Source organism: Ipomoea nil, unplaced genomic scaffold (genome assembly GCF_001879475.1).
Source record: "Ipomoea nil cultivar Tokyo-kokei standard unplaced genomic scaffold, Asagao_1.1 scaffold2662, whole genome shotgun sequence".
Taxonomy (NCBI): Eukaryota; Viridiplantae; Streptophyta; class Magnoliopsida; order Solanales; family Convolvulaceae; genus Ipomoea; species Ipomoea nil.
In genome coordinates, this window is record NW_017619090.1 from 916716 (window position 1) to 1060894 (window position 144179).

The 144179-nt window shown below is 37.6% G+C and overlaps 10 protein-coding genes across 12 annotated transcripts; 7 read left to right on the top strand and 3 right to left on the bottom strand.

Annotated features, from left to right (window-relative positions):
• Window positions 1-11481: 11481 nt before the first annotated feature.
• LOC109155000 (probable apyrase 7) lies at window positions 11482-15709 on the top strand. 3 transcript variants are annotated; one of them, XM_019302741.1, is made up of 4 exons: window positions 11482-11660; window positions 12353-13913; window positions 13959-14528; window positions 14874-15709. In XM_019302741.1, exons 2-4 carry the CDS (start codon window positions 12533-12535, stop codon window positions 15176-15178), a joined length of 2256 nt encoding a protein of 751 aa, XP_019158286.1. In that variant the 5' UTR covers window positions 11482-11660; window positions 12353-12532; the 3' UTR covers window positions 15179-15709. The 3 variants fall into 3 exon arrangements, with proteins under 3 accessions (XP_019158286.1, XP_019158287.1, XP_019158285.1); XM_019302742.1 differs by lacking the exon at window positions 14874-15709 and adding an exon at window positions 14613-14845; XM_019302740.1 differs by having other exon boundaries at window positions 12353-14528.
• A 197-nt stretch (window positions 15710-15906) lies between these two features.
• Window positions 15907-21326, bottom strand: LOC109154998 (multiple inositol polyphosphate phosphatase 1). The gene is made up of 12 exons (XM_019302738.1): window positions 21128-21326; window positions 20788-20878; window positions 19735-20028; window positions 19247-19405; window positions 18785-18925; window positions 18626-18682; window positions 18017-18155; window positions 17154-17258; window positions 16878-17068; window positions 16459-16500; window positions 16235-16372; window positions 15907-16162 (listed from the first exon to the last, which is right to left on the bottom strand). The coding sequence occupies exons 1-12, from the start codon at window positions 21241-21243 to the stop codon at window positions 16145-16147; spliced, it is 1491 nt and encodes a 496-aa protein (XP_019158283.1). The 5' UTR covers window positions 21244-21326; the 3' UTR covers window positions 15907-16144.
• Window positions 21327-22708: 1382 nt separating this feature from the next.
• Window positions 22709-28237, bottom strand: LOC109154864 (DEAD-box ATP-dependent RNA helicase 18-like). Its single transcript, XM_019302600.1, has 11 exons — window positions 27924-28237; window positions 27316-27552; window positions 26187-26447; window positions 25984-26063; window positions 25778-25883; window positions 25570-25683; window positions 24569-24667; window positions 24255-24344; window positions 23727-23833; window positions 23510-23653; window positions 22709-23189 (listed from the first exon to the last, which is right to left on the bottom strand). Exons 1-11 carry the CDS (start codon window positions 28176-28178, stop codon window positions 22925-22927), a joined length of 1758 nt encoding a protein of 585 aa, XP_019158145.1. The 5' UTR covers window positions 28179-28237; the 3' UTR covers window positions 22709-22924.
• A 9605-nt stretch (window positions 28238-37842) lies between these two features.
• LOC109154868 (protein trichome birefringence-like 33) lies at window positions 37843-44949 on the top strand. The gene is made up of 6 exons (XM_019302607.1): window positions 37843-38197; window positions 40152-40368; window positions 42235-42406; window positions 43300-43499; window positions 44068-44229; window positions 44401-44949. Exons 1-6 carry the CDS (start codon window positions 37999-38001, stop codon window positions 44738-44740), a joined length of 1290 nt encoding a protein of 429 aa, XP_019158152.1. The 5' UTR covers window positions 37843-37998; the 3' UTR covers window positions 44741-44949.
• Window positions 44950-46783: 1834 nt separating this feature from the next.
• Window positions 46784-50050, top strand: LOC109154892 (protein trichome birefringence-like 33). The gene is made up of 6 exons (XM_019302630.1): window positions 46784-46793; window positions 47139-47355; window positions 47846-48017; window positions 48974-49173; window positions 49372-49533; window positions 49697-50050. Exons 1-6 carry the CDS (start codon window positions 46784-46786, stop codon window positions 50034-50036), a joined length of 1101 nt encoding a protein of 366 aa, XP_019158175.1. The 3' UTR covers window positions 50037-50050.
• An 874-nt stretch (window positions 50051-50924) lies between these two features.
• LOC109154893 (uncharacterized mitochondrial protein AtMg00810-like) lies at window positions 50925-51446 on the bottom strand. The gene has a single exon (XM_019302631.1). It carries the CDS (start codon window positions 51444-51446, stop codon window positions 50925-50927), a length of 522 nt encoding a protein of 173 aa, XP_019158176.1.
• Window positions 51447-58526: 7080 nt separating this feature from the next.
• Window positions 58527-62632, top strand: LOC109154894 (protein trichome birefringence-like 33). Its single transcript, XM_019302633.1, has 6 exons — window positions 58527-58616; window positions 59095-59309; window positions 60189-60360; window positions 61195-61394; window positions 61614-61772; window positions 62293-62632. Exons 1-6 carry the CDS (start codon window positions 58527-58529, stop codon window positions 62630-62632), a joined length of 1176 nt encoding a protein of 391 aa, XP_019158178.1.
• Window positions 62633-81679: 19047 nt separating this feature from the next.
• LOC109154930 (protein trichome birefringence-like 33) lies at window positions 81680-84330 on the top strand. Its single transcript, XM_019302667.1, has 4 exons — window positions 81680-81879; window positions 82075-82176; window positions 82636-82794; window positions 83939-84330. The coding sequence occupies exons 1-4, from the start codon at window positions 81827-81829 to the stop codon at window positions 84255-84257; spliced, it is 633 nt and encodes a 210-aa protein (XP_019158212.1). The 5' UTR covers window positions 81680-81826; the 3' UTR covers window positions 84258-84330.
• A 5888-nt stretch (window positions 84331-90218) lies between these two features.
• On the top strand, window positions 90219-101033 carry LOC109154895 (protein trichome birefringence-like 33). The gene is made up of 6 exons (XM_019302634.1): window positions 90219-90258; window positions 91659-91878; window positions 92143-92314; window positions 99263-99462; window positions 99552-99710; window positions 100694-101033. Exons 1-6 carry the CDS (start codon window positions 90219-90221, stop codon window positions 101031-101033), a joined length of 1131 nt encoding a protein of 376 aa, XP_019158179.1.
• Window positions 101034-130992: 29959 nt separating this feature from the next.
• Window positions 130993-135305, top strand: LOC109154896 (protein trichome birefringence-like 33). The gene is made up of 6 exons (XM_019302635.1): window positions 130993-131160; window positions 131310-131524; window positions 132817-132988; window positions 133338-133537; window positions 134053-134211; window positions 134962-135305. The coding sequence occupies exons 1-6, from the start codon at window positions 130993-130995 to the stop codon at window positions 135299-135301; spliced, it is 1254 nt and encodes a 417-aa protein (XP_019158180.1). The 3' UTR covers window positions 135302-135305.
• Window positions 135306-144179: the final 8874 nt, after the last annotated feature.

Sequence of the window (144179 nt, forward strand, 5' to 3'; positions counted from 1 at the left end):
TCTATTAGCATCATTAATTATTTCATAGTTTTCCATAATTAAATAATTTGACCAATACAATTAGTTTAAGCGGAAAGTTAAAATTTCAGGATTTTGTTTTTATATATAGTATAGATTACAATAGTAATTGTATTACACTATTTTATAATACTAGTATTTTACCCGTGCGATGCACGGTATATAAAATATAAACATATATATTATAGTTAATTATAATAGATATTTTGAGTTGAAGAAGTTTAATTATAAAGATGTTAAATACGTAGTTTAACAATTGAATAATTATTATATAAGTTATATATATGTTTAACAATTGAATAATTAGAGTATATATAAGGAAATTAATTAAAATGTTTTATTGTAAAACATTACTTAACTAAAAACAGTTTGTAAAGTCTGGGTAATATAACAAAGGAATAAGGGTCAAATAGGTCATCCAACTGCACACAATAATTCAATTAGGCCACTGAACCTAAAAAAGCAACAATTAGATCCCTAAACTAATCATTTTTTTTTTGCAATTAGTCTAATTTGTAAGTTTTTTAGGTTGTTAGCAGGTCACCTTAGATTTAAAATATTTTTTTTAAATTTAAAATATTTTTTAAAATATTTATTATTTAAAATAATTATTTAAAACTAAAAAAAAAAAAAAAAAAAAAAAAAAGGAAACAGATCGTCTCCGGCCATGGATTCGTCTCCATGGCCGGAGACATCTTCGTCTCTGGCCGGTCGGAGACGAAGAGACTCTTCGTCTCCATGGCCGGAGACGAAGAGTCTCTTCGTCTCCGGCCATGGAGACAAAGATAACTTCTTCGTCTCCGGCCGGTCAGAGACAAAGAGGTCTCCGGCCATGGAGACGAATCCATGGCCAGAGACGAAGAGGTCTCCGGCCATGGAGACGAATCCATGGCCGGAGACGGTCTTTTTTTTTTTTTTTTTTTTAAATTTTAAATAATTATTTTGAATAATAAAATTTTAAAAAATACTTTAAATTTAAAAAAAAAATATTTTAAATTAAAAGGTGATCTGCTAGCAACCTAGAAAACTCATAAATTAGACTAATTGTAAGAAAATTGTTAGTTTAGGGATCTAATTGTTGCTTTTTTAGGTTCAGTGGCCTAATTGCATTATTGTGTGCAGTTGGATGGCCTATTTGACCCTTATTCCTATAACAAAATAATAATAATAAATTAGATCTTATTAAAAAAATAAACAAACGTTACAAATTATTGAAAAAATTATATATATATATTTCCATAATTAATAATGATTTAATTTTCTATTTGATGTTCATAAAAAAAAATAATAAGATTTTTTAAAAAAAAATCTTCTAACGTCTTGTTCTTTAAAGCATTAACATATGTATATTAATGCATTTTCTTTCCAGTCCGAGATTCATCTTCCACATTCGTCCGATCTAAAAGTCGCGCAACTTTTCTATGGTCTCATCTCCCTTCTGAACACAAATAAAATCTTTCACACTCGTTCGATCTAAAAGTCGCGCAACTTCTTCCATAGTTTCATCTCCCTTCTAAACACAAACAGAATCTACTCATATTCCACCGCCTCTTCAAAAACATCTAGATCCACTACGGGGACAATGTGTTTCCCACGTCTATTTAATTCAGTGACTAAAAAATCCTTATCGACCCTGAATAATCGGGAAAAATAGATTTCTACCACAAGATTTTCTGCAAAATTAAGATGTTACATAAGATAAGTTGCTTTACTTTGAATTTGTTAACATCTTCCTTGTACTCTATATTACTTCAATTTGGATTTTATTTACACATTTTATTTATATTGTTTAAATTGTCCTTGTAATAGATCCGCAAATTTGATATGCAATTTAATAATATGAAATGTTTTTTACTGCGAATTAGCTTTAGAAATCCGCACAAGTGGTACGTCTGGAATACTCCACCTCCACATACATTTCCTATAGTTGTAGTCAGATTATAAAAGGCAAGTTCATTTAGAAATTTAAACATCTCTTTCTGAAGTATAAATTAAAAACATATACATAAACTCTAATTTAGACGGAAAAATATAAATCAATAGTAAATATAATTGAAATCATTCCAGTGCTGTTATATTTCATTAACTCTGGCCTGAAATTGACAGCAAAAAGATTTACAACTCCGACTAAAAGCTAAAAGGAATGTTTACGAAAAATGAGCTGAAAGGAAATAGTAAAATTGACTAAACAATTACATATTTAAACTAAATTAAAATTAAAAACATATATAAAGAGTTAATACCTAAAATGGTCCCTCGACTATGCCATAATTATCAATTTGGTCATCAACTATCATTCTTACCCAATTAAGCCCTCAACTATGTAACTTTTACTCAATTAAGTCCTCAACTATACAATTTTTACCCAATTTAGTCCTCAACTATACAATTCTTACCCAAATTAGTCATCTGTATTAATTTGACTGTTTGTTGACTGTGAAAAGTCGGGATAAAATTATAATTTTACAAGATTTCTCCTTCCTCTCCATTTAGCAGCGCCAAACCATGCAGCAATACACTCCGATCAGATTTCGATCGTCAAAAAATCGTTGAAAATCAAATTCATGGGCTATCCGATGCACAACCACTACTTCGATACTGACAGGTTTAGAACCCAACCGGAGCTTATTGCTACATGGTTTAGCGCTGCTAAATGCGGAGGAAAGAGAAAACATGTAAAATTATAACTTTATTTCCACTTTTGACAGTTAACAAACAGTCAAATTGACAAAGGACTAAATTAGGTAAAAATTGTATAGTTGAGGACTTAATTGGGTAAGAATGATAGTCGAGGACCAAATTGGTAATTACGACATAGTCGATGGACTATTTTGGGTATTAACTCATATATAAATTAAGAACATAACTTTCACCATGTCAGTTTCCATCCCTCTTCGTGCACATTCCAATTTGAATCTTTAACTTTGCTATTTCTTCTTCATGATTGTTAATCCTCCGCAATAGTCCAAGTATAATCTTGCTTGACATACAACACATAGGAGGATCATACCACTTCATAAACCCATAGGATGATTCACCCTGCAAAAAGTAGAGAAATATCATTTCAAAATTAAGGTGAGAAATATCATTTCAAAATTAAGGTAATCCATTAACCATTATCTACATCACAATTTAATAGGACTGGAAACAAATTAAATTACTAACCTTACACATTGAACATTCCTAATACCGTATACCTGCATTTTAGTTATTCCATATATTGTACAACGAAGTTCATATGCTTCGCTAGAAAATCCTCAAAGGAAAATTCATGTTTGTCAACACACAAGAGAGGATAGCATCACAAAGACCGTACATGCACATGCACAAAGAATGGACATTCTAAAAAGTCACAGCAGTGTAAAAAAGTCAATACTACTTTGAAGATAAGTTGATTTTTTTTACTTAACCTGACAGTATAAATTCAAACTTTCTTGTTGAAAAATATTTGCAAGTCAGGTAGTACTCCAGAAAAGGCATAGATGAGGCTATGAATTTCTGCAGGAATGGAGCTAAAATTTAAGAATAGCTACTTGAAAAATAAATAAATACACAGAAACTACTCCTGGGCTATTAATGTGCAAAATTTTCAACCATTTTGGTGTTGTCAATATCATGTTGTTTGATGCACTAACAGTCAGCTACAGCAACTTTAAGATGAAAGCAAACCACCATTGTACTTGAAAACTACTCAACCACCTCAACATACCTCTGTAAATTGTATAGCGAACTATTAGCAATAGGAACGCTTGCAGTCTATAGCAGTCCACTTCTTTTTTTTAAATATTATGGATTCTTTTCATCTTAAGAATATTGACTACAACCAGAATGAAAATTTAACAGAATATGGACGGAAAAAATCAAAGATAGGATATCCTTTAATGAAATATAATGTCATAAACAGAATATCAAAAACAGGATATCGCAAAAACCAAAAATATTATACAACAAACATAAAGAATGGATACCTCTTCATCGTGAAACAGACACTCTTTACCTTCGATAGATTCACTGTCCTTCTTTCTGCAACTTCATGTAAAGTACGCACCAAGCGAAGTTCAATAGCACAGGAATTTTCAATGGCAAAAATCGCAAGCAAGAATATACATTGTACCCATTCTGATTCGTATTTGTGTTCTAATAAAATTTTTATTTCCAGTACTTGTGTTTGATATGAACTCAAACGGATGAACTAAGATGTATTTATATAGGTACATGGACGACTATCATTATAAGATATTAATGCTAAACCAACGATTGAATTTCCAAGGCATCTCGGAAATAATACATGCATTAATACAAAGCAGCCTGCAAATATACATATCAACAGTCGTATGCAGCCAATGTTGGATAACGAAAAGTTCAAAAAGCATTTAATTAAGCCAAAAATGTTGACGTTGTATATAGGCAGGAAATTTAGCCAAAATTTTGTAGGCCAAAACATCTATACGTCGCCATTTTATTGTGGGCGGGAATTTTGGCCAAAAAATGCATTTACTACATTTTATTGCTATTTTATAATAGAGATTAGAATAGAATTTTAACCCAGAATTATTGTACAAATGGGAAAGTAAAATCAATATATTTTATTGGGAAGAGAGAGTTTTTAGGAATTGGGCGGGAGGAGTTAAAATTTCAGGATTACTTTTTTCCAGAATTATTGTACAAATGGGAAAGTAGAAATTAATATATTTTATTGGGAAGAGATATTTTTTAGGAATTGGGCGAGAGGAGTTAAAATTTCAGGATTTTGTTTTTATATGTAGTATAGATGTGAAAAGTGAATTGTATTACACTATTTTATAATTTTAGAATAGAATTTTTATCCAGAATTATTGTACGAATGGGAAAGTAGAAATCAATATATTTGATTGGGAAGAGAGATTTTTTAGGAATTGGGCGGTAAGTTAAAATTTCAGGATTTTGTTTTTATATGTAGTATAGATGTGCAAAGTGAATTGTATTACACTATTTTATAATTTTAGAATAGAATTTTTACCCAGAATTATTGTACGAATGGGAAAGTAGAAATCAATATATTTTATTGGGAAGAGAGATTTTTTAGGAATTGGGCGGTAAGTTAAAATTTCTGGATTTTGTTTTTATATATAGTATAGATATATAGTATAGATAGATGTGCAAAGGGAATTGTATTACACTATTTTATAATTTTAGAATAAAATTTTTACCCAAAATTATAGTACGAATGAGAAAGTAGAAATCAATATATTTTATTGGGAAGAGGGATTTTTTAGGAATTGGGCGGGAGGAGTTAAAATTTCAGGATTTTGTTTTTATATATAGTATAGATGTGTAAAGGGAATTGTATTACATTATTTTATAATTTTAGAATAGAATTTTTACCCAGAATTATTGTACGAATGAGAAAGTAGAAATCAATATATTATATTGGGAAGAGAGATTTTTTAGGAATTGGGCGGTAAGTTAAAATTTCAGGATTTTGTGTTTATATATACTATAGATTACAATAGGAATTGTATTACACTATTTTATAATATTAGAATAGTATTTTAACCCAGAATTAGTTGAAATCAATATATTTTATTAGGAAGAGAGATTTTTTAGAAATTGGGCGGAAAGTTAAAATTTCAGGATTTTGTTTTTATATATAGTATAGATTACAAAACGAATTGTATTACACTATTTAATAATTAATAATATTATAATATAATTTTAACCCAGAATTATTGTACGAATGGGAAAGTAGAAATCAATATATTTTTTTAGGAATAGAGATTTTTTAGGAATTGGGCGGGAAGTTAAAATTTTAGGATTTTGTTTTTATATATAGTATAGATTATGTGTCTACAATGCCTTTATTTATATATATATAAAAAATTCATTATCAATAAATTAAATAAGTGAAATAATTTCATTAGTTATATTATCTTTTATTTTCTCCAATGCAAAGATTCTTACATTCAAATTCATCCATTGATATTCATTACATTGTCCATTATATTCTTTTTACATTATCTTGTAATTAAAGATCAAAGTTATAATACAAAATAATGTTATATATTTATTTACCAAGTATTTTATTAAGGTTCAAATTGGCCACTGAACGTAACCTAAAAATGCAATTAGGCCATTGAACGAAAAAAGTGCAATTAGGCCCCTGAACACTCACCCAGGATTTTGTGGTCCAATGGTACCAAATTGAATTCCCACATGGGAGGTTGTGGGTTCAAGTCTTAGCGGGGGCGGTATTGACTCTCTGTGTTGCCACGTAAGCATGTAACCTACTGAAATGGATAGTAACTTGCTATCAGGTAAAATTGCATACATTTGGAGTGTTATTAAAAATGTCAACTCAGCTGCCACGTAAGCATGTAACCTGCTGAAATGGATGGTAACTTGCTATCAGGTAAAATTGCATACATTTGGAGTGTTCAGTAGCCTAATTGCATTTCACGTTACGTTCAGTGGCCAATTTGTACTTGCTATCAGGTAAAATTGCATACATTTGGAGTGTTCAGTAGCCTAATTGCATTTTCACGTTACGTTCAGTGGCCAATTTGAACCTTATTCCTTATATTAATACCATTAAAAAATATTTAAAAAAAATAGTTTGAAGCCAATCATATTAACTACCTGGGGAATTTGTTGACAAAGAGAGTATTCAAATAACCCAACAAATTGAAGTGGGAAACTATCTCGTAATATCTTTTGGACTACATATTTAAAATGTTCAAATTTTTACTACTTTATCTAATCTTATTCCTTAAACTAGGGATTTCTTTATCTACAATAACTCATTTACACAATAATGATTGAACCAAATGAACCTCAAGCAGAACACCTAAAGGATTGGTACGCTTTTATGTTGATAATAATATGTAAATGTTAATTACATCATTATCTTACGTAACTACATTTAAAAGTCATTATTAAAACTGTCAATGTAGGGCAATAGAACATTGTAACACACTTGATGCATTGAAAATATGCCGAGACTGCAACAATGCTGCAATCAATTTAGCAAACCTATAAAATGAAGAAATTTCAAAATAGCTATCATTGATTCATTCATTTATCCTGTATGTAAAATACTTATTGTCCATTCATAAATTAAATATATTATAACTAATATAAATTTACAATTCATTTCATCTTCTAGACTCAACCTGCTTAGATTACAGACAAAATCAACATCAACCTTGACAACAAAAATACTTGGTATATAGGATGTAGTCACTATTTAAAAAAAAAAAAAAAAAAAAAAAAAAAAAAAAAAAAAAAACTTATGCACAAAGTGGAAAACAATTTAACTCGAAGGTTAATATCAATTCAATAAAAAAAATTAAAAAACAAAAACAAACAAACACACACACACGCACAAAATCAAGTATTACACTCATTCCTACTAATTCTAAAAAATGAACTTGAAAATGAACATGTGCAAAATGGATATGAATTTTTTTTATGAAACTGGACACGTTGCAGCATCAATATTCGAACTACCTGCAGAGTTATTGATGTTACTATCAAGTAAACAAGTTAAGAAAATAGAACAAGATGTATTACTCATGAACCTTATACAAATATAATAAATATTAATATTTTATTCAACATTTTCACATGAAACATGTAGGGGAACAAACTATCACCGCAAAATATCAATAGACACTTGCAAGATCAAGAGTTTGTAGTACAACTAAGATCCCAGTCATATATACAACAAGGAAAATCCACAGCTTCCTACACTATAATCTCATTGCATGACGTTGTCATCTATGCTACCAACAATAACTCAATTGCAAATAACGCACTACCAACAAAAAGGAAGAGGACAAATAGTGAAGAAGTAGACAATGCCAATGTTACTCAAAAGGGAATTAAGAATACCTAGAAAATTCAAACCAAAAAGTAGTATTTATTTAGACTATCGTTTTTAGACTAAGTATTTAGACTATCAATTTTACAAAGTTTCAAGCATTTATTTTAGTAATAATTATAATGAATTTCGTATATTATCTTGCATTTATATACTTTGAGTTACATATTTAAAAAGTAAATTTCAATTTTGGTCCACTGACTATTGAACTTGTGTTAGTTGTAACACTTGACTTTCAAAAATGTTAATTTAGTACATTGATTATGTAATTCTTATCAATTTTGGTCACGCCGGCCAAATGTGACCGAAAAATATTAAGTCAACAATTAAACTTAAATGGAATGGGCAAAGTTGTCATTTCATATTTAATTTGGTCAAGGATCGCTTTCCAAGCTCGTGGACTCGTTCTGCCGATACAGCCACGACTCGGTCGGACACCCATTGACTCGAGCTTAACACCTACGGCACGAGCTCCACCGGCGGCGAAGGCAAGTTCTCTAACTACGACCCTGATGTCAATGTACCAAATATACAATTTACCTCCTACTCCGACGCCGCCAACGGCCGGGAGCAAGGATTTGCGTCCTATTCCGATCATGCCAACGCCGGCGACCAAGGGTTCACGAGCTACGGCAATGGAGCTGCTAATGGGTTCATCAGCTATGGAAGCAACTCAAATGTGATAGGCTCAACATTCTCCAACTACGGCCAGATGGCTAACGGAGCCAATGACACCTTCGCCTCCTACGGCATCAACGGCAATGTCCCGGAGAACAACTTCAAAACTTACGGCACCGGCGACAACGCCACCGTCGAGACGTTCAAGGGTTACAGGGAACAATCCAATGTGGGAGACGATTCTTTCCAGTCTTACGGCAAGAGTTCCAGCGCCGCCGTCGCTAATTTCCAAAATTATGGCAAATCTTTCATGGGTACAGTGGGAACCAGGAAACCACCTTCACCGATCTCTTGTTCATGTAGCTGGAGAAGGAGATCGGAGTTAACATGAAATGACAACTTTGCCCCTTCCATTTAAGTTTAATTGTTGATTTAATATTTTTCGGTCACATTTGGCCAGTAATTTGACCGACGTGACAAAAATTGATAAGAATTGCATAGTCAAGGTACTAAATTAACATTTTTGAAAGTCAAGTGTTACAATTAACACATGTTTAATAGTTAGTGGATCAAAATTGAAATTTACTCCATATTTAAATAAACAAATTCGACATTCAATTACCTGTGTATGAACTTATCCTATATAATATTGCATTAATATACTCTCAAAGATTTAATTAAATATAAACATTGGGCATTAACCCATTCGCACAACGCATGTACAACTAGTATATATATTAATATAAAACTTAAAAAATTAGAGGGAAAAGTATCAAATTGGCTCCCTAAGTCAAGTGGATAGTGCAATTGGGTCTCCTAAGTGAAAAAAGCTTCATTCAAACTGGTAAAATTGTTCAATTAAATCCAATTTGACTTGTTTATCAAGTTAAATCGATACGGTGTTGACACGTGTCATTCTTATTTTATTTTTTAAAACAAATGTTTTTTTATTTATTAAAAATTAAAAATATTATTTATTATAAATAATTTTAAATAAAATAATTAAATTAAAATTATTTAAATTAAAAAAAAAAAAAAAAAAAAAAAAAAAAAAACTAGATTTGCCGGTGATGAATCGTCTCCGGCAGGATGTCTCCTGGCCATGGAGACGAAGGCTACCGGAGACAAATGATTTAATTTTTTTTTAATTAATTATTTTATATAAAATTATTTATAATAAATAATATTTTTAATTTTTAATAAATAAAAAAACATTTTTTTAAAAAATAAAATAAGAAGGACACATGTCAACACCGTATCAATTTAACTTGATAAACAAATTAAATTAGATTTAATTGAAGAATTTTATCGATTTAAGGAACTTAAATGAATTTTTTTCATTTAAGGAACTCAATTGTACTATTCACTTGATTTAGGGGGTCAATTTGACACTTTTTAAAAAATGAGAAGACAATCAAGGGTAGGCTGTCGACGGTTGTCTTCCATGTTGGACATTTGTGGGCGCCCAGTTAGCCATGGTTGCCAATTTTATTTTTCCAAATAATAATAATTAATTGTATTGTAGGTTTAAGTGGCTTAGCTCGGTTTTTTTTTTTTTTCCAAATAATAATAATTAATGTATTGTAGGTTTAAGGGGCTTAACTTGATTTTTTTTTTTCAGTTAAGTTTTTTTTTTTCTTTAATTGCTATTTACTCTATTAGATTGTAGTATCTATTCAAACATGTTTTCTCAACCTAATGAAGCACAAAAAGTCAAATGTTCGATCTCATAACCTCTCGCACAATGTGCTTGGCCAACCTCTTGCAGTATTTACTTTACTTAACGTACTTATTTGATGTTCAAGGTGAGGTTTGAACCTCTAATTATGAAGTTAGAAAACTAAGGGGCCGTTTACTAACAGGAAATTTCTTGGAATTTCCGGAAACTATAAAATAGAAAACAGAAAACATGTTTACTAACACAGTTTCCATTTTGAAAACTGAAAATAATTTCTGGAAATTCCTGGAAAACTGAAACACATTTAAAAACTGTTTTCGAAATGGAAAACAGAATCATCTATCATCTATTTAGTTATATGTCACTATAATCACATTACTATAATTACATTCATTATCATCTTATTTTACTTATCACTATCTTCTATATTTTCTACTTACTTTACTTATTTAAACATAATGTATTTGCTTACACTTTAAAGTTAGACATTATTTACATTATCAAAATTAAGAATTAAACTCTATATAATGTTTTAGATTTTGATTGAACTCAATAGATTATTAGTTCGAATATTTTTAATTATGTTACATCATAATACAAGTTCGGTCCAGATTTCAAAGTAAAAGTTATATATTCATATACATGTCATTCAAATGAATATATCCAAACAAATATTTTAAATATTAGCTCATAAATTATTAATATTATCTAAACTAAATTTTATGTGAAAACTAAAAAATTAGAAAATAGGAAACAGAGAACAGTTTTTAGTTAGTAAACAAGTTTTCTAAACAGAAAACAGAGAACGAAAAATTGAGAATGAAAACTGAAAATTAGAAAACAGAAAACAGAGAATAGTTTTCTGTTGGTAAACGGACCCTAAGAGTTTTACCCATTAAGTTATAAATACATTTAGTTGCTCCCTTTTGTGGGAGGTGATGTGTTCGAGGCGATTGTGGTGTCATCTGATGTAATAACTTGTATATATGGGTATCTCCTTCCCTTATAAAAGAAATGTACTTATTTGATTATTTTTGGAAAAAAAATTAAAAATCGATCTAAAAAATAATACAGTAATTAAAAGTGACAAATTCAAAATATTCAAATGATAAAAATAGTATTAAATCTATTATTATAAATATACAATACAATGTCAATTGTAATAATTGCCATATTAAGAAATTAGAAATGAATATTACTCCGTAGATTGTAACTATGTAAGTTTACGATAAAATAACTTTTTCCCTAATTTTATTTGTTAATCAAATTATGCCAAATTAAATTATTAATTAGTTTTTACTCCGAGAGAGAGAGAGAGAGGGTGGAAGTCTTCCAACACGGAAAACCAGTTGTGCGCTGTTGGTGGTAAGAGTTCAAAATTCTTCTTTGGATCTTCGCCATTTCGGAATTCTTCACGACGATCGTCTGATATTTTCCGTCGCCAAACACGACACCTCTTCCGCCGGCGAAGATTTCTACGATCTGCAAGTATTTTCCTGATCAGTGTACTATTTGATTAATTTTGAATTTTCATTAAGTGCCGATTAATCTATACTTTCTAAATTTTCCGTCGGTAACTTGTTAAATTATTAGGTAATGTAACTGAGTAATGATTCCGATTGAAACTATTTTCTGTTGAAGATCTGATAGATATGGTGCTAAATTCGGATCTAAGGTCTAGTCCTCTGTGTTCTGATGAAAGCAGTTAATGCAATGATGAATATTCTTCATTTCCATCATTTTTAGAAGCTATTCAGTATGTTGGATAATGTCGTTCCAAAATTGCATTACCAATTTACCCTCCTTAATATGTGCTTGGAAATGCTTATAACTAATCTGTGCCTTTGGCATTTTTTTTGGGAATACGTTTAATGTGCAGTGTAGATATACACATACTCACATACACTACAAGTTCCTGCTGTCTGGTTTCTTTTGAGTTCTGGGATTAACATGATTGTTTGTCATGTTTGAAACCAAAATTATTCAAGCCAAAAAGCATGGTCATATTTGCAGCTTTAGCATCTATTAAGAGTAAAACTGTTAATAGGAACACCTATAAGGAATTAGGGCTTATTATTTCCTATCTGTTGAGTTTTGACTTTGATAGTCCATTTAGTTGGTATGACTTGTGTTCTTCCTCTTTTTCTGTCTTTTAATAGCCATTCTGATGATTTTTGCAGGAGCCTTTCATCATTGCAAATTGATTTGGTGATTGAAGTAATTAAAGGAATCAAGCCTGTTTGATAAGCCTTTTTCAAGCTTCTAATATACTTGTTTCAATGAGCTTTGCACATATATGTGAAACATAGGGAGGAAACCTCTTACAAAGCATCAATTTGCATATTTTTAATTCTGCAAATATGGTGCTCAACAAAATTGCAGGATCTGTTTCTGCTTTTGTGGCTCGTTTCTCAACCCCAAAGACCACAACCACTCCTTATGTATCATCAGGTTTGCCACCATTGCCAGGTTCAATTCATGGTTATAACATTCCCAGTGTAGGACAGAAGAGTAAGTTGCGACTCTCCACATCCCTTCAAGATTTTTCTGTATATCGCCAGCATGATGTAGAATATGGTGATCTCAATCCTGAAATGGAGAGAATTTTGGCTAAGTCACATCAGGATACCTTTTTCCTTAGAGAGAATGATGGATCAAGTTTTTCCAAGGAGAGGGGATCTCCAAAACAGCCTTCTGGATGGAAGAAATGGTTGATAGTTCTTCTGATTCTCTTTTTGCTGCTGATTGCTTCTGTTTTGTGTATTTCATTGTCTTATTACTTTAAGTTATCTGAAGGTGCAACCAGGTTCTATGTTGTGCTTGATTGTGGTAGCACTGGGACTCGTGTTTATGTATATCAATCGTCCATTAACCACAATACAGATAGCAGTCTACCGGTTTTATTGAGATCAATGCCAGAAGGTTTTCAGAGAAAATCAAAATCTCAAAGTGGAAGGGCTTATAACCGAATGGAAACAGAACCTGGTCTTGACAAGTTGGTGCACAACGTGTCTGGCTTGAGAGGGGCAATCGGGCCGCTAATTCAATGGGCAGAGAACCAAATCCCAAGGCATGCCCATAAGACTACCTCCCTTTTTCTTTATGCTACAGCTGGGGTTCGCAGGCTACCAAGTTCGGACTCCAAATGGCTGCTTGACAATGCTTGGTCTCTTTTAAGAGGATCACCTTTCTTGTGCAAGAGAGAGTGGGTGAAAATCATTAGCGGAGAAGATGAAGCTTATTTTGGATGGATAGCTTTAAATTATGACGCTGGTGTATTGGGGACTAGACCTAAAAAGGAAACATTTGGTGCACTTGACTTGGGTGGCTCATCACTGCAAGTTACTTTTGAGAGTAAAGAAAGTTTCAAGGATGCAACTGGGTTAAAGCTGAGCATTGGCCCTGTCAACCATCAGCTCACTGGCTATTCCTTGCCAGGATATGGCCTAAATGATGCCTTTGACAAGTCTGTAGCTTACCTTTTCAAAAAGCTTTCTAAGATTAATGATGCTGATTTGGCTAGTGGAAATGTTGAGATCAAGCATCCCTGTTTGCAGTTTGGTTACAAGGAGCAATATGTATGTTTTAATTGTGTTCCACAGTCTCCAATAAGTGAGCATCCTCCCAGTGTAAGAGGAGAATTTAGTAAAGGAGGAAAGCACGGCATTCCCATTCAGCTCGTTGGAACTCCAGAATGGAATGAATGCAGTTCACTTGCAAAAATTGTTGTCAATTCATCTGGATGGTTGAACCAAAAACCAAGAGTTGATTGTGAAGTGCAGCCATGTAGTCTTGAAGGGAGTCATCCCCATCCTACTGGACAATTCTATGCTATGTCTGGTTTCTATGTGGTGTATCGATTTTTCAACTTGGCTTCTGATGCCAACCTAGATGTTGTGTTACAGAAGGGTCAAGAATTTTGCAAGAAGGCTTGGGATGTTGCAAAGAAAAGTGTTGCGCCCCAACCTTTTATAGAACAATACTGCTTCAGGGCACCATATATTGCATATCTATTGAGAGAAGGGTTGCATATTAGTGATAGTAATGTAATTATTGATTCTGGAAGAACCACTTGGACACTTGGAGTTGCTCTCTTGGAAGCTGGAAAGGCAGTTTCAACTAAGTTTGAATTTCAGAATTACCAGATATTCCAGATGAAGATTAAAGCTGTTCTTCCATGGATTGCTTTACTTGCTTCTTTGGTTGTTCTTCTTTGTGCATTATTATGCATTGGTAACTGGATCCCTAAGTTCTTCCGGAAGACATATCTTCCTGTTTTCAGGCATAATAATGCCTCAACCACCTATATTATGCAAAATCCTTTCAAGTTCCAGCGTTGGAGTCCAATCAGTACAGGTAATTTCTTCTAAATGACCTTTGATTGCGCTTCTTTTCTTGAAAATTATGAAAGTGTTATGCTTTCCTTTCTACCATTCAAAGCAATGTTAGGGGAAAACACCGTGCAATGCACATTTTGATACTTGAATGCTTGGTGGGTTTCGCAAAAGAGCCAGTTTTGCAAATTTCCTTAGTGTGGCATCAAATTGTCAATTCAGCTGGATATGCTAGTTCTTGACCAAGAATCTGTAGTATCTAATATTTCAATCTTGTGATTCTTTTCATTAAGGGCCTCGATGCTAATGCATATTTCTAAGCATCCATCCTCATTTCACTTTTCAAATGTACTCATTTTGTGTCCAGGGGATGGAAGAGAGAAAGTGCCACTCAGTCCAACAATCGCAGCTACCCAACGAAGAGCATTTGACACTGGATATGGTTTTGGGGGCCATGATGTGCAGCTCAGCGAATCTTCCCCGTACCCGTCATCTAGCGGTGTAACACATAGTTATTCATCTGGAAGTTTGGGGCAAATGCAATTCGATAATAATACAATGGGGTCCTTCCGACCCCCACATAGAAGCCAACAACGACTTCAAAGCAGGAGATCACAATCTCGGGAGGACCTTCACAGCTCATTGGCCGAGGCAAATGGGGTAAAGGTCTAACACCCATGACTATCTCTCTTTTTGGCTTAAAACAAAATGCAGTTGAAAATTTTGGTTAACCATTGCCCCGAAGATATATTTGCGCTCCATGTTGCACATTCTCTAATCCCATACGTATCGAGAAATGAAGACTTCCCTACTTTGCTCTATAGAGTCCGCTCTCCACAAGGAGGGAGATAGCCAGCTGACTTAGTAAGCATAGAATACTCAATTGTTTTGGTGGCTCTGCCAAATAGTGGGAACGGGAAAAGGATTTGAACTATGTGAATAGTTTGTATACCAGATGTTACTGTGAGTCTCTGACTTATTACTTGAGGTTAGTCCTATTCCTATCACAGAAGTAGATGGAAGACACTTGGGGTCCCATGGGCGGTTCCCAAAGGGACTAATATTACTTAATGTGGGGGTAGCTTTGTAGATGTTGTTTCATCAATCAATATAGATCAAAATTTTTGGCTACTCACTGCATTCTTATTGCCCGTTAAATTGTTATAGATGATCCTCCTCAGCTGACGATAATTCCTTGATACATTATTAAGCTTATTTTTGTTTTAACCAATGCATATCTGTTTGGTCTATTTGCTGAAACTGCTTACATTAAATTGTCGTGCATTTTGTACAAATTGAGTGGAGCATAAGTTGCAAGAATTGCGGATGAAAATACAAAAAAAAAAATTAATAATAATAATAAAAATAAAATAAATAAATAAAATCATGTAACTAAAAGGTTGAGCTAAAAATCAATGTTGAAACTAAAATTGCTTTGAGATAAATTATCAAAATGACAGGTCCCAACTACGACTATAAAGCTTTCAAAAATCAAGGCATCATGATTTCATTACTCTTCAATACAAAATTTAGACCTATAACAACCGTGTTATCATTCATTTTAAAATTACAATTTACCGGTCAAAAAAAGACTTCCTCGATTATTAGGCCACAGCTGGATCAGCTACTGCCTAGTGCCTACTGGTCAGTGACAAACTGAGATAGAAATCAACAGAGATTATAAGGTACCAAACAACTACCTCATTTCAAAAAGAATTATAGCTCAACCTTTGAGGATGGTTCGGCAGTGTTCCTTAGTGAGAAAAGCCATCCAAACGCTCTTGACCAAACACTTGTTGAAGCACTCGGGTTTACATTGCAAAGGGTGTTGTAGTCATGTTTCAAGTGAGGAGCAGCTATTCGGTTCTGGATGAAAACAGGAATGACTATTTGTGAGACAGTGTATCCAGCAGCCTAAACTAAATTCCATATACAAACTCACAATGTTCTACCTTAAATATTTCAAATGGGCAAAATGCTGATCCATTGCAACCCTGTGCATACAAAAACACAAAAATGTTAAACCCTAAAATAGAAACATAAAATGAATAATAAAGGAACAGGCCAAGTTATGTAAAAACAAATCAATTGGGATTACTATTCAAAAGTTCGAACCCCAAAGTTGGTTGGGCAACACTATGACCACTTTGAACACCTTTTAGAAATTTTCCACATCTATGAACATTCACAAACTAGTTGTCCCCACGCAAAATAGATCAAGATTGAGATGGGCACTATAGTAGAGCGGAAAATCAAGGCTAGAGGATATACATATTAAGGAAGAGCATAGAAAAACCTATTACTATGTATAGCTATAGTTGTAAGATGTATCAATTTAATAAATCCAAAGCCAAGATCTTAAAAAGCATACCGCCATTGGAATTGGATGTTCATTGTGCAGCACATGCACATAATACTTGCTTGACTCCTTTGTGGGGCAGCTATAGAGTACTAGCATGTTATTTCCACCAAAAGGTGTCACTACACTGCCTCGCCAGTTTCTCTTTTGAGGAGGCTTAGGAGGGAGTGGCAATGCTTCTTCTCTTTGAATTCGTTCAAATTCTGAAACATTTGACAAATGAAACCGACTCAGAAAAGCAAAGTGAGCAAAAGTCAGGATGCATATTATTACAGTAAAATCACTCACCAGATTCTTCAAGAAATAGCCCAATCAAACATGAAAAGGGAAGCAGGGTTTCTGCATGAGCAAAACGTAGTCTTGCCTTTTCGTAACTTCCAGGAGCATATCCCTCTAGAGGAAAAATCATGCACGTAAAATATTTGAAATAAATGAGTACAAGAAAAAAAACTGAAAAGGTAAGGCTCAAAAGCATCTTTGCAAATCAACTAAACCTTAACACAACCCTAAGCTGGCACATAGCATCTTTCCATTGAATAAAAGTTTCATTTGAGGACTCACTTAGAGAAACACCATAATTAAGTAGGAGATGATGGAAAGTCATATTTACTGGAAACATAGTCTAGATAGCAAAATTTCTCATGGTTTAGCTTCCTATTAAAATATCCTAGTAAATAGTAAGTTAGTTACTTGATTTTCTTATGCATTTCAATTTTTCATTTTTATTATTATTCCTATTATATATTTTGTGGTTCCATTTCACCTTTTTATTTCCTGTCTTGAGATTCATTAGCTTTCCATTTCTAATATTTTCTGTACCTTATTTTATTTTATTGCAATGGACACTAAATTGTTGGCAAAATTTATTCTTAGTGATGCACCATGTTCACTAGTCTGCTGGACACAGCTTCCATTGTTGACACTTGACTCCTAGACATATGCAACTAAAAAATAAAAAAAATAAAAAATAAAAAATAAAAAAAATAAAAAATAAAAAATAAAAAACTCAACAAATCAACATTAGCACCTCTTCAGCTCACAAATATCAGTTTCATGTTTCAAAAGTCCTTGCCACTAGGGGAAAATGCAACACCTTTCATATGTTTCCAAAATAAATGGACATGAAATCAGCTTTTCATAGAAAATGTTACCTTCTTTAGCCTTGATTGCCTGCTCCATAGATTGAAGCACATCTTCAAGCAATGGCACTCCCATTCTGTAGTTCAATGAATTACCATAGCCTTTTACTATGAACAACTCCAAGTCATCAGTCCACTCCAACAAAGAAACCTAAGAAATGAGAAATCAGTTACTGAATAAAGCATATATGGTACATGATTCAAACAGAGAAATATAGCCGCATATGAATGTTTACCAGAAGCAGAACTAATTCACATTAAGTCATTACCCACTGACTATATAAAACAGCATTGATGAACTTAACATATTTAGTAATCTTATTCTCAAAGGGTTGAGTGGTAAAGAAAAATGAGGGAAATAGTGCCACAAGGAATCGTACAGTTGAAGATACAAAAATGGTTTACAGCATTCCTAGGGACTTTAAGAAAACTCATGTTATTTGGGGCTTACAAAAGATGCTCATAATTTTCTGATTTGAAAACTTGGGGGTGGAGGGGAGGGGAGCATATTCTCCCCTCATTGGCTCATTCCCTAATCTAAAAAGAAAAGAATCCCTTAGGTACAAAATGACCAGCATTGAAGATAAAAAGTACATCACCAAAGAACTAAATATGAAGTACCTCTGACGGACTGAATAGACTGCAAGCTTGATCAGTTATGTTAAGTAAGGATGCTTCCTGCAAAAAATGTTGACCAAGGAATATTCATGATCAGGAGAAAATACTATTCTGAATTATTCATTTTAGCACTCATAAAAACACTATTGATACATTACTGACCTGTTTACAGAGAAACCATAAAGAAGATATATCTTGCCTAGTAAAATTAAGCCCATATTTCTTCATTAAGCGCTGAGTGATCTCATTCAAGACAGGCTCCTTAAGCTTGTCAACAGTAGGGTGTTGACTCTTTCTGAATCCCTGTATAAAAAGAACATGGAGATTTTATCAGGCATAAGTAGCAAACCAGAAGCTAATGAACAAAATCCAACTTATATGAAGGCAATTCTGAAGGGGAGACAAATGAATAGGATTTTTCTATTTATCAACATCTAGTTGAGCTTTTGCATCATGCAGACAGAACCACTCAGCTCACTAGGTATCAACTATGTCTTTATGTTACATCTTTATCACCATCTGAACATTAAATCTAATTTGAGAAGAAAGACCTCCACATAGAAATTATAGTCAGTATATCATGCTAATCTGCATAAAAATCTCAAGAAATAGTTTACAATTTACCTTGTAGCTTCGACAACAATCATGAAATCTCAGAATTCTATCACTTGCACGGCTTTCACTAATAACTGCAAAGGCTTGATTCCTGCCTGGCCCAAGCTTCCCTCTTCCACTAAACAGGCCCATGCCAAATGCCACAGCACTAGCTGATGCCCGAGGAATCTAAAAAACTCACTTCTATTAATAAATGGATAAGATTATTTAAGGCAAAAGATTTCATTAGAAAGAATATAGGCTGTCAACTTCAAAACACAGTTCAAAATGCAAGAGTGTTGTAAGGAAACACCCTCTATATGTGTCTCACAAACAGTGATACAGTTATATAGCAGTGAATCAGTAAGCAGATAAGCAGATTGCTACTTGCTAGCCTTTTCTGCTCTGGTCAGCAGCAGCATTGAATGGTCTTGGCAGGGAAACCAGAATTCAAATTAAACAAATAGTGAAGCACTAATGCACGAATACTCAAAAAACTGAGTGATAATAAAACCAACCTGAGAAGCTTTGATTGTATAAACATCCGGATGGTATTCCTCATTAAAGAGGTCTGGAAAAAGTTGTCTGATTCTTATCCCAAGATTATATAGTTCATCTTCTCCTTCAGCAATCAGCTGCCCACCTGTGCGCTTTCCCTTCCATGGAGACTTCCACCCATGCAGCCAAGCAGGAACTTTCTCCAATGATTTCATTTCTTCTTTTCCATCTTCCAGAAGGACTTCTAAGCGGTTGGCTAAGGCATCTAACTCCATTATCTTTTTCTTTGTTGGAGCACGAGTGCCATGCCTTGCCTTCCAAACCATATATATAATATATTGCTTATAACTAAATAAAAGTATCACTGTACCTCAAACCATAATGTAGCAAAATATCTTGAACAATTAATTCTTAGCCAAGATATCTTTTCACTCAAAAACACAAGCAAGAGACACCTCTGTTCTTATAAATGACATTGTATTAGCAGCATGCTTACTAAGTACATTGAAACTGTATATGTATAGTATGCCCATACTCTAGCATAATTTCATTAATCTTTATCTCAAGCATTAACTCCATTAGAAAGTTTTCCCCTTGAATTCAGTCAGTACACTGACTACGGTTTTCATACAAGTTAAAAAACAAAAAAAAAAAAAAAAAACGTGGCACATTCATAACAAAATTAGCCAATCATATTGAACTGTTGTCCAGTCAGCACTGCCAACTCATCTGAGGCTTACCTTCCTAGGCAAGTCAGGACTTATGATACTAATTGCCACTTGAGTTCATGTAGGCGAATCAGTGCGTGCAATAAATATGTACCATGAATTGCTGCACTATAAGCAGAATAACAACTATTGTATCAACTTACTGCAATATATGGTCACCAATGAAATTATTTATCCTAGACATCAGCACAATCTGAACAACTGAACAAGGATCATATGAACTTAGAAATTAAATTCTATAGTCACAGACTCACAGAAAGTAGTTATCATTTTAACACAAGCATGACCTTAAGATATATTACTCCGTACATCTATGCATAAAATAAGAATGCATTTCAAAATTACCAATAGGTTTATGTGTATTGGGGTACATTGATCGGGAATCTCCGGAGCTATAATCGATTCTTCTGATAGTATATCTTTCACAATACCATACCTGTGACAAATGAAAACATATATTACAAAATAAAACTTAAAATTCATGAACGATCAAACATGCATGATGCATTCAACCGGAAATCTGCATCTATAGACTATACGCAGTCCGAAGAAAGCAAAATTCAAAGATAAACAAAGCTTAGAATTGCTAATGGAGCAGCAAACATGAAGAAAGAGCATACGAAATGCATCAAATTAGTCCGAAATCACACATATTAAAAGCATAAAAAGTATAGGAGAAACATGCCTAGATACAGTACAGAGATGTTTCCGAACATCGAAAACTCCTTCAGCGCTTGAATATAGGGTAAATTCACTGAGAAAAATTACAAATAAAACTGCGACTTCCACGGCCTTCTTCATCTCTCCTCTCTAATTCTGGAATTACCGAATCTACGGCAACTTTACATTGAGAGAGTACGGTCTCTGACTTTCTGAACAAGGTAACGTGGGCTCAGCATATTGTAAGGCCCAAATTACAAATCTACTTTTAGGCTTCTACCGGATAAAAGGCCCAAATTACCTCCCAGGAAAATCAGTATATTATACTGAAAAAGAATTAATATATCCACATTTATACCGCAACTCTCAAAACTAGATTAATCTCATTTCGCATAATACAGATACTAAGATAATATTGCAGGCGCCAATGACCTTGTGGTCTAGTGGTACGAAGTGACTATCCCAAATGAGAGAACATGAATTCGAGTTCTAGTGGAGGCGGTAACTTGTTAATTACAAGATTCCTAGTTCGATTCTACGTGAAAATTTTAAAGTGTGTTTGGTTCGCATATGAGAATCGAAATCGAAATGGGTATCAAATATTTAGTAATGGTAATGGTGTGTTTGGTTCGCATATGAGAATCGAAATCGAAATGGGTATCAAATACTTAGTAATGATAATGGATTTTGGTGAAAGTATTTTGCATGTTTGGTAGTAGGGTGGAATGTGGAATGAGAATAATTAGGCTAAGGATGAATAATGGGATGAAACCCTTATAAAATAAGGGAATGTGTTTTTCCATTAATGGGGTATTCCACACCCTAATAGTATTTTAAAAACCAGTCAACCAAACAATAACAATCACTTTCATACACATACCTGAGTGCTAAACCTGCCAACCAAACACACCCCTTTCCCATAAATCAAAGATACTAGTGTAATATTAAAAAAAAAAAAAAAAAAAAAAAAAAAAAAAAAAAAAAAAACCTCCCTCTACCCCATTTTACTCCCACTATTTCTTATTCGTTTATTCACTTTAATGTTTTATTGCAATTTTTAAATTCAATTTCTTGTGCTTACTTTTAATATAATTTTTAAATATATAATTTTACATTGCAAAATCAAATATTATCAAATATAAAATTATAAATAACTCAAATATGTTTCATTTTTGAGGAAAAGCATAGTAATAATAATATTAAATCAAATCCAAAATATAATCGGGCGAGGGGGGAGGTGAATCCCACACTCCAAGGACAGAAGAAAAATTAGTAATCCGAGCGACGTGATTCGTTGACCTCTTGACATAGTGAACCAAGACGTACCCAATGCCATTAGCAATCAAACAACATTGCTTGTAACTAAACCAATATGCGATAAGTCCTGACTAACAGAATTAAAACTAATGCAAAAATTTAAACAATCAAACTCCACAATAAAAACATTCTCAGGCCAATTCTTGATCCAAGCAAACTAGACACGTAAAATGATACGGAGGGAATAACATTCCTTAAATACTATGCCAAATTAGTCACTAGTCTGAAATATAGTCATGGTTGATTTTAGATGCTTCAATCTTGAGGAGAAATCTGTAAAATAAGACAACAAAAGTTTGTGCTAATCTTACATTTCTCAGACCAAAATTTTGTTACAGAGGTTAATTTAGTTATCAGAAGAGGAAGAGACCTACAAGGATGCTATCTATGACTACAGCTACAAAAGCTAAAGCTCTCAGTAGAACACTTTGAAACTATTTAAAAGTAAACAATGGTCTTAACAGAGGAACACTGAATGTATTTCAACAGGATTGGGCGATGTGTCTCAAAGCAAGTCTTCAGTTCCAGTCAACTTTGCGAATTCAGTTTCATCAATAGCTCCTTTCTTCAGCTTTTTCAGTAGGCGGTATTCTTTAGCCATCTCATCATCATCTTCTACTGTCTGAGTAGCACGCCTCTTCTTAGCTGTTTGCTTCTTCATCTCAGCTTTTGACAAACTTGAGTCTCTCTTTGGCTTCTTCACTTCTTGCTGCTTTACGGCTTTTTTTGCCTCCAAGTTCTTTTTTCTTTGTTTCTCACGAGATTTGTCCCTATAAAGTGGTGTAACGGTTATGCAAACCCGCCTAGCTCCAATTGTACAAAAACCTTCCCAGTCTGAACTTCTATAACTAGCATAATCTTTCACAGTTGATAGAATTTTTACTTTCCAACATTTGCCATAAAAAAAAGTACAAATTTAAAAAATTTGGGAAAAAGGTCAAATAGGTCCCTAAACTTTATCCGAAAATCCAATTAGGTTTTAAAAGTTGTTATTTTGGTACATCGAAGCCCAAAAACCAGTGGAAACGCTAATCATATTAGACTTATAGGCGCTACTCAAAAAGGCAAGAATAAAAACGCTATGCCTTACTTGTACTTTATCTCCTCCAGGTTTATATCTTTTACGGGAATAAAACTCTCAGTGGAAAGAGAGTGATGCTTCACCTCCGGCACAGAAGGAAGCTGCAATAAGCCATATCCCATGCCCAATTTTCCAATCTCAAGCTCTTTCCACCTGCAAGTAGCGGAGTATTAAATCAAGGGGCATTTTATGAAACCTTTCAAGGAAAATCAAAAACTTATATTACCTGAAAATATATGAGCAATGATGCTCTTTATAAGCACGTATATAAGACACAAACGCTCTGATTCCCTTTTCCATAACATCACGGTCTTTTTTTGTTGCTAGCCGAATCTGGACAGAAACACTTTTGATAAAAATCACTTGCTTCAATAAGTTCACTTAACACAAACTACCAATAATAATAAACTGTTTATTTCCTTGACTCAATTTATATAATAATTTAATTTATCACAGGGGCTATTATCCAACTAGACTAAACGATATGCAGAACTTGTTGCTTTACAAGATAAATAAGAAAGCACTAATTAGTAATCTCCACTACAAACTTCCAAAGAGCTCCCTTTCTCTTCAGTACAAATGTAAAATAACCCAGGCAAACTAAAAAAAGCTGATTTCTCTTTTCCTAATTCTTTTTCTTGTTCCTCTTTAATTTTTTCTAGTGCAAAGAATTTTAAAAATAAAAAATAAAATGAAGAGAAAAGCTATAGTCGACAAGAAGGGAATGGTCTAATTGTAAAAGATTAATTCTGACCTCAGGAACAATATCAGGAGCCTCATTGAAGCACTCTCTTGCCTCAAGCGGAATCCTTCTTATCCGCAAGAAGTCTACATATGCTTCCTCCTACAAGAAACACAGACTGTCTTTGATAAGCCAATAGTTAAAGGTATGAATGTAAAATGAGAGAAGAAAAAATAAAAGCACAAGTTATGATGGTTCAAACATGATCAATAAACATGAAGCTATGGCCCCAATTAAGAAATGGAGTAAAACCTTACTAATCTTTTTGACAGATGATAGATAAGGCAGAGTTAAACTGGTTGTGCACAAAAACAACAAAAAAGTACCTTTGGTGACAGAAATATGATGGCATGCCCTTGCCTTCCCAGCCTAGCTGTTCGGCCTACTCTGTGAACAAATACATCTGGATCCTGAGGGGGGTCATACTGTGTATGGAAAACGAAAAGTTTTTAAATCCAAATTCACCAGGTCTAGCTTTCTAATCAATACCCCTGATAACATTGAGAGACAATCTGGCAAAAAAAAAAAACTGATAGGCAAGATCAAGGTTGCAAAAAACGGTAGACGACCCCTAGGCGCCGATTTTTTATTTTTTTAAAAATAAAAAAAATTAAAATTAAAAATTATGAAATTCACTAATAAAACATAAGGTTCCTTTAGTTTTTTCTTACAATTATTTACATAAGTGGTTGTAAAATCGTTTTGAATATTGTTGAAACCATCTAAATACATAAAAAAGAAAATTAAAATTAAGAGCAAAAGAAGCATTTTTTGGAGAAATTAGAGGGTCGAACCGCCTTCGGCGATTTGCGGTGTATAGATCTCGAAAAAATACGCAATTTGAAAAAAAAAATTGTCCAAAACGGACAACCGAGTCAAAAGTTATGCCTTCCCGAACTTTTAACACTTTAAAACAAAAAAATAATAATAATAATAAAATAAAAAATAAAAAATAAACGGCAGGTTCAGCCGGCTAGGCGGTCTAGGCGGCCGCTAGACCGCCTAGCCGGCCGGCCGCAGAGGAGGCCGATTCCGGCCTTCCTCGCGGCAGCCGCCTAGCGCCTAGGCGCGATTTTTGCAACCATGGGCAAGATAAAGGTTCAGGATTTATCCGATTTAAGATTTTCTGATATTTTCTAGAACCATTCTTTATCAGAAGGAATGCTTTGAGGAACAACATTTATCATTTTAGGAAAAATTGTAGAGTTACTTGCAGTGGGACATCAAACACAGTGACAATAAAAAAAACTTAACGGCGACAAGGAGTTCCTAGCTACTATCATGCCTCCTGCAAAACAATGCTTTACATAGAAGAAATAAAAGTCACCTGTATTATACAATCAACACCCGGTATATCAAGTCCACGTGCCGCGACATCAGTGCATAAGAGAATGCCACTGGAAAGAGATGTAAATGTTGATAACGCTTTCTCCCTAGCAGCCTATTGTCAAACGGGAAATGTGAATCAATTGCAAAATGACAAAAAATAACTATTTCTATGTGGCATTATTTAAATATGGCTCCCTTAAAAGTACCTGCTTCATCTTTCCATGAAGAGGTATTAAAGATAGCTTTTTCAGAGAAGAAATACGTGGAAGAACAACTCCCCAGTAATCAACACATGCACAAGTCATAAAGTAACTGCAAGAATAACGAGATGATAAATCATGTTAAGCTCTACCCTTGTAAGTGGACATACAGATGCAAACGAAACCAAACACCATACAGGAAAAATGCATACATTATAACTTTATTAGATTTGTTCCTAATTAGGAGATCAGCAAGCTGTGATGATTTCTTGTCTGCTTCACATACAAGATACTGCAAAATTAAACAGGCATCAAGAATGGTGTTAATGAATGCATGAAGAAAATATAGCTGTCAGTCATTTTATGGACACTTGATAAAAGGGATATTGTTAAATATAAAATGAAGTATAGATACCTCATCCTGAAGGCCTGCGGGTATTCTTGAAGAGGCAAGTTGGCCAGTGGATGTGGAATCATTTAGTGATTTTGCTTCTGCTCTAACTTCAACCCTCACCGGGTTCCTTAATCCGGCTTTTGATAACTCTTCAACTGCCTCAGTTTGAGTTGCTGAAAATAAACCTGTCCGGCGAAGTTTTGGCAACCGAGATATAATGGAGTTTATTTGCCTCTGGAATCCCATATCTAATAGTCTATCTGCTTCATCTAAAATTAAAACCTGTAAAGGAAAATATCATTGCTAGTTAACAAAGATCTCTGAGAAGGCAGGATGTCAACCTGAAGCACATCTGAGCCTACCCTTCTTGCTGTCATTAGAAAACAAGGTAACTACACCCTGCAGACAGTTGCCTACACTGCTCCCTAAGAATAGTGACTAATGTGGAAGTGCCCTAATTGAGTGATGGGAGGAGAATAGAGGGGTATTAGATTTTTCTATCATTGGAAAGGTGAGTGTTAGATTCCAACTTTTCACATAAACTGGGGAATTTGAATGGAAAATTTAGAGATTTCTCCAATTAAGGATGTTGTTTATGTGAACAAGAAAACATAATAATATTGGCTTCCTACCAAATTTTCAGTGTCACCAGCTAAGACAAAGTGTACTGAAAAGTGTGGGAACAACAACATATGTTTGCTGCACGATACAAGGGCGAAAAGATATAGTGTTACTGTTGATTCACTTTGCCCTTGCCCAATAAAAGAATTAAAGCTTGCCACTTATTGAAAAAGGAGGAGAAATAAGAAAATAGCCTGGCTAGCTCTTTCTATCATCTCCTAACTCAATCTATTTGATTGAGTGCTAAGAGCCAAAAATACTAATCATGTGTGAGCTACTGTACTTCATATTCACATTAATGATATTAAAAGAAGATTTCATAGGCATTCACAAAAAAACGGTTATCAGTGAAAGATATAAATGACAACTGCAATTGACAAGGTACAAGAGTCTTTAGTGTCTTAGAGTTGAAATTGGGGTGAATCTATGAATATAACATAATATCCTTAGTACTACCCATACTTTGTAAATCACAAATTTACTAAAACCCAAATTTACTAGAATTTAAGTACCTATATTTAGACCATACCTCGAAGTTCCGAAAATCTAGCATGTCCATGCGTTCCATTATGTCGAAAAGCCTGCCAGGTGTGCCAATCAACAAATTTGCCCCTTCCTCCTCCATTTTCTTCATGTCCGTTTTTACTTCAGCTCCCCCAAGAAGAAGCACTGGCTTAATATTAGGCAGTGTTGAAATAAAAGGTTGGGCGACATGAAATATTTGTGATGACAACTCCCTGGTTGGTGATATAACTACGCCCATTACCTGATATAAACCCAACAAGTGAGATAAAGAATACCTTAGCACAGACATTTTAGGCAATGACCACTTTGCAATTATCCTCATTTTAGCTGACATGCATTTTGCAGTCATTTTCAGATACAATTTACTTGGTAATAATTTTACAGATCGTCTAGGACTGAGTATACAATTGTTGAGTTAATCAATTCCGCGGGATTTAACTTTCTCATAAACTTCGATCAGCAAATAAGTGAAGAACTTTCCAATTCACGAAATTATTACAAAAAATTCTAATCATTTTAAAGTCGCAAACAGTTCTGTATTCAAAAACCAGAGGAGCAAAGCTTCCGTAGCTTCCAAAATAATTTAAAAATTCTCGAAAATCGGAACTGAACCTGGTGAGGTTTAGGAGGAGAAGAGCGGCGGATAATCTCGACGAGAGGGACGACAAAAGCTAAGGTTTTCCCGGAGCCGGTGGCGGCGTCGACGGCGACATCCTTGTGGCTGCAAAGCAATGGAATGGTGGCTGCTTGAACTGGCGTGCAGAAATCGAAGCCTCCATTAGTCAAAGCTTCGAGAACTGGCTGAGAGAGCGGTGGTTTGAGGTCGGAGAACCGAGTGGCCGTTAAGGCTTTGTTCGTCGCCGCCATAATCGTGGCAGCGCGCCTGCTTTTAGGAACCAAATAGAAAGGGGTTTTAGGGCTATTTTGCTGATTTTATGTTAAGGGTAATTAAACTTTAAATTTTTTCTAATTAATAAATTTAAAAGATAATTACACTTTAATCTCTAACAGCATTATGGACTAGGGTCCAAAAACACATAAAATACATTATTCTATCTCATAAAATACATTATTTTAATAACTCATAAAATATAATATCTTATCCTCAAAATTTCATCATTCTAACATATAAAATACATTATACATTATTTTAACTCATAAAATACATTATTCTAACACATAAGGTACATTATTCTAACTCATAAAATACATTGTCTTACCTAAAAAATTTCATTATTCAAACAAAAGTACATTATTCTAACACATAAAATACATTATCTTATTCTAGAATGTTCATTATTCTAAGACGCGCGCAGAGCAATGAATTTTTTACATATCAAAACGATATTCTTTTAGACCGTGATCGACACATCAAAACGACAATCGTTATGCTATGGAACCGAGTCCACCTTCAGGAGGGAGCCAAGATTTTCTTTGGGTGAGGGCGAAGAATCAAAGGTAAAATGAATTCAAAAATGTTCAAATACAAAATATCAAATACGAATAAGATTGTTAAAATATAAAATACATTATAAATTACACTACAAGATTTATGATAAACTACGGGATAATACTTTTCCTTTTAATATTTCTATGTTAACTTCAATACTAAAGATTAAAGACAAAAAGATATCAGTTCTTTGCCTAACTCAATTGTAGCCTCTTGGTAGCTAGTTTTCTTCCCAGAACTGCTCCTACAGAAGACACAAATTCTTATGAACCTTCTGGATGATCTTTCCGGCTATCAATTCTAAATTTGAGTGTAAAATAGAATACTCCTTCCATTCTTTATTATCTTGCGAAGCACATACATGATACATTAAAAACAATATTACAAATTACAATTTAGACATACACATACTAATCACAGACTCACAGTGAGTTATCACAGATTCACAGTGAGTAACTGATTGCTCACATTCATTCATATTATCAACTTATCATATAAAAGCTCTAAATCCTGTAATTTAGACATTTAGTAAAACAAATTGAGATTCATTGCACGGCAACACAGTACAATATTTAGGAAAATTAAGGCAAAAACAAAATTAGGGAAATTAGGGCAAAAAATAATTAACCATTAACCTGAGATTGTGAGAACTGAGAATGAGATTAGGAAGTACGAACCAAAGAACACTCCAGCTGACCAGTGAGGCGGCGACTGGTCACCGGTGTTCCGGCGGCTGGCGGCTGGCGACTTGGCGATGCAGTATCGAGAAGGGTAGTAGAGGAGAGAGCCGAGGGGAAGGCAGAGAGGCGAAGAGCGAGTGAGCGACGGCTACGACGTAGAGAGGCAGAGAGCGACAGAGGCGGGGAGCGATGCAGAGCGGCAAAAACAATGGAAAAAAAAATTATATATATAATACAGTCCCAAAACGACGACGTTTTGATGCTGTATAGTTTTTGGGTTGGGGGCAGCCCTGTCCACCTTGCAAGGTGGACACGGTTTTATGTTCATAATTATAAAGTTATATATTCATATTTTTTAAACTTCATATTCGTAATTATTGAACTCTATATTCACAATTACAAAACTCTATGTTCATAATTACTGAACTATATGTTCATAATTATAAAGCTATATATTCATAATTTTTTAACTTCATATTCACAATTATTGAATCTCAATATTCATAATTACAGAACTATATGTTCATAATTATGTTCACAACTCTATGTTCATAATTATAGAACTATATGTTCATAATTTTTGAACTATATATTCATAATTATGAAAAGTTTTAGAACCGTGTCCACAGCATAATTTGCCTCAAAACGATCGCAAATATGTTGTGGACACCAATTCAAAACGACGTCGTTTTCAGGAAAACGTGACATTTCAGTTAAAAAAAAATATTTGATTTTGTCTCGCCGTTAACAGCGTTATTCGTTTGTGGCATTATGAATGTACAGTTATGGAATTATGAATGTACATTTATAGAATTATGAATGTAAGTTATGAAATTTTGAACACAGAGCTCTGACATTATGAACTTACAATTATAAACATATAGTGATAAAATTATGAACATATACTCCTATAGCGAAGTGGTCTGAAATTTTAAAAAAAAAAAATGAAAGATAACGATGCCACTAACGACACTGTTACCATGTCCACAATGCATGCTGGACACGGATCCATAGCATAACGATTGCAAAACGATAGTGTGGATCACATTTGACACAATAATTTGGCAGTGCTGAAAGGTATTGGGCTAGTTTGGCAATTGGCACAATGGCACCTTAATGATCATACAAGCCTTGTTAGCTTGTATAGTTGTATGCATGTTTCCCAGCCCCCATATACTCAAATAACATTTAACTACTGGAAGGTGTTGGGCTTTTATAGGCGTTACTTTGTCTAAATTTTCAATTTTTTTTTTTTCCTCAACCACCAATCCACCAAGTCTAAGTAAAGCATGCTGATGAGTGATGAAGATATTGAAAATGTCCCAAGAATAAAGACATAGGGTCCAGAAGCCCATAACTAGGGGATCGGGGCGTAGCACTATAAATTCATCCAAGCAAAGAGTTTCGAGAGGCTTCGATACTCTCTATCTCTCTCTCGTCGTTAACTCTGTGCAACTCAGAGAGTGGGGTTGATGATGGAAATATTAAAAATGATCCAAGAATGGGACTTCAGATCTGGGAGGCCAAGAAGATAACCCGGATAGTTCAAGAAGAGTCTACGACCCGAAGTTCGAGAAGAGTCCACAACCCGAATAGAGAGTGAGAGGCCAGCCTTGGGCTGTTAACGAACCCTACCCCAGAGCCCTCTCTAGGCTCGAGATGATTGGCTGCAACCTAGTCACATAGCCCATCACGTGTGCCTTTTCTTGGTCTCGTGGCTCACCGCTAGTATAGAGAGTTTGTTGGACTTTTCCTTATATATATGGTCATTGTCTTGGCCTAGACAATTCATACCCAATTCTATTTCAAAACACTACTTGTAATACTCTAGCATTAATCTATGAAATATTATTTCCCTTTACTATTTTATGAGGACTTAAATGATTTGTAAATACTTTTAAGTCAATTAGTTTCATCACATGTTTTGTGATCATAGTCTACAAAAGATCGCAATAAAATAAATAAACATAAATTATTAATAGCTAATCAACTCAAACCAAGAAAATTACTAAAATAACTTTTATCACCTTACGAGTAACGTTTATCGTCGGTGGCGCAAATGTCATGTTGTAGACGGTTACGTGTTGGCAACCTCGGATGGAGAGAGATGAACTTCGAGGGAAGGAACGATGTTTTAAATAAATGTTTTGGTTGAGGATTCATTCTACATATTTAGTTGGTAGATACCTAGATTACTAGATATATTCCACATTTAACTTTGCTAATCAATTAAATACCATTATTTTCTTGTTACAATTATATAGTAAATTTCAATACAGGCTCACATGTCATGATTCAACACGTTCAACAATAATTTTGTATAAAAATAATCAACTAACTTAATTTTGAAATAATCAATTCAACCAACAACTGCACTTTGAAGAAAAACAAATCATGTAATCAATAATACGTACACAATTCAACAAACTTACCCTTTTGTTAGGTGAGAAACAAACTCAGAATCACTATTTAAGGGGTATAATTATATAAATCTTGTATTGTGACCATAACCAAAAAATGATAATAAGAAAATAATCTAATTTAGGTTACTCATAACTGATTAGATCAAACAAACAAAAAAAGCTAATAATAGACCGCTCCAAATAGAAAGATGGGTGTTGACGAATTATGTCATCTCCCATCCGTTACGTTGTTGGCAACGAGTGGAGTGGGGTGAAGTTGTCAAAATCTCTACCTATGCACCTATAGGTGGAACTTGAGAGGGTATTCGATGACCAAAAACAATGTATAGCCTTTTGCTCTTCAACTCATTTTTTATATAAATTTTGTTATACGAAACAAAAGGTTATTTAGCTACAAAGCAATGTCGTTTTTATTTGAACTGTTTAAAAGAAAATAGTATATATCTAATTGCAAAAAAAAAAAAAAAAGTTAATGAGATGGTATATGCAAAAACCTCACCGTGACCAACATGGCTCTACACTAGACTAGATACACCCAATGACACGTATTATACTTAAAAGTATAAGAAGGCGTTGTTTGGTAACATAGTTAGCTTATCAACGAATTTTAACTTTTTGATCACTATTAGTTGTTTGACTTGGTTAAACAGTCAATATGAGTATTTGATTAATTAGATTTTTGTAACAGCTTATTGTTCCAAAACGTTAAAATTCAAAAAACTGTTTAAAGTAGTTTTTTCGATCAGTTTTTTGAGGGAGTCATTTTGCTTGTAATCAGCTAGCAGCTAATTTACCATCAACTAGTCAAACTCACTAACCCAATCACCCAATGACAAGTGTTAAATGTAAATTGCCTGGCTTAGCTCAAGTAGGTAGTATTTGGGAGAAGGTTCAAACCTCGACGGCGGCAGTGTGGGGATTGTGCCCAAGTGGGTAGATCCCTTGTGCGCACCAACATTTGACATTATCTGCTGAACTATTGAGTCACCGTAATTTACATATATCCTCCCAAATGCTATGTTGGGACGGGGTTGAGGATTCAACCTTATAGGGGAAGAAATGTTAAAATGTAAATTACAACAATACATCACAACAGTCTTAAAAACAGCGAAATCAAATACCTTAAATACTACTTAATATAAAGTCATTATTTATATAGGCAAAACTCAAGCACATACTAAAATTGTTCTAATTAAAAAGTCAATATAATCCATTGATCTCGATTTGGGTTTGATATAATTTATTTACTCCACAACCTCAGCATTCAAATCCTAGCTAGAACCACAACAAGGATTAAGGAGTGTCAACGGTAGATACATGTTCATCACCTGCTCCATGTGAGGATTATGAGTATAGAAATGAGGCATAAGTGCCAACTAGAATGAGGTTGATCTCTTACCAAAAACCTCAATCAATCCTCACCTAAAACTTCTCTAAATAATTCCCTAACCAATACCCACCTCTCTTCTACTTACTTTACAAAAACCCAAACAAATGGAATATAAAATAAAACATATATAACTAAATAATATATATGTACATACACCAACATCATTGCTAGAAAGTGAAGAAAATGATTGTCAATCTTTCACAACCACTCTTATCTTACACGCCAAGTGAAATGATTTGATTTCCATTCACACACCACATATATACATCATCAAATTCTCAATGCACGTTACTTGATAACCTAATAAAACGTTGCCAAGAGGGAAATCAATGAAGTTGGCTAGGCAACATACACGATTTCATGATATCCTTCGACCGGATTTAATATATTTTTGATCACTCACAATAGTGACTTCATCGAGTTTGATTGGTTATGTTTTTAGCCCGCAATTTAAAAGAATTGTTCAACTTGGCTGCATTTAAGGGCATTTTGGTCCTTTTGAACTAAAAGTAAAATATTTTTTTAAGCGTGGGATAATAATTTCAATCAAGTTAGGCAGGTTGTTGATGGACTTGGTAATCGCAAGGTTCTAAGTTTGACTTTCAACGAGAGGGGCTTATAGGCCTGCTTAATTAGTTTGAGCCAGTCAGCTATGGACAACCTAGATTGATTTATCTCTTTGTGGTCTTTTGTCTGCTAGAGTTACAAGGTGAGGTTTACTCAATGTACACCTTTGGGTACTGACTGCAGATTTCCTTGAGTACTAAGAAAAACTAAAGTGAAATGAACAAATACAAGTCAAGGATTAAAAGTAAAAAAGCGACTATAGTCGAGTGACCAAAAGCAAAATAAAATCTTCTATGGTGATTTATTGTTGTGTTACATTTATTTGACTTTGAGGTGTTTGGTAAATGGTTGTTAGCTTATTGAGTTAGTATGTTTGACTAGTTGATAGCATTAGCTGATTGTAGAAAAGTATTTGGTAAATTAGCTGTTAGTTGTTAGCTGATTACATATAAAATGACTTTCTCAAAAAGCTGATTGAAAAAGCTATTTTGAGCAACTTTTTAAATTTTAGCATTTTGTAGCGATAAATTGTTACAAAAAACTAATTAATCAAACACTCGTATTGATTGTTTAACCAAGTCAAACAGCTAATAGTGATCAAATAAGTCAAAATTGACTAATAGACTAATTATTTTACCAAACATGCCTTAGTATTATTGGCACGGTAAAAATAAAAAAAAAAAAATTAAAAATTAAAAAAATAATAAAATAAAAACTCTAATTTTATATATTATGCTTAACAAATAATTGCTCGATATAGTGATGAACATGCGTTAAAAAAGTCAACATCTTTAACTTTTCATGGGTTGGGTAAGCAATAAGACTTTCTAAGTTTTTCTAAGTGAGATTGAGTTTGTGTAGTAAGGCTAACATGTAATGTACTCCTTTCAAAAAAAAAAAAAAAAAACATGTAATGTACTAAAATTTATATCCAAACATACATGCATGAAGGAATGTATAATGTCACACTGAAGGGTTTGATTTAGTATTATGTTTGGAATTTATATCTAAGGATGCTCATACGGTGATGAAAATGTTCGATTTTCCGATCATTTCAAAAATTGTCATTTTCACTAGTAACGCTTGTTTCGATCATTTGAGATATTCAGAAAATCTTTTATCGGTATTTCGACAACCGCATTAAGTGGTCAGAAATAGTGTCCACTCTTGTAAAGTGGTTGGAAAATTTGGTCGGGATAAAAAAGTGAGAGTTGCGTATTTTCCAACCACTGGGGTGTATATTTGATTGATTTGGTTATGATAAATAAAATTGTAACTGATTCATCTAGTAACTTATGGCAATTTGTAAGCGGACTGCTAATATAATTGTAAGCTCGAAGTTAAATCTAAGAATACGGTCCGTATCGAATAAAAATTAATCTGACAGTGATTAAGTAGCGCGCGATAAGGACAAGTGCCGGTACCTGTTAAACATTTCCTTAATCCATACCCAATTAGTTCTTAAACTACTAGAATTCGTCCCAAACCCGATAGAATGATTCGCATTCCTATCGCATACTCGTTTAATCTAACATTATTAACAGGTACCTCAAACAGTTCTGAAACTCGTTTAATATATTTTAACAAGATAAATTTAAATATTTGTGTCTAATACATAAGTTAATGTAATACATAATCGGTTCTACAAATTTGTTCAATAAAACATAAAATTTTCATAATAAATTTATAAAAGTAATACAACAACATTGCTATCCTAACCCCGACCCGAACCCGTTCTATTAGAGTGCGGATATATGAAAATACCCAAATACCCAATTTGTTGCCTTCCCTAGTGATGATTGGTGAAGATGCCATATGCAATTTTTTTTTTTTCAAAAAAAAAAAAAAATACTAACTTGACCAGTAATTAAGGTCATACTCTAAGGACCTAAAAGTTGAATCCCCAACCCTAAGGACCTCATACTCAGACCGACAGAATATTTGGGAGGATGTAAATCACGGTGACTCAATGACTCAACAGATAGGATCAAATGCTAGTGTGCCCAAGGGATCTGTCCATTTTGAACATGATCCCCATACTACCACCATCGAAGTTCGGACCTTAGTCTCTTCTCTTAAATACTGCCTACTGAACCATTGAGCTAAGCACGCGCTGACAAAATCTGATTAGTGCTGTCATTAGTTGGAAGATCAATCATTTGATTAATTTCAAAGAAACCAAATGCCAATTGACCGTTATATCAAGAGTTTTGCGTTCATTTGTTCATTCCGAGGAGTTGAGTACTATATATGCCAAAACACAAACGTCTCACCTAAAAAATTACAATATTGCAAAACATGAATATTAGTAATTAATAATTAGTTTAGCACGTTAATCATATAGGAAGCAATTCATCATTAATCTCCCCAACTAATTGTATTATAATTTTTTTTTTGAAAACAAATAATTATAATTATAATTTATTGTCAACTGTTGATGTGTATAGCATATCATCAAGGAAAATGCTTCTCCACCTCGACATTATTTGACTTGCGTAGGTAGTTAGTTACCTTGGTTTTGAAAACAATACTTCCAATCATCCTCTATATATTAGATTCCTTCATGTTGAAAAGAGTTAATTTGAAGAGTGATACATTGATTATTTATATTTATCATGCAATTTTTATCCTTGACTTTTAACTGTATTATAAATTATAAATGATTTATTGACTATTAATATTTATTAATTTTTATCATCGATTTTCAATTTTTTTTTTGTATGCATCGATTTTCAATTTGATTATAAATAGTTTCTTAATTATTGATTTTGCTCCAAATTTAATCATCTAGTTAAATATCCATTTAACAAACATTAAATTTAAGTACAATAATGTAAAAATTGGTTCTTCATATTTCCACTAATATTTATAAACCCAATTCGCCCATATTAATAACAAGCCAAATTTTTCCCTTACATTTAATGTTTACTAAATGAATATGTAACTAGATAATCAAATTTAGAACAAAATCAATAATCAATAGATCATTTATGGTCAAATTAAAAGTTGAAAATTAGTAAATGTTAATAGTCAAGGGATCATTTTTGGAATTAACTCATGTTGAAAATAAATTGAAGGATCCAACCCCAACCAATTTAGTAAGTTGTTAACTTAGTAATTATAATGTTACAAGTTTAACCCCGTGAGAGCAGTATGTTTATTATGTTGGAAGAATGTTTATTATTATTATTATTATTATTATTATTATTATTATTTTGTAAAATGATATTTATGTCTTTAAAACCTCTTTAATTTCTATTCCTTTAACCAACCAAACCGAATATAATTTCTAAAATCTATTTCTTCCGCGAACCAAACAATAGAATACAATTCATGTTATATTCCTTAGTTATTACATGTCCTATGGAATATCATTATTATTCCCTCCAAATTCATTCTGTGAACCAAACGTGATGTAATGAAAAATGCTTCTTACCCATACTGAATTTCCCCTCTTATTTTTCCTTTTGTGAAATTAAAAAGAGAATTTACTAATAACCAATTAACTAATGCCACATTATAAGGAATGTATTAGATCGAAAAAATATGAAAGGTATCTAGTATTGGCAAAGTATTGGTCCACACAATGTTACGTGGACCATAACAAAATGTACATTTTTAATATACTAAATGTACATTATTTTTGTATTGAATGTACATTATACAATATAATATACAATCAGTACAAAAATAATGTACATCCCCTAAATACAATGTACATTATTTTTGTACTGAATGTACATTATTTTTGTATTAAATGTACAATATTCTCTTTCAATTCATATATACAAAATATTATAATTGAAATTTCAGTAATTTTATTTATACATACCAAACAATCAATTTTAAATATTTATTTTTCTAATTTTATTTATTTCCCACAAAATTACAATTTCTTTTCCCTTCTAATTCTAACCTTGCAACCAAAACCTTTTAATTGTTTAATTTTCTCAACATTTAATAATAGAAAAAGTGAATAAGAAGCTATATAAACCATTTGCCGACTCTCCATCTCCAACCTAATAATGGTTTCCTCCTTCATTATATTTATTTAACCTCATTATATTCCAAACAACACCAACAAAAACACACGACCTCAACAACTCGAAAACTAATACCAGGTCGTCGAAAAAAAACATTATCATATCCCCGGCCGGCGGCCAGATCGACGGCGGCGATGAAGCCTCCTCTGTCTTCTTCTCCTTCATCGTCTTCTCTTCTAAAGAAGGCTCGATTCTCTCCTTTTCTCTTCACTCTTCTCGCCTTCATCGTCTTCGTCACCATCCTTTACAGCGAAGACTTCACCTGCATTTTCACCCAGCTCGACCTCTACTCCTCCCAGTCCACCCATCTTCACAGATCAATCTCCAATTTCAGTGAGTATTATAATTATATATATTTTTATTTATATTTATTCATGCATGTATATCTATATCTATATCTATTGAATTATGCGTTCGGTGGCTTTTAGTATTCTCTGTATATGACTCTTCATTACAAGTAAGCTGATTTCTTGGGTGCTTTATGAAGTTGTACTTTGTGCTTTGTAAGAGGTACATAAAAAGAGTACAATTTGTAAAGAATTAATAGTATTTTCACGGTGTCAACTATGATAAATTAATTATTCTTTGGACTCGAGTTAAAAAATACACAATTTACATACTGAATAATGTCTACAATTTACGTACTAAATGTTCACAATTCAAATTGTGAATATTCAGTATATAAATTGTGAACCTTCAGTATGTATTATATATTTTGGACCTGGGTACACTTTGCAAGTAGACTCGAGTCCATGGTATAACTGCTGGTCAATTATTATTTAGTGCGATGACACATCTGTTATCGTTTTGAATTGAATGAGATTAAGAAAGTATAGAACATATATTACCTCGTAAAGAATCAAGAATGTTTGTGATTTGTCAATTTTTTTCCACATAGAAGGGAGAGGATAAGGAAATAGGAGAGAGAAAAAAAAAAAGAGAAAATCCAAAAAGAAAAGAAAAAAAACAAACAATTTGTCCCTTAACACGCCCAACACGCACCAAAGAGATCAATTCTTCTTTTCTTCCTTGTGAATCCCACAAAAAACTTACTTTTTACACATTTATTTTTCTTTTCTTTCTTTTATTTTCTCCCCTCCATTTTTTAAGTATTTTATAAAGTTGTATTTTGTGTTTTCTAAGAGGTACATAGAAAAAGTATAACTTTGCGGAGTACAATGTGTCCTTCATCATTTTACATAAGCGTTAAGAATTGGCCGGTTTGATTGCTTTTTCTTTAATTTCTCATGTTTGTTGAGAAACCGAGATGGGGGAGTCTTGTATTCATCAATGTTGTTCGAAGGGGTTAAAAAAGTAATTTCAACGAGTTAAGTGGTAGGCCCACATTCTACCAAGACATCATTTTTGCTTAAAGCTGGAGTAATGAGTAATGATATAATTAGGTGGTGATCGTAATATAATTATTTCATTCGGGTAATTAAAATAAATAAATAAATAAATAAATAGTTTCTATTGTCCAAGGAATAATAGTGTGTACGCTGTACTTTTTTTCTTATACATCTATACATTCTTTTTGATTTTACCTTTTTCTCACCAAGTTATTAACGACATTAAATAATATTGTAAATTGTAATAACTTGTACACTATATTTACTTGCTTGTATACTTAAGGTATGTTTAGAAATCTGGAAAATATTTTTAAAAAGTGAGTAATTTTTTAAAAAATATTTTTCTTTTCCGTGTTTAGTTGCATTTCAAAAAACTATCTTAGTGTGTTTGGATCATTTTCTAGAAAATGAGTAGAATTGTATTTTAAAAAATCAACATTATTTATAAAATTTTTATAAAAAAAAGAGCAATGATTTCATAAAAAAAATACTGGATTCCGAAGTCGGAAACTAGAAAAACTTATGGTTTCCAACGGGAACTAGTAAATGGTTTTCAATGGAAACCTGCAGTTAATTTGGTTTCCGACTTTCCGTCGAGAACCATATTTTTGGTTGCTGACGGAAAACAAAGAAGAAGATGGAGAACATGGAAAAAGTTGTTTTGAGTTTTTCAGAAAATGACTTACCCAAAAAAGGAAGTCATTTTTCGAAAAAATAAGTATGTTTTTCCTTTGAACGAAAATTAATTTCGGTTGACCATCATTTTCCCCCTGTCAAATATATTAGAAATCTGGAAAATGAGTTATCTCTTTTTATTACTATCAAAATATATATGCGATATAATTTAATCAACCTTACAACACCGTATTATAGTATAGAAATTTACTTAAATAATATATAGAGTTATTGAGCTAACTAATTAAGTTTTTTGTGGTTAGAGAAGAACAAACACAAATTGGCATTTGCCATCGGAGAAACAGAGGAAAGTTGCGACGTTTTCAGCGGGAGGTGGGTCCGAGACGAGGAGAACAGGCCGTTGTACGAGGAACAAGAGTGTCCGTACATACAACCGCAATTAACCTGCCAAGAACACGGCCGCCCCGACAAGGATTACCAGTACTGGAGATGGCAGCCCCATGGTTGTTCTCTTCCTAGGTAAGCACCATTGTTTTTTACTTTTAATTTCTCAATCATTACGTCATTTTTACCTTTACATTTTAAATAGGAGTGCAAATTTCGGATAATTTTTGGTTAATCGATATGGAGTATTCTTTTTGTCTCATTCATTGCACGGTTTTCATCTTTTGATTGCATTTGGTCATTAAATTAAATTTTTTAATAGAAAACAACAAAAATGGAACAGATAGGAAAAATATAGAATCGAGACTATCTTTAATGGAGTTAATATTACCAAAAAAAAAAAAAAAACACACACACACACAAACAAACAAAAATGCATTAAACTTTTAATTTAGAATTTTATATATATATTTTTTATCACTTAAGGGTCAAGCTAAGGTGTTTAAGCTGGTATAATTTTGAAAAGAAAATGCAATGTATTCTAATTGTTTTCTATGAAAAATTTGGTTAAAAAGCATTTTATGTGGCAAAAAATAAGTTCATGCACCAAAGAGTTAAAAATAATACTTAGAGGCACCAAAAGTCGGCCAAGTAAGTAAAAAATAATTCTCGTACCTAAAATGTTACGAGTTTTATTGTTAACAATACCATATGGTTGGGCTCGTTGCACATGCAGTAGTTAAGTTTACCTTAGCGCATTCTCAAATAGTGACTATAGTGGTTGTCTCATCACCAAAATAATAATAATAATACTAATAATAATAATAATAATAATAATTATTAGAGAACAAATGAGGAAATAATGTTTATTTATTCTATACTTGTTTTTTGAAAAACGTTTATTCTATACTTTTATATTCAATTTAATTAAAATATTATTTGCAAACGTTTGAACATTACATTCGTAAAAAAATATATAATAAAACATTAAAACGTAAAGTTATTGAGTTTAGTTGACCTTCAAATGCAAGAATTTATAAATTATCGTATTGTATAAGTCTGATACAACTAACGTGCATGCACATTAGGTGATGAGTAGACGGCGGAGCAGGTTACATGCAATCATGCATAACGAATATATCAATATCAATATAAAATAACCTTCACATTATCGTGGTTAATTATATTTATTAATTTTATACTCATCATAACTTATTATTAATTTTTATTTTCCTGATGACGGACATGATTATAATAACCCATCAAAATGACCTTACAAAAACAATATTTTACTCTAACAAATTACGTATAGCATCAACCACTTATAAGCTAGTTTAACCTGGCATTTGTCATCATGGGTGGTTAAGTTAGTTCAACTACTATTTCATATATATGAAGTATATCCCTCTCTATATATTTATAAATTTGAAAAATATTAATTCTATCCCTAAGAATATGGCAAATTATACTCTGGACCATGAGCCATATTGTAAATGTGGACCAATGACAAAGGTTCATTTTTAGTATATTAAATGTCCATTTTTAGCCAATTATCATGTAGTGTGATGACATTTCGGTTATTCATTTAAGTGGATGGTTAAAGGTTCAAACCCTAGTGGTGGGAGTGGGCTTAGACTCTTTGAGAAAGTATAAAACATATACTACTTATAAGTATTTCAAAAAAAAAAAAAAAACATGTCCATTTTTAATTATAATTTTTTTAAAAAAATAAAATACACTGAAAATGAACATTTAGTATACTAAAAATAAATTTGTATATCAGCGGTCTACATTACACCTTGCAATGTGGACCATGAACTATGGTATAATGGTTTTAAGAATATATACTCTCAATACATGACCTACATTGATTGAATGCAATAATAATAATAATAAATATAGAAAAATTTTCAAGCTTTTCCATGTAGAATTCATATGTTAAAAGATAATTTAAGTATGAATATATAATATATAATGGGATGTGAAATTGTATTTTTGCAGATTCAATGCGACATTGATGCTGGAAAGCCTTCGAGGAAAGAGGATGATGTTTGTGGGAGATTCCTTGAATAGGGGACAGTTTGTTTCCATGGTTTGTCTTCTCCATAGAATCATCCCTGAGAGTGCTAAATCTATCAAGGAGAATGGTTCCCTCACTGTTTTCACAGCCAAGGTGAGAGCCAAACAATATAAAAATCTATTACTCCGTAATATATATGCTCGAATTCTTGACATCATACTTAAATTACTTAAACTCTTTTCGAGTGTGTATTTATTTTTTCATTTTAAAGATACAATGACACTTTTTACCCATAAGTTATAGTGATAATTTTGTTTTTCGTCTCAGTTATAAGTATATCAACTTTTTTCCCCTGAATTTTATCAAAATATGCTAACTATTTATGGTTAACTTTCAAACTTCTAAAAATTGAGAGACTTTTAGGAATATATTAGCTATATATTCCAATATCATCATTCGTTTAATCCAAACACACAAAATAAATAAGATGATTTAATTTCTCTGAATTCTAGTTTCGAATACTAATTACATGTCTAGAAACGAGAATTGAGAGAAATTATCTTGTCTATTTTGTATGCTTGAATTAAAGTAACGATGACATTATGATATTTAGCTGCTAATTTAAAAAGAAAACCCTCATTTTTCGAGTTCTGAATGACAATCATAAATAATTGACTGATTTGAGTAAAAATAGTCACCTAGCTAGAGAATAATTGAGAGAAAAACAAGAATGTACTTATAGTTGAGGGAGGAAATAAGCTACACATCACTATAATTCATAGGAGAAAAAGTGTCACCCACCCTCCCCTCCCCCGCCCTTTTATTGAAAAATAATAAAACTATCCCTGATAATAAAACACATTATAATCAGTTAATTGTCAAACTATAGACCTCTAATTAAACAATCAATTAACTACAATGCGCTATGTGAAAGAAATTTTAACTATCGAACTATGTATAACATTATTCTAGTTAATTTGATAAGGTCATCAGTAGGGTTACTCCCCAATATAAAACTATAAAAGTAGCCGTTGTATTAAATGCAGGATTATAATGCCACAATCGAGTTCTACTGGGCACCATTCCTTCTCGAATCAAATTCCGATGATGCTGTTGTACATAGGATACAAGACAGACTTGTCCGCAAAGGTTCCATAAATAAGCATGGCAAACATTGGAAAGGTGTTGATATAATGGTGTTCAACACTTACCTCTGGTGGATGACTGGTCAAGAATTCAAAATATTGTAAGTAATTATATGCAAAGCTTTAATTTAGCAAAATATATTTTTTTTTTATAATTTTTTTTTTAAATAACTACAATATTATCTATTTACCTATTCTTCTATATAATATATGCAAAATATAATTAGTTCTGTTGTTGATAGTAAAACTTTAAATGCTACTCTGAACACTTATCAAAATTGGGGGGATTAGGCTGGGAGAACGGAGAGGGCAGGGTATTTTCGTTAATTCATACATTTTTTATTCTATTTTTAACCGAGTCACTAGTACTAAAAAAAAGTTTAAATATCTCCACTTATTTTATTTCAGTAAAGAGATGCAACCCAACAAAGCATAAAGTATAACGTATTAGCATGCTAAAATGACAATTTTTTTGGGGTACATACGACGCTAAAATGCCAATGATAATGACATGTTAGTTGCACTTTATTCTTTGTTGGGTTGTACCTTATGTTTAAAGTAGAACTCCCCCAATACAATGTACAATATGCTAATACACATTAAAATGCATTGTTAAATTTTCCTATTACTCATTATTATTATTATTATTATTATTATTATTATTTGCAGGCAATCTGGGGCAATTGAAGATAAGGAGAAAGATATAGCGATGGTATCAACGGAGGATGCTTACCGTATGGCAATGAAAAGCATGTTGAGATGGGTGAAAAAAAATATGGATCTAAAGCGAACAAGGGTCTTTTTCACTAGCATGTCACCATCTCATCAAAAGTGAGTACATAAACACACACACACACACACACACATTGCAATGGTATCCATATCCTGTGGGACGAGACAAATCTTGGTGGACCCCATCTAGAACAGCTATCCTTAAGATATTGTTGCATACACATCGTTCTCAACTTCTAACCTCATAATTTTATTGTTTTCATTTTCTAGGGGAATAGACTGGGGAGGAAATCCGAAAGAGAACTGTTACAACCAAACGACATTAATAGAAGATTCAAACTACTGGGGATCGGATAGTCGAAAAAGCATAATGCAGGTGATCGGAGAAGTGTTTCAAAAATCGAAGGTCCCGATTACATTTCTAAACATCACACAACTATCAAGTTATAGGAGAGATGCCCACACATCAATATACAAGAAGCAATGGAATCCTTTGACCCCAGAGCAAATAGCGAACCCAACCAGCTATGCTGATTGTGTCCATTGGTGCATGCCTGGCCTTCAAGATACTTGGAATGAGCTTTTATTTACCAAGCTTTTCTACCCTTGATTTTTTGCTTTTCATTTTGTCACTTTTTAATTGCATTTGGATGAGATTTTTGGGGTGGCAAGTTGAAAGAGAAGATCTGTGTATAGTGTAATGATTCTTGCAAAGGAAAACAAAAAAAGAAGGAAATTATTGCTGATTTGTTTCTCTATGTGATTTGATTCATTTATGATGATATTTATTCTCTACATACAACTAATTTAGACCAATTGTAATCTATCCGTTGTTTGTTTGGAAGGATTGGCTGTGGAATATTATTTGTATATTTCAGGGTTCAATACATTATTATAATAGTAATAGTAATTTTGTATCAAGACTCTATTATATTCTTTCCTACATTTTGGATGTTGACAAAGCTAAGGCTCCTCCAAAATCATTCTTTTAACATTCTTTTATAACTTTATAGATATATATACTTTGAGAAACAATTTCTTATTTACTCAACATTTGTTTTGAGTGTATAAATATAAAAAAAATTATCTCAATCCACTTTCACTCAAAATAATGCATGCCACTTACATTATGTCAAATTTCTAACAAATTTTACCTTAATCTTTTGGGTGAAGAGGGAAACCCGTAATCACTATTTGATGGTGTGCACTAGATAAATCTTACATTGTGATACCAGCTGATAAAGGACTACCATGAAGTAAATCAACCTAAATTGTTCATAGTTGACTTCTTCAAACTTAGAGGGTCAATAGGGCGCTCCTAACCCCCAAGTCAAACTTGTAATTAACTTACTTGATAGGAGCTCCCCAATATTTACCCTATTTATTTGTTACAAATTTTACCAATCTTCTATTTATATACAAAGTGACAGTCTGGAGGAATCAAAAAACATATAGTTTTTTTTTTTTTTTTTTTTTTTTTTTTGCTAGTGACGAGGGAAACGTGTAATCGTTACTTGAGGGTGTATGAACTAGGTAAATCCTGCATTGTGACCCTGATTGGCAAAGGACGGCAAGAAGTAATTGATCGGCTCAAATCAAGAAGGACAATAGACTACTGCTCTCACTGAGTATGAATCAGTCTTAAATCTCCAGGCCAATTGTCCCACCCAATAGAGGTGTCTACGATCCAGCGAAAAAATTAGTCATTTTGTCCGACGATGAAAACCCTGAGTCAAAAAAAAAAAAAAAAAAACTGTTCCTACTAAGAATCAAACTTGGAATCTTGTGGTTATCAAGTCAACTTGATTGGGATTGCTGCTGGTATTGGTATCCTCTGTTCACCTCACATTGTGCCAACAAAATGTTCCCTTACAATAATGTACAAATACACCATATTTAATTCATGCATGTGCATTCGCTCATTCAGTGCATCATATTATTTCCATATTTTCGATAGTACATAGAATCATGAAATCCTAGTATAAAACATTGAAAAAAAAAAACATAACAAAAGCAAAAGGTTGAACTATGACGACGATGCAATTGGAGTCATCTTCTCCCTTCTTTCTTAGAAAAGCTTTCTTTCTCTCTTACTTCTCCATACTTCTAGTCATGGTTATGTTCATTTATTTTTATGTCCTTGTGTTTTCACCTTTAGTATTCCCATCTTTTGCCTACTCCTGGCTACCAGCTCCACAATCAGTGAGTTTTTTAGAACATCACCGGCAGTAGACTTTTCTTGATTTTTAGAACAGTGAAAAATTGAGTAATTAATTTTTGTCTAATGTGGAACATGAATTTTTGTAAGATTTTTTTTTCCTGCAAAAAATATAATTTTTGCAGGAGAGAATAAAAAAAAGGTGAAATTGCACGTGTGGAGTGCACTGCGCGCTCCAACAGGCGGGCCCGTGTGGCACCAGTTGGAGGCAACTCTGACTTCAACCCTTTTTTTTTTCTTCTATTTTCTCTCTTTCTTACATGGCCTCGTAAAATATTGTGCAGAAACCTAACAGATGCAGATGCTCTTATAATACCCTACCCACAAATTCATGTTTTTTTTGGAGGGGAGGGTGGGGTGGGGTGGGGTGAGGGGGGGGGGGTTTAAACCAGATTAGTACGAGTGATTAATCATTTGACTTTAAGGCATGACTAGATGCGGCAGGGTGGGAGTTCTAACCCACCTCAAACATCATTAGAATTGGTCGGGCTCCCCGGATTAGAATAGGGTGTAAGTTTGGCTCATTGTGTGCTGTTCATGCGATTCGTGATTTACCTCCTCCCTTGACTAGTCTTATTTATGGATGCATGACTCTAAAAATTTTTACGGTGCAGTAGATAAAAATATATTATTCTCTTTGTATATTACTAATAAAACATATACGCAATACAATTTAACCAATCAAACAACACCATCACATATTATAGTATAGAAATTTACTTAATAATATATTGAGTTATTAAGCTATTTACTAATTACGTTTTTCTTTTCTTGGTTCTTTTATGGTTAGAGAAGAACAAACACAAATTGGCATTTGCCATCGGAGAAATAGAAGAAAGTTGCGACGTTTTCAGCGGGAGGTGGGTCCGAGACGAGGAGAACAGGCCGTTGTACGAGGAACAAGAGTGTCCGTACATACCGCCGCAATTAACTTGCCAAGAACACGGTCGCCCCGACAGGGATTACCAGTACTGGAGATGGCAGCCCCATGGTTGCTCTCTTCCTAGGTAACTACCAATTTGTTTTTGGCCCTGTTTGGTAAAAAATTGGCCTATAGGTTAGGTCAATTTTGGTTTTTTTCATCACTATTAATTGTTTGATTTAGTTAAAATATCAATATAAGTGTTCGGTTAATTAGCTTTTTGCAACTCTAAAATGCTAAAATTCAAAAAGCTACTTCAAACAACTTTTTCAATTAGGTTTTTTTTTTAGAAAAGAAATTATACCAAACAGCTATCAGCTAATAGCTAATTTACCAAACACTCTTCTACAACAATTAATGTTATCAACTAGTTATACCCTCTAATTAACACAATCAGCTAACAGCTATCAACTAACATGGCCTTTTATTTTTAATTTCTCAATTATTATAGTTGTTTTTACATTTACAGACGATTTGGTTGGATGTAGTTGTAATTCCGATCCTTTACAATATATAATTTCTTGGTATATAACATTACTCTAAATCTAATGGGGTGTGAATTTGTATTGTTGCAGATTCAATGCGACATTGATGCTGGAAAGCCTTCGAGGAAAGAGGATGATGTTTGTGGGAGATTCCTTGAACAGGGGACAGTTTGTTTCCATGGTTTGTCTTCTCCATAGAATCATTACTGAGACTGCAAAATCCATCAAGGAGAATGGTTCACTCACTGTTTTCACAGCCAAGGTGAGAGCCTAACAATATCACAATCTATAAATATATATGCTCGAATTCTTGACCTCATACTTAATTAAACTACTCAAACTCTTCTTGAGCGTACATTCTTTTTTCGTTTCAAAGGAAAATGACATATTTTATGCTGGAAAAATAGCTTGAAAATGACATAATAAGTAGCTATTTTGTGGTACAAATATTAGTGAGGTTCACTTTCGATTTGGGTCGGGTAAATGGCTATGGGTTTTCGTAGTGAGACGAAAAGAATGATATATTGTTCGCTCAAAACGGATAATGGGTGAATGAGAAATTTATTCTCAAAGAAGACTCATTTGAGTTGAAAAAATGAAGGGGAAAGACTTTAACGTAACGTTTTTCCCACATTTGTTTGGAAAGTGAGTTTATACCACTATTTATACAAGAGCCTTTTTAAAATTTATTAAATTGTATAGTATATACAAATTAAAATTATTAAATCCCATTGTAACGTATATTGTAAAATTCATTCGTCCTTGTGTTTGCTAATCTCAATAAAATAATAATTCTTTGAGAAAATTGTAAAAAATGCCCCTCTATAATATGCGAGGGACATTGATAATTGACATATTATAGTGGGATTTTTTTACAATTTTTCCTATTGTGTTTTTCCGTGTATATCTACCTACATTTTACACGAGTTATAGTGATATAACATATTTTCTGCTTCATTACAAATGTATCCACTTTTTTTCTTTAATTTTTTTTTTTTTTTTTTTTTTTTCCTTCTAGTCTAGAGTTATAAGTGGTTATTTTTACCTTAACCCGCTAACTTAGATTTAGCTAACATTCTTTAAAAAAATCCCCTACTCCATTTTAAGAGTTTTGGATGTAAACCATAAAGAGTTAGCTATATCGCTATAACTCGAAAAAAATTTGGTTATCAAGGTTGTTCTCGAATAATATAAAAGTAACAATCGTATTAAATACAGAATTATAATGCAACAATTGAGTTCTACTGGGCACCATTCCTCCTGGAATCGAATTCGGATGATGCTGTCATACATAGGATAGAAGACAGAGTTGTCCGCAAAGGTTCCATAAATAAGCATGGCAAACATTGGAAAGATGTTGATATAATGGTGTTCAACACTTACCTCTGGTGGATTACTGGTCTAGAATTCAAAATCTTGTAAGTAATTATACGCCACGCTTTAATATTGCAAAATATTTCAATATTTTTTTTTAAAAAGTTATTGTAATATTAATCTATTTACTTATTCTTCTATGAAAAATATAAGTAATTCCGTTGTTGTTAGTAAAAATTTTAACAACACGTTTGATTCACGGAATTCCGTTGTTATTATTATTATTTTTTTATTATTTGCAGGCAATCAGGGACAATTGAAGATAAGGAGAAAGATATAGCAATGGTATCAACGGAGGATGCTTACCGTATGGCAATGAAAAGCATGCTGAGATGGGTGAAGAAAAATATGGATCCAAAGCGAACAAGAGTCTTTTTCACTAGCATGTCCCCTTCTCATGAAAAGTGAGTATGTAAACACTCACACAATCATTGCAATGATATCCGTCCTAGACTAAGCTAATCGAATTTTGGTGGGCCTCATCTAGAACAGCTCTCCTAAAGATATTGTTGCATGCACATGAATTTGAACTTTTAACCTCATAATTTTATTGTTTTCATTTTCTAGGGGAATAGATTGGGGAGGAGATCTGGATGAGAATTGTTACAACCAGACGACGTTAATAGAAGATTCTAACTACTGGGGATCGGATAACCAAAAAAGCATAATGCAAGTGATCGAAGATGTGTTTCGAAAATTGAAAGTTCCGATCACACTTCTAAACATCACACAACTATCAAGTTATAGGAGAGATGCACACACATCAATATACAAGAAGCAATGGGTCCCTTTAACCCCAGAGCAAATAGCGAATCGAACCAGCTATGCCGATTGTGTCCATTGGTGCATGCCTGGCCTTCAAGATACTTGGAATGAACTTTTATTTACCAAGCTTTTCTACCCTTAATTTTTTGCTTTTTTTTTTTTCCTCGCATTTTAATTGCATTTTGTTAGATATGTTAAAATATAATATATCTATAGATAATTTGAGAGAAGAAAAGAGACCAGAAGACTTGAAAATGTTTATTATTTCTCATGATATTGAAATGCTTTGTAATACATTCTATTTATAGCAGGAAAAAAAATTGCAAACAATAATGCTAAAATTGAGGCCTACATAATGCTACCCTTCACATTCCCCACCCGTGTATTGTCACTACAGAAGTTGTATTCACATTCCTCACCCATGTATGTCTTAATGTTTATTATTTGACTTGATTTAATATTATAACATTTTCTCTCTTAAACCAAGTCGGAAATGTTAACCAATCCAATCATCTTCTTCAATTTCAAAAATGATTTTGTCTTCAAAGGTTTCGTAAAAATACCTGCAACTTGACACTAACTTGAACAGTACTCAATGTTGATTTGTTTTTAAGCAACCACTCTATAATTTTGTGATACTTGATATAAATGTGTTTGTTGCGATCATGAAAGACATGATTCTTAGATAACAAAATTGCAGACTTATTGTCATAGAAATTAAAATAGTTGAAGGTGTTTCTTGGTTGTGTTGTAAAAACTTCAAAGTTCTCCTCAACCAAATCGCTTGAGTATCACCATTTGCTGCTGCAATGTATTTAGCTTCTTCGATTAAAAGTGCTACAATTTGATGCTTCTTTAAAAACCAAAAAAAATATAACAGAAACCAAGATAGAATGCATATCCTGATGTGTTTTTTCTAGTCTCAACATCTCCAGCCCAATCACTGTCTGTATATCCAACAAGTTTCACAACTTCATTAGTAGAGTAAACAATTCCATCACTACTCGTACCTTTGACATCTCAGAATTTGCTATGCTTTAGCCCTTTGTGATTCTTTTGGTTCCGCCATGAATCTACTAAGTATTCCAACTCCAAAAGAAATATCCAACCTTATAGCCACTATATGCCTCAAACTCCCATTTAAACTTTTATAAGAAGTAAAATTCACATTCTTACCATACCCATCTTTGGATACATTCAACTTTTCATATACCGGAGTTGAAACTGGTTTAGAATTTTCGAGTTTGAACTTTTTCAAAATATCAACAACATATTTCTTTTGTGATATAAAGATTCCACTATCTATCTGAACAACTTCAAGACCGAGAAAGTAACACATAAGACCCATATCAGTCATTTCATATCTCTTAATGAGTGCCTCCCTAAATTCTGAGATTAATTTCAAGTTGTTTCCAGTAAAAATCAAATCATCAACATATAGACATATTATAACAATATCTCCAGAATCCGTGTTGACATACAGAGTATGCTCATGAGGACATCTCATAAAACCACTTTCACCAAAGTAAGTGTGAATGCAACTATACCACATCCTAGGTGTTTGTTTTAAGCCATATAAACCCTTTCTTAATATGTAAACATTATTCCCCTCCCCTTTCTTAAAAAATCTTGCATGTTGCTCAACATATATTTCTTCTTAAATAAAACCATTCAAAAAAGCAGACTTGACATCCATTTGATGCCGGCAATTTCCAATCATTTTGAGCAGTAAGAGAAATAATCATTAGAACTGTATCAAGTTTACTTATTGCAGCAAAAATCTCAAAATAATCAATACCTAGTTCTTGCTTATAACCATATGTTACTAACCATGCCTTAAAACGGTCAATTTCTTCATTTGACTTGTATTTTGTTCTGTAGACACACTTTAATCCAATTGGATTCTTTTCGAGAGGTAATTTTGTCAACTCCCAAGTGCCATTCTTTTCAATGGCATGAATCTCCTCATTTATCGCCTTAAGCCAATGAGTTTATGTGGCAACTTTCTCAAAGGATATAGGGTCACAATCTTCAAAAAGAGCAAACGGAACAATTTCTTCATCATACATGTCATTATCATTACCCAAAACATAATCATGCAAGCAAGCTGGTAAGTGGCTCTTGTGTTGAGATCTTCAAACTGATGACTCTGGCTATGAAGGAGATTGAACATTGTCTGGAACCGGTTGCTCATCAACAATATTTTTTTGGAGCAATAGGAACAACAACTGACATTTCTTCTTTAGTCGACCAATCTCAGGCACCATATTCATCAAAATTGACATCACGACTTATAACAACCTTTTAAGTTTCAGGATTGTATAGTTTATAAGCCTTTGAAGATCATTGTAATCGATGAAAATACACTTCACACCATTATCATCCAACTTCTATCTCAATTGATCTAGCGCATGTGCATATGCCAAACATCCAAAAACTTTGAGATCTCTTATAGAGGATTTTTTTCCCACTCCAAGATTTCTCATGTGTCTTATCATGAACACTTTTAGTTGGACAACCGTTCAACATATAAATAAAACAAGAAACAACTTCTGCCCAAAAAGACTTAGGTAGATTTTTAGATTTCAATATGTATCTCACCATATCCATGATAGATCTATTTTTCCTCTCAATCACCCCATTTTGTTGTGGAGTGTACCTGATTGTCATATGGTGTTGAATACCCTTTTCCTTTAGAAAATCATCACAAGCAATATATTCTGTACCTCAATCAATTCTCAAGATTTTAATTTAATACTTGTTGGAAAAAAATAGCTTAAAATTGCATAAAATGGCATATTAAGTGGCTATTTTCTGATACAATTATTAGTGGGGTCCACTTTTGATTTGGGTCGAGTCAAAGTGGATTCGGGTTTTTCGTAGTGAGACGATTGATATATTGTACACTCAAAATGGATAATGGGTGAATGAAAAATTGAGTCTCAAAGTAGACCCATTAAGTTGGAAAAATGAAGGGAAAATGAATGAGCTTTTGTCCCCTATTGGTTTGAGAAGTGGATTTGCTCTCCTATTTATACAAGAGTCTTTCTAAGGCATATTGAATTGTATAGCATAGAGGCTCTCTCTCGCGCATGGGAGGGGCGCAGAGGGGGGGGGGGGGGGGCAAATCAAATCCCAAACTGAGCCTGAAAAGGCTTGATTCAGGCTTGACTCGTGTACGCCAGCAGGCCAAGAGCAACGCGGGCCGAAAGAAGTAATCATGTTCGCCAACAACCCGTTGTGAGATTAAATTCATCTGTTACAGAATTAATTTTCTAATTAACTCCAATCTTGAATTTTGAATTTAAATCGCTGGTAATGGGCTGTTGTTTCAGGTGTTACAAAGACCTAATTAATCTTAGTTTTAAAGGCCATGATAAATGTTATTCATTCCTTCATCCCTATATAAGAAGGGCTAAGAGCAGCAAAATTTTAAGAACAAGAAACCATAGTTTTCAGCTCCAAAATCCCTGCTTCTACTCCTTCCTTTAGCCTACTGTGTTTTAAGCCTTGCTCTTGTTCGCCGGGTTCAAAGTTTGGGTGCTCAAACGTTGAACTATAGCACATTTTATCCTGAAAAACCTAGGCTACAACGCTCCTAGCACTTGTGGGAGGTAGCAAATAAGGTTTTAAGGAAAGAGTGATTCGCTTGACTCGTGCTAACAACCTACACCAAACCCGAGCTATATCTCTTCACCCTTTCCTTCCCGATTCTTCCATAAAATAATAATCTTTTCGTAGGATTATTATTGGGTTTTTACCAACGAAATGTCCAACAATACTCACTCTACTTTTCAACAAAAATCTTAAATTATTTGAAAATAACACAAGCATATGACATTTGTTTCAGAAAATAAACACATATTTTCATATTAACATCACTAATGAAAAGTAACAAAGTACTTACAACCTCTATGTGAAGAAACCTCTAATGAACATAGATTTGAGAAAACAACGTTAGCTCCAACTATGTTGTGGGTCTCTTTGACTTTCCCATATGAAAAGGGTCTCTATGTTTTTTCCCAATCAAACAAATCTCACAAATACAATAATGGATATTACAACAGGTAAATTAGAAAGGAATAAAGGTCAAATTAGCCACTGAACGTGACGCAAAAGTGCAATTGAACCACTGAACTAAAAAAAGTGCAATTACTCCCCTCAACCCTCCAAATGCATTCAATTTCACAAGATAGCCGGTTCCCACCCTTTATTTCCGGTTACTTGTTGACATGGATGATGACATGGGAATTTTTTTTCTTTTCCTTTTGTTTTCCTTTCTTCCAGCGTGTCCATTTCTCTTCTCTTTTCTTCTCTTCATCCCGGCCCATAGATTTCAAGCTCTTAATCTGTCGTTAATTTGCTGCTTTCTTTTCCAACAACATGCATCTTTTATATCCAAAGCTCTGTTTCTTCGATTTGTGCAGTACTCTTTGCAAGCCTCCTCACTCAAAATCATATTAACATCAAATGGAGGACAAAAACCATAAGAATCGGATAGAAATTCATTCATTTTGGCAGTCTAAGCTCATCTACATTCAGGGCAGTACGTTTCTCAAGCAGCAAGTGCTTCTTCTAGAGTTCTAGGTGGGTTTCCCCTCCGCTTTAGAGTTCGTACAGATTTTGGGCGTGGGGCGACGTGGTTTCTTCTCCGACGGCCCTCAAGGTGGTTTTCGACTTCGGCTTTGGAGACCGATCTTTGATGCATGGGGGTTTCTCGGCGCCCTCTATCAAGTACACAGTGAAGCAGACTTCTCCGGCCGTCATCATGCCCCCTTGTGCGGATGGCGGCGACCTCCGGTGATGCTCCGACGAACCAGCAACAACAGCGCCGAACGACGACAGCAACAAGGAGATCCGGCGACCTCTGGTCTTCCCACCAACAGTCCAGACAGGTACATTAACATCTCCGTGATCTCTTAAATTACCCCAACAACAAACCCATCAACATCATCACCGCCATACTTCTCCAAGAACACAAATGCAAAAATCCCAAATCTTGGTTCTATCAAACCCAGAGATTTTAAAACCCAAAAATGCAGAGGAAGTACAACTATAACAGCTAAAATATAACTAAAAGTTCCAAAAGAACAGAGCATTCTGCATCTCTTTCCTGGAAAATTCTTGATAGCTCCAAGAAACACGTGGGAAATTGTGGGTATTTTCAACAAAAAGCTTAGATTTTTAAAAAGATGTGGCAAACATTAGAAACTAAGGCTGATATCAAGTGAAGGGTGGAAGAACACGCTGTATGATTTAAGGTAGGGGTTTAGTAATTAGTATCACTTTTCATGGGGTGAGAGAAAAAGGGGGAGGCGAGGGTGAGATGTTTAGGGAGCTGAGGTTTGCTGATTTCTGATGTCTGATTGAAGGCTTTGGGGATTCCGATTTGTTTCTTACACGCATGAAGAAAGGAGAATAAAAGAAAATAAAGGAAAACAATAAATATTGCCATGTAACCATCTTGGTCAGCAATCCACCGGAAAGAAGGGCTTGCAACCGGCTAATAGGTGAAATTGAATGCATTTGAGACGTTGAAGGGAGTAATTGCATGTTTTTTAGTCCAGTGGCCTGATTGCACTTTCGCATTACGTTCAGTGGCCAATTTGGCCCTTATTCCAATTAGAAATAATCTCCTTTTTTTGCTAGAGAATTTAACCTAGAGAAATGAAAATGCCCAAACCGCATATACCACAACTAATTATCATCACAAATTTCAGAACTAAAGCAAACAAACAGTGCATGATTGAATACTCAACAAATTTTAGTGTAGTTTAAGAACATAAAAAACATCGGATATAAAATTGTGAGTACCATTCTTTAGTTGAGTAGAGATTTTTACCTTTTTTACCAAAATTGACATTTTTGACTCATTGCCAAACATCCTTAAGACATAACTGATTCATTTAGTTCGGAAAACAATTCTTTCTTCCCACACATATGGTTACTACAACCAGTATCCAAAAACCATACATTTTCATCTATAGAAAAACTATTACTGGTCAAAATTAAGGTCTCAGGTTCAATAGAAATCTCACCAGACTTTTCAAAAATGTTTGCTTGATTTCCACGATTATCCTCGTTATACCGACAATCTGCAATCTTGTGCCCATAATTGCCACAATTGTAGCAATGAAATAAAAATTTACCTTGTTTGGTATTACCTCTACCTCTTCCTTGAATGGAGTTACCACGTCCTCAAAGTTTCTTCTGCTAGAGGTTTCGATTTTGACGCAATCCTATCAATATGACTTTCTATCATACCTTTAAGCTCTACAGTTGATAAGAGCTCGGTTTTGTGTGACTCTGTTATTGAATCACCATATGATTATACTTCATCGGCATAGTTCAAAAAACTTTTTCAACCACTGCATCATCTTCAATAATGTCTCCAAATAACCTCATCTTATTTGCCAAATTGATAAGACCAGAGAAATACATATCTACTATCTCTGTAGAGGTCATCTCACATCGATCATACAACTTTCTCAACGACTGCAACTTGGACTTTTGTGTCTGATCGACTCCTTTGTGAGACACCTTTAAGATGTCCCAAGTTTCCTTTGCAATTTCAGCACCAGCTTATTGCTAAAAAAATGGAGTAATCAACAACTTGGTGAATCTGTCCCAATTCCCAAGGTCAATTGATCTCGTCGTATAGCGGCTGCATCAGCTCCATCTGGTAGACGGGAGTCAACAAAGCTCCAAAAATTTTGTGCTTTAAAATGTGTGGTCAACATAATATGCCAATAATTATAATCGAGTTTCTCATACAATTTGGGACCCGACCACATAATATTGAAATTCGTTTCTATATCTCACTACTGAAAATATTTTGAGGTTAGAAGGTTGATAGGCTCTAATACCAAATGTTAGATATATTAAAATATAATATATTTATAGATAATTTGAGAGAAGAAAAGAAAAAAGAAGACTTAACAATGTTTATTGCTTCTAATGATATTAAATTACTTTGTAATGCATTCTATTTATGGTAGGAAAAAAGCAAACAATAATGCTAAAATTGATGCCCACGTAATGCCGCTGTCTCACATTCCTCACCCATGTATTGCCACTACCAAAGTTGTATACACATTCCTCATGATCATATTTTTGGGGTGGTAGCCAACCTTATTTTGCCCGCACTGACTTAGCTCAATGATTCAGTAGGTATTATTTGGAATAAAAGACTAAGGTTTGAATCTCGGTGGTGACAGTGTGGGGATTATGTACAAAGTTGACAGATCCCTTGTGTGCACTAACATATGACCTTGTATGCTGAGCCATTGAGTTATCATGATTTACATCTTTCCAAATGTTCTGTCGGGCCGGGGTGTGGGGGTTCCTTGGAGTTGGAATTCAACCTTTTTGAAAAAGATTTTTGGGGTGGCAAGTTGAAAGAGAAGATCTCTGTATAGTGTAATGATTCTTGCAAAGGAAAAAAGAGAGGAAATTATTGCTGATTTGTTTCTCTTTGTGATTGATTCATTTATGATGATATTAATTCTCTACATACAACTAATATAGACCAATTGTAATCTATGGGTTGTTTGTTGGAAGGATTGGATGTGGAATATTATTTGTGTATTTCAGGGTTCCATTATAATAGTAATTTTGTATTGAGAATCTAATCTTTCATACATTTTTTTATGTTGACAATGGCTCCTCCATAATCGTTCTTAACACTCTTTCATAACTTTATAGGTACACTTAAGAATCCATTTCTTATTTACTCAACATTCATTTTGAGTGTATAAATATAGAAAATTCATATGATTTCAATCCACATTATATTTCGTTTTTACTCAATATTCATTTTGAGTTTATAAATATAGAAAATTCATATGATCTCAATCTACTTTCACCCACGTACCCAAATAGATGCTGGACCTACTCAAAATAATGTGTGCCGCTTACATTTCAATTTTCTAACAAATTTTACGACGAGAAAAATCTGCAATTACTATTCAGTGATGTGCATGGGATAAATCCTGCCTTGTGACCCTAATCTTCAAAAGGACTATAATGAAATAAATCACCCTAGATTTTCATAGTTGACCGATTCAAACTAAGAAGGTTAATAGACCGCTCTCACTACGAGTTAAACCTGTAAACTTGTAACTTACTTGCATTTTTACCCCATTTATTTGTTACAAAATTTGCCAATCTTCTATTCATATCTTTTAATACAAAGTGACAGCCTGGAGGAAACAAAAGCATAGTTTTTTTTCTTGTGAGTGACGAGAGAAACCAGTAACCGTTATCAAAGGTATGTACTCGGTAAATCTTGCATTGTGATCTTAGTCGGTAAAGGACTGTAAAGAGGTAGCTGGTCGGTTTAAATAAAGAAGGCTAATTTAATAGGCTGAATCCACTGAAAGTCGAACTTGAAACCTTGTGGTTACCTAATCAACTTGAGTGAGATTGTCGTCAAAATTAGTATCGTTTGTTCACCCCACATTGTGCCAACCAAATGTCCCCTTACTATAGAGTACAAATACATTATATTTAATTCACGTGCATTCGCTCATTCAGTGCATCATATTATTTCCATATTTTTGATAGTACATAGAATCATGAAATCCTAGTATAAAACATTGAAAAAAACATAACAAAAGCAAAAGGTTGAACTATGACGACGACGCAATTGGAGTCATCTTCTCCCTTCTTCTTTCTTAGAAAAGCTTTCTTTCTCCCTTACTTCTCCATACTACTAGTCATGGTTATGTTCATTTCTTTTTATGCCCTTGTCTTTTCACCTTCATTATTCACATCTTTTGCCTACTCCTGGCTACCTCCACAATTAGTGAGTTTCTTATAATACCCTCCACACAATTTCATGTTTTTTTGGGGGTAGGGGGTGAGGGTTAAACTCGATTAGTCTGAGTGGTTGATCACCTGACCTCAAGTCACGGCTAGAGGGGCACAGTGTTAATTTGAACCCCACCTCAAGCATCATTGGATTTTGGCTCTCCATATTGGAGTAAGGTGTGGGTTTGACCCCTTGTGTGCATAGTAAGGCGGGGGACTAATTGAAAAGGTTGCTCGTGTGACTCGCGATAAACCTCCTTCCATGACTCTAGAGAGGACGTGGAGGCTAGAATTAGTCGGGTGTAAATTGAGAAATCTATATATTTAAAAAAATCATGTTCTAAAATTTGTTTTTTTAATTGTTTTGGGTGATTTTGGTGTTAGAGCAGAAGACCGAGGATAGGCTGGCATTTGCAATTGGAAGGATCGAGAATGGGTGCGACATATTTAGCGGGCAGTGGGTTAGGGACGAGGAATCTCATCCATTGTACAAGGAATCTGAGTGTCCTTATCTACTACCTCAACAAACCTGCTTAGCCCATGGCCGACCCGACAGGGATTATCTTCATTGGAAATGGCAGCCTCATGGTTGCTCCATACCTCGGTAGGCCACGAAAGAAATTTTTATTTGTTATTAACTTTTTGAAAAATTGTTTTTTTTTGTTTTTTTTTTCCAGTTATACTCGTGATACTGACTGTTATATGTATGATCATCTTTTAACTACTAAGTTATATATACACGAAGTGACAATTTTAGTCCATCAAAGATTATTTTTGCCACTAATATGTCACTTAATAAAGTGCATGACTATCTTTTAAGTCCCGTGACCTGGCTCTGATACCACTTGTTAGCATAAGTGCTTACCACTTACGCCAAAAGCTATAGATAGTAGCAAATGCGCAATTTTATTTTCTTATACCGTTACATATTTTTGAGACGTTGATTGATAGTACTAATTCCCGGTGGTCGGTTGTACTCGTAGAGTGTATATACTCTATATAATATGAATGTGTATGAACAAGAAGAATATAGAGTAAAGTGGGCATTTTATTCATATATATTCTTCTGTATTTTTGTAGAGGGAAGGGGGAGATCTTGTGTAAAGAGAGAGAGTGGGTGTAGAGAGTGAATGGAATCCTCCTAGAGGGCCAAAAAGCCCTTTTATAGGCCTAAGGTGGCGGGTTTGACCCGTCACCCTTATTTTGAACCGTAGATCGGGTCCCGAACCGCTCGATCCTGACCTGACTATAAACGAGTCCATGGACGTACAGACGGTCGGTATCGATGTATATATCTTATCATTGATTGCTGGATTTGATCCATTACCAACTTTCATTCAACAAATCCTCAACTACCGGGTCTTTTTACCGGCCTTAGCCTAACAATAATATACGTGGCAATCATAAAGTTTACCTACTCACAGAGAGTACACTTATGATTACGATATTTTGTGTACTTTTGGCTTTACTAATAAATTTGCAGTTTTAATGGTACGATGATGCTTGAAGCTCTTAGAGGAAAACGGATGATGTTTGTCGGCGATTCACTAAGTAGAGGTCACTACGGTTCCATGGTCTGCCTTCTTCAGAAATTCATTCCAGATAATGCCAAATCCATTGAGGATGCTGGCCAAAGAACTATTTTTACAGCAAAGGTATTTTAATATTTCTCTATAAATAAAAACCATAAAAATTGTAATTCTGCATCAATTTATTCATTTTTTTTAACATTATAGTTTTATTGTTTATATTTGATTAATTTGAAAATAAATAAAAATTAAAAGTGATCTAATTGTTAAATTAAGAAAATAAGACAACCATGATAGTCAAATGAACATAGAGAATAATGTCTGCACGAGCTTAGCTCAATTGTCAGTAGACAGTATTTGGGAGAAGAGGACAACGTTTGAATTGGGCGGTGGTAATGTGGGGGTTATGTCCAAAGTGGGCAGGTCCCTTGTGCGCACTGACATTTGGCCATGTCTGCTGAGCCATTGAGTCACCGTGATTTACATCCTCCCAAATGCTCTGTCGGGTCGGAATATGGGGGGTCTTGGGGTTGGGGATTCAACCATTTGGAAGAAGAACAGAGAAATAGAAACCAGCTTGGTTGGCGTGAGTGACCGTGCACCTTTATCCCCTAAGAGAGGTTGGGAGTTCGAACCCCCTCTCGTATGCATGGTTGAAAAAATCGTTAGGTGCTTCTCGGGCGTCTAGGGTGCCTAGGCGGCGATTAATCGGCCGCCTAGTGGGCCAGCTGCCTAAACCATCGATTATGGTGATACACTACGCGGCGGGCCAGTTCCTAGGCGGAATTTTTGCAATATTGCTCGTATGTAAAAATTAATCTAGTCATCACTTTGCCCTTAATTGGATCGGTCCCATGCGAATGAGATTAGTCTGAATATGGTAGGGGCTTAAAGGTGTATCCTACAGTTAGGACCTGCAAACAGAGAGAATAATAGTGTTGTTGTTTTGATGTATTTAAGGAATACAATGCAACGATTGAATTCTACTGGTGTCCATTATTGCTGGAATCAAACGCGGACAACCCTTGGAAGCACAGAGTGGAGGAACGAATTGCTCGCAAAGATTCAATTAACAAGCATGGACAACATTGGAGAGGAGTTGATATTTTAGTGTTTCACACTTACTTATGGTGGTATAAAGACGAATACTTCAAGATATTGTAAGTCCATACATATTCATATTTATGTGCCCATTATTTCTTACAAATCTTTATGAGATTTTTTTTTTTTTTTTTTTCCATAAGGCATCATAGTTCAGAAATAGCAACAGTGTTTAAAATTTCGTGAATTAAATCTTTTCAGATAGTAATATAGTGTCATATTGTTATAGAATTTTTAATTTGATCATAATTTAACATTTAACATTTATCAAAATACAGAGAAGGATCATTTGAAGACAAGGTAAAAAAAATTATAGATGTGCGCTCCGATGATGCTTATCGTATGGCATTGGAGAGTATGTTGAAATGGGTTGAAGAGAATATGGATCCAGCTAAAACAAGGACATTTTTCACTAGCATCTCACCAACTCATGGAAGGTAAGTGAAAGTGTGAAACAATAAATTGTATTTTAGACATTGTTTTTAAAAAATTGACATTATATATTAAAAACATATATACAACTAGATAGTTGTGTTTACTCTCTCTATATATGAAGTTGAAATATTAAAATTTTAAAGAAATATATTTTAAAATTTTGACAGAAATATATAAAGTCGGTGTTAAAGATATAATAGGGTAAGAGTAATTGTCACTTCTGATCCTATAAGTTTGGTGACACTTTGAATATTGGTAGTTGATATACACATTCTATTTTTTTTCCCCTCTTTATTTCTAGTGAAATCTAATAGACTTTGTTGCTATCTAGCTTTCATTGGGAGGAAAAATAGAAGTTATGCACCTAGTGTAGCAATTTTTATAGCCTGAAATCACTCACCAAATTCGTGAGATCAAAAGTGACAATAACACGTGGAGTAATTTAGGTTAGGCACAATATCAATTAAGTATAATAACATTTTCTTAAATTGATAATATATATTACAATTTTGTTCTTGACAGGAACGTTTTATGGGGAGGCGATAAAAAAGGTAACTGTTACAATGAATCCACTCTAGTAGAAAATCTTAATTATGACGTACCGAGACCGTTGAAGAAAACAATGCGAGTAATTGATGAGGCGCTTAGCAATTCGAATGTGCAAATAACATTCTTAAACATTACAAGACTCTCAAATTATAGAAAGGATGGTCACTTATCAATTTACAAGAAACAATGGACGCCATTGACAGCTGAGCAACTAGCAAACCCTGTGAGCTATTCAGATTGTATCCATTGGTGTTTACCTGGAGTTCAAGATACATGGAATGAGCTTTTGTTCACCAAACTTTTCTATCCTTGAAAATTAATTAAGGACATTTTTGTACAATATAGAACATACCATACACTTTTTTCTACCACTCTCCAACAGATTTCAAGATATAATACTTTTTTATTTTTTATTTTCAAGACAAAGAGAATAAATTTAGAGAAATTTTCGACATAAAATGTTTAATTTAATGTCTTGTTGGAGTTTTATGTAAAGAAAATATATTGTAAATTTAATATATTTTCAAAGTGAGCAGCAGTCAAATTACTCTTGACTAACTTTATTAACCCAGTTATTTGTTTATTTATTTTTATTTAAAGCAACAAATCACTTGATTAATTAAAGAATAAGATGGGAAAACATTAGGACCTGATTGACTATAGGCTAGCTTTGCAAGAATCAAGTTGTTACACCATGGACCAGGGTCTACCTTGCAAGGTGAACCCTGATCCTAAATTGTGTACTTTTAGTATTGGAGTTGTGAACTTTTAGAATATAAATTATGTTTCTAAGTTTTAAGAATTTGTGAATACAATACATGATCATCACAAATTGTGAATTTTTTAAAGGTAAATTGTGAACATTTAGTATATAAATTGTGTATCTTTAGACTATGTTGGTTGATTTCCAGACCTTCTAATGAATCTAATAGAACAGCCCGCATGGGTAGCTCAACTGGGCATAGAGGTGAAATTTTGGAAGAATGACCAGGGATCGAATCTCACCAGCAGCAGTGTGGGAGCAACCTCTCAAAGTGAGGGGGGCTCTTTGTGCGTATTGAGCACTGGTCTAGCCTTTGTGGTTCATGTTTAGTTAAGTCACCATGATTTACATCCTCCCAAATGCTCTGTCGGGCCGGGATGTGGGTTCTTCCTTTTGGAAGAATCTAATAGAACAATTAAGTCAGTGGAATTAATGAGTTCTCTACACTTAGCTTAACACTACACCAAAGATATGACCGAGATACAACCTTTCCCACTAATGCTTGAACCACCATTTGGATGTCAGATTCGACCCAAATGTTGCATAAAATCTTGCTTTTGATCCAAGATAGAGCCTCGCAACACGCCATTGCTTCGACAAACCGGGCCTCGGGAACGCAATCTAGTTGGCCGTTTGCTGCAACAAAGACTCCTTCGTCGTTAACAGCGCAGAACCCAAATGTTACTTTTTCTGTCGTTGGAACTTTATGTACCTAGTTTGATTAATGATAGTACTAATTTTAATGATTTATAATTTATTTTTTTCATATTACTTTAGTGTTTACAAAAAACTTACTATATCAAACAAATTTATTAAACTCAAAAAACCAATAAATTTAATAATAATAGTGTTCAACATTAATCTTTGGTACGTGAATGACTGGTATTGAATTGAAAACCTCGTAGTAATAGTAATAGTAATAGTAATAGTAATAGTAATAATAATAATAAAACTAAAATAAATAAAATAAAATAAAATCTCAGACCGATATTAGTGTTTAAGATGAAGATGGTCATTGTTTCATGACTGCTGCATCATACAATTATTATTATTATTATTATTATTATTATTATTATTATTATTATTATTATTGTTGTTGTTGTTGTTGTTGTTGTTGTTATTATTATTATTATTATTATTATTATTATTATTATTAGGCTAAAGTGTCATCCCGCACCATGAACCATTCCTGATTATTCATGCCGCACCATGATCTTTAATAAGTGATATTTAGAGCCATAAACTATAAAAAATTTTCCATCTAGAACTTTTTACAGGTTTCTCACAGGTTACCGGTAATAATATTGCTTACATGAAAATTTTTTGGTACTTTTCTTCTTTCGCCTTCGTATTATAATTTTTTTTCGTATTTTTCTTTTTTCCTAAATTTATAGGCCTGCTCTGCGTTTTTCGCTTCTCGTTTCTCCGATACCAAACTCTGCAGAGCAGGCCTATACATATCAGGCCTGATCGGAAAAACGAGAAGCGAAAAACGCAGAGCAGGCCTATACATTTAGGAAAAAAAAGAAAAATATGAAACAAATTATAATACGAAGGCGAAAGTAGAAAAATACCAAAAAAAAAATAAAAAATTCTATATCAGCAATATTATTACCGGTAACTTGTAGGAAACCTGTAAAAAGTTTTAGACGAAAAAAAAATTATGGTTTATGGCTCTAAATATCACTAATTAAAGATCATGGTGCAGCATGAATAATCATGAATGGTTCATGGTGCGGGATGACACTTTAGCCTTATTATTATAATTATTATTACTTCTTAGCAGTTAGGCATTTAATAATAATTTGAATAAGTGAACTCCACAAGCCACAGTAAATAATTAGACAAATTACTCGCATGGGCAGCTCAACTGGTCATAGAGGTGAAACTTTGGAAGAATGACCAGGGATCAAGTCTCACCAGCGATAGTGTGGGAGCTACCTCTCAAAGTGAGGGGGGTTCCTTGGACGCAGTAAGCAAAGGTCTAGTATTTGTGGTTCATGTTCAGTTGAGTTACATTCTGACCCATACGAAGGATAACAATGCATACTGTTTGCATTTCAAATATTCTTGTTGTAAACTAGAATTTTTTTTTGGCATATTATTTATCAATTATTTAATATATTTTTAAAATTTTTTTAATATGAGTATATAACAAGGATATATTAGAGATTTAAAAACTTTCATAGAAAAGTTTAAACGAACTAAACATTTTAAATTAATTTTTTAAGTAATTTAATTCTTATGTTTCCTGGTATGGAATATCCCGACCGGCATTATTTTACCCCGGCTGGTATGCCTTTGTCTTTTTCTTCTTGTCTTTGCAGGTAACAGGTCGGGCTTCTTGTGAGGAACCCGGTCGGGATCTGACCGGGAGTTGCCCAACCGATAGTGTTGACCACCGAGCGGTAGCCCTTTGGCGTGAGAGCTGGCAAAGGACACGTGGCGGTTCCTTGCGACGACAGACAGGGCATCCGGGAGGATGACACGTGGTGGCTACGTGGAGAGCATGCCGAACGACCGGATTTGTGTCCCCGGCGCAGCGGCTATAAATACTCACAGTAGCTACAGTGTGAGGGACTTTTGGACGATCGATAGGTTGTTGTTAGAGAATCCCGACCGCAGTCAGTCGGCACTCAGAGCAACCAAGTAGATTGTACTTAAGGCCTTCACCGTGATCAATAAAGATATTTACTTGCTTTAATTGGTCTCGGGTTTATTTAGCTATTGCTTACGTAGAATTAGCAGTATCATTTTGGCGCCGTCTGTGGGGACCCGTGCAAGAAAGCAACGTCTTGACGAGCACTCGGTTCCTTTCCAATGATATATCCGTGGGCATACAACAATTTCGCTGACGACCAGGTGGATGCAGCGAGCTCATCCGATCACCACGCCACCCAACAACAAGGTCAGACGGTGGACTTGAATCTTAATCTCTCACCACCACATCCATCCAACACATACCCGGCTGCCCAACAGCCGGTGAACTACATTCAACCGGGATACCCAACACCCGGTCAGCCATATCCACAACAGCCGATGATGTAGCCCGGCCAATATCCATACCAGGTCCCACCTCCGCCGTACGGGTATTGGCCTGGCCAACCGATGTACTACACTCCCCCGGTTGGATATCCACCATATACGCCTGCGTACACGGCTCCAGCCGCCGCCCCTCCAGTTTACCCGACCGCACAGGTAGAGCCGCAGCATCAGTCCGCTTCCCGGGCTCGACGCTCGGCTCGTTCGCGGTTGGGGTCGGGGGGTGCTAATGCGATGGAGGCACCATGGCAGGCCCAGCAAGCGGCCGAGGTTCCCGCCCAAGCGGAGGACCCCGAAGAAGTTGCCCGAGCGGCAGCTTTTGATCGTCTTCGACCGGAGATGCGGCAGCGTTTGGGGCCCCAAGACCCGAACCGCCAGCAAGAAGACGTACAGATGCAGGAGGCCAGCCAGGAGGCTTCATCCGAGCATAGCGGGTCGAGATCTCATCGACGACGACGCGCTCGGGACGCAGCTCAAGCTGCCCAAGCCGCCGAGCTCAACGAGACCCGAGGATTGCTCTACAACCTCCAGGCGGAGTTTGCGCAATTCAGGAACGCGCACCCTGCAACACCTCCGGTCGACCAATCGACCTTGCACCAGACGCCTTTTACAGCGGCGGTGATAGCTCAGCCTTACCCGCTTGATTTAAAGGTCTTTGGAGAGAAAAGTTATGATGGCCGGACGGATCCTGAGGTCCATGTTAATGACTTCTACAGCAATATGATGCTGAAGGGCGTGTCAGACGCCGTAATGTGTAGGGCATTTTATTCCACGCTTACCGGCCGAGCGGCGGAATGGTTTCGGACCTTGCAGCCGGGTTCGATCGACAAGTTTGACACCTTGGCGATCAAGTTTGTGAGGAAGTTCGTCACTTCCAAGGTGGTAAGGAAGCCCTATATGTATCTGGAGAAGGCCAAGCAGCTTGAAGGGGAGAGCTTGACCGACTTCCTCGTCAAATGGAAGGCGGCGGTCGGGGAGGTCGAGCCCATGGATGATGCGACCGACACCCATATGCTTCACATCTCTCTCCGGGCGGGTTATCTGTACCAGGACTTCATTCTACACCCCCCGGCCACGTATGAGGAGGCCCTTCGAAGGGTCACAGATTATGCCAACGCCGGTGAAGCGAATGCCGTAAAGCGCTCGCAGGAGGTCGGGTCTTCGTCCCGTAAACCGGCCGGCCGGGCGGAACACCGATCGGGTGATGACCATCCCCGATCCCGCACCAGGCCTGGTGAGTTTGCGGCCCTGAACCGATCCGCAGCGGAGGCCATGCAGTACGCCCAGTCCTGCAATCTCATCAAACTCCCCCATCCCGATCGAGACGGCCCCGACAAGAGTAAGCATTGCGCTTACCACCGATGTGCCGGACATGACACTGAAGAGTGTACCCACTTGCGCCAACTGTTGGAGGATTTGCTCAATCTTGGGAAGTTGGACAAGTGTGTGGGGAGGAGAGAAGACCCCAAGAGGAACACCGATCGGAGAGATCACCGGCGTTCCCATCACCGTTCCGATCGCTCTGATCGTGAGGGACGCTTCGATCGGTTAGGTCAGGACCGAAGAGACGATCAAAGAGATGATCGTCGCGATGACCGACGGGACCCTGACCCTCCGTCTAGTAGCCGACCAGCAGGGAAGCCAACCATCCACGTCATTTTTGGTGGATTGGAAGACGCTTCCTGACCGAGGAGTAATTGCCCGGTCGCCATAGTGGATTCCCGGGAGACCGGGAATAGGCAAAAGATGGAGCCCATAACCTTCACCCTCGAAGATCAGCCCAACAGCGGTGACCATGGCATGGAGGCGCTCGTGGTCACGATTGATGTGAAAGGGACGGATGTCCAGAGGGTTATGGTGGACACTGGCAGCAGTGTAAACGTCCTTTATTTGGACGTATTCGAGAAACTTGGACTTGACAGGAAGGAGCTGACTCCGGTCGGTGTACCACTGTCGGGTTTTACCGGGGCTCTTGTGTACCCCGAGAGAAAAATAACGCTCCCGGTTGAGATCGGCACATCCCCGAAGTCGATCAAGACGGAGCTAGAGTTTGTTGTAGTCAACCTCCATTGCGTCCACAACATTATCTTGGGCCGACCCGCCATTATGAAGATCGGTGGGATAATTTCTATGCCCCACTTGTGCATGAAATTCCCCACCCCTAATGGGGTCGGCGTAGTCCGCAGCGACGTCCAATCCGCCCGGAAGTGTTACACCCGAGCGGTCAATAGACGTGACTCCGGTCAGTTTTCCCGGGTGAATACCATAGCCAAGGAGGAGGCTAAGGATCGGAAGGAGCAGCCTGAGCCTTCCGAAGAGATAGAAGAAGTTCCCCTATCCGAGGACCGACCGGATAGGAAGATTAAGATTGGCCGGGCCCTCACCCCCAAGCTCCGAGCGGAAATCTTGGCCACACTCCGGGAGTATGCCGATATCTTTGCATGGGGGCCTGAAGACATGTCCGGGATCGATCGATCGGTAATTTGTCACAAGCTAGTCGTCGATCCCGCAGCAAAGCCGGTCGTGCAAAAAACCCGGCACCTTTCTTCCGATCGCCGCGAGTTTGTTAGAGAAGAAGTCAAGAAGATGGCGGCGATCGAGCACATCCGACCGGTGATCTATCCCGAGTGGGTGGCCAACATTGTCCTTGTTCCTAAGCCCCCAACTTGGAGGATGTGCATTGACTTTACCGACCTCAATAAGGCCTGTCCGCTCGACCCGTATCCTCTACCGAGTATACACCAGATGGTCGACGAGACGGCCGGGGCTGAGTTAATGAGTTTCATGGATGCATTCAAGGGTTATCATCAAATCATGATGCACCATGAAGATGAGAGCAAGACAGCCTTCGTGACCCCGGACGGGCTGTATTGCTACCGAGTGATGCCGTTCGGTCTCCGAAATGCGGGAGCGACCTACCAGAGAATGGTCAATATGCTCTTTGCCGATCTGCTGGGCCGAACGATGGAAGCTTACATTGATGATATGCTGGTCAAGAGTCGGGACCGATCCGACCACACTCGGGACCTTCGGGAGTGCTTCCAGATCATGAGGAAGTACCAGTTGCGGCTGAACCCGACCAAGTGCACATTTGCGGTTCAGACCGGCAAGTTCCTCGGCTATATGATGACCAAGAGAGGAATTGAGCCCAACCCGGCCAAGGTAAAAGCGATTCTGGACATGCAACCACCTTCTACCGTTCAGGAAGTCCAGCAATTGACCGGTCGGTTGGCAGCCCTCAGCCGGTTCCTCTCTAAGTTGGCCGAACGCGCTCTACCTTTTTTTAAGGTATTGCGAAAAGTAAATGGATTCGTCTGGGACGAAGAGTGCCGAGCGGCTTTTGAAGAGTTGAAGGAGTATCTCATGTCACCAATCGTGCTCTCAAAGCCCGAGCTCGGAGAAGAGCTAGACGTGTACCTCACCGTCTCTGATCGTGCAGTAAGCGCAGTATTGTGCCGAACCGATCCGGAAGGGGTCCAGCGACCGGTGTACTATGTAAGCCACGCGCTACATGGTCCCGAGCTCCGGTACTCCCGGTTAGAGAATGTCGTCTACGCCTTATACGTTGCCGCGAAGAAGTTGGCTCCCTACTTCCAAGGTCGAGCAATTCGCGTGTTGACCGATCAACCGATCGGGCCAGTCCTCCGAACTGCTTCCTCATCCGGTCGCCTAGTCAAGTGGGCGTTAATGTTGACCCAGTACGCGATCGAATACCGACCGAGACCAGCCATCAAAGGTCAAGCTTTGGCTGATTTCTTGGTCGAGTGCACCGCCCGGGATACCCGACCCACTGAGGTCGCGGACCCCGAGGCTGAGTGGTGGTCGTTGGCTACTGACGGGTCGAGTAGCAAGAAAAGGGCAGGTGGAGGAGTGGTGGTCACGAGCCCGGAAGGATTCAAAGTTTATTTCGCCCTCATGTATCAGTTCCATCCGACCAACAATGAAGCCGAGTACGAGGCCTTTGTTAATGGCTTATAATGCGCTCGGGACTTGGGGGCTGAATACATTCGAGCTCAAACAGATTCCGCGCTCGTGGTCGGGCAGGTTCTCGGAGACTATGAAGTCAATGGAGAACGTCTACAACTATACCGAGACCTAGCCATGGAGAAGCTTGCTCAATTCCGGGGGTATACCATCCGACACATACCCCGATTGGATAATGCTGACACGGACATCTTGTCTAAGTTGGCTCAAGACACCCCGGAACATATGTCAAAGATAGCTCGGATTTTGGTGATCCCGAGACATAGCATCCATCGCCTACCGGTCAACCCAATCCAGCCGGTAGAAGACAATTGGATCACCGATCTGAAGGAGTTCCTCGAGCACGGTCGACTTCCGGACGACCCCCAGCGTGCTCGGAAGGCCAAGCTTAGAGCCCCGAGGTTCCAAGTCTTGGACGGTCGTCTCTACAGGCGATCGTACGGAGGCCCTCTTATGCGTTGCTTGACCGCATTTGAGGCCGATCTGGTCATGAAGGAATTGCATTCGGGGATATGTTCTTCACATCAAGGAGGCCGATCATTAGCCCGTCGTATCATGTTGATCGGGTACTATTGGCCGTCCCTCCAGCTAGACTGTGAAAAGTTAGCTCGGGACTGTGAGACGTGCCAACTGTTTGCCCGGATGCCTGGACGACCGGCAACCTTCTATCAGCCGGTCACGACTGCAATTCCCTTTGCTAGGTGGGGGGTAGATATCCTGGGCCCTTTCCCTCAGCTCTCCGGTCGGAGAAAGTTCGTGATTGTCGCCATCGATTACTTCTCCAAGTGGATAGAAGCCGAGCCCTTAGCCACGATCACTTCTCAGCAATGTGCTCGTTTCCTTTGGCGCAATGTGATTTCCCGCTTTGGTGTGCCCGTACATCTCATCAGCGACAACGGCCGCCAATTCGTAAGCCAGTATTTCCAAAACTTCTTGGCCACGATCGGGACGACCCACGTCCGGTCGTCGGTGGCTTACCCGCAAGGAAATGGGCAAGTGGAAAATGCTAACCAGACGATTTTGGAAGGTCTAAAAAAGAAGCTACACTCGGCTGGTCGTAGTTGGGCCGATGAGTTGCCATATGTGTTGTGGACTTATCGGACGACCTCGAGGGAAGCTACTTTGGAGACCCCTTTCGCCCTGGTTTATGGAGCAGAAGCCCGACTCCAGATCGAGGCTTGGATCCCGACCGAGCGAGAAAGAACCTACAATGCGGAGGAGAACGAACACGCGATGGTCATGGATCTCGATGGGGTCGAGGAAAAAAGAGAGTTAGCCGCTCGGCGTATGACCGAGTATCAGAAGCGAGTCAAGAGTTCAAAGGACGTCCGGGTCAACCCTCGTTATTTCCAGGTGGGAGATTACGTTCTACGACGAAGGGAGGCCAGTCAACCTTTGGAAGGTGGAAAGCTAGCTCAAAATTGGGAAGGGCCGTACATCATCAGCGCTATCATACGGCCGGGGACGTACCGACTGGAGACGACAACCGGTCGGGTAATCGAGGAGACTTGGAATTCCGAGCACCTCATTATGTTTAGGCATTAGCCTATTTTTTGTAACCTTTGGACGAAGTGGGGGCTCGACCTACGAGTTAGTCCCGGTCGTCATTTGTAATTAAATTTATCATTGTAAATATTTGTTTAACCGCCTGCGAGCGGGAAGGTTTAATGTATATACGATCGGTGATTGCTCGACCGTTTGCATACGGCGGCCCGGTCGGTTATCCTCTTTACCTTCACTGCGCGCAGTTTAATTCATCGTAAACATACATCGACCGAGCGAGTCTATCGACCGGTCATACGCGCTCCTCTTCGGAGGACATTTGGGTCACGCCATTGATCGGGAAAGCTAGGAGCTCTCAGCAATTCCCCGATCCGTCCAACTTCTTTCCACTATCGCACCCACTCGTGCCTCGAAGGTACAATAGTGTGGGGGCTGGGATGAAGGAAGTATCTGCAGGCCCGTCGCTCGGGAGAAACCCGACCGTAGAGGCTTACTCATTTTCAAAATTTCGACAAGGCCTGAAGATCGGGTAAACCCGATCGGGTTGGTCAGTTTGACGTCGAAGGTATGGACGCACGACCGGGCCATAAGGCCGTAAGGTTGGCTGTCGAACGAGTCGAGTAGTGCATGACCGGGCCAAAAGGCCATAAGGTCGAGCATTTAAGGTCGGCACGTGCATAATTAAAATAAAAGTGCGGAAAAGAGAGACGAGCGACACAAGATATACAAAAAAACGAGTTTTATTGAATGAAAAGAGTCCCCGGTACAAAATCGGGACCGGGCTCCCGACCAGCGTCACTTACAAAAAGAAGTAAAACTTAAACCTATTCTATTTCTTCGCCTCGGCACCACTCTTCTTCGACAAATCCGCTCCGCTCGGGGTAGCCACGACTTCGCTCGCTTTGGGTTGTTCTTTCGGCTCGAATGGTGCAGGCCCCGGGTCGGGTATCTCGTCGGGAAGCGTAGTCAAAACCAGTTGAAGATCATCTCCGTCGAGGGCTTGTTCCATGATCTTCCGCGTCTGGTCGCGCATCTTCCGTTGGCCGGCTTTGTACGCCCACCGGCCAAACGTCCATACGAGCTTTTCTCCGATCTCCGTGCCCCGAACGGATTGAAGAAAATGAGTGCCCGACTCGTTGTCCCGGAAGAGATGTCGGGCGAGTTTATCCGGGTCGTTTTGACGAGCCTTAGCTCGGCCGGTTCCCCGATCGCCTGCTGGGCGACCTGCTCCGAGAGATCCCGCTCGGCTTTAACCCTTTCGAGCTCGGCCTCCAGTTCCCGGATCTCCTGTAGTCGCCGGTTGACGACTTTCTTCAAGGCCTCGGCTTCGTTGGCCTGTAAGGCCCGCTGCTGAAGAAATTAGGCCGCTCGGGAGATCTGCAGTGCACAAAACGATCAAGTTAGCCGAGTGGAGTTACTTTAGAGAAAACTTGAAAGAAGGAAATATGTTTACCTCAGCCAGGTCGTGACCGATCTTCTCGGCTACCTGGCTCGGGGTCAGCTTAGAAATGTCCTCCTTGGCTGACCCGGCGTTCCCGATCCGGGCGAGGATCGAAGATCCACCTTTGCTGCCCCCGCCTGAGGGCGTCGGGCTGTGCTGCTCACGGCGCCGTTTCAGGGCCCCGGTCTCGGAGACGTTCTTCTCCGTCGTCTTCTCCTTGCCCTTCCCGACCGCCACTCGGGCGACCAGGACCTCCGAAGCGTCCACCACGTAGCCTTCAGCCGTGGTGACAGTCGATGCCCTTATCGGTCGGGCGACCGGGATCTCCTTTTCCCCGGCCGGTTTGGCCTGGGCTTTCTTCTTGCCAAGTGAAATCTTGGCCACCGGGCGTAGCGGGATGTCTTCATCTCCAAAACCGGCCATCTCTGCAAATAAAAGAAAGGGTTAGATCGAGTTAAAGGCCCGGTCGGGCTATTAAGGTCGGAAAAGAAGGCTAATGTTGAACCTTTGCCCTTTCGTTTTCCCCGGGCGGGCATCCTTGCGATCGTAACGCCCCGGGGTTCGGGCTTGTACTTCTCGGGCATATCGTATACGGGTTCGGGCAAGTTGGCCGCTTCGAGGGACTCGGGCGTCTTAAAGATTTGGTATTCGTAAATCTCGCCCGAGATTTTGGTGACGGCGTCTATAAGGGCCTGAGTCTCGGTTGGGATAACTTGTTTTCAGAAACGCTGACTCCAGACCCTCTCGACCGGGAGGATCCATGGATCATATTTCACTGAAAAGATCCGATTTCTCCACCCCCGGTTGTTCCCGGGCAGCCCCTCAATCGAGCACTTGTCTGCTCGGGATTGGGTCATCAGGAATCCACCCCCGTACGCGGCTGCCAACACCTTCACCTGGTAAACGAAGTTGAACAGCTCCATGGTGCAGGCTAAGTTGTGCCGACCGCAGATCTGGGGAAAGCACGCGATTATCCGGTGCGCGTTCGGGCAGATCTGTCCGGGCATAACCTGGTAGTAGCCCAGGAATGCGGTGAGGAGGCTCGAGAAAGGGAAAGTGATCGGGGCCATGAGGGAGTCGTAGTGCATCCCGAGCCACTTTCCCCGGTGTCGCTCGATGACGTTCCCGAGCTGCCTGCTGGTGTCGAACTCGACCCGACCGGCAAGAGTTGCAGCAATTCTGCTTGCTTCTCCTTTTGTTAGCAAACTCTTTTGGCCCTCGACGCTTTCGCTGTTGAGGAACTCAAACCCGTCCCCGTTTGGCGCCGCCGGCCCGGCCGGGTCTTCCTCGACCGCTTCTGCTTCGCCTGCCCGATTGCCCTCTTGGGGCTCGGTTTGAGGGTAATCCCCTATTACCCTCGTAGGCGTTCCCCTGGCATCTTCAGCCGGGGAATTTCGTCCGCTCGTGGACGTGTCGTCGCTCCCCGACCCGCTGGAGCTCGATCCCGATCTCCCCGATGAGCTTGGCGACACTGCTGGCTCGGGGGCTCGGTCGGGGATCTGTTGTGATCGTTGCTCGACCTCCGGAGAGTAGGACATGATGTCCACCTCCTCGCTGCTCTGTTCGATCGTGTTGTCGTAGTCTGCGACGGAGACGTTCTGGCTATCCGAATCCGACATGTTTCTCTACCTAAAGGTCGGTCGGGGTTAGTACAGGGTTCGGGAAGTTAGATCAGAGTTAGTTCTACCCTACTCCTATGCGAAGCTAAAAATAAAGCGCTGGAAAAAGCTCGAGATTAGAGGGCTTACCGGTTGAAGACACTTGGGAAAAGCTTGAAGCTTGGTTTGCTCGACTGCTTCACTGAACTGCTGCTCGGGACTCTCTGAGGGTACCGATCGCTTCAATGGATTGAGGAAAGTTCAAATGAAGGCCTCAAGGGCCTATTTATAGGGGAGCATTTAGGCGGGAAACGAGTCCACTTGCATGACACGACCCGCGCTGATTCCGATGCGACCGTTGCAGTCGCAGAGGCCGGCAGTGGCCGACACGTGGCGAGGGGAGGAATGACAGCTGGCCGATCGGTTCGGTGGCTGACGGTTGGGCTTCTTCATCCCGTCCCGTTTTTTCCCGGACGGTAAAAAAGGCCCGGGCTGGGGGGCTCTTGGTATGGAATATCCCGACCGGCATTATTTTACCCCGGCTGGTATGCCTTTGTTTTTTTCTTCTTGTCTTTGCAGGTAACAAGTCGGGCTTCTTGTGAGGAACCCGGTCGGGATCTGACCGGGAGTTGCCCGACCGATAGTATCGACCACCGAGCGGTAGCCCTTTGGCGTGAGAGCTGGCAAAGGACACGTGGCGGTTCCTTGCGACGACAGACAGGGCACCCGGGAGGATGACACGTGGTGGCTACGTGGAGAGCATGCCGAACGACCGGATTTATGTCCCCGGCGCAACGGCTATAAATACCCACAGTAGCTACAGTGTGAGGGACTTTTGGACGATCGATAGGTTGTTGTTAGAGAATCCCGACCGCAGTCAGTCGGCACTCAGAGCAACCAAGTAGATTGTACTTAGGGCCTTCACCGTGATCAATAAAGATATTTACTTGCTTTAATTGGTCTCGGGTTTATTTAGCTATTGCTTACGTAGAATTAGCAGTATCATTTCCAGGTAACAGTACCAAACATGTTATTAATTTTCCCACCGGAGTTATTACCATAAAATATATTCCTTAAAAATATTTTTCAAGAAATTTAATTTATGAGAAAGTACCAAATTAACGCCTACTTAAGTGTTGTTTGTTTGCAAAAATTCTCTGTGGAATATTTTTTCTATATTTAGTAATAATTTTGTATCGAGGCGTTTGATTCACGAAATGTAAATAAAGACAATCAATATTAAATTCAAAAGGAAAGGCATTAAGAATGAATTAAAATGGAGTACAAAGACCTGGCAATTCGTGTATACAGGTCCGTTAACAGGTCGACACGATAAAGACACGAACACGATAAGACTAAACACGGACACGACACGTTATGGTTAACGAGTTCAAATTTTTAACACAAACACGAACACGATTTATTAAAGGGTTGACACTATAGACACGTTTTGTTAACAGGTTTCAAGTCGTGTCGACACGATATGACACGAAACTCGTTTAAACCCGCTATTTCTATTCATATATTTTAAAAAACTAAAATTTAAAATTAAGTTCTATAAAAAAAAAATAAATAAAACCTACGGTTCAATCCACCAAACAAACTAAAAAATATTCAATCCATAACATTCATAAAATGATAAATAACATTCAAAAGTCATAACTAAAGGAGTCCATACTAGTTTTTAGAATCAAACTGAACACAATAAAAATTCAAATTTTAAATTGTTGAATGGTGTAGGATTTTGGCCTAATGTAGGAAATTCATCCTTAGTCATGTTCATAATATCATTTGTAATATCATTCATGATAATGGTTCTTAGCGGGTTATAAACAGGTTTGGTAAACGGGTTCGTGTTAACGGGTTAACACGATAATATTAATGGGTTAAACGGGTTCTTAATAGGTTTACCGGGTTGACCCGTTAAGACACAAAACATAACGGGTCCTTAACGGATCAACCTGTTAACAACCCGGGACATGTTAAGGCTGAACACTAACCCGTTATTTTCGTGTCCGGTTTCGTGTCGTGTTAACGAGTCGTGTCCATAATTGCCAGGTCTAAATACAATTCCCCTGTTAAGTTCATAGAACAAAAATATTTAAAAAATGAATAATATTAAATAATCAATATTTTCAATTTATTTGTTATAAATTTTACCAAATTTCTATATAAGATATTACAGTAGTACAGAACACCTAATTACAATAGCAATTTGAGCTGTAAATATTGAAAATATTTCTAGTGTAAGATTTAAAGTAAATCATACACACAATAAGACAATTTTAAAGAAAGAACTTTTTGTATTAACAAAAGAATATTATAATAGAAGTTGTAAATATAACTCTCTATCTCTCTCTAAGGATGCTTTGCTATCGTCTAATGGGATATGATATCTTAGAATGCGGAGGAATTGTCTATTTATAGCAAACCCAAAAAAAAAATATAAATTTATATGTCTAGAGATTTATAATTTTTGTTTCAGACATTTAATGCACACATAACTCATTAAATACAAACATATTTCACATTTCATTTTCAGTTCTTCATTTTCAATTCCAAAAATTTCATTTCCAGTTCTTTATTTTTCAAATTTAAAAAAATACACAAATAAGCATGTTTTTCTATTGGAATAAGGTTCAAATTGGCCACTGAACGTAACTTAAAAATGCAATTAGGCCACTGAACGAACAAAAAGTGCAATTAGGCCACTGAACACTCCAAAAACGTGCAATTAGGCCACTGAACTCTCCAAACGTATGCAATTTCACCGGATAGCAGGTTACCATCAATTTTAGCAGGTTACCTGCTTACGTGGCAGCTGAGTTGGCATTTTTAATAATTTTTAATAATTAATTTAATAATAAATTTTATAAAAAATTGAAAAAAAATTAAATAAAAAATAAAATAAAGTCGTTTTTATTTTTTTAAATAAAAATTTATTATTAAAATTTATTAAAAATGATTTAAAATTTATTAAAAATGCCAACTCAGCTGCCACGTAAGCAGATAACCTGCTAAAATTGAAAGTAACCTGCTATCAGGTGAAATTGCACATTTTTGGAGTGTTCAGTGGCCTAATTGCACTTTGTTTTCGTTCAGTGGCCTAATTGCATTTTCAGGTTACGTTCAGTGGCCAATTTGAACCTTATTCCTTTTCTATTTATTTCTTTTTCAAATTTTTAATTTTTTCAGATAGTACGTGAATACACCATTATGTTTTTGATAAAATCAAATGCAAAATGAGTTAATACCCAATATAGTTTTCAACTATAGTGATTTTACTCAAGTTAGTTCTTAATGACTTTTTTGTGTCCAGTTTAGTCATCGACTTTGATGGTTTTACACAATTTAGTCCTTTGTTAAAAATTCGGTGGCAAATTATGCTGTGCATTCGTATGCACCATGCATGGTGCATACGGATGCAAAAACGACGTCGTCTTAATAAAACGCGCGTCTCTTCTTAAAAAAAAAAAAACCAGGTTCGATTCCCAGCAACAACATATGAACTAAAATTCCATAATCGATGAACTATAATTCCATAATCGATGAACTATAATTCCATAATCGATGAACTATAATTCCATAATCTAATCTATGAACTAAAAATTCCAGAATGAATGAACTAAAATTCCATAATCTATAAACTAAAATTTCAGAATCGATGAACTACAATTCCATAATCGATGAACTATAATTCCATAATCGATGAACTATAATTCCATAATCAATGAACTATAATTCCATAATCAATGAACAATATAATGTTGTTGCTGAGAATCGAACCTGAATTTTTTTTTTTTTTTAAAGGGGAGACGCGCGTTTTTTAATAAAACGACGTCGTTTTGGCATCCGTATGCACCATGCATGGTGCATACGGATGCACAGCATAACGATTGAAATTTGGTTAGTTAACTATTAGAAATAGGACCATAATGATAATTTCTCATCCTTCATCCCATTTTGCATTATTCCTTCTTCTTCCCCTTATTAAGCCCCACACACAAATGTAGATCTTCATCCAAATCAACTTCAACTCTAAATAAATAAATAATGGAATAATGTTCAAATTGGCTACTAAATGTAAACAGAAAATGCAATTAGCCAATGAACGAAAAAAAAGTGCAATTAGACCACTGAACACTCCAAACATGCAATTAGATCACTGAACACTTTAAATGTATGCAATTTCACCGGATAGCAGGTTACCACTTACGTGACAGTTGATTTGTTATTTTTAATAATTTAAAAAAAAATTGAACAAAAATTAAATAAAAAATAAAATAAAATAAAAATGACGGGGTGACCGGCGGCCACCCCGTCCTTTTAAATTTTTGTTTTTTTTTAAAAAAAAAAAATTAAAAATTAATAAAAATGTCAATTCAGCTGCCACGTAAGCAGATAACCTACTATCAAGTGAAATTGTATACATTTGGAGTACTCAGTGGTCCAATTACACTTTTTTTTTTTTTTTTTTTTTTTTTTTTTTTTTTTTTTGTTCAGTGGTCTAATTGCATTTTCAGATTACGTTCAGTGGCCAATTTGAACCTTATTCCATAAATAAATAAGGGGAAGAAGAGGAATCATTTCCATTTCTGCGTAGATCTTAATAAGGAGAATAAGAAAGAATCGTCTCAAATATGATGAAGGATGAAAAATTACCATTAGGACCCTATTTCTAACCGTTAACTAACAAATTTTTTTAAAAAGACTAAATTGTATAAAATCATCAACGTCAGGGACTAAATTGGGTACAAAAAGTCATTTAGAATTGAGTAAAATCACTATAGTCGAGGACTATATTGAATATTAACTTAATGCAAATTTAAGAAAAGAGTTAAAGCCATATGGGGCCTTCTAGATTTTGTCACGCTTAGTCCTAAATTTTCAAATTGATCACAGATGATCCTTCGAATTTCAAATTGTTACCATTCGTGATCCAAGTAACCACCCATGGTCCCTTAACTTTCTATGGTCCTCCCAAAAGGACCACTGTTGGTTAAAACTTAATAGTTGAAGGACCATAGATGGTTAAGTTGGACCACATATTATAACAATATAAAATTCGCAGAAACACAAGTGATAAATTTAAAAATTTAAGACTAAATATGACAAAATCATTGTACTCGTAGAAACCGATTTGGTTTTAACTCATTAAGAAAACTACCAGTGGTATATATGTCACCCCTCATTGTGCATTTATGCCAACCAAACGATCCCTAACTATAAAAAAACAAATACATTGTACTTTATTCAAGTGCGTTCACTTATTAAATGCAACATATTATCCATATATTTTTGTAGAATACATAGAATCTTGAAATCATAGTATAAAACTTTGGACAAAATATAACAAAAGCAGAACAAAAAAAAAAAAATTTGGTTGTGGGAAATATGGTGACACAGATGGAGTCCTCTTCTTCTTTCTTCTTCCTCAAAAAGAATTTCTTTCTCCCTTACTTCTTTGTGCTACTAGTCATGGCTTTGTTCGTTTCCTTTTATGCCCTCGTCTTTTCCACTTCATCGTTAACATCGTTTGCCTACTCCTGGCTGCCACCACGGGTGAGTTTCCCATAATACCCTCCACACAAATTGTTAGGATCAAGCACTTGGTGAGACTCAAACTCGTAACCTAACAAACGCTTATCACTACGCCAAAAATTATAGTTAGTAGCAAAGGCGTAACTTTATTTCCTTATATACTGTCATTACATTTTTAAAAGGCAGATTGTTGAGCCTTACTCTAAATCGACTTTCGCCCAACAATCCCCAACAGTCAATTGCCAGACTTGACTCGTACCGACCTCTCCTCAACACAAATTTTGGTCTCATTTTTTTTTTTTTTTTTTTGAATTTTTTTTTTCTTTTGTGATTTTTGTGTTGGAGCAGAAGAATGAGGATAAGGTGCTACCATTTGCAATTGGAAGGAGCGAGATGGGGTGTGACATATTTAGCGGGGAGTGGATTAGGGACAAGAAATCTCACCCATTGTACGAGGAATTTGAGTGTCCTTATTTACCCCCATCCGGACAAGCATGCTTATTACAAGGCCGGCCTGACACGGATTATATGTATTGGAAATGGCAGCCTAATGGTTGCTTTGTACCTAGGTATGACATTTATATATTTTTTGAGGACTATCGACTCTATTACAAGATAGTATCTGTTAATTTTTATTAATTTTTTTTATAATTTGTTGTAGTCTAAAGAGTCAATATTCCACCGTTAGGTTTGACCTGTGACCTTCCCTGAAAGAGAGATACAATGTGCCAACTGAGCACAAAGTGCTTGGCGGCATTCAAATCTTTTATCTCTCGCGAAACACTTATCATTTTATCATTTGTTAAGCATATATGATATATAAATGGAAAATTGCACTTTTAATCCTTAAGTTATACGATAATTTTAGAATTCGTGCTTTAAGGGTTGGTCATGCTCACTTTTTGTTCTTAAGTTATCATTGATTTGCACTTTTCGTCCCTTTACTAACAAAATATTAACTAGCTAGGGACTAAATTTGCAACTTTAGTATAGTTCATGGACGAAAAGTGAGTACGAAAAGTTAATAAAATGATGCAAATTGCAATGCCAATGATAACTTAATTAGGGGAAAAAAGTGAGCACAACCAACACTTAGGAAGAATTCTATAATTACCCTATAACTTAAAGAAGAAAAGTGTAATTTTCCCTAATAATTTGTTTAAATTTTTAGTTGATACACATCATTCAATTTGATATCACAAATAACCTTATATATTATACAAGAGGGGTCATGAGATTGAATTCAATTTTTGTGTCATCCGATAAAAAGTGTTGACTATGATCCACTATTGCATGAAGCTCATCAAAAAGTAATCTGCGTACACCTTAGAGGCATGTTGAACATATATATATATATATATATATATATATATATATATATATATGTGCAGTCTAACTACTAATTTATACGTTTAGTTGAGGCGGAATGCATCATTCAATTCGATAGTTACGCTATTTATTATGTGTTGATCCAAAATGTTCATATATAACTCTGGCTTTACAAAATTTACAGTTTTAATGCTTCGTTGATGCTGGAAACTCTTAGAGGAAAAAGGATGATGTTTGTAGGCGATTCATTAAGTAGAGGTTTCTTCTTTTCCATGATCTGCCTTCTTCAGAAATTCATTGGGGACAATGCCAAATCTAGTGTTGCATATGCTGACCAGAGAATTATTTTTACAGCCAAGGTATTTAAATATATATTATATAAAAAAAAAAGGAATAATAATAAGGAATAGAGAGAATAACAATATTGTATGCTTGTTTTTTGGTACATTTAAGGAATACAATGCAACAGTTGAATTTTACTGGGCTCCGCTCCTATTTGAATCAAACTCAGACGACCCTGATAGTCATAGATTAAAAGAAAGAATTATTCGCAGAGATTCAATGAATGTGCATGGACAACATTGGAGAGGAGTTAATATTTTAGTGATACACACTTATTTCTGGTGGTTTACTGGAGCTGGATACGTCAAGATATTGTAAGTTAATAAATTCAATAATATAATTTATTCTTAAGCCATTAGCTAGTGTTGATATTGTTGTATATATATATAGGGTTGAGTTCACATGAGGACAGTAATATATAGAGGACTACACGGACAAATTAGTATCGTGCACTTAATTTAATACACAATAGCACATTAGCATACATGTAAATATCAGGTTTCGAACTCAGATTCTATTAATTAATAAACTTATGTATACCACATACACATTATGGCATACGATTACATTAGGCCATGTACAAACATACAGACTAATGGCATACGACTACATCTGTCTATACAGTCCTCTATAATATACTTGTCGTCATTTGAATACATACATACATATATATATATATATATATATATATATATATATATATATATATATATTTTGTTAACAACATCAACTATTTTAAATTTGATCATAACCTAATATTTATTGAAATGCAGGCCAGGACCATTTGAAGACAAGGTAAACAGTAGTATAGATGTGCCCCCAGAAGATGCTTATCGAATGGCATTGGAGAGCATGTTGAAATGGATAGAGGAGAATATTGATACAACTAAAACAAGGTTATTTTTCAATGGCATCTCAATAACTCATGGAAGGTTAGTGAAAGCGTGAAAGAATAGTTTTTATTGTAGTTTTTTTTTTTTTTTTTTTTTTTTTTTGGTTGGAAACTAACATTAGATATTAAAAACATAGAGGAAAAATAGTCAAATAGACTCTTGAACTTTACACGAAAGTACAATTAAGTCCTTGAACTTTTAAAAAGTTCAATTAAATACTTAAACTTATCATTTTGGTGCATCTAAATCTAGGCCAATAGTCGGTTATTCACCTGGGATAATCGGTCATTAGGTTCCAACGGTTGCTGGCCGCCTATAAGATTGAAGAAAGTCGGTCACCTTCTCCCACAAAAGAAAGCGACCGGACTGGTGCCTTCTCTAGTGGAGAAGGCGACTTGACTGGCGCCTTCTCCACGGAAGATGGCAACCGGTCATCTTCTCTAGTGCCAGAGGTGGGTTTTTTTTTTTTTTTTTTTTTTTTTTTTTTTTTTTTTTTTGAATTTTGGCTATTAGGGTGGTATACGGTGGCCAACAGTGGTAGTTTACCAGTAACCTATTGGTTACGGTAAATAGAGTTTATTTGACTCATTTGACAAGTTCATGTGTTTAAATATATCTTTTTAAAATTTAGAGGCTTAATTACACTTATGTGTAAAATTTAAAGTTATTTGACCCTTTTCCCAAACATACTAGTTAGCTAGCTAGTGTTTACTCTTTATCGAGTAAATTAGGAAAATGCTCCTCAACTATATTGATTTTACCATTTTGATTTTTGACTTTCAATTTCATCCAACAGTAGGCTTAACTATCAAATTTGTACTTATTTAAATCCTTTGGACATATTGTTCCATCCAAACTTTTACATATTTTAGAATTTTGAATGACTAAAATAGGTACAAAATTGATAGTTAAAGATATTATTTGACAAAATTGAAAATCAAGAACCAAAGTAGTGAAATCAATATAATCCAAATATATTTTGGTAATTAACTCCTTGATCCCAACCGATAAAGTTGAAATATTAAAACTTTAAAGAAATCTGATCTATTTTTGACTGAAGTATATAAAAATGGTCGTGAGCATAAAAGAGGCTAATTTAGGTTTGTCACAATGTCATTCAACTTAATTTATGAAACACTTTTTTTTAGATTGATCATGTACTAATGTTTCGTTTTCATGATAGTAATATTGTATGGGGAGGCGATCACAAAGGTAATTGTTATAACGAAACGATTCCTGTAGAAGATCCTAATTACAACATACCAACAGCATTTAAAAAGACAATGCGAATCGTTGATGAGGTGCTCAGCAAACCGAATGTGCAAATAACATTCCTAAATATCACAAGGCTATCAAACTATAGAAAGGATGCTCACGTATCAATGTACCAGAAACAATGGCGAAATACGACATCAAAAAATGTTGATTGTATCCATTGGTGTTTGCCCGGAGTTCCAGATACATGGAGCGAGCTTTTGTTTGCCAAGCTTTTCTATCCTTGAAAATTATCAAGAAAATTTTTGTACAATATAGATTATACCACATATTTATCTTACCACTCTCTAATTTTTTTTTGGTTTGCCTTTTTACTATTTTGGTTATCAAGACAAAGAGAATAAATTGAGAGAAACTTTTGGCATAAATTTTTAATTTAATGTGTTTTATGTTAAAAAAAATTATTGTGAATATACTATATTTTTAAATTAAAGTGAGTAGCAATAAAAGTACTTTTGACTAATTTTATGTATCTAGTTTGATTAATAATAATAACGTACTTCTATTTGTTAATAGTTTAATTTTTTGTGCTATGTAGTTCCAATTCCTACATAAATATTATTCAAATAATGTGTTCCCTCATGTTGGATTGAAAATAATAAGTGCGCAATTTCAATATTAATTTAAACTTTTAATTGAAATTAAACACAATTTCAAATTGGCATCATAGCATGTAAAGAGCATGTACTTCAATTTGGTATCAGAACACACAAGGAAGTGTATACTTCAATTTAGTAGCATAGCATGCAAGTGTATACATACTAGAGTCTAGAGGCGACCAAAGTCTGGGTCTAGGCCAATCCCGGACCTAGACTAGCACAGATTGGGACCGACTCAGGTAATTTAGGGTCGGTACGGTCCCATGCTGGGCAAATTATTGTGTGGACCATTGTCCACACAATGTTATGTGAATCATAACAAAAAGTACATTTTTAATATATTAAATGTACATTATTTTTGTACTGTATTTACATTATACAATATAATGTACACTCAGTACAAAAATAATGTACATTCCCTGAATACAATATAATGTACATTAGTTTTGTATTGAATTACATTATTTTACAGTATAAAAAATATTATGATCCACACAATAATGATGGCCCATGCCGGATATGTCCAATCGTTATGCCTTGGACCTGTGTCCAGCATGCTTGCTGGACACGGGTAACAGTGCCGTTAGGCACTGTTATCTCTTTTTTTTTTTTTTTTTTTTTTTTTTTTTTTTTTAATTTCAGATCACTTTGTTATAGAAGTATATGTTCATAATTTTATTACTATATGTTAATAACTATACATTCATAACTCCATAACTGTACGTTCATAACTCTATAACTGTACATTCATAACTCTATAACTGTACATTCATAACTTCATAACTGTACATTCATAACTCCATAATTGTACATTCATAATTTTCGAAGCTCTATGTTCACAATTTTAGAGCTCTATGTTCATAATTTTATCACTATATGTTCATAATTGTAAGTTCATAATGTGAGAGCTCTTTGTTCATAATTCGATCAATAACTGTACATTCATAATTCCATAACTGTAGATTCATAATCTCATAACTGTAGATTCATAACTCCATAACTGTAGATTCATAACTCTATAACTGTACATTCATAATCTTCGAAGCTCTATATCACAATTTTAAAGCTCCATGGTCATAATTTTATCACTATATATGTTCATAATTGTAAGTTCATAATGTTAGAGCTCTGTGTTCATAATTTCATAATTGCATAACTGTACATTCATAACGGCATAACTGTACATTCATAATCAAAAAAAAAAAATAAAAAATAACGCCGTTAACGGCAAAACATGCGCGAAATTTTTTTTTTTTTTAACTAAATAACGCGTTTTTTTTAAAAAACGACGTCGTTTTGAGCCTGTGTCCACAATTCAATATGGACACGGGTGTCCAGAGCATAATTTGCCGGATATGTCCCCAGCTTGTCGTCGGTTTGGGCCAAGGTCCCAAGCTGGAATGTTTTGTTTTATTTATTTAAAATAATTATTATTTTTTGTTTGGAATAAAGCTTTATTCATTGACCTCATAGTTTTTTTTTTTTTTTTTTTTTTTGGAATACTATTCCAATATTAGAATGTAGTATTTGTTCTATACTTTCTTTATCTACTGCAGTCCAAAAGAGTCAATACCCCACCACTAGGGGTGTTAGCGAACAGAGTTTTCGACAAACTACTCGTGTTCGTGTTCGATAAGTGTTAGTTTATGTTTGTTTGTTAAGGTAAACGAACCATTAACAAACAAAATTTAGAGCTCGGTTAATAAACGAACAGAGCTTGAACAGTTGTATGCTCGTTTGCTAAGAGATCGTGAACAAGCTCGTTTGTGTTCGTTTAATAATGTTCGTGAACAAACTCGTTTAATGTTCGTTTATATATATATATATATATATATATATATATATATATATATATATATATATATATATATATATATATATATATATATATACACACACACATAGATTATATTGTGATCATGAACGTTGATTATTTCTTGAACGTAGATTATTTGTTGTTCACGAACGAATTGTGATCATGAACATGTCCAGGTGTTTGGTTATTAAAGGTTCACGAACATGTTTATGAACGTAAACCAACATGTTCGTGAACGTGCTTGTTAACGAACATGTTTGTGAACGTTAACTAACACGTTCGTGAACATTAACAAACACGCTCACGAACATGTTCGTTAACGTAAACGAACACGTTACGTGTTCGCGAACGTTAACGAACACTAATGAAAACGCTTAACAAACAAACACGAACAGGATTTTCAAAAACCTTAACAAACGAACACGAACACTCCAAAATTCTTAACAAACGAACACGAACAACCTCCGGTCTTTATGTTCGGTTCGTTAACAGCCCTATCCACCACCACAGAGTTCGATTCTGTGATCTTTTCTCTAGGGAGCCACAGAGGTGCTACTTGAGCACAAGGTACTTATTAGCACTCATAGTTAAGAATCAAAATTCTATCCAATTTAACAACTCCAACTTTTTAATACAATATGCTAATTATTATATATATATATATATATATATATATATATATATATATATATATATATATATATATATATATATATATAGGGATGCACTCAGGTGCGAATAAGTGCCCAGGAAGGAATATGCGAAAGAATCAGCGCGCGACACGTGTCCAGATCTAATAGCTTAAAAAAATGCGGTGACATTTTCGTAAATAATTGAACATCGAAGTGCAAGTAAAATCACTTACAAGTGCACATACTTTCACCTATAAGTGCATGTAGTTTTGCCTTGTTAGCATTCACTTCCCGCAAACATTCATGCACCTGGGTGTGTTTATAACTATAGGTGCAACTACTTATAACTATAGGTGCACATACTTTCACCTATTAGTGCATGTAAATTTTCCTTATTAACATTCATTGATATGAGTTCAGCGGGTAGTAATACCCCTGAAAACCACCCGTGAACATTCATGCACCTAGGTGCAACTACTTATAACTATGTGTGCAACTACTTAGAACTATAGGTGCAAATACTTATAACTATAGGTGCACTTAGTATTGATACTCAGTGTAAATTTTTACTTGCACCTATAATACATTTTACTTGCACTTCGATGTTTAATTATTTACGAAAATGCCACCGAACTTTTTAAAAAAATCAGTGTTTCTCATCCATTAGATCTGGACACGTGGACGGACAGAATCCGTTCCTACTTCGCTCTTGGGCGAAGCATTCGCACCTGAGTGCAATTATATATATATATATATATATATATATATATATATATATATATATATATATATAGTTATATACACTTTTTCAAATTTATTATTTTTGTTTAACATAAAATTTCAACCATTAATCTCAAAATTTAAAATTAATAATATTTTTTTACTAAATTAAAAAATTTATAAAAGACTTGTAAAATTATTTGAACTTGTAATATTAAAATAAAAAAAATATTTGTAATGTAATCATTTGAACATGATATAACCTAGCATAACTAGTTTGATTATTATTATACAAATTTAAGTATTTATGACCTCATGATAAGGAGCATTTTTTACCTTTTACATAAAAATTTATATGTAGAATTTCACCAAATAAGTGTATATAAACTAGAAAAAAGTGTCAAATTGGCCCCCTAAGTCAGGTGGATAGTGCAATTGGGTCATCTAAGTGAAAAAAGCTCCAGTCAAGTCCCTTAAACCGGTAAAATTGTTCAAAAAAAAGTCTAAGTTGACTTATTTATCAAGTTAAATGCATACAGTGTTGACACATGTCCTTATTTTATTTTTTTTTGTTAAAAATATTATTTATTATAAATTAATTAAAATAATAATAATAATAATAATAATAATAATTAAAAATTTTTAAAAATTTAAAAAATTCCTTCTTCAAGGACAGCCGTGGCTGTCCTGTGTTTTTTTTTTTAAAAAAAAAAATTAATTTATAATAAATAATATTTTTTAATAAAAATAAAATAAAATAAAGACACGTGTCAACACCGTATGCATTTAACCAGATAAACAAGTCAACTTGGACTTAATTGAACAATTTTACCGGTTTAGGGGACTTGAATGGAGCTTTTTTCACTTAGGGGACCCAATTACACTATCCACTTGACTTAGGGGGCCAATTTGTACTCCATCTGTCCCATTTTGCCTATCTTGTTTACTTTTCATTGATCAAACTAACTATTTAGAACCAGGATCCACCTTGCAAGGTAGACCATTTAGAACCAGGATTCACCTTGCAAGGTAGACCATGTTGCATGGTATACCAACTAATTCCTTCTTAAGAAGATAATTACACTCAATATCAAGACAAATACAATTAAAATAATCTTTAAACTCTTGGGCTTCATTTGAGCTTGAACTTTCATTTAAACTTCACCATTTTTACATGTCCAATAAAAAGTTGTCTTAACGGATTGTACTTTGATCTTGTTATGGGTCCAATTGGAACTCATAATGAATTCATAGGTTGAACCGTATCACATCCTGAGGTCTTCAAGATACTTAGAATGAGCTTTTGTTTACAAGTTTTTCTTCTCTTGATGACTTTGGCTTTTCTTTTTGTCACATTTTAAATACATTTGGATTGGATGAGATTTTAGGTGGAAAGTTGAATGAGAAGATTTGTGTATAGTGTAGTGATTATTCTAGCACGGGAAAAAGAAATGAAATTACTGGTGATTTGTTTCTCTATATGATTGAATCATTTATGCTGATATTTTATATTTATCCATCAAAGACAACGAATGTACACCAATTGTACTCTCTAAGGATTGTTTGTTTGCAAAAATTGATTGTGGAAAGTTTTTTTTTTTTTTTTTTTTTTTTTTTTTTTTTTTTTTTAAATTTAATAACTATATATTTTGTATCGTGATTCTAACGATATGTTTATTTTGATTTGTGAAATGTAAATAAAGGCAATCAATATTAAATTCACTACCCAAGGATATGTACAAGGGAAACTCATAATCATTATTCATAATTGATCGATTCAAATTAAATTAAATTTAAAAAAAAAAAAATCAAACCAGCTTGGTTGGCATGAGTGGCTGTGTACTCTTGTCCCTTAAGAGAGGTCGGAGTTTGAACCCCCTCTTGTATTGAAAAATCAATTTGGCTATGGTACGGGTTTAAAGGTGCATCCTACAGTTAGAACATGCTCAGAACACCTCGTGGTCTAATCCAAAAGAAAAAAAAAAACTAAAAAAAGTCAATAAATATTTCTATCTGGAGTTGAACTTGAAACCTTATTAGACTATTTTTGTTTCAACATTTACTAATCTACTACTCCGTACATTGTACGTACAAAGCATAGAACATATTTATTTCATTTCTTTAATTTTTTATTTTAAAAATTTTTATTTCTTAAATTAAAATAATGTACAAATAAATATATTTTCTATTTCAAAAAATTAAATCATTTGACAACACACCCATAAGTTTTAATTTTTTTTTTTTTTTTTTTAAATCAAATGCAAAATTAAGAAAAGTAACGGTGGTATCCTCTACTACCACCAGTTAGTTATATGATGCCATATTGCCATTTAAGCCTGCATGGGAAGCACCCCTGATCACATGAGTGAAGTTTGGGAATAATGATCTGGGATCGAGTCTTACAAGTGGCAGTATAGGCCTATGGGAACAACTTCTCAAAGTAAGGAGTTCCTTGTGCGCAGTAAGCAAATGTCTAGCCTTTGTGTTCAACTAAATTATGTTACATGCATGATTTGATTTAATTCAGCTCAATTGACCCGGAATTGAGTCTCACCAGGGTCAATATAAGTGTTTATCTGAGTTATCATAATTTTTATCTGAGTTATCATAATTTACCTCCTCTCAGATGCTCTGTCAGGTCGGGACATGACGTCTTTAGGGTTGGAATTCAACTTTTTGGCGCCATTTATGTACCAGCCAAACGATCCCAATATAAAATACAGATGCATCATACTCCGTATTTAATTAGTGTATATTCGCTCATTCAGTACAACATATTATTTCTATATTTAATTTTCAACGATACATAAAATCATGAAATTCTACTATAATTGGGAAGAATGAAATTCTACTATAAAACCTTGAAGGAATAATCACAAAAGCAAAAAGTTGGTCATTGGAACTATGAAGATGCAATTGGAATCATCTTCTTCCTTCTTCTTCCTTAGAAAAGCTGACTTTTTCCCTTATTTCTTCATACCACTAGTCATGGTCGTGTTCATTTCCTTTTATGTCCTTGTCTTTTCACCTTCATTATTCACATCATTTACTTACTCCTGCCCACCGCCACAACCAGTGAGTTTCCTATAATGCCCTCCACATAAATTCTAGTTTTCCTTTAAAATAATTTTGATGGAATTAATTCGTTTGGTGGTGAGTGAGGTTGGGCCTCAAAACCTAGGGAATAGCAAGGTCGGGCTTCGTAGTGTTAGGAAAGATTAGCTATTAATTTCTTGGCCAAAGCTCAGGCTCGACCAAGAACAAACTCTTCTATACGATGTAGGTGAGGTCTGACTAGCTTCTAGGGAGTATCAAGGTTGAGGTTGACACCTACGACCTCAACCACTAATTGATTCCTCTGCTGGACACTAAGTGAGGTCAGACCTCGTAACGTCACTAGGGAGCGGGCCCCAACCTCAATGTGGATACTTGGGACGAAATCCTACCCCCCACCCCCCGCCCCTCCGCCCCCCCCCCCCCCCTTTTCCACTCGAAAATAGCTAAAACGCGCGCTTCGCCCGTGGACCCATCCCTTAACTTGAGTGACAACCTCGAAGTCGTCTTTGAGGTAGGCTTCCTTGACTCAACCACTAATTGATTCTTCTGCTTGGCACTAAGCAAGGTTGAACTCGGTAACGTCACTAGGAAGAACTAAGGTTGGGACCTGTGCCCTCAACCTCAATGTGGATACTTGGGGCGAGCCCCCCCTCCCTCCCTCCCTTCCCACTCAAAAATAGTTACAATGTTTTAGGCATGAACCTTGATGTTGTCTTTGAGGTCGGCTTCCTTGTCTTAGCCACGGGATAGGAATTCCTTGATATATTCATCAAATTTAATTATTTTGGGTGATTTTGGTGTTAGAGCAGAAGAAAGAGGATAGGCTACCATTTGCAGTTGGAATGAGCACGAAAGGGTGCGACATATTTAGCGGGCGGTGGGTGAGAGACGAGGAATCTCGGCCGTTGTACGAGGAATATGAGTGTCCTTATATACTCCCACAACAAACCTGCTTAGCACATGGTCGCCCTGACAAGGATTATCTTCATTGGAAATGGCAGCCTAATAGTTGCTCGGTACCTAGGTATGCCATGAGAGTAATTTTATACCATCATTGTATGTGCCATAAATAAGTTAAAAGTACATTACATATATACATAAAATATATTATTTGAGTACTGAAAAATACATTATTTTGTACACAATAACTGAATAAGGTAATATTACGTATATATTTTTATTTCATTTTTTTACTCTTACTAACGTAAGTGTTCAATTCATTTTTGTTTTTTTTTTTTAAACCATAATTTTCATTCATGATCATAACTTGATTTTACTAAATTTACAGTTTTAATGCTTCGATGATGCTTGAAGCTCTTAGAGGAAAAAGGATGATGTTTGCAGGTGATTCACATAGTAGAAGCCACTACTATTCCATTGTTTGCCTTCTTCAAAAGTTCATTCCGGAGAATGCCAAATCCATTGAAAATGCTGGCCAAAGAATTATTTTCACAGCTAAGGTATTTAAATATTGTTTTTAAAAAAAATATTGAAAATTTGCATCAATTTAGGCATCTCAATTCTCAATACAATAATTTTTTACATCATACTTTTATTATTGTATCACTTAATAAATTTGATTACTTTGGAAAAAAACATTAAAAAAATAAGAGTGGACTAATTGATAATTGAACAAATAAAACAAACATATATGATGGACAAATAGAAAAAATAACAGCCTTGTTGTTATTGGACTTTTTGCATAGTTTAACTCTGATATAAAATTGAATAATGTATTTTGTCTCAAATAAAATTCTAACCTAATATATATATATATATATATATGTGTGTGTGTGTGTGTGTGTGTGTGCGCGCGCGCGCGCGCGCGCAATGCTCAACAGGTGGACATAATCGTTGCACATTTATATTTCATATAATATATATGCTCAATTCACGTGTGCAAGTAGTCAGTTACTTTTCTTTTTTCTTTTTTCTAGGGTTACCACAGAATACGTTTGACATAGGTCTTTTTTTAAAGGGTGACATAGAAGTTGGAACTTATACCATTACATGGATTTGGCTCAGATACTAAATTTAAACATAAGTAAATACCCAAAATGGTGCCTCGACTATAGCTAAATTCACAAATTGGTCCTCGACTTTCAATTTCAACCAATTAAGTCTTTAACTTTGCAATTTTGACACGATTTGGTCCTCCATCTATTTGACCGTTTGTTGACCGTGATCGACGATCTCCAGAAGAACCTTCAGCTCTCGTCGGAGCACGTGGAGGCCTCCAGGATGACGTTGCACCGGTTCGGAAACACGTCGTCTTCTTCGCTCTGGTACGAACTCAACTACATTGAATCCAAAGGGAGGATGAAGAAAGGCGACCGAATTTGGTAGATCGCTTTCGGCAGTGGATTCGAATGTAACAGTGCGGTCTGGAAATGCAACCGGAACCTTAAAAAACCGACGATGGACCATGAAATTACATATATATCCTCGAAAATCACAGTCAACAAACGGTCAAATAGACAGAGGACCAAATTGTGTTAAAATTACAAAGTTAAGGACTTAATTGGTTGAAATTGAAAGTCGAGGACCAAATTGTGAATTTAGCTATAGTCGAGGGACCATTTTGAGTATTTACTCTTTAAACATGTGTTCCGTCTTAACTAAAGTTTAAATTAATAAATGCATTACACAAATTGAATAGTGTATTTTGTCTGAAATAAAAGTTTAAATTGATAGTTGAATGAGAAATTTATTATTTATAATTTATATACTCAACATTCCCTTTACATGTATGCAGACAAGTGTATGCCATGGGGGCCTTGGCCACCCATGCACCTCCCACCCCACCCCAATTTTTTTTTTAAATATTACATATAATATTAAAATTTAAAAAAATATTATTTAGAATATCAAAATTTCGTTCTCTCTTCAAATTAAAATATTTGGCTCTCTTCCCACTTAAATTAATCTTACAAGTTAAGTTATAAAGTTCTTCATATTCTCAATTTTTTCAGCTCTCTCCTATTTCAAATTATGTTGATGAGGATTGTATTGATTAACCGAAAACGAATAATAGTCTGTACAATACTAATATAGAAGACAAGTATAAAGAGTTCTACTAGACTACTAATACTAGAGTCCTAACACTCCCCCTCAAGCTCAAGGTGGAGCATTCGAAATATTGAGCTTGTCCCGAAGCAATGAAAACCGAGCAGATGCAAGTGGCTTGGTGAAAATATCAGCTAGCTGGTCCTTCGTGGAAATAAAATGAACCTGCAACTCCTTCTTGGCAACCTTGTCTCGAACAAAGTGATAATCGATTTCAACATGCTTAGTTCGTGCATGAAAAACCGGATTAGCACAGAGGTATGTTGCTCCCAGATTATCACACCACAGCCCCGGCGCAGCTTCCGGAGGGAAGCCAATTTCGCGCAGCAAAGAAACCAACCATGTGACCTCCGCCGCCACATCAGCCAGTGCCTTATATTCGGCCTCAGTAGAGGACCGCGCCACTGTCCGTTGCTTCCGACAAGACCAAGCAATTAAATTAGACCCCAAGAAGACGGCAAACCCACTCGTAGACTTTCGGTCATCCGGATTACCTGCCCAATCCGAATCCGAGAACGCATGCAATGCAAGAGACTCCGACTTGCGAATACATAGACCCATACCAAGAGTGCCTTTCACATACCGCAGAACACGTTTCATAACCGCCCAGTCCGCAGTGGTGGGCGACTGCATGCGTTGACAAAGCCTGTTAACTGCATAAGACAAATCCGGCCTAGTCACCGTCAGGTATTGAAGAGCACCCGCAATGCTACGGTAGTGAGTAGGATCAGCAAACGGAGTAGAATCATCAACATCAGACCGAGCCACCGAAACGGGTGTAGAAACCGGTTTACAGTCAACCATGCCTGCACGTCTAAGAATATCCTGTATATAACGCCGTTGAGACAGAAGAATACCATCAGATAGTGACATCGTCTCAATGCCAAGAAAGAAAGACGGGGGTCCCATGTCCCGAATCTTGAATGTACGCGCAAGCTGAGCCACAAGCCCATCAACACGGCTCGAGTCCGATCCCATGACCAAAATGTCATCCACATACACAAGAAAGTAAAGCTGCACACCACTGACAGAATATATAAACAACGAAACGTCAGTCTTGGACGGAACAAAGCCAACAGAGATCAGGAAGTCATGCAATCGGGTAAACCAGGCACGAGGAGCCTGCTTCAGTCCATATAATGAACGCTGTAGATGGCAAACATAATCAGGAACAGACTTGTCCTCATAACCAGGCGGCTGACGCATATACACTGTCTCCGCCAGGTTACCGTTCAGAAAGGCGTTGTGGACATCCAGCTGACGAATGGACCAACCACGGGAGTGAGCAAGTGACAGAAGAAGGCGAACCGTGGTTGGCTTGACCACCGGACTGAAAGTCTCAAAGAAATCCTTACCAGCGACCTGATTAAAACCTTTGGCCACCAGACGAGCCTTATGTCGCTCAATAGACCCATCAGCATTCCGTTTCACCCGAAACACCCACTTGCAACCCACAACATTCATACCTGGAGTGTACGGGACCAGAGTCCAAGTCTGGTTGTGTAGGAGAGCATTAAACTCAGCATCCATGGCCTCACGCCATTCCGGATGCGCAACAGCCTGAGAATAACATGTCGGCTCGGGTGTTGTAGCGGCAGAAACGAGAGCCACATGCTCCTGCGGGCCCCGACTCCTCGTTGCCATAACATGAGAGGGCGGACCTGCCACCTTGTTCTTACTACCACGAGGTCGACCCCGAGAAGCTTTAGGGACAGCCGAAACGGTCCGTTCAGTGGAGACAGAGTCAGCCGGACCCGCGGGCATATCCGGAACCGGTGTATCATCGACAGGCTCCATAACTGAAGAGGAGATAGGCACGATGGGGGCAACACCCCACGGCACCACTGGAGGCCGAGACACCACCTGCGAAGCAACAGATCTAGCAAAAGGAAAAACGGACTCATCGAATCGCACATGGCGACAGATAAAGACCTTATTAGTGACAGGATTCATACAACGATAGCCACGAAAAGAGTCAGGATACCCTAAAAACACACAAGGAGAAGAACGATATTCCAATTTATTACGGTTATAGGGACGCAATAAAGGAAAACACAAACACCCAAAGACACGCAAAAAGGAATAGGACGGAGGAGACCGGTGCAAACGAGAGTGAGGAGACTCATTATTTAAGACACTGGTAGGCATTTTATTAATCAAGTATACAGCAGTCTCAAACGCATAGTCCCAGAAACGAGATGGGACAGACGCTTGAGCCATCAGGGCCAAGCCAGTCTCAACTATATGCCGATTACGGCGTTCTACCCGCCCATTCTGTTCATGTGTGTATGCACAGGACTGCCTGTGACGAATGCCAAGAGACTCAAAGGTAGAGTGAAGTTTCTTATACTCTCCCCCTAAATCAGACTGAATAGAAAGTATTTTCTGTGAGAACGAGCGCTCAACGAGTGACCGAAACCGTTCAAATATGGAATATATATCAGTTTTTAAGCGCATCGGATAAAACCAAATAAAACGGGTAAAGTCATCCACAAACAAAACAAAGTAACGAAAACCATTCACAGAGTGCACAGGCGCAGGGCCCCAAATATCAGTATAAACCAATTCTAGTACACGGGTAGTTTTAGTTTCAACACGGGGCAAAGGAAAACGGGATGACTTCCCTAACTGACACGAAGAACACAAACGAGATAGATCACTAGAATTAAAACTACTAACACCAGAAGACTGCAAAATCTGACGAAGAACCCGAGTATGAGGGTGACCAAGCCGCTTGTGCCACGTAGAAGACGAAGCACGCGCAGCAACATAAGCAACAGAACGAGCAGAAGACGCGGGCCAGGAGTATAAGCCACCAGAAGTTCCCCCCTTAAAAACCACCTCCCTGGTCAAGAGATCCTTCACAAGAAAACAGTCAGGATGAAACTCAAAAAAGACACGATTATCTTTAGCAAAGCGTTGAACAGAAATTAAAGAAGAAGACAAACCAGGGACATGCAAAACATCATCTAATCGAAACACTCTAGAAGACGAGGCTATCGAAGTAGACCCAACACTAAAGATAGGCATACCTTCACCATTGCCGACACGAAGAGTGTCCGAACCGTCATAGCCTGCCGAGGACATCAACTGAGAGGAATCGGGAGTGGCATGATTAGTGGCCCCCGTATCAGGAAACCATTGGTGAGAGTCAACCGAACCACCCTCACCACCAGAAAAAGCCACATTAGCCTGAGGACCAGACGACTCAGAATAACGGCGCCAACAATTCGCCGCCGAGTGCCCAATCTTGTCACAAATCTGACAACGCACATCCGAGCGACCACGGCCACGGCCCCGGCCACCGCGACCACGGCCGCCACTGCCCGAACCGCCGGTGCCCGAACCACTGCCGCCGGAACCCCCACTGCCCGAGCCACCTCGGGAGAACCGGCCTCCGCCACGACCGCCCCGGCCACCACGGTGAACGGTCAAGGCAGCCGGCGCACCAACCGGACCATCACCTGCGCAGATATATTCTTGAGAAATTAAATAATCGGAAAGATCCGAGAGAGTTACCGGGTCACCACGAGTCAACGGAGCAACGAGCGGGCGAAGATCCGACCGCAGACCACGGAAGACATAAATATTCTGCTCATCAAGAGGAACCGGACGCCCAGCAAGGGCCAAGTCTTCCACCAAAATCCGCGCCCGGTTCAAATAATCCGAAACGGACGAAGCCCCCTGCGACAAACGCTGCAGCTCACTGAGCAAACGAACCGCGCGAGACCGCGTTGCCGAGCCGAGCTCTTGCTCAATCGCCAACCACAATTTACGCGACGTCGGTCGGCCCACAGCCAACGGTAGCATCTCGTCAGACAAGGACGAGATCAAGAGAGACAGGACAGCCTTGTCCTGTCGACGCCACTGCACCACCGGCGACGCTACTGCCGAGGCAGTGCTGCCGCTGTCTGCCGTTGACGAAGCCGACGAGGCTGCCGGCGGACACTCCACCGTGCCGTCAACAAAGCCCAACACCCCCTGACCTTCGAGAAACGGGAGCATCTGGGTACGCCAGAACAGATAATTGTGTGCGGTGAGCTTGATCGACACAAAGTGATGAGCACTGGACAAGCTCGGAGACGGATAAATGGGGGTGGAGGCAACCTCGGAGACGGTCCGTTCTGAAGAATCACGAACAGATCCATCATTATTCCCACCCAAAGCTGCCATGGAAAGAAACCTAGATATGATACCAGATGAGGATTGTATTGATTAACCGAAAACGAATAATAGTCTGTACAATACTAATATAGAAGACAAGTATAAAGAGTTCTACTAGACTACTAATACTAGAGTCCTAACAATGTTTTCTCTATATTGTTGACTCACATTCAAAGCTCATTTAATCTACTTACTAGTTTCTCTCTCTAGAACCATACATATATTCGTCATATACGCTATAACAAGATAATTTGTCATTATTAAAATCTATGAATATTTTTTAAGTTAATTTTTGTTTTTTGTTTTTTGTTTTTTTTTTGTTTTTTTTTTGTTTGTTTGTTTGTTTGTTTTTGTTTTTTTTTTTTGTTTTTTTTTGTTTTGTTTTGTTTTTTGTTTTTTTTTTTTTTCTGTTTTTAACTACTTGTTTGGTTAATTTTTGTTTCATATTTTATTGTTTATTTTAAATAGTTGTTTTGTTTGATTCTAAATAATGGATATCAAGGTGCATTTGTTTGGTTAATTATGCAGATTTGTGGTTATGTGGTAAATTTTGTATTTAATTTAACATGCATAATAATGCAAAAATTTTGTAGTACTTATATTTGAGAAAGCAATTGTTATTATGTTTTCATTTTTCAATAAATAATCAATAGTCTTTTAAAACATGTGCGAATGTTTTTATTCCTTCAATCTCACAAAGCAATGTACATTAAAAGCATATTGCAAAATAATTTAATATAGTTTCAATTATAAATGATTTATTCTAAACTTTAGTGAATTTGTAATATAATGATTATTTTAAAATATGTTAAATGGATATCAATGTGTATTTAATTTAGTATTTCAACAGTAGTTGACCTCCCGCATTATCCAATCCTAGCTCCACCCCTGTATGCATGGGTCGATTACTATTTGATAGGCCACGCAAATGTACAAACCCATTTTTGTATGTGTTTGGCTCGATTTGATAGCTGGACTACTACACAATTATTTTTTTGAATGCTACTGACTCTATTACATTGTAGCATCCGTTCAAACATACTTTGTCAAGCTAATGAAGCACACAGAGTCAACGTAACAACGCCTCCACTGAAGCTCGATCTCATGACCTCCCACGTGGGAGAAGTCACTACACAATTTATATATATTATGATTAACGTTGTTTTGTTGTATTTAAGGAATATAGTGCAAAGATTGAATTCTACTATGCTCCATTCCTACTGGAATCAAATGCGGATAACCCTGAAAAGCATACAGTGCATGGCCGAATTGTTCGTAGGGGTTCAATTAATGTTCATGGACAACATTGGAAAGGTGTTGACATTTTAGTGTTACAAACATATATTTGGTGGGTTGCTGATGAATACTTCAAGATATTGTAAGTAAATATATGATTATTACTTTTAATAAAAAATCAATGATATAAGTTTCTTCTTAAAGATAATATTAGTGTTGATATTAATTCAGAGAAGGATCATTTGAAGACAAGGTGAAAAACATTATAGATGTGTCCTCAGATGATGCTTATCGTATGGCATTGGAGAGTATGTTGGAATGGGTGGAGGAGAATATGGATCCATCTAAAACAAGGGTATTTTTCACTGACATCTCACCAAATCATAGAAGGTTAGTGATGTGTGAAACAATAATTTTAATTTTAATTTTCTTCTTTTTATTGGAAAGAATTAATTTCACTTTTGGTCTCACGACTTTTGAATTTCTATCACTTTTAGTGCAGAACTTTAACATTTTTCAATTTTGGTGTCTAACTTTGTTATTTTTATCAGTTTTGATCCTTTCGGCCAAATTGACGGCGAAATGCTGTCGAATTTTATATTTTTAGTGGTAAAATCGTCATCCCAAAGAAATATCTTCAATATCTAAACAAAATCATTGTAAAATCATATTTATAGGTGTTTGATCGACTAGAATAATGGGGAAGACAGACAGAAACTACACACAGATCTATGAGATTTATAGCGTTGACGATTGGTGAACTCTTGTTTTTATCTTAATATGATTTTTCTTTTGTTTAGATATTGAAGATCTTTCATTGGGATGACGATTTTGTCACTAAAATATAAAATTCGGCAATATTTCGCTGTCAATTTGGCCGAAAGGACCAAAATTCATAAAAATAACAAAGTTAGGTACCAAAATTGAAAAAAAAATTAAAATTGTGTACCAAAAATGATAAGATATCAAAAGTCGTGGGACCAAAGATGAAGTTAATTCTATTGGAAATTAACATCAGATGTTAAAAACATTTATATGGATAGCTAGTGTATATACTCTCTATAGATTATAGTGTTTTTACCATTTTAATTAATTTCGTTTAATAGTGTAGTTAAGTATCAAATTTGTATTTATTTTAATCATTTGAAGGCACCTACAGTTTCACCCAAATTTTTATTCTCAAACTAAAATAGGTACAAATTTGATAGTTAAGAACATTATTGAGCAAACTATTTTGAAAGTCAAAAACCAATTAAAGCAATGAAATCACTATAGTTGAGTGATATTTTGGTAATTTACTCTTCATCTCATCCATAAAGTTACACTTTCTTAATTAGATTGATCATATCACTAAGTTTTGTTCTTGAATATAGAAACGATTTATGGGGAGGAGACCAAAAAGGCAATTGCTATAACGAAACGATGCTCATAGAAGATCCTAAGTACGATGTACCAAGCTCGTTTAAAAGAAAATTACAAATAATTGACGAGGTGTTTGGCAAGCCGAATGTGAAAATAACACTCCTAAACATTACAAGGCTCTCAAACTATAGAAAGGATGGTCACACATCAATTTACAAGAAACAATTAGGGGCTTTGACAGCTGAACAACTAGCAAATCCTGTGAGCTATGCAGATTGTATCCAATGGTGTTTGCCTGGAGTTCAAGATACATGGAGTGAGCTTTTGTTCACCAAACTTTTCTATCCTTGAAAGTCATGAAGATCATTTTTGTACCTTATAGACATGGGCGGTGGGGGCAGCTGCCCCACTCCCTCCACCCCACCCCTTTATATATATGTATGTATATGTATAATATATAGCATGAAATATTATATAAAATCTATATTTATGTTAAAAATCTCAATAGTTTGAGTAGTTTAGTTGGGGGAACTCTAAATTTTATGCTATAAAGGCTTATGTCATGGGTTCAAATCTCATTAGCAACACTTTTAATTATCTTCTCTCTTTCATTTCTTCACAAGATAAATTAAATATTTTTAGTATACTTATTATGAATCATTTAATTAACAAAATAAATGATCTTTTAGTCTAGTTTTTATAAATAATTTAATTAATGTAGTATACAAGTTTATAATATACTTTATTGTATTTGAATTAATTTAGAAAAATCGATCTAACTAAAAGAAATTAAAATTTAAAAGTATTTATGAATATATTGTTATTCAAATTATTTTATCTAATTGATTATGTTTTGTTGGTCCCGGTAGGGTCAAAGAGAGTCTAGAGGAGGGGGGGGGGGGGTGAATAGACTCTAATCGATTTTTCTCCTTTTGGAGAGACGCACAGCGGAAATGTCGTTTCAATTTTATTTTTCTTTGCAATCTTTCGTGTTTATGAGAAAATGCGTTTGGTCGATATGATATGATATGCAAAGCACGAAAGTAAAAGCGGTAAGTAAAAAGAGTGAGACAGAGAGATTTTTATAGTGGTTCGGCCAACTGTGCTTACTCCACTCTTCTTTCACAACATGTGAAAGGGTTTGCACTATCACTCCTAGTACAAACTACTTCAAGCTGGCTTCCCTGATCACTAAGCCGGACAACCACTTGATAGGTTTTTCAACTTCTAGAGTTTACTCCGCCTCTATCAACTAACTCCTGAGTTGAGATGTTGGAAAAGAGATTTGGTGTTTCTCCAACGGGTTGAGGCTTGTCTTGATGTCTGATTAGATCTTCACTTGTGAAAAGAACAAGACAGCTTCAGGTTGTGAAGTATGAGGATGGATATGCCTTTGAAAAAACTTCACAGCACACACTGGTTATGAAAAGCCTAAGAAGATGGAACTGCTTTGAAATGCTTTTCTTAGATAGAGAGAGTGAGTTAACCAGCACCTTCTTCAATGGTGAAGAGAGGTATTTATAGGTGGAAAAATCCATCCGTTGGAGGGAGATGAAAATTTCAAACCTAAAAACCAATGTGTATTACTTAGTGGGCAATGGGCATTAAATGCATTTGTACTGTGTAGCCGTTGGAGCAAAAAACATTATGGCTTTTGTCCTTGTTCACTGACAAGATAGTACAAGTCTTTTAATGTTCCTTGTCTTTAGTGAAGATCATTCCTAGGACACCTTTTGTCCGAACGATTTGCTCAACTGAATGATAGACAACATTCTCATTGTTTCTATTAATGAGAGTTGTCTTTTAACAAGTCTGTCCTTGACTCGCATATTTGGGATTGAAAGATTTTCCTCATCTTTCGTCCTTTCCTCTTGAATGAAAGTCATTTTTGTCGAAGCAGTCCATCCGAGACTTGCTTTAGTCCTCCTTTCATTTACAGGCAACTTTCGATCATCTTCGAGTCTTCATGTAGACCTATTCTACTAGTCTCGTGCATGATTTAACATTTCATGCCTATGTATACGAGATTTTCTATTAAACAAAAAATAGGGGTCTACATCCTAAGACAGTTTGGTATCATCAAAATCTATATACACTTGTTCCTAACAATTTCGCCCTTTTTGATGATGCCAAAACCTATACTCTTATTCATAAGACTGAAGGATGTCCTTTAAAGGAAAGTTTTTATTACAAAACAACCTTTCTTAAAAGTGTACAAAAGGATCCATAAACAATTATAAAACTGCTTAATTTAAGAACCAAAAGTACTTCAAAGATCACGTAAAAGAGATATTCATTAAGCAAAATTGATTACAAAATAAAAAGTACTTAAAGGAAATGAAACATATTACACGGCCAAGAGACTTTGTTTCGCTTATTGAGCTTCCATCCTTTCTTTTTCGTCTCGCTCTTTTTGCTTCTCGAGCATGATGTCAAAGTCTATTTCATTGTTGATATTAACTCTAACTTCTCTGAGTGGTCTTTCACGAACTTGAGCTTCATATTTTTTTTACCAAAGTTATAACTCGTGTAATTGTTGTATGCTTCAAGTATGATTCGTCTAGAGATGATGCCATGATTCCACCATTGTATGAGCTCTATAGAGTTCATTCCATCAATGTAATTTTTTTCTTGATTCTCGGTGAACCTTTGCTATGGCATCATATTTGACATCAAAGTCTGCATATCTTCCTATCTTCGAAACTTCTTTGATTTTCTCCTGTGTCTCTTGATATCTTGTAAGTTCTTGTTTTCTTCAATTTCTTACATCTTCTTGTTTTAGTCTTCTAGCTTCATTTTCTTCTCTTATTCTCTTGTTCTCCTTCCATTGATAATCTTGCCGATAATGATCATCCATTTTCTTCAACCAGATTGGCAGATTGTATCCTTCGAATCTTAATCCACTTCCTTCTTTGTATTCTTCACAGTTGACGAATATTCCAGCTCCATCCATTGTTACTTTGTCATCTCTCATCAACTTTCGTCGAAGACTTATCTTTTCTCGATGAGATAATCCTGCAAAAGAATACGTAGACTGTGAACCATAGGAGGGTCTCGGTCTTATAGACTGTCGACGAGACTTGGAAGGTGTTTGCTATCTTGACTCAGATGGTGTTTGCTGTTGAGGCTCGAAGGAAGGTGTATTGCTTGTATGGACGAGAATTCCTTCATTCCTTCTTTCGGGTTCCTTGCTTTTTCCCTGATATGCTTCATCATCGTCAGCTTTTCTTCATCTCCTTTCCCCCTTTTTGGCATCATCACCATCAGTGGGAGGATCAGACGGTTTCAGAAGTGAGTCAACTTTGAGAGTAAGTTCCATGACATAGTTCAATATCTGCAACTGATAGTTGGCCATGGCAGAGATGTTATCACTGGCTGTGTCAACCTTTAGACACGATAGATCTACCCGCTCTTTAAGACCAAATTGAGATAGTTTGAGCGAATGTTGCTCCTTTGTAATTTTCTCAAGTAGTTCTATCTGACGACGTAGGTCAACAGGCTGCGGGGCTTGAGAAGTAGATGGTCTTTCTTTCTGAGAATCTTTGACCAAGAAGGTGAGCTTTTCGTTGATGAAGGACATTTGACCAGTCATTCGTGTCATGATTTCAGCGTCCTCGATGCGTTGTTCATTGTAACGTTGATGTTGCTTTTGAAGTGCCTCAATTGTTCGTGTCAAAAGTTGCAAGATTGCATCAATATTAAGATCTTCATTGTCGGTCTGAGTGCCATGCTCAGTTTGACTTGGAATGAAAGGTGTTACTGCCAATGATGCTTCCCAGTTACCATCATCGGATGCTTTCGGTACCCAGGATCTGCCATCCTTTGAACGAGAGTATCGATCTGTAGGAGGAATCATCTGGGTTTGGCCAATAACGTGAGATTCGTCATCATCGTCGTCATCATCACTAGAACTGGCATCAGAACTTCCATCGGAACTATCTTTCGGGTCATCATCAGTATCAGCATCTTGATTGTAATCCTTATCATCATTTTGATCTTCTTTCATCAGTCTCCTTATCTTCATCATCATTTTCTTCTTCATCCGGATCCTTCTCGTTGTCAACACCATCATCTTCTCTATCAGAAATGTGCTCGTCCTCTTCATCATCTGTCTCCTTTGCCACATCACTCTTTTCGGCTTCAATATTTTCGGGAGTGACATTTTCTTCAAGATGGTGCTTATTTGCATGAGTTCAGAAGTCTTTCCTCCAAAATCATTTCCCTTAGAGACTTGCTCTTCTTGTGTGTCAGTAGGTAGATAAATGTGTTCAACAACAGATTTCGTGCCGCTGGTGCTGCAATGAGGATCATTCTTGTAGAGCTTTCCAAGCTCCGTCTTGATTTTGGATAGCCGCATGGCGTCTCTGAGATTCTTCATTTCAGCCTCGAAAGCTGGATCATCGAAAGATGGTTTCATGATTTCAATGCAGTCTGGGCTTTATCTTTTCCAAGCGTCCGATTTGTGATTTTGTAAGAGTACGTTCGTGAGATCTTTGGAAGCAGAACCGCCTCATAGATATCCATCGTGTTTAGCCAGTCTAAGGCAAAAATTTCTTCTGCTTTCATTTCATCGACTCGTGCTAGAAAGACGTCGAGAGGTGATGTTCGCCATTGCTGCCACCGTAACACTCGTTGATACTCTTCGAAGATAGACTATCGAAGCAACTGATCTCGTGTTGGGGGTGGAACAAAACTTGTCCCAATGATCTCTTCTCTCGTCTCTTCTGGTAAACCAGGTTCTTGTGGGAGACTTAAGAGATCAGAAGAAGAAGGTACACACTTGTCCTTTTCTACGATTGCAGGTTCTTGTGCCAGAATCGGTAAGACATGTTCTGCAACAATAGGTTCTTGTGGCAAGGAAATTTCGGATGTGGATTTTTGCTTCTTCATGTCCCGCACAATGGCAAGGGTGTTGGGTCAACTTTTTCATAGCAGGTGCACTCGTGATCTTTTCTTCCCCCTGAGCAGTAGGCGACGGTGTAACCACTGTCCTTCGGAATCTTGAAAGAGTAGAAACAGGAGGTTGAGCTAATCGAGTCATGATTTCATTAGCTTTGTCGTGAAGATGACGAATGTTCATCTTCACCGAATCAGCTTACCGTCTGTTAGAACACTCGTCATTTGACGAATTCTCTGCTTAAGTATTTTCAAAACTGCTGATGTGATGAACTGGTGCGGAAGGGGGCATGACTTGATCTCGAGCTGGAGCCAATTTAGGAATCGGTTTATTTTGAAGAGATGGTTCAAGTTGAGGGAGTGGATTAGTTGTCATGCTGGTTTCAATTGCAGGCTGTGGTAAGTTCGTGAGAGGAACTGGATCTTTCGGGGGCACGAGTTCACTTTCGTTCTCTGGAACATCGGAAAGAGAACGAGATGAGCCTTCTTCTGAAGAATGCTTAACTTTTCGTGATTTTCTTCGACGCTTTGGCGTGGGCTGATCACCCTAGATGTCATCTTTCGTTTGGATTTTGACTTTGACTATGTGATGGGTAAGTTCAAGTTGATCGCCTTTTGTTTGTCATAACCCGAGAGTTTGGACTTCATGTGGCAGATTTTTGAACTTGGTGAAATGCTCGTAAAGGGACATTTTTGAAACGAAGTAAGTGTCCTATCATCAATCCGAAGCCAACCTTTCGCCATATGTCTCTATCTTTAGTCTTGCCAGCAGTGACATGGACCAAAAGTTGATCAAAGACGATTTTTGACCAGTCTACTTTGTAGCGATGTAAGAATGCATGAATCACTTCAACTTGTCTTGAGTAACATCATCTGTGCCAATGTCTTGTGATCAACAATCTTGTTGAAAATGTCTGCCACAAACTCATAGTCAAGTCGGAACCACTTCTTCTTCAACGGCCACTTCACATCAATCCGACTTTGAGCATTCTTGATTTGGGCATATAACGCAATCGGATCATAACCATACAGCAGGAAGTTTGAGCTATAAGAAACATCTCTCTCTGGAAAACCAAATGCCTTTCGAATGTCCTCCGATGTGAAAGAAATGGTTGTCCCATTCACTTAAGAGGTGGTGGTAGAATTATCAGCGGACACAGATGCATTCAAATAGAACTGCGTGAAATCAAAAGGGTAAAAGAATGTGTAAACATGAGTCACAAGGCAATAAAGACCACTTTCCTGTAGAAGATTGATGATCGATTCTCCGAACGTCTTGTCGAGGCAATACTGAAGGAAACCATGAGCATCCCACATATATCCACAAGCTATGAAGTGTTTTCTGGACTCGATGAAGGATTCATCGGAAGTTGGGAACGTCGGAAGCTTCTCGGCAGATGAGGGTTGAACTTCTTTGGGAGCCTTTGATTTAGATTTCTTCACCATTGTTGAGTTGAAGGTGTCTTGGGAGGGTTTGTGAAAGATTGAGAGGTTTTTGAAAGTGTTTGGAATTGTTTGAGAGGTTATGGCTAAACACGGTGGAGATGAAAAATTATGAGAAGTGTGTAGGGTTAATAGGTGGGTATAACTGAATTTGCTTGGGTCGGGTTGATGAATGACCCGTGGTTTGAATTTGAAAGGGTATGGGTAAGTGCAAAGGGTTTGGGTCACATCTGACAACTTGCGTATATAAGACAATATATCTGTAGAAATTATCTAATAAGGAAGATATCAGATCAAAAATTGTCATTCCTCATTTAATGAGGAGAGAGAAATACACTTGAGTATGGGACAAGAGCAATTAATGACCGTCCTTTCCGCTGACACGATCAGCCACGATTACGGGTTAGTGGACCGAATTTCTCGGCCACACGATGCATTTTCTAAAGCCCATCGGACGGTTAAGAAAGATACTTCTTTGTTTAACATGAGAAACTCCTTTAATGGTTATTCCATTTTTGATAATATCTCCAACTCCTTTCGTCTTTCCACTTGATTCTCCCCCAAAAATAACTTTTGGACGGTCAATTTCTTTATAATTGCTCAAGTTTGATTTATCTCCGGTCATATGTCTTGAGCATCCACTGTCGACATACCATATGACCTGTTTTTCCTGAAATCAAAGATCATGTAACTTTAGGTACCCCTACGATTTCGGGTCCTTGAGGGTTAGTGGTTAGTTTTGGAATCCATATGAACCTAGAGTTAACTTGACTCATCTTTGGTCCTCTGTATCCATTAAAAACTTGATAATCATAATAAATTTTAGCAAATGTTTTAGCTTTGTATCGACTTTGAAAATAGTCATCTGGTGGATTGCGATACTGCTTAGAGTAATTGGTTTGTTTATGCCGATGAATTTTCTCAAATTGCGCTTTTGACAAAGGTTCGGGATAAACAAGCCAATCCTCTTCTGATGGTCCACTCCATCTGTTGCCTGTCATTGGTCTTCTGGGTGACCTCTTGGCATATCTGTTATGTTATCCTTTCGGGTTTCCTCGTAGAGGATCCTTTCGTGGGTGCTCAGAACGATTTTGCCTCTGATTGACATTTGTTTTTACCCTCGATTGGTTATCCCTTGTAGGCTGACCTTTTTGATAATATAGATTAGATCTATTATCTTTCGGTCCATTCCTTTTGACATTAGTATCATGCCTAGGTTTGCCTTTCAAGTTATTCCCATTTCGTGGTTCCACAATACGTTGTACTGCCTTTCCTTTCGGTAGGCTTGTTGATTGTGATTGATCACAATTGTTAATCTCCTTCATTGGCTCAAACATTTGAGTAGGACCTTGAACAAACGCAGATTTAAAGCTTTCACGAGAGTAGACGTCCGTGGGTTTGTTCAATAAGACATGTGAAGGGGAGCTGAGGTCATAACCAATTCCGGTTCTTTCCCCATGCGGTTTTAATTCATTCACTATTCGGTCCATCAAGTTGGACGAATTATTGAACAAATCAAGAACCTCACGCAATTGTTGCTCCCTGATGGACAATTTTATATATGTCCTCGCAAGTGCACGAGCCAGTGTAGTGATAGTGTGCAAAGGCAAGAGTCGAACCCATAGGGAATTGTACAATGCAATTTAATTACTTAAACTTAAGAAATAATTGACTTGATAATGTAAAGTGCTAGACAAATGCCAAAGATAGCGATCAATAAAACTCAGGTAGTTAAGCAATAAAATTAAATCAGAAAGCAGAATAACAAATAGAAACCAATTGAAAAGTACGAACATGAATCAATAAATCAATTAATAACTAAAATAAACAGCAACCAAGCATAGTATTTGGAATTTGAAGAATTAAACTAGCAGTGCTTTACCATAAGAATAAATTCAATTAATGATAGCTTAATACTAATGTCCCTACTAAAAGTAAGTTCAAGGATTAATAATATAGCTTTAAAATCACCAAATTAACATCATAATTAGGTGCAATTTCTATTCTCCAGGAACAACGCTACATACCATGCAAACAAAATAATCAAATATCAAAGCTTAGCAATTTAAAACAATAATTGAAAGGAAATTAAACTGGGTCGTAGACATCTTATAGACTAGGAATTTAGGAAATTACAAAGGGTAATGCAGTTTAAAGGAAAACAAAGAAATAGAACCAGGAAGTGCTGCTGCCTTGGAAATCGTTGATCAGACATTGCACAGAGATTGTCGCCGAAAAATCCAGCCGTACCGATGGGAATTGCTCCGGAGTGAAATTGATCTCAATTGCTCTCGTTCTATTCTCACCTCCGGAATTGATCCAGGGTAAACTGATCTCATCCTGAACGATGACATAGGCCTCCCTTTTATATATCTCAGCCCCAACGGATTCTCCACTTGCGCACACAAGTAGCTCAGATTACTATCACCAAGAAGACCGGGTTTGATGGATTGCTGAGATTTCTTGCGACTCTGGTGTGAATTGCGATCGATTGGCGCTGACCCTTTCTTAATAATAATAATAATAATAATAATAATAATAATAATAATAAACTTATTACAGACCATATATAACTAATCTACATTTATTAAACTCCTACTAATCATGTACTACTAAAATTATTAAAATTATAATTAAATTAGGATCAATGAATTATTAAACTGATAGAATTCAAATAATAGACAAATTTAATAAAAACAACCTAAAATTGAATAATATTACTAAAAACTAATTATAGCAATAATAAATAAAAATAGATAAGAATTAATCAATTATTGCAAATTAACTATAAAAAGATTATTTAAAATAACAACAAAAATAATGTTTATCACTCCCGCAACTCTCTTTCTGTACAATGCTCTTTAAGAAGAAGAACTTGTTTTTCGAGCTGATCTTTTACGATGGTCAGCTTTATGTTATCAATTCTAACTCGCCTTAGCTCATCGTAGCTGATCAATAGTCGAGAGTTCTCTTCCTTTAACTTAGAGTATGTGTTTTTGATTACTTTGAAATCCATCATCATCTCAAAGATGGTTTCATTTGGATTTCTTTCGCCATCAGAACTATATTCTGTTTGACATGAGGAAGAGGTTTTAGAGTTTACCTCGTCATCATCGGCTACTAGGCAAAGGTCATTTGTTTCTTCTTCCTGGCTGAATAGGCATAGAAGACCTTTTTCTTCTTCTGAACTTTCACTTTCTGAGCTAGAGTTTGAGGTGCTTGATTCGGGTTGTGCTTCCTCTGCTGGCTCATTGACCACCATTGTCTTTCTTCTTCTTTTGTATCTTGAGGTTGATGACTCTAATTTATCACTTCGCTTGGTGGACTCGCCTATTTCTTTTGATGAGTGTTTATTTGCATTCTGATCCTGATGCTTGCTCACTATTGGATGAGGACAGTTCGCCTTGAAGTGTCCTAGCTTTCGGTAGTTATAGCATAGCATCTGCGAATCCATTGTCTATTGTTTCAACGATTGAGGAGATCTTTCGTATTGCCTTCGGTTGGATGGTCTTTGATAGTCTTGAAAGTTTTTCTTCCTCATGAACCTTTTCATTTTTCACACAAACAGGGCAAATTGTTCATCAGATAAGAATTCACAAGAGTTAGAGTTTGACATGTTTGATGTTGATGCTTGTTCATTGGCTACCAAGGCAATATTCCTTGTTTCGGGTTCTTCTGATTCCCTTGGTTCATGCTCGAATTCCTATGCTTTGAGATCGCTGAAGATCTTACTCGTGCTGGTTGTCTTCATGTCTCTGTGATCTCTCATGACTATAACCTTCATATCCCAAGATTTTAGAAGCCCTCGAAGAATTTTCAAGTTCTTCTCCTTTTCAGTTAGCTCCTTTCCAAGATCCGAAAGATCGCCCATGAGTTTTGTGAATCTGAGCTCCATATCGGTGATGGCTTAATTTGGCATCATCTTGAAATCCTCAAACTTTTTCATAGCCACGGTGAGCTTGTTATCTTTTTCCTGTTCGTCACCTTCTCTTAAACTCATGAGAGTATCCCAGATTTGCTTTGCTATGGTGCATTTTCGTACTCTTGGGAACAGAGAATCGTCCAGAGACTTATAGAGAATATCTTGTGCAACGTTGTCGAGATTTGCTCGAGTCTTTTCATCTGAAGTAAGTTGAGATTTCGGCTTTGGTATCATGGTTTCTGCATCTGTTCCTTGTGCAGCTGCCTTAGTATTTACCATCATAACAATGATGGGACCTCACGTCCCACATTTCATCATGAATCGCCGAAAGATGTGCCTGCATTCTCACTTTCCAGTCATCAAACTTTGTAAGATTAAAGGTAAGAGGCCTTGAACGATTAGAATGATCTCTTTCCATTTTTCTTTAAGAAAATTTGTGCAAAGATAAAAAAAAAATGACAGTTGTATATATATGTAATTTTTTTTTCAAAAAAGGATCTACCAGGCAATAACGCAAAACGTTTACCGTACAAGGGAACCGCTCTGATACCACTTATTGGTCCCAGTAGGGTCACAGAGAGTCTAGAGTGGGGGGGGGGGTGAATAGACTCTAATCGATTAGTTTACGATTTTTCTCCTTTTGGAGAGACGCACAGCGGAAATGTCGTTTCAATTTTATTTTTCTTTGCAATCTTTCGTGTTTATGAGAAAATGCGTTTGGTCGATATGATATGATATGCAAAGCACGAAAGTAAAAGCGGTAAGTAAAAAGATAGAGACAAAGAGATTTTTATAGTGGTTCGGCCAACTGTGCCTACTCCACTCTTCTTTCACAACTTGTGAAAGGGTTTGCACTATCACTCCTAGTACAAACTACTTCAAGCTGGCTTCATTGATCACTAAGCCAGATAGCCACTTGACAGGTTTTTCAAGTTCTAGAGTTTACTCCGCCTCTATCAACTAACTCCTGAGTTGAGATGTTGGAAAAGAGATTTGGTGTTTCTCCAACGGGTTGAGGCTTGTCTTGATGTCTGAGTAGATCTTCACTTGTGAAAAGAACAAGACAACTTAAGGTTGTGAAGTATGAGGATGGATATGCCTTTGAAAAAACTTCACAGCACACACTGGTTATGAAAAGCCTAAGAAGATGGAACTGCTTTGAAATGCTTTTCTTAGATAGAGAGAGTGAGTTAACCAGCACCTTCTTCAATGGTGAAGAGAGGTATTTATAGGTGGAAAAATCCATCCGTTGGAGGGAGATGAAAATTTCAAACCTAAAAACCAATGTGTATTACTTAGTGGGCAATGGGCATTAAATGCATTTGTACTGTGTAGCCGTTGGAGCAAAAAACATTATGGCTTTTGTCCTTGTTCACTGACAAGATAGTACACGTATTTTAATGCGCCTTGTCTTTAGTGAAGATCATTCCTAGGACACCTTTTGTCCGAATGATTGGCCTAACTGAATGATAGACAACATTCTCATTGTTTCTATTAATGAGAGTTGTCTTTTAACAAGTCTGTCCTTGACTTGTATATTCGGGACTGAAAGATTTTCCTCATCTTTCGTCCTTTCCTCTTGAACGAAAGTACCTTTTGTCAAAGCAGTCCATCCGAGACTTGCTTTTGTCCTCCTTTCGTTTGCAAGCAACTTTCGATCATCTTCGTGTCTTTATGTAGACCTATTCTACTAGTCTCGTGCATGATTTAACATTTCATGCCTATGTCATACGAGACTTTCTATTAAACAAAAAATAGGGGTCTACACCCTAAGACAGTTTTCTATCATCAAACTCTATATACACTTGTTCCTAACATGTTTCATATTTTTTCATAAATATATTGTAATTTATAATGTATTTTGTATTTTAACCTTATTATGGTTGTCTGATATTTTGTCATTGACATTTCTAACGTCATTTAATATTCGGCCCCACTCAGATGATTTTCAGGGTCCGCCACTGCTTATAGATCATACCACACACAAAGACACACACACATATACGGGGTCGGCCTTGGTCTTGTGTGGCCAAAGTGACGGCATAAGGTCCCCAATTTTTGGAGTTCAAATAATTTTTTTTTAAATTACATTTGTCAATTATTTATATGCTTCATAATTATGTTTCTAGAATGCACATTTTGGTTTTAATCGCAATTAAAAATAAAATTTTAAAAGAAATTGATCAAAATTTTGGTGAATAATTTTGCATATAAATATACACGAAGAATATCATGTTTAAGTTACATTTTGAATAATATTTTTTCTTTGTTGAATTTTTATGCATTATATTTTAACAAAAGGTTATTACATTTCTTACAGAACGACCCTCGATATATATGTGTAATTTTGGTTTTCAAGACAAAGAGAATAATTTTGGAGAAAATTTTAACATAAAATTTTTAATTTAGCATATAATCTTTCATGTAAAGAAAATATATCGTAAATTTAGGCCTTGTTTGGTAAAATAATTAGCTTCTCAATCAATTTTTACTTTTTTGACCACTATTAGCTGTTTGACTTTGTTAAAGGACCAATATGAGTGTTTTATTAATTAGCTTTTTGTAATAACTTATTGCTCCAAAACACTAAAATTCAAAAAGCTACTCAAAGCAGTTTTTTCGATCAACTTTTTGAGAAAGTCATTCTGTATGTAATCAACTATCAGCTAACAGCAAATTTACCAAACATCTTTCTACACTCACCTAATACTATCAACTAGTCAAACTCACTAACACAATCAGTTAACAACTATTTACCAAACACTCTCTTAGTATATTGTCAAAGTGAGCAACAACAAAATTTTTCCTCACTAATTTTATGCATCTGATTATATTGAATAGAGTACACTAATTTTAACGGTTTAATTTGCATATTATTTAATTTAGTGTTAACCAAAAAAAAAAAAAAAAAAAAAAACTAATGTTGGTTTTTAGGTTTTCGGGCCCAAGGAGGTCCAACACAACCTGTGGTTGGTGGATTCACCTTTCGCAAAAGTGATCGTAGGAGAGTAGTCGAATAACTAGGAAATGTGTCTGCCTTATTCTCTGGGTACGGACCCGCCCCTTTTACAAGTGTGGAGGGGCCTTTATATAGTAGGCTCCTCTCCAGCCGTATTGAAGTACATTAAACATCGCCTTCAAGGCTAATTACACTATAAGACCGTTCGTTCGCCGTTACTGAGTCGACCAACGGCTCTTTAACGGCCCGCTTGATCGAGTCTTCTTGAATGCCGCATTGAGTGCTCCCTCAACGGCTCTTAGCCCGACTTGAACATTTCTTACTGGCTCCTGGGCCGAGTCTCCCTTCGCACTTGGGCCTGGGCCGACTCCTGGACTCGGCCCAGGCCACCATCGGGCTTCTTCCCTTATCTCCTATTTTGGGCTCCTTCTCTCTTGGGCCCTTCTCTTTTGGGCCCCTCTTCTTGGGCCGGGGTCCTCACCCCATCAACTAGTCCCTCACTTTCTCATACCCGGGCCGCTAATCCGGGTTTGGAAAAGTAGTAACTGTTCATTCTCTCCTTCATCGGATCCCGTCTTTAAAAAGACGTCATAACGTCCGGATTCTCTGCTATATTCCCGGATTCAGTGGAGCCGTTTGGATTCTTCCTGCTCCGTATGGATCCTTTAAATAGCATCTTGCCTTCTACGTCTCTTCTCACTTGATCAACCATGGGTCGCTCGCCTTTGAAGGGAAAGTGGATCGACTTTGGGTCTCCTCGACGCCCTCTACCTTCCAAGCGGACTCGACCTAAGAGGGAGAACAAGAGGAAGGCTCCTCGCTCGTCTTCTCAGAGGTCTCCCCCCGGTGCTACTTCCTCTGTTCAACAGCCGCCGACCCCGATTCGTACGGAGAATGTTCCGACTTCACTCAATTCGCCGCCCCCGAGTACTGCCAGGGTGACTGCTCAAGATGGGTCCTTTGTGGAGGTGGCCGTCCCCGAGCAGTTGACTTTTCGTATGACCTTCTCCATTCCGCTTGATGACCTGGACGGACCGGCTACGAGCCTGATGAATGACGCTGACTTCGCTCGATATCTGGAGATGTATCCGAATGACGAAGAGCCGGTGGTGCCACCAATCATGCCAGCTTTCTGGGATACCTTCTGTCCGTCTCCCCCCAGACCATCAGGAGAGGCGTTCTTTGGAAGCGGCTCTTCTTCTCCAGCGAGTGACGGCCTTGGTCAAGATTTGTTTCCGTATTTCCGGGGGGGATTACATAAGAGCATTTCTTCTTTATTTGTGATGTAATAAGCTCTTTATTTTGTGTATTCACCTTCTTTATTAATAAAATTACGTTCCCACCTTGGGGGACTTTACTTCTTAATTCTTTTTCGGCACCCATTCTACTCTCCCGGCCGATGGGTCCGGGAGTCGACCACGTTGTCAGGCCATTTCCAGTCTGACGCCTGCAAATATTCCCCGTATCCTGGGTGAATCTGCCTTTTTTAGTTCAACGTGCGAATCTCACTCTTTTCGAGCGGATTTGATGGAACTACCCCCTGACACAGATCCCTATCTCCCGTCCAATCCGGCCTGATCACGGCAGTTTACTATCAGCTTCGTGATTTCCGCCTAGATATTCACCCTTCTGAGGCTATATAAAGGCCTCTTGTGCTGGTGATTCATACCACTTATGTTCTTAGACCGTTGATCATGAGCTACAGAGTCGTTGATCGTCGCTTCTCCGTTCGCAACAAGGAGCATGCTCGCCTGGAAGAGCTAAGGCAGAAAAGGCTGGCCAACGGTGGACATCTGGTGGGCGACTCAAGCTCTGATCCTATCGTGGTGTCCCCAGATATGCTGGATCTGGCCCCCGTGGAGCCGGCTGATGACAAGGTGGAACCAGTGGTGGACGATCCGGGCCCAGAGGAGGAGGAGGTGTGGGAGGTTCCTCCTCTTTTCGGCGTAGCTATGTCTCCGAGTGCCATGGAGAGACCCTTGCAGATGATTGACGACGGGAAGTCAGCCGTGTATCTAGATGAGGTGCCGGAGCTTGAGCCGAGTCCTCCACCTTTCCGCCCTCCGTACTTCTTGGAGGGTCCTCCACCTGCTCAGCCGTCGAAGGAGGGAGCCAAGCCGTGATCCGTCTTTTCCTTCGCGTCTCGTGTTTGGCCGAGTCCTAGGCCCCTTTTGTACTCTGTATCTGGCCGAGTCTTAGGCCCCTTTGTACTCTGTACTTGGCCGAGTCCCAGGCCTTTTTGATGTTTTCCGAATAAACTGTTTGTCCTTTTGTCTGCTCGTAGCGTTTTTTCCTTATCTCCGTATATTCATTGGTCAGCTCCTGGTTCTCCCCTGTCGAGGCCTCTCGTGTTTAGGAGTCGCCCAGCCCAATCGTCTGACTCCTAGGCTTGGATCTTTTTGCAAACGTTGCCTGTGCCAACCAAGCTAAAACGGGCCGGGTTTTGCTGGGCCCCTTCTGGAAGCTTTGTGTCCACACCTGGTGGGCCCAGAAGCCAAGGCCTACGATGGGCCTCCGGTTAGCAGGTCGGGTCACTGCAACCCGGTTCTAGCCTAGAGTAGACGCGTCGTTTGCAGGCTATCCCTAGGCCTGACCGTCGTTCCACTTTCTTAGGCATTAAATGCGGCGTCCTTTCACCTCTTGTCACCCTTCTCTTCCCCAACGAGAGGGTGACACGTGGCCACCCTTTGGGATTCTCACTCTCTTTAAATACCCGTCTTCTTCCCTCTTCTTTCACTTTCTCCAAATTTCTCTGAAAAAAGAACTCAGCGCCAGCCTTTGCCCTCTTCCTCCGTCTAACACTTCTCGGGTTGGTAATGTCTTCCTCCTCTGACTCTTCTTCTTCTTCCTCCCGTCGCTCGACGGGGAACCCTGCATCGACATCTACGTCTTCCTCTTCTTCTTCCAGTCCTCGCCGTATGGAGATTCCGCCTGGTATCTCACCGACGTCTTCTTCCCAATCGACCCCCTCTTCTTCGGGGGCGGTGACTCCTCTGATTCCAGCGCCTCTTACGACGGTGGCGGCTCTTCCTGACGGTGCCGGACGGCCGCGAGGCAAGTTTGATTCCATCATCCTGCCGGAGGGGCGCCCGTCGCAAATCTCGGCGACGGACCTAGAAATGACCCGCTACCTTCTTGGGCCTTCTGTCCTCGTCTTTGCCCCAGAAAGCCGGCATATTTATGACCCGCCGGAGGGCTGTGTGGGTATTCACTTGCACTCGGTTGCTTTTGGCTTCCGGGTGCCTCCGTGTCCGTTTCTCTCCCTTTTCTTCCATCATTATAACCTCGTTCCGGGCCAGTTGGTACCCAACTCTCACTGCCTTCTCACCTACTTTATCAACCTCTGCCATTGGTGGCTTTGTGAGCTGGATCTAGACCTTTTTCAGTATTTGTTCACCGTGAATAAGGTCGGCTCGCATTCGCCGGGCTTTGTCCAGGTTGCCGCCCGTCCTGGGCGACAACTCTTCGAGGGTCTTTCCGACTCCATTAAGGACTGGAAGCCCTATTATTTTTTCGTTCGTCCTTCTTTCTCTTCTTTCGCTTTTCCGACCCTGTGGTCGGCCGCTCTGTTCAAGCCTTGCTCTCGGCGCGCCGTCTTCACCCAAGATGCGATCCAGGGTGGCGAGTTCTTGAGGAGCTTTGGGCCGTACTCTGTCAAGTACTGGTCTCGGGTCCGAGCCATGGCAAAACGAGGCTTGTTGCCAGACGGCGCGGCCACCTTAGATAGTTTTCCCATGTCCTTCTCTTCTTTTTCTTTCTTCGCCTGACTGCTAATACTAATCTCTTCCTTTGCAGGTCCTTACGACTCCGACTCTACCAGCTCCGACGAAGCCGAGACTCCCACTCCAGAGATGGCTGACAGAGCTGAGAAGAGGAGGCGCCGGCTGTCTCAACGCGCCTCGGGCGCCGCCGCTGCCTCTTCATCCCTCCCTTCTCCGTCTTCAAGGTCGACTCCTCCACCGCCACGTACCGTGGTGGACCTGACGCCGTCGCCCGTTGTTTCGCCTTCCCGAGTGCCGCATCCTCATCCGTCTGAGAGCCCAAGTTCTAAGCGGCCAGTCGAGCAATCGGATACGCTGGCTCCAAAGAGGATCCGGTTGGGCATCGAGCTGGACGAGGACGCCCAAATCTGGCAGGGTAGCTCTTCCGTCCGTTCCTGGGCCGACCACGTTCTTCTGCCTAAGGACGTGGAGATGACTGGCGCAATACCGGACGAGTACATCCTCGAGCCCTCGCTTCGCCAATCGTACCGCGTAAGTCTTTTTAACGCATTGTCCTTTTTGTCATTTTATTCTTCTTTATCTGACCTCCCCTGTCCTTGTAGAACCTCACCTTCCAGATGGAGATGAGCAGGCGACTGAGGGGTTACAAGACGGGACTCCAGTCTCTTTCCACTCGTCTGCGCCAAACAGAGAAGGCTCGCCTGGAAGAGCAGGCTAAGCATGCCAAGTCAGTGGAGGTGCATACTTCCGAGCTGCTGAGGGTCACTCGTCAGTGGGAGGAGGAGCGGGACAAGGTTGCGACCATTGCTGCGACTTCGGTGGAGGATTACAAGAAGTCGGCGGCCTTCGAGGAGGACGTGAAGGCGGCGGTGGCGGCTCGGCAGAAGGAGATCGCCCAGGAGTGGCTGGCGACGCCAGAAGGAGATGACTATCTCCTTGACTTGGGCGAGCGCGACTATCGCCTAGGCTTCCGTGAGGCTCAGATGGAGACCTATGCCGCCCTGCTGGCCCGAGATTCCTCCTTTACTCCCGAGAGCTGGGGCCTTAAGCCAGTGCTGGACCTCATGCCGGCGATTGCCGAGCCCACATCGACTGTAGATCCGGCAGCTCTCCCTGTGGCGGAGCCTTCAGAGCTTGCAGAGCCGCCTACTCAGGCGGAAGACTCCTCACTCGTCCTTCTAGCTGGACCATTGGCGGAAGCTCGATTCGAGGAAGTTGATGTCGACACCCCTTCCCACGTTGTTTAGGGTTTTCCGTTCGGTATCCTTCTTTTGTATGGGTTGGCCCCCCTTCTCAGGCCTTTTTATTAATGAAATTTTCTTTTTCTCCTTTCGACTGCCTCTATTTTTTTTCTGCTTTTGGGTTCCCAAGAAATGACTTAAGGCCTTGAGCTCTTCCGCTTTGTTGGACTTCCGTGATCAAGGATCTTGTTTACCATCTGTTCTCGCCGAGTCCCCAGTCGAGGCGACTCTTTAAACTTTTCTTTTCCCTTGGAAACGATTTAGGGTCAATGCCCCGTTGTTTCTCTATATACTCGCCGAGTCCCTCAGTCGAGGCGACTCCTTTTGGATTTTCTCGAAAACGACTAAGGATCTGGGTCCTTATTTCCTATCTTTTCTCGCCGAGTCCCTCAGTCGAGGCGGCTCCTTAGGCTTTTCCTTTTCTTAGAAACGGTTTAGGGTCAGTGCCCCGTTGTTTCTGTATATACTCGCCGAGTCCCTCAGTCGAGGCGACTTCTTTTGGCTTTTTCTCGGAAACGACTATGGATCTGGGTCCTTGTTTCCTATCTTTTCTCGCCGAGTCCCTCAATCGAGGCGACTCCTTTTGGCTTTTTCTCGGAAACGACTAAGGATCTGGATCCTTGTTTCCTATCTTTTCTCGCCGAGTCCCTCAGTCGAGGCGACTCCTTAGGCTTTTTCTTTTCTTAGAAACGGTCTAGGGTCACTGCCCCGTTGTTTCTTTACATACTCGCCGAGTCCCTCAGTCGAGGCGACTCCTTTTGGCTTTTTCTCGGAAACGACTAAGGATCTGGGTCCTTGTTTCCTATCTTTTCTCGCTGAGTCCCTCAGTCGAGGCGAATCCTTAGGCTTTTTCTTTTCTTAGAAACGGTCTAGGGTCAGTGCCCCGTTGTTTCTTTATATACTCGCTGAGTCCCTCAGTCGAGGCGACTCCTTTTGGCTTTTTCTCGGAAACGACTAAGGATCTGGGTCCTTGTTTCCTATCTTTTCTCGCCGAGTCCCTCAGTCGAGGCGACTCCTTAGGCTCTTTCTTTTCTTAGAAATGGTCTTGGGTCAGTGCCCCGTTGTTTCTTTATATACTCACCGAGTCACTCAGTCGAGGCGACTCCTTTTGGCTTTTTCTCGGAAACGACTAAGGATCTGGGTCCCTGTTTCCTATCTTTTCTCGCCAAGTCCCTCAGTCGAGGCGACTCCTTAGGCTTTTTCTTTTCTTAGAAACGGTTTAGGGTCAGTGCCATGTTGTTCCTTTATATACTCGCCGAGTCCCTCAGTCGAGGCAACTCCTTTTGGCTTTTTCTCGGAAACGACTAAGAATCTGGGTCCTTGTTTCCTATCTTTTCTCGCCGAGTGGAGGGCAATGATTGAGGATAGAAGATGTCCTTTTATTAGATTTCAAAAACTCGAGTACACGCCTAACCTCTTTATTGGTAGAATTTCTTTAAATGGACGACATTTCAGAGTCGGTTTATGGGTTTTCCTTCCAGGTTCTCGAGCTTGTAGGTACCGGCCTGCACCACTGATGTAATGCGATAGGGTCCTTCGCATTTAATTGCAAATTTGCCCCCTTCCGTGGGCTGGCTTGCCTGCTGGTCTCGCAACACGAGGTCGCCGACCTGGAAGGCTCGTGGGCGAATCCTCTGGTCACGATACCTTTTTACGGCTTGTTGGTATTCGACCATCCGGGCGCACGCCACCTCCCTTCTTTCTTCCAGGAAGTTCTTTTCAATTCTAAGGCTTTCTTCGTTCTCTTCGTCGGAATAGCTGCATACTCGGTAGGTGGGCTCCACGACCTCCACTGGAACCTTGGCTTCAAAGCCATATGCTAGGGAAAAGGGGCTCTCTCCAGTCGCCCGTCTTTGTGTAGTTCTGTAGGCCCAGAGGACCCGGTCGAGCTCATCCGCCCAATTTCCCCCGATGTCCTCCAACTTCTTCTGAATCCCGTCTACTATTGTCCGGTTCACATTCTCGACTTGCCCGTTGGCCTGGGGGTACGCGACGGACACCTTGGTGTGTCGTATACTATGCCGGCGACAGAAGTCGGCGAAAGCTTGGCAGTCAAACTGTCTGCCGTTATCGCTAACCACGTGCTCGGGCAGGTCGAAGCGGCAAATCACCTTCTTCCACAGGAAGCGCCGACACTGATACTCGGTGATGGTGGCTAGTGGCTCGGCGTCGACCCACTTAGTGAAGTAATCGATAGCCACTACACAGAATCTCAGGCTTCCTGGGGCGACTGGTAGTGGTCCCAACAAGTCGACCCCCCATTTAGCAAAAGGGATGGCTGTGGTGACCGGCGTGTAGAAGGTGGCCGGCCGGGTGTCTTTCCGGGCGAAGGCTTGGCAGACGCTGCACTTAGCTATCCATTCCATGCAATCTCTCATCATGGTCGGCCAATAATATCCCTGGACGACTAGTTTACAGGCGAGCGTGTGGGCCCCCTGATGGGCGGCGCAGATCCCTCGGTGCGCCTCATCCATTATCCTCTCGGCTTCGGGCCTGAGTAAGCATTTCAGGAGGAGCCCCCCGAACGACCGCTTATACATTTGTCCATCAATGATCTGGAATGAAGGGGCTTTTCTTCGAATCCTTGCAGCGACTCCTGGGTCCTCTGGCAACTCGCCTGTTTCCTTAAACCGCCGGATGTCTTCTATCCAAAACATCTCGGGGTTTTTCTCTCGATCCCATTCCTCGAAATCTACCTGTTGGACCTCCAATGGTGTCTCCTCTATACTCGGACGACTTAATTCTTCCTTTTGGCAAATCTTGGCGAGGTGATCCGGTATTCCTTCTAAGGAGATTTTCGATAATATGTCGGCCTCGATGTTGTCCACCCAGGAGATATGCTCTATTTCATAAGTTCCGAACTCCTTCAGCATTTCTATCGCCTTCTCCTTATACTGGGTCATCCGGGCGTTCTTAGCTTCGCAGGTGCCGGAAATCTGTCCCACCACTAACCGGGTGTCAGTTTTGATCCGCAGTCGTTCTACTCCCAATGCCTTGGCAAGTCGAAGGCCGCCCAACACAGCCTCATACTCGGCTTCGTTATTAGACGTCGGCTTCGTTAGTAGAGTCGTAACCCCTCTGGAGTGACTAGCATGATTCCGCCTCCACAGTGTTGTCGACTCGCCGCTCCATCCGCGTGCATCTCCCACCACTCACCTGAACGGTCTTCCGTGGTGTGCTCTTTCTCTTCTTCCCCTGCCGTGCATTCGACCAGGAAATCGGCGAGGGCTTGCCCTTTTATGGACGGTCGCGGTTGATACTCGATCCCGTACTGGGTTAATTCCACGGCCCACTTTACCAGTCGTCCTGACGATGCGAGGTTTCGCAGTACACTCCCCAGCGGCTGGTCGGTCAGTACTCGGACAGTATGGGCTTGGAAATAGGGCGCTAACTTGTGTATGGTGATCACCAGTGCATAGACGATCTTCTCCAAGGCTGTGTACCATGTCTCGGCGGCCTTCAGGGAGCGGCTTACGTAATATACCGGGTGTTGGGTACGCTCTTCTTCCCAAACCAGGACCGAGCTCACCGCTTTGGGGGAGGCGGCCAAGTACAAAAACAAAGGCTCACCCTCCCGTAGGGTGGATAACATCGGAGGTGTGGAAAGATACTGTTTTAGTTCCTCGAACAATTGTTGACACTCAGTCGTCCAGGCAAAGCCTTCCTTCTTCTTCATGGCCTCGAAGAATGGTATAGTCTTGTCCGCCGCCTTACTTAAGAAGCGACTGAGGGCAGCCAGTCGACCAGTCAATCGTTGCAAATCTTTGACGGTGCTGGAAGGCTGCATATCGATTATGGCCTGGACCTTTTCCGGGTTGGGCTCGATGCCTCGTTTAGTCACCATGTATCCTAAGAATTTTCCGCCTTGCACCGCGAAGGCACATTTCTTCGGGTTCAGCCGGAGATTATACCTTAGCATCACTTGGAAGCAGTCGGCCATATCCTTCGCGTGTTTGGCCTCTTCTTTGCTTTTGACCAACATGTCGTCCACGTAGGCCGCCATGGATTTGCCCAGTAACTCTTGGAATAGCCGAGCTACCATCCGAGTATAGGTGGCCCCAGCATTCTTGAGTCCAAAGGGCATAACTCGGTAACAATACACCCCGTCTGGGGTAAGGAACGCGGTTTTTTCCTCGTCGGCCGGGTGCATGAAAATCTGATGATATCCCCTAAAGGCGTCCATAAAGCTCAGCAGAGCCGACCCTGCCGTCTCGTCGACCAGCTAGTCAATCTGTGGCAAGGGGAACGGATCCTTTGGGCAGGCTTTGTTAAGATCAGTGTAATCCACGCACATCTGCCATGCTAGGGATTTCGGTACGAGGACTACGTTCGCCAACCACTCCGGGTATTTAACCTCTCGGATGTGGCCCGCGGCTAACAGCGTGCCCACCTCTTTCTTTACGAATTCCCTTCGGTCATTGGCGAGATACCGCTTTTTCTGAACGACCAGCCGATGGTCCGGATCCACGGCGAGTCGGTGGGCGATGATGGACCTGTCGACACCTGGTATATCCTCTGGCCCCCAGCAAAGACCAGCCGATGTTTTCGGAGTACTTGGATAATTTCCTCCCGAGTCTCCTCGGGGAGACCGACACCAATTCTGACCCACCTGTCCGGTCGTTCAGGGTCGATTTCGATTTCTTCCAATTCCACAGCTGGTTCCGGGCGGGGTATCATTGCTTTCTTTGGGGGCTTTTCCGTGATTTCGTGGACTTGCATTCCACGTTTGCCCATCCCCTACAGGCTTGCAGGTAGCAGTCGCGGGTGACTCTTCTATCGCAACGCACCGTTCCTATCCCGTTTGGCATGCGGAATTTCAAGCAAAGATGCTCGATGGAGATCAGTGCTCCCAAATCCTCCAGGCCTGGTCGGCCGAGTATAGCATTGTGTGAGCAAACTAAGTTTACCACGACGAATTTCATGCTGAGCTGCTGCACGTCGGGATAGCTGCCGACTTCCACTGGCAGGGTGATGGACCTCTCTGCTTCCACCGAGTCTCCCGTGAAACCGGCGAGCGGTGTCTTCACCGGATTCAACTATTCTCGATTCAATCCCATCTTTGTGAAAGTCTCGAGGTATAGCACGTTGACACTGCTTCCGGTGTCGACCAGGATTCGTCGAACGACCACTCCGTTTACGTCCTTCGCTATGACCAGCGCATCTCGATGCGGTGTCTCTCCCGTGGGAAAATCTTTGTCAGTGAACGTGATCGGCTCACGGCACACTTTCTTCGAGCTTTCTTCACGCCCATATACTGTCCCGACATATAATTGTCGAGCCCAGGCCTTTCTGGTATTCGCCGAGTCGCCGGCCTCCGGTCCGCCGACTATCATGTTAATGACTAGCTTTTGACGCCACTGGGCCTCGTCCTCCTCAGTGGCCGACCGCTTGCCGCGGCTACTCTCGGCGGCGACCGCAGGATCATCGTCTTCTCGTGCTACTGAACTTCGCCTCCATTGATTAGGAGGCGGGGTCCCTTGCTGGATGATTCCTTCCATGACCTTTTTCAAGTAGAAGCACTCTTCCGTACTATGAGTGTAAGACTTATGATAGCGGCAGTACTAGAGTTCTTACCTGTCTCTTCACTCGCCATACCCTCGTCGATCGGTGGGGGCGGAGGCGAAGCGACCGCTTGAACCTCGTGCACCGGGTGCTGAGGAACCGCTCTGTAGGGATGGACCATAGGCTTGTCATAGGGACGTCTAGCCTCGGGTCGCCGAGCCCCTTCCGGGCGCCTTTCCTTGGTTTCCGCGCTGGTCCTCTTTCCGCCGACGGATCCTCCGACTTTGTGTTGTCGCTTATGCTTCATGGCCTGCTCCGTGTTAGCCCTTTTATTAGCCATGTGTATGGCTTCCGCGTAGGTAGCCGGGCGGTTATCTCGCAGATCCCGGTACAACTGCCCGGATCGCAAAGACTCGATGAAGAAAGTGAGTGCGGTCTGATCTTCGACCTCCTTGATAGACTGAATCTCCTATTGCCATCGAACCAAGTAGGTTTTCAGTGACTCACCTTCCTCTTGCTGGAAGTCTCCCAGGTGAGTCAGATCCTTCTGTGGCTTGATGTTGGCCGCGTAATGGCTCATGAAGCGATCGGCCAACTCCTCGAAGTTGTGAATCCACTTCGGGGGCAGCGGCACTAACCACCTTTGTGCCGAGCCTTTCAGCGTGGGCAAGAAGGCGCGACACATCACCGGGTCTCGAACTCTCAAGACCTGCATCTTGGCCTGGTAGCTAAGCAGATGCTCGCGCGGGTTTCCAGATCCGTCAAAGGTGGCTTGTTCTGGGAATTTGAAGTCGCCGGGCACTTTGTAGGACATGATCATGGAAGAGAACGGCAAAGCGGTGAGCAACATCTGCCCGGGGGATTTGGTCTTACCCCCCATTTGTTCTTTCAGATCTCGTACTTCTCGGGCCAATTGGGCCACATCGCCTTCATTGCGAGTGTGGTTTCCTGTGGACTCTGTACTTTCGCCGACCTCGGATTCAGTCGGTCGATCATCATTGCGCGTTACGTGCTCGGTCCGTCGTGTCCGAGTCTTAGTTCTCCTGGTGCGAGCTCCTCCCCGACCGGTTTCCCGATCTCGGGGCCCTGCTGGTGCGCGGCTGGGCTCCCTTTCTCCTAGCCGTTCTTGGGCAGGCGGCCGCCCAGCATTCGGACCCAGCCTTGAATGGACTGATCGTACTGGCTGGCTCTCTGCCCGTCGATTTTCCTGTCCATCTTCTGGCCTCTGGGACGGTTGTTGATGGCGAGGCATCGGTCGAGAAACTGACTGCTCCCACACTCCTCGACTTGCATCGGCGAAGGCTCGCCCGATTGCGTGGAGTTGTTCCGGGGTGAGGGGTATCATGGGTGGCTGCCGGTTCAACGGTGCCGTTTCGTTTTCCTGACTTTGAGCATTTCGTTGGTTCAACTGATCTCTTAGATCTGTCTCCACTCCATCGTTTCGGTTGTTCGTTTGGTTTCGTCCTTCCGACATGCTTGTGGCGCTTCTTCGGTCGACTTCGGGACTCGTCCTGCTCAGAGAGTCACGTAGCTCTTTGTTTCGATCCCCACAGACGGCGCCAGTGTTGGTTTTTGGGTTTTCGGGCCCAAGGAGGTCCAACACAACCTGTGGTTGGTGGATTCACCTTTCGCAAAAGTGATTGTAGGAGAGTAGTCGAATAACTAGGAAATGTGTCTGCCTTATTCTCTGGGCATGGACCCGCCCCTTTTACAAGTGTGGAGGGGCCTTTATATAGTAGGCTCATCTCCAGCCATATTGAAGTACATTAAACATCGCCTTCAAGGCTAATTACACTATAAGACCGTTCGTTCGCCGTTACTGAGTCTGCCAACGGCTCTTTAACGGCCCGCTTGATCAAGTCCTCTTGAATGCCGCATTGAGTGCTCCCTCAACGGCTCTTAGCCCAACTTGAACGTTTCTTACTGGCTCCTGGACCGAGTCTCCCTTCGCACTTGGGCCTGGGCCGACTCCTGGACTCGGCCCAGGCCACCATCGGGCTTCTTCCCTTATCTCCTATTTTGGGCTCCTTCTCTCTTGGGCCCTTCTCTTTTGGGCCCCTCTTCTTGGGTCGGAGTCCTCACCCCATCAACTAATATGGAGTATATTTAAAAATTACTATCAAAAAATTATTAAACACGTAAAGACATACAAATTTAATAAGTATAAATGCATTTTGTTTAAGTAAATGACATACAAATTTAATAAGTACAAATGGTTTGTTTTTTTAAACACTCATGATTCTTTATAATTAAAGTAACATCTATTTTATACTTTTTCAATCTTTTTCGGTCCAAAGAACCATGCCCTACTATCGGCAAATTTTTATATTGACTATAAAAAAAAGTACATTTTTATATACTGAAAATACATTATTTGTGTACTGAATGTACATTATTTGATTATATACAAAATAATGTTTTGTTAGTATTCAAATAATGTACTTTCAATACTCATATAATGTACTTTTCATGAATATAATGTGCATTTTTAATATACTAAAAGTACATTATTTGTGTACTGAATGTACTATACATTATTTGATAGTATACAAAATAATGTACTTTCAATACTCAAATAATGTACTTTCCATAAATATAATATTTTTGTGTAATGAATGTACATTATTTGATATTATACAAATGGGAAAATTGTAATTTATGTCTCCATAATATGTCAATTATCAATGTCACTCCAGAATTATTAGTGGTGTAAATGTTGTCCTTCAATTTTCAAAACGCACATATATTGCCCCTCCCATAGTGTAAATGTTGCTTATTAATTTTCCTCTCGTACGGTACGAGATGGCAATATATCTACCGTTTTCAAAATTGAGAGGCAACATTTACACCACTGATAATTCAGGAGTGACATTGATAATTGACATATTATGGAGGGGCATAAATTACTATTTTTCTTATATAAAATAATGTATTTTCAGTACTTAAATAATGTACTTTCAAATAATGCATTTTATGTACACAAATAATGTACTTTTTATTTGTAATTCACGCAACTGTATAAACCATGGTCATAGAATAATGATTGCCCACCACCGATGTTTGATTTTGTGACCACCCATCTAGAAAAGAACAATTATAAAAGAATTGATCTGATCTGATGTTTAAATAATAAATGACTATAAGATGGAACATGAAACATATATATCATTCATCACTGTTTAAAATAAGTTTTTTTTTCCTTGTATTGCACTAGTGTGTGTCTATATGTATAGGAGCAAATGCATGTAAGAACATGTCTAGCTCCTTGTAAACAATTCTAACTAATCTCATCTATCGGTATTACATGATCAATAACTTTAAATTAAAAGAAAAAATATAATGGCATATTCATAATTATTCTAAAATTTGAACATGCACTGAGTAATTAAAGTTTCAGAGTACATCCAATAGACTAATAATAGGTGACAGTGCATACACTTGAATTAGTTACACTTTAACATATAGGCGGGTGAAATTTGAAGTTTTGCTCATCACATGCTCAAAGTTTGCCACTGTGTCTTTCCTCTTAATTTAGAGTTGTTTATTGGGATGAGATTATTCCGCATTTTATTTTTACAAGGAACATAGTTCTCATATCTACATCTATACATACATACAATTTTAATAAGAGTCAATAATGTTATGTCCTTAACTGGAATAAAATTTAAAATAGCGGTCCTAATTGTTTCTTAAAATAAATGGTTCATATTATTTTGATTTTAGTATTTCTTAATGATTTTCCTTATTTACCCTTTATTATATTATTTTCTTCCCTTAAATAACCTCAAACTCCGTTAGTATAAACTTTCTTTAACGGAATATACCGTTAACTATTTATTATTGTTAACTTAATCATTAATTTCTATAAGAAAGATCTTAGGGTTGAACCACATCCCAATTAGAGTTGGTATAATTATTAAACATATACTACAAATATGTTACAAAGTATCAAAAAATATAATATAAAATTTAATATAAACTTTGGTCAAATAATTAGCCCATCTAAATACATAGCACTGAATGATTATAAACTAGGAACTTTGAAAATCATTTGATTTTCTTTCATTTTAAAAAAAAAAAATAAATTTAAGTTAAGTTTTTTTTTTTTCGTTTAATTTATATATCTTATTTTGATTATTGAGAATAAAACTTACTATTTCAATTATGCTTTTATCAATGCATGAAAACTTCTAAAGAATTGAAATTTATAAGTTAATTTTTACTATATTATTATAACAATATATATTGTAACCTTATATTTTGAATTATTTATTATCATTCTCTATTAATAGTAATTGTCATTGACAAACTCTCAAAACAATTTGTCTCAACAACAAGTGAAAATTAAAAAATCAATGATTTCATTATTGTGGATGAAAAGTATGTACGCCACTTTATTGCTCTTATTAAATTAAAAAATAAATTAGTAGCTAAAACAAAAAATACTTACTATTTCAATTATGCTTTTATCAATGCATGAAAACTTCTAAAGAATTGAAATTTATAAGTTAATTTTTACTATATTATTATAACAATATATATATATTGTAACCTTATATTTTGATTATTTATTGTTGTTGATTATATATTGATTAATAGTAATTGTTGTTGCTTTTAGGGTTTTTGGGCTCAGGGAGGTCCAACACAACCTTGGTCGGTGGATTCACCTTTCACATGCGGCTTATAGAAAAATAAGTAGAAACAAATATAACTCAATGTTTTTGTACGTGGAAACCGAAAGGAAAACCACGGGCCTTTTTGGACGGTGCCAAGCCTAACTCCACTATGTATTTTGTAGGTGCCTTTGTACATGTTGTATGGCTATTTTGTATATGTAATATGAAAATATTATGTAGGGAGAGAGCTATACTTTGTACATTGAGAGATGGAGTATGCTTCTTGATGGAATGGTAGTGGAGTCTTCTCATATGGAGTCTTCATGTGCCGATCCCATACTCGCGCCGACTCCTCGGTTTGGCTCGTATCTCTTTTGGGCTTACTCCATTTTCCTCTTGGGCTTCTCTTCTTCTTCTTGGGCTTGATCTCCTTTCTTCTTGGACCCCGAGTCCATGGGGTTCACACCCCATCAATAATCAATAATAATAATAATAATAATAATAATAATAATAATAATAATGATTTGTTTCTCTATATGATTGATTCATTTATGCTGATATTATATATTTATTCACCACATGCAATTAATTTAGACCAATTGTAACCTTAAGGGTAGTTTTTTTCCAAAGATTGGTGGTGGAATATTATTTCTATATTTAGTAATAATTTTGTATCGAGACTCCAATGAAATGTTTAATTTGTGGAATGTATATAATGGCAATCAATATAAATTTCAAAATTTAAGGCATGGGACAATTCCAACCAAGTTGGTTGGATTGTTGACTTGGTAACCATAAGATTACAAGTTCAATTACCTATGTGAGTGACTTATTGACCTTCTTAGTTTAAGCCGTCGGGATTTATTCAGGAGTTAATTCCACCGGAGGTTCCTTGTCTTTGGTGGTAATTCCAAATTTAGTCTCAAACTATCGTTTTTGCCATTTTACATCCCAGACTATCATTTTTTGGACACTTTTAGTCCTTCTCATGATTTTTTCTATTTTTAGTAAGGGCATTTTTGTCTCTTCATATTTTTCTTTTATTAAGTTTTCGGTTTTAACCAGTTTAATTGGTTTATGACTTTACTAAAAATTGGTTGAAAAATATGGTTACTAAAAATCAGAAGTTACCTAAAGTTCTAAACCAATTAAACTGGTTGAAACCGAAAAAATAACAAAAGAAAAATATGAAGAGACAAAAATGTCCTTACTAAAAATAGAAAAAATCATGAGAAGGACTACAAGTGTCCAAAAAACGATTGTCTGGAACTAAATTTGAAATTGCCACAAAAAACACGAGACCTCCAGTGTAATTAACTGTACACCTGAATACAATTTCACATTTAGAGAAATGTACAATTAGAGGTATTTTTTATTTTTCTTTTCTTCAATTTTTCGATTAAAATATAGATATAGAGAGAAAAAAATCAATTAATAAAAACATCATTTTTTTTTAAAGAGGGTGTTTGGCAAATAGCTGTTAGGGGATTGAGTTAGTGGGTTACCTTATAAAGGGGGTGTTTGGCAAATAGTGGGTATTTTTTTTAGAAAGTTGTTTTGTAAATTAGCTGATTACATGCAAAATGACATTTAAAGATATAATTTATTTTCTCAAAAAATTGATAAAAAAATTGTTTTAAGCAACTTTTTTTTTTAATTTTTTTTTTTTAATTTTAGTGTTTTAGAGCAATACGTTATTACAAAAAGTTGATTAATCAAGCATTCATATTAGGTGTTTAATCAAGTCAAACAACTAATAGTGGTCAAACAAGTTAAAATTGACTGATAACAGTAGTATCCCGTCACCCCACATTATATTGTTCCATCCAAACGACCCCCGTTGCTATAAAATACAAATACATCAAATTTAATTCATGTATATTCGCTCATTCAACACAACATATTATTGTTTCCATATATACTTTCGACGATACATAGAATCATATGAAATCTTAATATAAAACCTCAAAGAAAATAATAACAAAAGCAAATATTTAGTCGTGGGAACTATGACGACGAAATTGGAATCATCTAATTCCTCTTTCTTCTTCCTCAAAAAAACTGTCTTTCTCCCTTACTTCTTCGCACCACTAGTCATTATCGTGTTCATTTCCCTTTATGCCCTTGTCTTTTCACCTCCGTTGTTCACATCGTTTGCTTGGCTACCTCAACAACCAGTGAGTTTCCTAGAATACCCTGCATGCAAACTCTATCTTTAAAGAAAAAAAAAAAAAAAAAAAGTAAAACAATTTAGGAGTTAAAAGTGTCGGTTTTTTTTTTAATATAAATATTTTAATTGTTTTGGGTGATTTTGGTGTTAGAGCAGAAGAAAGAAGAGAGGTTGCCATTCGCGATTGGAAGGAACGAGAACGGGTGCGACATATTTAGTGGGCGGTGGGTTAGAGACGAGGAATCTCGACCGTTATATAAGGAATCTGAGTGTCCTTATCTACAACCGCAACAAGCTTGCTTAGCAAGTGGTAGGCCCGACAGGGATTATATTTATTGGAAATGGCAACCTAATGCTTGCTCACTACCTAGGTATGCAGCGAGAGTAATTTTATATATGTTATTTATTTATTTTTAGAAAAAGGATTAAATAGGTCCTTGAGTTTTATCTAAAAAGTTAATTAGACTATTAAATTTTATAAAGTAACAATTAAATTTATTAATATTTTATTTTGGTGCAATGAAGTCCAAATCAATTGATAACCAGCAATAGTAGGTCACTAGAGTTTTGACAACCCTCCGACAAAATTCAGACACCATTTACGATAAAGGAGTGATTGGTGCCTGGTTGCCATTGAAGTAGGCAACTAGTGGGTCGCCTTCTTACACTAGACTAGTCGCGTTCCCCGGTGAGAGAAGGCCTTCGATCTCGGCTGATGGGCGCCTTCTTCAATGGTGACCGGTCGCTGGTCGCTGGTCGCCGGTTGATTTTTTATCGAAAATGGTGTCGGAGTTTTGTCAAAGGGTTGGCAGAAGCCTAGTTACCTGCTAAGCAGGTTACCAACCGGGTTTTAGGCTTTATCGCACTAAAGTGAAATGTTGATGAGTTTAATTGTAAATTTAAAAAGAGTAAATACCCAAAATGGTCCCTCGACTATAGCTAAATTCACAAATTGGTCCTCAACTTTCAATTTCGCCCAATTAAGTCCTTAAGTTTGCAATTTTGACACGATTTGGTCCTCCATCTAATTGACCGTTTGTTGACCGTGATCGACGATCTCCAGAAGAACCTTCAGCTCTTGTCGGAGCACGTGGAGGCCTCCAGGATGACGTTGCACCGGTTCGGAAACACGTCGTCTTCTTCGCTCTGGTACGAATTCAACTACATTGAATCCAAAGGGAGGATGAAGAAGGTGACCGAGTTTGGTAGATTGCTTTCGATAGTGGATTCAAATGTAACAGTGCGGTCTGGAAATACAACCGGAACCTTAAAAAATCGATGATGGACCATGAAATTACATATATATCCTCAAAAATCACAGTCAACAAACGGTCAAATAGACAGAGGACCAAATTGTGTTAAAATTACAAAGTTAAGGACTTAATTAGGTGAAATTGAAAGTTGAGGACCAATTTGTGAATTTAGCTATAGTCGAGGGACCATTTTTGGTATTTACTCATTTAAAAAGTTTAGGGACCTAAATTATTTTTAGGTAATGTTTGAGGGTCTATTTCACCCCTTCCCCTTTATTTTCTTCCTCCAATAAAATATATGAATTTTACCCTTTAGGAGTACACTTATCATTTTTGATAAAATTCACGATCATTACGATGTTTTGTATTGATAAGAAATATGAATAACTTTGACTTTACTAAATTTACAGTTTTAATGCTTCATTGATGCTTGAAGCTCTTAGAGGAAAAAGGATGATGTTTGCAGGCGATTCACTATGTAGAGGTAGCTTCTATTCCATGGTCTGCCTTCTTCAAAAATTCATTCCAAACAATGCCAAATCCATTGAAGATGCTGGCCAAAGAATTATTTTTACAGCCAAGGTATTTAAATATTATTTTTTGAAAAAATATTGAAATTCTGCATCAGTTTATGCGTCTTATACGAGAATTTTTTACACCGTACTTTTAATTTATTGTATCACATATAAATTTAATTAATTTGAAAAGTTTAAAGAGCTGTCTAATTGATTATTTGAGAAACATAGGCGAACATGATTGTTGAGCATATAATATATAAATGTGCAATTCAACTATCAGCTTAAGTTTTTAGTTGATTGAGATGGAGCACATGTTTTAATTTAGTATTAGAGTCAAAAAAGATACTATGGTCCACGTGAGGCGGCATGTTGAGCATATAATATATAGTTTTGTTGTTTTTGATGCATTTAAGGAATACAATGCTACGGTTGAATTCTACTGGGCTCCATTACTGCTGGAATCAAATGCAGACGACCCTAAAAAGCATACAGTGCACGGTCGAATGGTTCGCAGAGGTTCAATTAATGTGCATGGACAACATTGGAGAGGAGTTGACATTTTAGTGCTGCAGACTTATATCTGGTGGTTTATTGACGATTACTTCAAGATATTGTAAGTAGATACATAACTACTACTTTTTACTTCAAGATATATAGCAACAACATTTACTAGTAGAGTAAATTTCAATTTTGGTCCCGTGATTATAGGGGTCCTGTTAGTTGCAGTTCACGACATTCAGAAGTATTAATTTAGTACCTTGAGTATGCAAATTTTTATCAATTTTGGTCATTCTAGTTAAATTGCCGGTCAAATTTTACCGAAAAAATGGGTTAAAAACTGACTTTGTTTTATTCGGACCACAGTTCAAAAAACGAATTTGCCCCTCATATTAAACACTAATTGATGAATTAAGTTTTTCCGGCAAAATTTGGCCAGAGTGACCAAAATTGATAAAAAATTACATAGTCAATGTACTAAATTAACACTTTTGAAAGTTGTAGACTACAATTAACAGGACCCCTATAGTCACAGGACCAAAATTGAAATTTACTCTTTACTAGTATATACAGTATATAGTGGTTATAGAATTTTGAAATTTGGTCAAGACCGAAAATATAATAATGCAGAGAAGGATCATTTGAAGACAAGGTTAAAAACACAACAGATGTGCCCTCAAATGATGCTTATCGTATGGCATTGGAGAGTATGTTGAAATGGGTTGAGGAGAATATGGATCTAACTAAAACAAGGGTATTTTTCAATGACATCTCACCAACTCATAGAAGGTTAGTGAATGTGTGAAATAACTCTATATAGATTGAATTACAAAATGATATTTGTGTTATAGTGATTTTACCATTTAATTTTGTTCTCAGACTTTTAATTTCATTTAACAGTAGTGTCTTTAAGACTTTAACTATCAAATTTGTATTTATTTTAATTTAGTCATTTGGAGATTCTATTTTACCCTAACTTTTAACTATTTCAGTCATTTAAAGAACTAATATATATATATATAAATTTGATAGTCAAGGACGTTATTGGTCAAATTTGAAAGTCGAAATGACAACCCTAACTAAATTGGTCAGGATATTAATTTGGTAACTATAAGGTTCCAAGTTCCCCAATTAGAGCGACCTATTGACTTTCTTATTTTAAGCCAATTAGTTATAGGCAACCTAAATTGGTTTACCTCGTTGTGGTCCTTTGCTGGTTAGGGTCACAAGACAAGGTTTACTTAGTGCACACTCTCAAGCAATGATTACGGGTTTTCCTCGTCAAATAAAAACTTTTTGAAAGTAAAAAACCAAAATATAGTCGAGAGATATTTTGGTAATTTAATCTCTATATATAAATATAAATTATTAAAATTGTAATAGAATCTAATTTAAAATTTTGACACACATATGTATGTATGTATGTATATGGGCAATTTAGGTTTGGCACAATGTTGAAGAGGTTTAGAAAACACTTTATTATTAGATTGATCATATAACAAAGTTTTCAATCTAATAACAAAGTTTTGTTCTTGATAGCAAGGATTTATGGGGAGGCGATCAGAATGGCAATTGTTATAATGAAACGACTCTCGTAGAAGATCTTAATTACGATGTATCAAAACCGTTGAAAAAAACAATGCGAGTAATTGATGAGGTGCTCAGCAAGTCGAATGTGCAAATAACACTCCTAAACATTACAAGGCTCTCAAACTATAGAAAGGATGGTCATGTATCAATTTACAAGAAACCATTTGGGACTTTGACAGCTGAAGAACTAGCAACCCTTGTGAGCTATGCTGATTGTATCCATTGGTGTTCTCCTGGAGTTCAAGATATATGGAGTGAGCTTTTGTTTGCTAAGCTTTTCTATCCTTAAAAACCATCAAAACCAATTTTGTAGAAAATATAGATCATACCACATGTTTTCCACTACACTTTTTTTTTTTTTTTTTTTATCCTTTGAGATAAATTTTCAACATAAAATGTTCAATTTAATGTCTACTCGTTTATAGAGAATATTTGTTATATATTATTATTTATTAAATGTAATTGTAATATTATTATGTGTCACATGTCCTTAGGACATCTCCAGTAAGAGAATTTTCACCACAAAATCTTCACAACATTTTCCTCCTGCAATTTAAAAATCATGTCAAAAAATTTTTAGAAAAATAAAAATAAATAGGCGTTTCAGAGTGATCGCCAACTGGCGGCCATTCTGAAAATATTTATTTGGCCTTAGCCGTTGCCAAGCAACGGCCAATTTTCTGGCCCATGCCGTGCTGTTGCAATTGCAACAGCACAGCACACATTTTTTTTTTTTTTGTTAATAATTGTTTTTTTTTTTTGGTGAGGAATTAATAATTGTTTTTTTATTTTAATTATAAGTTTGGAAAAAAAAGCTTGTAATTTTTATATATGTTCATTTACGTATGCAATTCATTTATGTTTATTATAAAATTATAAATTTATAAATCAAATAAATAAAGAAATAATTAAAATATGTAGATAAAATGGTGGATCCACAAAAAGTTGTGAAAAAACTTAAAATTAATAGAAAGAAGAAATTTTGATATTGAGTGAGATAATGGATTATGAGGTGGATGTTGGGACCCACAAAAATCTGAGGTAAATCTCCAACTATTGAGGATGCCCTTATAATTTTTTATATGTTAATTACTTGCAATAAACATTTAATTTTGCCAAACTTCCCTACAAGCAACTAATACAATCTATTATATTAAAAAAAAAAAAAAAAAAAAAAAAAAAAAAAAAAAAACAGCTCTAAATGGCTTTAGGTCTTACGGTGTCTTCTTTTGGTAAGTTTTCCTGCGTCCGGATTTAAAAACTCCTCTTGAGTTGTTTTGAAGGAATCGTCTTCCACCATATTTTGAGAGAGGGCAACAAGTGCGCTGACCATCTTGCTAATCCTGAACAGGTTGGGGACTAGGGAACTACCATCTTAAACTCGCATCCTGCTAGTATAGATTTACTTCTTGCGGCGGACGCCTTTGGGGCCATTTCCGTTGTGTACTGGGCAAGCTCACCACCAAAAAAAAAAATAATAATAAATAAATAAATAAAATCTATTGATAAAAATTACTAACACAATCTACTATCTACTAATTGTTAATTGTCAAACAAGGCTTTAGTATATTTTCAAAGTGATCAAACAACAATCAAATTACTCCTTACTACTTTTTATGTATATGACTGGTTTGATTAATGATAGCGTGTTAATTTTAACGGTTTAATTTAGTGACAACTAACCCCCTCCAAAAAAAATTAATATATTTCAAAATTAGAATAGTTTTTTTTTTTTTTTTTTTGAAACGCAATGAAAATTTATAAACAACTACACAGCACACTAAATTAATAAGTATAAAACGATTTTTTTTGAAAATCAAACTTTATTAAATCAACGAAGCAATACAAGAAAGAATAGAGGAAATCCAACAATAGGGATCAGTATGCGAACAAGTCGCCCTAATTAAAGCGTGAGTAAGCCTATTCACTGATCTAAGAATAAAGTGGAAAGACATGCACTATCTCAAATAATAAAATGATTTGAAAGCAAAGATATAATAATTTATTTGATGTTTAAATAATAAATAACAATTAAGACGGAACCTATGAAATATATATATATCATTTATCACTACTACTTTTTTTTTTTTTTTTTTTTGGTATTCGGTCAATATTAGTTTCTAGCGAAATATGATTAAGTTAATCGAGTATCATTGTATCAAATCCATCCGGGACAACTCTCCCAACTATATATATAATTGATTACTATTTAAAATAATTTATATATTGTATTGGTATTCATATCTAAGCATATTATGATTAATTCAATTGAGTATCCATTCCATTCCTGACAACTCTCTCAAGTCCCAACTATCTCATTTTTCATCTTTTAAAATATTTGTTTTTATACTACACTGATATATTCATATCTTGGGGGGATATATTAATCTAACCGAGTATTAGTTCCATTTGGACAACTCCCCCAACTATATCATTTGATATATGAAAAGTCATATCCAGAATGGCGGGTTATTACAATATTTTAAGAATGAGACATTTCCAATGTTAGTTCACTCTTTATACTTACACCCACCTTAGTCCTTAGAGGAATAACTTTATTACGAGAAGAAGACCTAAATAAATAGATTATTTTTAAAGTTACAGTGAGTAAGCTAAACAAAGACGATTCTTATCCAACCTCTCAGCCACGAATTTCATCCCCATACAAAAAGATTGTAGCGTAGCACCCGCCAGATTAACACCAATACGCCTCCAGCAATCCTTCGCCAGTTCGCCACACTGCACTGGAAAAAGACATGCAAGCAGGTCTCATTAGCTCCATTACATGCATAAACAGCAAACTCCTACTACGGAGTGTTAATAATGTAATTATTAGGCATTTATTTTCTATTGTAATACGTTAGTAATTGGATGGTGTTAGATTGTTTAACTAGAGTTAGTCTATTAGTTAGGAGAGTTTTACGTTTCCTAACTCTTCTTAGTATTATAATCTCTATCTTTGTAACTGAACGAATTAATCACCCTCTGGTATCAGTCAAGCCTTAGGTTAGATCTTCCTAAATTTTCTCTCCCTATCGTAAAACAACCCAGCATGTCGACAAACTCCTCCGAGAGAACGGTGACCGCTGCCGCACCACCCCAAACACCTTATCCACCGCCCATCATTTCATTTTCATTAAGCCAACCTCCAGGAACTTTTTATTCTGGCGCACCCAACTCGTTCCTTTCCTACAAGGTCAAGGTTTGCTCAGGTATGTCGATGGAGAAACACCGTGCCCTCCGCCAACCATCGACAGCACCCCCTCCGTCGGTGACTCGGCGTCCGGCACCACTGGCGCCATTCCCACGGCCAATCCGGCCTCAAGGCGTGGACACAACAGGATCAGTCGATCCTCTCCCTCTTGATGTCCTCTTTATCCGATGAAGTGATGCATCTGGTGGTTGGCCGGAACACATCTCGGGAAGTATGGAAATCCATCACTGCGGCTCTCGGGTTCTCCACATGCGCCCGGTGCCTAAATCTTCTTGGGTAGTTCCAAACGCTCCAGCAAGGCAATAGCTCTCCGGCTGAGTACTTGGGGCGTGCAGAACTCTTGGTGGAAGAACTCGTGCTCGCCTGCTGCTTGGTGTCTCTTGGTGAACAGAATTTAATTCGTTCGTATTCCGGGGACTTCGTCCGAAGTTCAGGGCCATGGCCGCCTCCTTAACGGTCTCAGGTAATCCAATCTCGATCCCGCAGCTTTCTGACTTCTTACAGGCGCAAGAGTTTATTCTCGCTGATGACTACACGACGGCAGCTAGCGGCACGACTGGTGGTTCCACGACGGCACTGTATGCTGGCCGGAGACACAATCAGAATGGAGATGGCGGCTCCAGTGGTCGTCACGGGCAGGGGCGTGGTCGTGGTGGCCGCAATGGGCAAGGCCGCGGCGGACGTGGTGGTCGCGGTAATGCTCAGAGATGTCAGATCTACCGCTCACATGGTCACACCGCCGTTTATTGCTACAAACAGTACACCACTCAGCCACTGACTCAGGCCAATCTGGCAGTTCCCGGCGATGAAGCGGCGTCCAGCGCAGTCACCAGCTGGTTCCAGACACGGGGGCGTCCGCACATGCCACATCGGATACCTCCATGATGTCTCAATCGGATGAGTACAACGACAACGATGTCCTACGAGTCGGTAAGGGCACAGGTTTGTTTATTTCACGCGTTGGTTGTGCATCTATTCATTCCGTGTCAAAATGTTTAAAATTATCCAATGTATTACATGTGCTAGATTTGTCTGTTCCTTTACTATCAGTTCAACGATTTACTAACGACAACAACGTTTTCTTTGAATTTCACAAAGACAGTTTTTTTGTGAAGGATTCAATCACCAGGGCAATTCTGCTTAAAGGTCCCACCTCCGGTGGTCTATACACACTTCCGGTGTCTCGGTCAAATTTTGCATTTCTCAGTCCCCGTACCACTCCCGTGATGTGGCATCGCAGATTGGGTCATCCTCATAGTCATGTTCTAAATAAAGTCCTCCAAAGTTTTCTGGTTGATCATAATAAATCCAAATAGGTTGGCTCATGCACAACTTGCCACCTCGGCAAATCTTCACGGCTTCCGTTAGATAGGGTCAATTCTACTAGCAAAAATGTATTAGACTTATTGTATACGGATGTTTGGGGCCTGCCCCGGTACTTTCTGCTAGTGGTTTTTGCTATTTTCTTTTATTTGTAGATGATTATTCCCGATTTACCTGGTTTTATCCCTTACGGGTAAATGAGATGTTTATACAATTTTTGAGTCGTTCCATGTCATGGTAGAACGTCAACTCTCGCGTTCTATCAAGTCTATACAATCCCATTTAGGGGGTGAGTATCGCAAGCTACACAATATATTTCAATCCCTTGGCATAAACCATAGGCAATCATGTGCTTACACGCACGAACAAAACGGTAGAGTTGAGCGCCGGAACCAAAACATTGTTGAAACCGGGCTAGCACTACTCGCCGAAAGCTCATTCCCCCTACAATACTGGATTATGCGTTTCAAACAGCCACCTGCCTTATAAATTATTTACACTCCTCGGTGTTACAGTTTCAAAGCCCATACTCACGCATTCACAAAGTGTCACCTCCATACACGTTTCTAAGAGTCTTCGGGTGCCAATGTTACCCCTATCTTCGGCCCTACAAACGGCAGAAGATAGAGTACTGTTCAGCTCCATGTGTCTTCTTATGTTACCCTTCGTCTTATAGGGGCTATTGTAACAACCCAAAATTTCATTTTATAAATCCAGTATTAAGAAATTCCAAAGTAGCTTTTTCACCCCATTAAAAAATTTTGCGGTCAAACGGTGTTTGAATAAAATAAATTTTTTCCATTTTAAAGTTAATTCGACACCGAAGAAATGAATTTCATTCGAAAATTCCAAAGTTTTCGGGTACTTCGCGTACCAAGATTTAAATCGAGAATTTTAACCGAGTGAGACCGGGAGAATTCAAAAGGGAATTTTGAACAAGTGTTCATCCATATAGCTTTTGGGAAAATTCACTTTCAACCCCAAAGTAATAAATAAATAACATTTCTAGCCTATGGTTCATGTTACATGGTGGACCACAAGACATCCAAAATCCCTTATAAAATCAACTTTTAGCTTGGGAAATTACCCATTTGCCCTAAACCAATCATTGTGGATCATCATAGGGTTTTGAACCCTATATAAACCCCTTCATTTCATCTCATTTTCCTGATCTCAATCTTTGCCTCTTCCTCATTTTCTTGGCGGCCAACAACAAGAAGAAATACAACAACCTAGTAAGCTTGTTCATCCTTCATTCTAGCATCTTTTCTCTTCTAGTTTTCTTTAGTCTTTGAGGTTCTAGGCTAAGGATAGAAGGTGTGTTGGGAAGTGTAGGTGGTGAAGGAGGCTCAAGCTAGGCCAAGAGGAAGAAGAGATCCAAGCAAGAAGACTAGACTACAAGAGGTATAACCCCATGGATTCCTCTTTAGATTTGGCTCTGTGAAGCCTAGTTTTGAGTAGAAATGAGTACAAACTATGAGATTTTGATATGTTTATGCTTAGAAGTGATTTAGTATGTGTTTGTGTGATGTTGAGGATGTTTTGGAATTGTTTGGCTGAATTCTTGCAGGTAAAATCGCATCTGGTGCACAACACAGTGTGCACCAGATCAAAGTGACGGCCCTAGCCGCGGCCCATCAGAAGGGCCGCTGGCTAGAGCCGTGGTGGCACGGGACTAGGACACGGCCCTAGAGGAGGGCCGTTGCCTAGTCCAGGCACATCAACGGGACTCCAGGGGTGGACTATGGAGAGTCCCACCCCAGGTCCCTGAGTATGGTCTGTGAAGAAATTTTGTGCAGTGGCTGGGCCCTTGTGGCTCAGCTACGTGTCGTTTCGGACCGAGTGTTATGGGCCCTTGTGGCTCGGCTCTTCGGTTTCATCTCGACGCACGTTTTGGTTTTGGTTTCATGGAATTTGGATTAAAAACAAGTATGTTAAGAAGGATTTTGTGAAGAAATGTTACACAGTGCATATTTTGCTAAATTCTCTGTGTTTGAGAAATTGTTGATTATGTGATCAAATAATGTTTTTATTGAGTAAAGAAGCATGATCCTTTGAGAATATGATTTATTATGAAAGCATGATTAAATTGTATTATTTGATCAATGAGAATAGAAGCATACTTGTTGAGTGAAATGTATAGAAATTGCTATTTTGCAAACCGAGCATGTTGATATATTTTTGAATACTTCATGTTAGTGTATACATGATTTTGAAGCATGTTATAGAGCATTTTGACATTTCACATGAGTCATATTTCAAAGATGCATAAAGGGCCAACGTGAGTCCAAGAATACTTTCAAAAACCATAAGCATGTGGTATATCATTCTTTGATGCATTGCGAAGTAATAGAATTGTTGCATGCATGAGATTGATGCATGAGAGATATATTTATGTATTATCTATATCGGTGAGGTTTTGGAGGATACCGTTTGGACTATGTTCCTCTCGGGAGATATTTATGGATATTGCGATCCCAGTATATGTAACGCGGCGTATTCCCACGTTACGAGGTTGGAAACTTCCCGCCGGGCTTGGAATCCTGGTTAGGGGGTGTGCACACTAATAGTTCGATACCTGATTCCAAAGAGTTTGAACCACGAGATTGGTTCCGTAGACGGTAGGAGATATTGGATCGGAATTATGCCGTTCCCGATGGGGTAAGTCACACTTCTGTGAAACCCTAAGCCGTCTACGAGTATAAGATAAAGAAAGAGAGTCAACAGAGACTCAAGAAAGAGATTCAATAGAGACTCAAGTATGAGAGTCAATATAGACTCGATAGAAAGAAAGAGAGTTAAGAGAGACTCGAGAAAGTAACAAAGAAACCTCCACAGATTGCATATTAACATGAGTATATTGTTGCACGAGATTGCATAAGAGTATGAGTATATTGTTGCACTAGATTGCATACGAGTATGATTATGTTGTTGCACGAGATTGGATAAGAGTATGAGTATATTGTTGCACTAGATTGCATACGAGTATGATTTTATTGTTGCATGAGATTGCATAAGAGCATGAGTATATTGTTGCACTAGATTGCATACGAGTATGATTATATCGTTGCACGAGATTGCATAAGAGCATGAGTATATCGTTGCACTAGATTGCATACGAGTATGATTATATTGTTGCACGAGATTGCATAAGAGTATGAGTATATTGTTGCACTAGATTGCATACGAGTATGATTATATTGTTGCACGAGACTGCATAAAAGCATGAGTATATCGTTGCACTAGATTGCATACGAGTATGATTATATTGTTGCACGAGATTGCATAAGAGTATGAGTACATTGTTGCACTAGATTGCATAAGAGTATGATTATGTTGTTGCACGAGATTGCATAAGAGAATGAGTATATTGTTGTACTAGATTGCATAAGAGTATGATTATATTGTTGCACAAGATTGCATAAGAGTATGATTATATTGTTGCACTAGATTGCATAAGAAGCATGACCATAATGTTATACATGATTGTATGCGAATGAAGTATCGTAAGAGAATTGTTTAAATGAGAAGCTTAACTTAAGGTATTCCTTTGAGCATGATTATTGTGATGTAGTAGAAGTTCTACTTAATAAGTTATGTGATAAGAGTGTGGAAGCATGTGAACACCTGTTATATGGTCTTTTAGCATGATCCTATCTGTAAGCATGAATTGCTTGATAAGCTATTTGAGAAGTCTATATGTTGATGAACCTACGTGATCAGCCTTATACATATATAAGCATGCCAACTGATAATATAGGGTGCAAGCATTTAGAAAGAATATGATAATCTAAAGATGTTTTGAGATTAGCTTATTGCTATAAAGATATCAAATGTTTTCAAAGTATATGCTAGAATGCTTTACAGGGTTGAATGTGGTTATACTTAGCTTCGTGCTAACGAGTGTTTTTCCTGTTTGTCTATGTGTTGCTTGCAAAACCCCTTTCAGGTGGGCCCATCAGTGAGAAGAGATCGAGTTAGATTAGTCTCTTAGTTTGAGATGTCTAAACTCTAGTTTTATTTATGATGATGTTATGGATTTAGAATTATGACTTCATGTTGGAGGATTATTGTAGACTGTGTTGGGGTGACGTTTTCCCCCCTTACTTTTCCAGTATTTACTCTTAGTTCCCATACCTAATCGTATTTGAAGTTTTACCCCTTTTAGCATGTGCAATCACTCAAGAGTGGTGGTTGTGGCAGTGACACTCCCACTACTTATCATCTAGATTTCCGCTGCATAGTTTATGATAATGATTGTTTAGAGATGTAATTAAGAGTTAGAAAAGTGCCAAATTGGTATTAGAGCGATACGAACCGCGGGAAACTTAGGTAGTTTGACCCTTAAGATTGAGTATAGAAACTCTAAGTAAAAGTCCTAGGAAAGACAAGTTAAGGAAAGACCTTTAAGTTGAAGTCTTAAGAAAGACAAGGTAAGAAGAAAACATTAAGTGGAAATCCTAGGAAGGATCAGATTAGGGAAAGAGCCCTAAGTTATGAAATTTGAGATAAGAAGGAGCCCTAAGTTATGAATTTGAGATGAGAAAGACTCTAAGTCCAGTGACTAAGTATGAGAATCAGAGTTAAGAGAAACTCTAAGTATCAGTTAGGAACGCGGAGAGGTTGTGAA

What these genes read in the sequence shown, in the direction of transcription:
- LOC109155000 (XM_019302740.1), top strand. Translation starts at nt 12,533, where the DNA reads ATGGTGCTCAACAAAATTGCAGGATCTGTTTCTGCTTTTGTGGCTCGT. An exon ending in TTGGAGTCCAATCAGTACAG is followed by an intron (nt 14,529 to 14,873) that starts GTAATTTCTTCT and finishes TTTTGTGTCCAG; the next exon opens with GGGATGGAAGAGAGAAAGTG.
- LOC109154998 (XM_019302738.1), bottom strand. Translation starts at nt 21,243, where the DNA reads ATGAAGAAGGCCGTGGAAGTCGCAGTTTTATTTGTAATTTTTCTCAGT. An exon ending in CATCTCTGTACTGTATCTAG is followed by an intron (nt 20,879 to 21,127) that starts GCATGTTTCTCC and finishes CATTTGTCACAG; the next exon opens with GTATGGTATTGTGAAAGATA. An exon ending in GTCTATTCAGTCCGTCAGAG is followed by an intron (nt 18,156 to 18,625) that starts GTACTTCATATT and finishes CTCATTTCTTAG; the next exon opens with GTTTCTTTGTTGGAGTGGAC.
- LOC109154864 (XM_019302600.1), bottom strand. Translation starts at nt 28,178, where the DNA reads ATGGCGGCGACGAACAAAGCCTTAACGGCCACTCGGTTCTCCGACCTC. An exon ending in TAGATTTTCGGAACTTCGAG is followed by an intron (nt 26,448 to 27,315) that starts GTATGGTCTAAA and finishes TTTCCTTTACAG; the next exon opens with GTTTTAATTTTAGATGAAGC. An exon ending in CTGGAGGAGATAAAGTACAA is followed by an intron (nt 23,190 to 23,509) that starts GTAAGGCATAGC and finishes ACCACTTTATAG; the next exon opens with GGACAAATCTCGTGAGAAAC.
- LOC109154868 (XM_019302607.1), top strand. Translation starts at nt 37,999, where the DNA reads ATGAAGCCTCCTCTGTCTTCTTCTCCTTCATCGTCTTCTCTTCTAAAG. An exon ending in CATGGTTGTTCTCTTCCTAG is followed by an intron (nt 40,369 to 42,234) that starts GTAAGCACCATT and finishes GTATTTTTGCAG; the next exon opens with ATTCAATGCGACATTGATGC. An exon ending in ATGTCACCATCTCATCAAAA is followed by an intron (nt 44,230 to 44,400) that starts GTGAGTACATAA and finishes TTCATTTTCTAG; the next exon opens with GGGAATAGACTGGGGAGGAA.
- LOC109154892 (XM_019302630.1), top strand. An exon ending in CATGGTTGCTCTCTTCCTAG is followed by an intron (nt 47,356 to 47,845) that starts GTAACTACCAAT and finishes GTATTGTTGCAG; the next exon opens with ATTCAATGCGACATTGATGC. An exon ending in ATGTCCCCTTCTCATGAAAA is followed by an intron (nt 49,534 to 49,696) that starts GTGAGTATGTAA and finishes TTCATTTTCTAG; the next exon opens with GGGAATAGATTGGGGAGGAG.
- LOC109154893 (XM_019302631.1), bottom strand. Translation starts at nt 51,446, where the DNA reads ATGTGGTATAGTTGCATTCACACTTACTTTGGTGAAAGTGGTTTTATG.
- LOC109154894 (XM_019302633.1), top strand. Translation starts at nt 58,527, where the DNA reads ATGACGACGACGCAATTGGAGTCATCTTCTCCCTTCTTCTTTCTTAGA. An exon ending in GAACTATTTTTACAGCAAAG is followed by an intron (nt 60,361 to 61,194) that starts GTATTTTAATAT and finishes GATGTATTTAAG; the next exon opens with GAATACAATGCAACGATTGA. An exon ending in ATCTCACCAACTCATGGAAG is followed by an intron (nt 61,773 to 62,292) that starts GTAAGTGAAAGT and finishes TGTTCTTGACAG; the next exon opens with GAACGTTTTATGGGGAGGCG.
- LOC109154930 (XM_019302667.1), top strand. Translation starts at nt 81,827, where the DNA reads ATGCCAAATCTAGTGTTGCATATGCTGACCAGAGAATTATTTTTACAG. An exon ending in GCTGGATACGTCAAGATATT is followed by an intron (nt 82,177 to 82,635) that starts GTAAGTTAATAA and finishes ATTGAAATGCAG; the next exon opens with GCCAGGACCATTTGAAGACA. An exon ending in ATCTCAATAACTCATGGAAG is followed by an intron (nt 82,795 to 83,938) that starts GTTAGTGAAAGC and finishes TTTTCATGATAG; the next exon opens with TAATATTGTATGGGGAGGCG.
- LOC109154895 (XM_019302634.1), top strand. Translation starts at nt 90,219, where the DNA reads ATGGGAACAACTTCTCAAAGTAAGGAGTTCCTTGTGCGCA. An exon ending in AATAGTTGCTCGGTACCTAG is followed by an intron (nt 91,879 to 92,142) that starts GTATGCCATGAG and finishes CTAAATTTACAG; the next exon opens with TTTTAATGCTTCGATGATGC. An exon ending in GAATTATTTTCACAGCTAAG is followed by an intron (nt 92,315 to 99,262) that starts GTATTTAAATAT and finishes GTTGTATTTAAG; the next exon opens with GAATATAGTGCAAAGATTGA.
- LOC109154896 (XM_019302635.1), top strand. Translation starts at nt 130,993, where the DNA reads ATGACGACGAAATTGGAATCATCTAATTCCTCTTTCTTCTTCCTCAAA. An exon ending in CTTGGCTACCTCAACAACCA is followed by an intron (nt 131,161 to 131,309) that starts GTGAGTTTCCTA and finishes GTGTTAGAGCAG; the next exon opens with AAGAAAGAAGAGAGGTTGCC. An exon ending in GAATTATTTTTACAGCCAAG is followed by an intron (nt 132,989 to 133,337) that starts GTATTTAAATAT and finishes GATGCATTTAAG; the next exon opens with GAATACAATGCTACGGTTGA.